This window comes from Ranitomeya imitator, chromosome 2 (genome assembly GCF_032444005.1).
Source record: "Ranitomeya imitator isolate aRanImi1 chromosome 2, aRanImi1.pri, whole genome shotgun sequence".
Classification (NCBI taxonomy): Eukaryota; Metazoa; Chordata; class Amphibia; order Anura; family Dendrobatidae; genus Ranitomeya; species Ranitomeya imitator.
In genome coordinates, this window is record NC_091283.1 from 763259582 (window position 1) to 763403760 (window position 144179).

The following is a 144179-nucleotide window of genomic DNA, read 5'->3' on the forward strand; positions in this document are numbered from 1 at the left end:
TCATGTACTGTCACCACAACCACCTTTTAGTACATTAATGTGTCACTAGAAGAACCTTCAGTAAGTGAATAAATCATAGGAAATGCAAGTAGTTGAATACTAGAACCAAGCTTAATACAGTGAACAATTGTAATGTGAAGCTCATTAACAATTGTATCGCACGAACCTACAAACCCAAAACTCCCAGGATGTTCTTAACAATGGTAAGGAGATACTGGGAGTTGTTACCAACCATCATCAGACTGCGGACCATACAGGAACCACAGCACTGATGAGACGCAGTCAGTGTCAGAAATAAACATTTACATCCAGGTACCTTATAGATTACATCTTCTCCAGAGTTGTCTCTTAGGCTGCGTGTCCACGTTCAGGATGGCCGGCGGTATCGTCGGAGCGGCAAACCCGCTCTGCGGTAAGCCCCGCCCCCTTTCTGGGACGCGATGATGCCGGATGTGTTCATAGCACACGTCCGGGATCATCGCTCTCCACCATAGGGCCCTGTGCTATATCTTGCGGCGACGCAGCGTCGCCGCAAGATATACGGACATGCTGCGATCTGAAAAGACGCGCAGCATGTCCGGAGTCGCAGGGCCGCCGCGTGCGTGTTACCACGCATAGTGGAGACGGGATTTCATTAAATCCCCTCCACTATACTGTAACATCTGGACGCTGCGGCTCTATGCAGCGTCAGACACGCAGCGTTTCCTGCACGTGGAAACATACCCTTAGGCTAGGTGCCCACGATCAGGAATAGTAGCATTTTCGACGTAGTGTATTTTTGCTGCGTCCTAATTGCCGCACCGATGTTTAGGTACATGTGGATTAACGGCATGTAATGAGTCTATTATTGCAAATACACAGCAGAGACCAGTGTGATGGCAACAAAAACGGACATGCTGCGACTCGTAAGCCCGCACTGCAGGTGAGTTTAGGCAGCGTTAAATAGAAGCACAGTGATCATGGTATGTCTATAAATCCCATCCACTGTGCTTCTAATGTAGAACGCAATGAAAATACGCTGCGTACAAAACGCTGCGATTACTGATTGTGGACACGCAGCCTTTGTTTTCATCTCCATCTTGTCTAGATGACATGATGATGTTTCACATCCACAGCTTGCTTCTGCAGATTTCGTCTTCTCCAAGGTGTTTGGGCGGCCAGAGGCATTCAGCAATCTCTTCCAAAATGCACAATCTGGTATGCAAGAGGTTGCGCCCCAGGTGGGTGCCTACCCTGCCTGCCCCTGGTCATGTCGGGAAGAGTTCACGGAAAGCTATCAGAAAATGACTTATTGTTTAAATAAGGTCTGTGAACAAGGCCTAATCCTGCTTCAGATAAGGATATTGCTGGAGACTTCCTAAAATTACAAGCAGTAGGAGTCTTTTCATATGTATATTGAACGTTCTGTGCTTGTTAGGTGGGGATAGATCATGGAATATGTGCACTATAGTGATATGGACACATTACAATTTACACTGGTTACAATTTTTTTCTTTCATTTCTTCAATGTTAGTGGATCGCAGCACTAATGGGTAATTAAAAGTGCCCAATGTGAAATCAGTGCAGAAAAATGCTGCTATTCTTCAGACAGGACAGCGGAGCAACAGTCTCCTGTAACAAAAATAAAAATAAAGTTGATTGGCACATCTAAAGAAATAGATAAAATCTTAAAATTTTATCAATTAAATTCCACATGCTGGTGATAGGAAAAAGAAACAAAACACTGAGGCGTTTCTGGCACTGGGAAGTGAGTTTGCATGACCTAGAGTATGACTGGATTGCAATATTTTAAACCTCAGTGGTGAGGAGCTCCTATGGTCACCAAAGGAACTACTCTGGATGATCTGACACAGGGTGAGATTGGTCAGGGCTCTGTTTATAGAGTCCAAAAACTTTATTGATGTGTTTTGTCCCTACCCAAGATGTTTTAAATGAGACTATTGTTACAATTTATACCTACTCTATGGCTACCCCACCTGGGGCCAGAAATGTCTGTTTGGACACACAGCAGAGCTCAGAAGGGAAGGAGCACCATTTGAATTTTAGAACACAAATTTGGCTGAAATAGATTGCTGGTGCCATGTTGCATTTGCAAGGTCCCTTAGGTTAATAAACAGCAGAAACCCCCAACAAGTGACGCCATTTTGGAAACTACAGCCATCAAGGATTTTTTCCAGGGGTAGAGTGAGCATTTTGAACCCACAGGTAATGCACAGAATTTAATAACATAAGGTTATCATTAAAATTTTTTCACAAAAATGTTGCTTTATCCCCAAGTTTTTTCCTTTTGCAAGTGGAAACACTAAAAAGTGGACCCTGCAGTTTATTACCCACTTTACATGTGTGGCATATCACCATGCTCAGAAGAGTCAAAAGTCCTTAGTTATTTACCGGTAATGTGGTGCTGTCATGGGTTATGAAAAATCTAAAGAGAAACGGGATCCGCACACCAAGAACAGGAATTCTACAGGCTAAAAAGGGTAACACCTCTTTCCCATGTCAGTTGGATTGCAGCTCATGAAAGGACCTCCAATGGTTATTAGAAAAACAATATAACCAACACCACATAACACCTACAAGTGTGAAAATATAAGAACTTTTTCTAAAAGGCAGTGCTCACACACACACATAATGGGAGGGAATATAAGGGTGCTGTCATGGGTTCTGAACATCTCATTACCGGTAAGTAACAAAGGACTTTATTTGATCATCCATTACAGCACCACGAAAGAATTAGAGATCAAAACAAAATACAATCTAAGGAGGGACTACAGCCTGAATCATCCTCTTAAAGGTGAGATCAGCAGAAGCACCCATATCTAATCTGCAGTATCTATAGAATGTAGACAGAAAGGACTAAGTAGCAGCCTTACAGATCTCTATAGCGACATGGCCTGAGTGAAATGAGCCTTTAAACCTTCCAGCACTTCCCTGCCATTTGATGAGTAGGCTAGAAAAATGGCCTCCCTAATCCATCTCACAATAATAGGTTTTGAGGTTCTTCATCCCTTTCTAGAGCCCTGGAAGGATACGAAGACAGACCTATCCTTTCTACACTCGATGGTAGCTGAAAGGTACCTAACTACACATCTACTGACGTATAATGTATGCAACTTCTCCATCTGGTTCTTCGAGTTGCGACAAAAGGAGGGAAGGACAACTTGTAGTCTATGAAAACGACTCGCCACTTTCGTGTTTAAAATAAACCAGATCCAGACGATCCTCTAGGATCTGGGTAAATGCGGTGTTTTGCACATGTGAAATACTGTGTTTAGCACCAAATTTATCATTTCCAGGAGTAATAGGAGGAAATAGACCCTATAGTTTGTTATGCGATTTTTACGGAACATCATAGTACCCAACATGTAGCTGTACACTTCTATTTGAGCACACGGCAGGGATTGGATGAGAAGGCGTGCTAATTGCCCTTTAAAATGCATATTTTGTTTGAATAGATTGTGGGCTCCATTACCCGAGCCCTTGAGGTGCCAGGTCAGCAGAACCCCACCCCCTCCCTCACGTGACCCCATATTGGATGTTTCTCTGCTTAAGGAGTTCATCTTGGGGTGTAGCATTTGGACCCACAGGTGACTCAATTGTATAACCTTGGGATTGCCTTGCGCAGGGGTGTACTACGGCGGACAGAGAATGAACTTCAATCCAATATTGCGGCCAGCATGCAGCCAGGGGGTAAGGAAAAGGTGAATCAAACACCTGAAAACTCCACCCATATGACCAAAAACCGGTCCCGCCAAATTCAGGTGACAGGTTCCCTTTAAGTACACTGAGCCTCAGAAGGAGGAGGCATTTTGACTTGGGAGAGCAGCGAACATAGGATATTGTTTGAGGGGTGGGAACCCCCTATAGTCTCAGTGATGGACCTGAGTGGGGGCTGGTTTTGCATGGGATAGGGTTTTTATTGGTAACATTTTTTGGGTACATAACATTTTTTGATCGCTTCCAGTATAAGGCAAGACCACATTCTTGTGTTCTACGCTGAGCATTTAAATCCCACAAAATTACAATTCAGATAAAACATTCAACAGAACTGCCCACCATAATGAGGCACATGTAGACACTTTGGATTCCGTTTAGTGTCTGCTCTGGTGGTACCCATCTTTTTAGACCTGTAGTTGTTCACACTTGCGCGCTATAAAAGACGCCTAAAATAACATGACACGAGCGGAACAGAGACCAATAGAGCCATAAAGTTATTTTTCCATCAATATGGCCATAAGAGGGCTTGTTCTTGATTTTAGTATACTGGAAAATGGGAAAAAAAAAATTCCAAGTGTGGTGAAATTGCAAAAAAAAAAGTTCAATTTCATAATTGTTTTTATTTACCATGCTACCTAAATGGTAAACTGACCTGCCATTATGATTCTCCAGGTCATCACGAGTTCACAGAAACAAAGATGTATTTAATTGATTAATCATTTGATTGATGGGAAAAAATGCTCCTGTGTTGAGAATCTTATAAATGTGCCCCTGCTGTATACTGTGTAATGGCTGTGTCTGACTGTACAGGAACATGACGTGATCATATCACAGCTCCTTGCCAGGGGAGGAAGCAAGAGAGGATACAGACATTACAGCATGGTATCAACGGATTCTTTGAGTTAAACATAACCTAAAAACAGGGAAATCATTTTTATCTCAAAAAGAATCAGCTGTGATCCCATGCTATAACATCTGTATACTCTTGCTTCCTCTCCTGCCCAGGAGTTGTGGTATGATCAGACCATGTTCCAGCACGGTCAGACACAGCCATTACACAGCACACAGCAGCCACAAGTATAAATGATCAGCTTAAGAACTTAAAAAAAAAAAAAAATCCAAATATATAACTTATTTTTTTATTCCAAGATCTACTAAGGCCGGTTTCACACGTCAGTGATTCCGGTATGTGAGGTGAGTTTCCTCACGTACCGGAGACACTGACTCACGTAGACACATTGAAATCAATGTGTCTCTGCACATGTCAGCGTGTTTTCACGGACCGTGTGCAAAACACGGAGACATGTCAGTGTTCGTGGGAGCGCACGGATTACACGGACCCATTAAAGTCAATGGGTCCATGTAAAACACGTACCGCACACGGACGCTGTTCATGTGCAGTCCGTGTGCCGTGCAGGAGACAGCGCTACAGTAAGCGCTGTCCCCCCCCCCCCAACGTGGTTGCTGAAGCCGCCATTCATATCTTCTCTCCAGCAGCGTTCGCTGGAGAGAAGATATGAAATTTTTTTTTTTGTGTTTAAAATAAAGATCCCTGTCCCCACCCCCCTCACACCACCTGTGCGCCCCCTCCCCCCCCGCTGTTAATAAAATACTCACCCGGCTCCCTCACAGCGTCCTCTCCGCGCCGCACCTTCTTCTGTATGAGCGGTCATGTGGTGCCGCCGATTACAGTCATGAATATGCGGCTCCACCTCCCATAGGCGAGTTCCTGGCTTCGGCCCGCGCTATGCTGCAAGCTGGTAACTCCATGTGATCCGGTGCCGAAAAATTTAGTCCCCTGCTTGCGGCATGCGCTAAGCTGCAAGCTGGTATATCTGCCTCTGTTCTGGCAATGCCGAAAAATTTAGTGCCCGGCTTGTGACCTGTGCTAGGCCGCAACCTGGAGGCGCCGCCCATGCGATGATGCGTTCCGGCGGCCCCTCCCACGATCCTGGTGCTTCTCATTCAGGACGAGAAGCACCCGTTGTGTACTCGGGGGCCATCTTCCTACACCCCTCAATCTGCTTCCGGACACATGCATCCAGAAGTGGCCTTGTGGACGGATCCTGTCTTTTAGCGCCAAGACCAGCGCTAATCTGCATCAGGCTCTGGACTACAGGACAGGATCTGGGACACCCCCCCTCCCCCTGGCAGTATCCTCTTCTACCATTTTCAGTAAGTAGCTCTGTAAAAGGGCTTATGGAAGTGTACTTTAGGTCTCGGTACACAGCCTTAAAACAACTCTAATAAGACTTTTACAGTCTTATTTCACCGCATGTGAATCCTGCCAGCCTGTTTTTCCCAATGCGCAAGAACTCGCCGCTCTGCAAGCCTGCGACCTCTAATACGCTCAGGAGCCCCCCACCGTCACTGAGTCCAGGGTACCTATTCCCCCCCTAAGCAGGCTTCGTCACTGTCATACTCCATGGATTCTCCAAAGCGATTGGATCCCTCTATGGATCGCAGCTCCCATCACTGAGGTATCTGGATCCTCCCCTAACAGGGGGCCGTTGGCTAGCAGGGGCCGCATGCATTCTAGATACGTGCAGGCGTCTAGAAAATGGGTCGGTAGTACGCCTACCGAGCTATCAGGTGCCCTAGCATCACTTCTCGCTCGCTCTCCAGAGGTATGTAGCGTACACGGTTCAGAGTATGATTTGGAGGTTTCCTGGATCTGCATTTGCCAGTCACCTAGACAAGGGTGTCTGGAGAAGCGATGCACTATATAGGATGCCATGCCTGGGCTGATTTTTAGAGGCGACGGGTCCCTTAAGAGCACCGATCTCCCCTCACCATCACCAGACGAACACATGGAGTGTCACCTCCATGTATCCTTTCCTGCAGCCAGGCCTAATATCAGACTACCAGTCCCATCCACCCTGGAGGCTTGAACTCTGGAATGGGCAGCCCCCACTGCATCACCACTGTTGAGCGAATGATGCAAGGACGGGTGGTTCCTCTCCACTTTCCTGTTTAAGGGATGGCAGATCGATGGCTCATCACTTCAACCCTACACCGTCCAAAGACCGCAGCGACAGCAAAAACGGTAATTAATCTTACCGATAATTGTATTTCCAGGAATCCATCCTGACAGCACCATGGAGGACGTCCTTCTTATCCGCAGTGGGACAGGAAACACGAGAGTTTAAAAGGACCCTCTCCCTTCCACCCTTCAGTGATTATCCAAAGTAACACATCTGGATGGATGCAAACAGAAAATTTATTTTGAACATAAGATTAACACAAATGTTACTTCACATAAGTATAACACATATTTGCATTAGGGAGGGAACTATCCGTGCTGTCAGGATGGATTCCTGGAAATACAATTATCGGTAAGATTAATTACCGTTTTCCAGGTCACCACCTGACAGCACCATGGAGAAGTACCAAAGGAGACTTCCTAGTTCTAGGGTGGGACTACCGCTTGAAGCACCTTCCTGCTAAAATCTAACTGAGAAGAGACTACGTCTAATTTGTAGTGTTTTGAAAAGGTGCTAATATTAGACCAAGATGCCGCTTTGCAAATCTGATCTACTGAGGCCCCCCTCTTTCTGCCCAAGACGCGGCCATAGCCCTAGATTAATGAGCTTTAAGGCTATCTGGAGGATCTTTTCCCTGCGCCTGATAGGCCATGGTAATAGTGGATCTAATCCACCTGGCAATAGTGGATTTTGATGCTTTCTTTCCCCTATTAGGACCCCCGTACAGGATAAAAAGATTACTATCCTGTCTCCAGGCCCTAGTCATGTCCAAGTATTTCAACACTGTCTCCCTGACATCTAAGTTATGGAAGAAAGCTTCTTTTTGATTTCTAGGAAACTGGCAAAAAGACGGAAGAACAACTTCTTGGTTAATATTTGACACTGAAGCTACCTTGGGAAGAAATCCTGGGTCAAGCCTCAAAACCAACCTATCATCAAATATCTGTAGATAAAGGTTCTGGATGGATAGGGCCTGAAGTTCCCCCAATCTTTTGGCTGATGTGATGGCCACTAAAAAAACTGCTTTTAGGGAAAGATTAGCAATATTTATCTCCTTCTCTATATCAAAGGGCTCTTTGCATAACACATTAAGGACTAAATTAAGGTCCCAGGGAGGGACAGTCTTCCTGATTAGGGGTCTCAGCCTCGAGACCGCTCTAGAAAACCGAGCGATCCAAGGGTGGGCAGCAAGGGAAGAGTCATAAAATACGCTGAGGGCTGCAATTTGAACCCTCAAAGTACTCGGTCTGAGCCCCTTCTTGAACCCCTGTTGTAGGAAATCAAGAATCCTGGGTATGTTAGGGTGATCAACATCTATTGTTGTGTCTCCACAAAAACTGCAGAATTTCTTCCAGGTTCTGAGGTATATTGCTGAAGTCACCGGCTTCCTACTTGCTTGTAGAATGGAAATCACTCCTTCTGAAAGGCCTCTTGCCCTTAGGATCTGCCGTTCAGGATCCAAGCTGCTAACCGCAGCTTCTCTGGGTTCTGATGAAGGATCGGACCCTGAGAAAATAAGTCCCCCCTGACTGGAAGATGGTAAGGACTGTCCACTGCCAGCTTCTTTAGAAGGGGGAACCAGCTCCTTCTGGCCCAGAAAGGGACCACCAGGATCACCCGAGCTCTGTCCTCGCAAATTTTCCTGAGTACCTTTGGTACTAATGCCAGAGGGGGAAAGGCGTATAGCAGACCCGAGCTCCATGACTGAGAGAGGGCATCTACCCCTGCTGGATTCTCCTGAGGATTTAGTGAGAAAAAGGTTCTTATTTTTGCATTCCTTCTGGTTGCGAATAGATCCACGGTCGGGGTTCCCCAGCGCTGACACAGGGTATCGAAAATTCTGCTGTTCAGTTCCCACTCTATGGGCGATAGTTTTTCTCTGCTCAGAAAATCCACAACCCGGTTATTTGAGCCTTCTAAGTGAACTGCTGAAATCGAAACTACCGATCTTTCTGCCCATGCGAAGATCTGATCCGCCAGATGTTGTAGCTTCGGATGCCTCGGGCCCCCCTGATGGCGAAGGAAAGCTACCGCCGTCGTGTTGTCCGATAAGATTTTTAGATGTCTGTTCTTTAATAGGGTCCGGGCTGAACACAAAACCTTCCAAACCGCCTGTAGCTCTCTGTGGTTTGAGGAATTGTTGCTCTCTTCCGAATTCCATTGTCCCTGGTAGTATCTTCCGAGTACCTGGCCGCCCCAACCTTGTTGACTTGCGTCCGTGGTTACCGTGACTGCTGGGGTCTGGATCCATGGGACCCCCACCTGAAGGTTCTCTGACACCATCCACCATCGTAGGGATTTCCTGACTCGATAGGATAGGACAAACTGTCTGTCCATCGAAGACTGTCTTCTGTCCCATGTTGTTAGAACCGCTCTCTGTAATTGACGGGAATGGAATTGGCTCCAGCTGACGCATGGGATACAGGCTGTCATTAGGCCTAGGATTTTCATTGCATCTCTTATTGTTACCCGAGTTCTTGCAAACTGTCGCACCTTCTTTATCAGGTCTGACCGCCTTTTGTCCGGAAGAAAAGACTTCCTGATCTTCGAGTCTAGGATTACACCTAGAAACTGTCTCCTTGACCTTGGGGTTAAATGTGATTTCTCCCAGTTCAACACCCAACCTAGTTTCTGCAGTGTGGAGATCACCAATTGAGAATCGATCTTGAGCTGCCTTACTGAGTCTGCCACTAACAGGAAATCGTCTAGATATGGTATTATAATGATATCTCGCTTCCTTAGGTAAGATACGATCTCTGATGAGCTTTGTAAAAACTCTTGGAGCCGATGCCAGTCCGAATGGAAGGCAACGGAATTGATAGTGGAAGACTGAACCTTCCTTTTCTATCGCGAATCTTAGGTACTTTTGATGGTGTGAAAAAATTGGAACGTGATAATACGCACTTTTTAGGTCCAAAGTGCACATTACCACGTCCTTCCCTAATAGGGGAATTGTGGAGCGAATGGACTCCATCTTGAATCTCTTGTACGACAGCCATCTGTTTAGCGGCTTGAGGTTTATAATGGTTTGGGATTCTCCTGATGGTTTTATTATAGAAGAGACCCGAGTAGTGACCTGTTCCCATTTGGTGAGGAGGTACGGGAGATATTGCCCCCATCCGGAGGAGATCCTGAATGTCTGACCACATTGGTGAGACTGAAGAGAGACGGGCGTTGGAAATGAAATATCTTTCTGGGGGACGAGATTCAAACTCTATCCTGTACCCCTGAGATATAACCTGAAGGACCCACGGATTTGAAGTAATTTTCCTCCACTCCCCCAGGTAATTCAACAACCGACCCCTATCCTGGTGGCGTCATTTCCTTCGGAACTCAGACCTAGGATTTGAGGGACCTGGATCCCTATTCCGGTTCCTATTTTCTCCCCCTTTTTGATAACTCCATCTCCTCTGTTTACCTTTACCCCTATAGTCTGATCTCTGACTGTAATAGGGTCTATGAAAGGGCTGGAATTTTTTCTTTTTCTCTTCTGGAAACCCCTTTTCATCAGAAGCCTTCTCCAGAATGTCATCTAATACGAGCCCAAAAACTCGGCCCCCTGAAAAGGGAATGGAACATAATTTGTTCTTAGACGGAACATCTCCCGACCAGCTTTTTAACCATATGGCCCTACGGGCTGCATTAGATAGTGATTGCCCTCTAGCTGTGAACCTGACAGATTCCGCCATAGCATCTGCAAGAAACCCCGTGGCTAGTTTAAGTAAAGGGATAGCATTGATGATAGTCTCCCTAGAAGTTTTGGCTGACAATTGATCCTTTAAATCGTCAACCCATAGATGCATAGCTCTCGCCACAGATGTCGCCGCTATATTTGTGCGGATCACTGCGGCTGAACTTTCCCAAGCTTTCTTAATGAGACCATCTGCCTTTCTGTCCATGGGCTCCTTTAAATTCGAGGAGTCCTCGAATGGTATGGCAGTTCTCTTAGACACCTTCGCTAGAGGGATGTCAATTTTTGGTGTATCTTCCCAGTCTTTGACCTCCTCATGGTCAAAAGGAAGACGGAGCCTAAAGTCTCTCGGGATCGATATCCTCTTCTCTGCCTCCTCCCACTCTTCCAAAATCATCGAGCTGCGGGAAGAGGTGAAGAAGGGGTCAGTAGCTGCAATCTCTGAGCAAAGCCGAGACTGAACTCGGACTCACCGAATGTGGGCATTAACCTGAAAGACCTTTGAAGTCTGCGAACGCAGCCCCCCGAACATCTCATCTTGGACGGAGAGGTCGAAGGCTCTTCAACCTGCATAGTTTGCCTGACCGCACCCAGCAGCTCATCGATATCGTTGGAAGGGAATAGATACTTCTTCCCTTATGAGGGTCTCTACATACTTCCTCCTCTTCCTCCATATCAGATTCGGATGGACTGTCTTCAGATGACGAATCTGACACGCTCTGCCTTTTCCTAGACCTAGGAGGATCCTGGAACTCAGACTGGATCGGCTGGGAGGCAGATAGGTTAGATATTGAAGCCTGCACTTCTTCTCTAACCATAGCTCTCATGCTTGTTATTAGAGGCCTGTTCCTCTCCTACAATACGAGCGGTGCAGGGCTCGCAAAGAGGCTTCTGCCATGAGGCATTAAGCTTTGTGGCACATATTGGACACCTCTTAGTCCTGCCCGTCTTCTTATCCCCAGATGAAGGATGCCCCTGGAATAGACAAAGGGAACCCTACTAGTACCTTTAATAGGGCTATAGGAAGCGCACATTTTAGTGGGGACTCACATGCGTCAGGGAATCCTGCTTCCCCGGGACCTCCACGCTGACAGCAGGTATAGCACTTGGATCCATTACAGCTGCTGCGGTGCCTAGTGCACGCTACCTAGCCACACTTACCTTAAGTCCTTTTGCTTGTGTCCCAGCACTCCCACAGGAGCGACGAGGAAGACCGCCCCTTTGCTGCCGCAGTGACCCGGAAGTGACGCGGCAGCGGTGAACCGGAAGTTCATTGCCCATTTACCGCCGAGGAACACTTGGAGTCCAGCGTTCTCTATAGTGTTCTGCCTGTACCTGCCTCTCCCCGCACCGGAACGTCTGCGAAGGGATCACCCTTGCAGAGACCACGTGCAGGTACGCTGGGGTAGTCATCTGAGGTCGAGAGCCCCCCCCCAGGGGGAAGCGACCTCCTCACCAGGAGCAGCGCTGCACTGGTGTCGCTGAGGGACCCGATTACTTGGGTGTCGGCGATAGAGATTATCCCGTGGGAAGGAAGAGGCTGAGCCCCCCCGATCCGCACGCTCTGTAGGGACAGCGATCTCTCGTCGTTCCTATCCACAGTGGGACAGGAAAACAGTGAAGGGTGGAAGGTCCTTTTAAACTCTCGTGTTTCCTGTCCCACTGCGGATAAGAAGGACGTCCTCCATGGTGCTGTCAGGTGGTGACCTGGAAAGATGGTTTATCCTCCACATGGTCGCTAAAGCAATGGGTTCCTGATCGGAGATCTTAACTACTTCAATTCAGCACAGTAACCTTCTCCCGCAGGCAGTACACCTGGCCAATATCTCTCGAGCAGGAGACTATGGGGTCCACAGCTCTTTGGACACAGCTAGTGCACGGCACTGTCAGCAGCAAATGCCATTACATTCAGAAGGGCATTGTGACTCACAGGATGGAAAACAGATTCAGCGTCCAAAGAGTTTCGGACATCACTCTCTTACGAGAGGATCAGTTATTCAGTGAAGTTGAAACCAATCCAGGCTGGCCCACTACCTCTTCCCTATCAGGGAGTTTCCCACGCAGGTACAAGGGTCACAGGGTTCTTATAGACTCAACCAGCAGTGGAAGAGTTGTCCTAGACAAGCTAGATCTCACGGATCCAGGTTCCAAATTAAAGGAGGGTAAAAGTAAGACCGAACCTGGACCTCAAACTTAAGTGGTTAAGGCCTATTTTTGGAATTACCTCCATCAGTTCAGGGTTTTGCCTTTAGGCCTGGTTACCGCTCTCAGAGAGATCTAAAGGAGCAGGGTGGCTGTCACATCAATCATTCACTCTGGGGACGTGGTCGTCCTGCCCTATCTGTACGACTCTAGTCAAGGGACCGTCCTTCCACTGCGCTGAGTCCGTCTATTACTTGCGATACCCTCTCTCGCCTGGGCTGGCTGAAACTTAAGCAGGTCTTCCCCATTTCCAGCCCAGCAGATATCCCTTTTGCAGATTATCCTGGACACTTCCAGGTGGTTGGTCATACAAGGCATGGCCCTCCAAGAGAGCTTGCGCACTGATGGTCTATGAGCGTTCTGGGAAAAATGGTGGCGGCAATGGAAGCAGTCCCCTTCGCTCCGCTTGGCTCTGCGGGTCAGACAGGTTTTTCAGATGATGGATTCTGAGTTCCTCCCTCAACCAGGGGAGATCCTTTCTTCCAGTTCAACGGTTAGTACTGACTACTGATTCCAGCCTTCTGGGCTGTGGAGCATCACCACACTGCTCAAAGCTTCCAGTCAACTCGGGAACTCTTGATCAAGGCTTCCGGAGAACCGGGAGATAGCTAGCCCTGCGGCAGTTCCACTGTCTTCTGGTGGGCCACCCCATCCGAATTTGAAATCGGATAACGCCACAACGTACAATCGATCAGAAGGGTACCAGCAGCCGAGCGGCTATGGCTGAGGTCGCTCGCCTTCTCCGATGGGCAGATCAAAGTCTCAGGGAAGAGTGAACTTCATCCAGAAATCTTTGAACATATCTGCCTTTGGTGGGGAATTCTGGATGCGGATCAGATTGCATCCGGACTTAATGTCAAAGCACTCGAGTTCATAGCTCAGTCTCCAGATCCAATGTCATTGCAGGGCATGCTCTGATTCTTCCGTGTTGCTAGTTCCGCTTCCCCTCTTTCGCTACTTGAGTCTTCGGAACAGAAACTGTTGCAATGCTCCTGTGCGATCCAGACTGACCACGTCAGGCATTGTTTGCGAAGCTACTACAATTCAGCACCTTTATTTGTGGCGATTGTCAATCGTCCAGATCCGCTCTCCAGGGTCCGTTTTGTCACTAGATCCCAGGGGTTCCGTGTTTCTCAACTTGTCTGTTGAATCCAGGGTTGTGACCCAGGCAGGACTCAAGTAGTCAGCGGCTAGCGCTGTAGCCCACCTCAGTATACATTTCACTTGGGGCAGGGATCTCAAGCCTCCCTTTTACGTTTTTCTTCAAAATAATCTGTATTCGGGATGGGCATTCAGCTTGCTGGAAGACCAAACTTTGATTTTTTCGGTTTTATTACAACAAAACTGCAACTAAGGTTTTTTCATGAAGGGAATTTCACATGTGGTACTTCCCTATCGCATACTGCTAGATCTTTGGGACCTTGATTGGTCCTGGAAGTCTTACAGCAGACCTCTTTTAATCCACTTCATGATAATTATCTTTCTGGCATGAAAGGTTGACATTTTTCACAGCGGTCACATCATTCAGGCGAGTTTTTTGGAGCTAGCCGCTATGCTTTTATTTCTGTCAAGACAAGGTTGTCCTCAGACCGTGCCTATCCCTTGTTGCCAAGGTGATATCGACTTCCACCGTTACGAGGACATTGTGGAGTGGAGCTGGACAAGATGAGGAAAGAACAAAGTGGAACGAGGAGAGAGCGCCGAGAAGGTATGTATCGAGGACCGTGTCTTTCTGAAGGTCAGATGCTTTATTTGGGTTTTCTGATGGTCACGGGAAGGGTTTAGCCGCCTTATCGGCTATGATAGCCAGGTGGATTCGTTCCCACCTTCCAGGAGTCCTTCCGTGTCAGAGGTAAGCCTGTCTCAGCAGGGATCAGCACACTCCACTCTGTCTTGAGGTTTCTTTGTTCATTAGGCACCAGGCGTCAGCAAAGCACGCCTGGAAGCTTGCCCAGTGCACGTATTTTTGGAGCACTATAATTCACACCCACACTCCTGCAGAGTTAAGTCTGGGCAGCCAGACTGCAGGCTGCGGTAGTGCATTTTTAGGTAGCGGTTACATTGGGCCTGATCTGATGTTCCCACCCAGGGACTGCTTTGGGATATCCCTTGGTCTGTGTCTCCCAATGAGGCAAAGGAGAAATAGGGATTTTTGTGTTCTCACCGAAAAATCCTTTTCTCCAAGCTATTCATTTGGGGACACAGCTCCCACCCTGTTATTAGCTTGTTCTTTAATTTGACATGTTATACTCATATCTTGTTATTGATCACCTACTGCTTTTGCACTGAACTGGTTCTCCGAGAGAACGGATCTGTAACGGATGTTGTACAGACTGCACTAACGTAGTGTGAACCTAACCTAAGGGTTTGTTTGTCCAAAGGTTCCGTAGTTTGTTAGAATTAGTGAAATTATTTTTATAACTGAATTTGCTAGGGTTTTTTTAACTATTCATACATCGATATTGTATATTAGATCATACAATGCCTTTATTGCAGAATTTTGTTGTAAAAAATAAATGGAACTAAAATACACGTCAGTCAATTGTAATTTACCATGCCTTGTCTATTTAAAATAAAGTATTTCATTTTGATAACTTGTTTATTCAAAAAACCTTTATGAAAAAACATGGGACTCAGCCACAGGAATCCATTGAAAGATGTGCAATTGTTTCCTAACACATTGGGGTCATCTGTATATTAAAATAACACAATATCTACTATTTAAATGGGTGCACAAATGTAACAAAAAAAAAAGTTCTGTGATTTAGAATGTTTATACATCCTCTGACCACGAATGAAGCCATGTTTAGTATACAAGTTTTATTTATTAACAATATTTAAACTAGACAGACAATAAAACTACTTCCACGGGAAGTTTGATTAAAAGTGCAATAGAAAAATATTTAGCAAACAAAGATTTTTAATTTTTAAAGCCTTTGAACCAAAAGGTCAAATCTAAAGCAAGAATTAGACTTCAATGTCTTCTTTGTCTTCAACTACTGAAAATAGACCATTTTTCTCTTTAGGTGCAGTTTTATTTCCTTTCATTTGTGCTGTAAAAGGAAAAAAAAAATTATATATAAATAAGGGTGTCCTATAGTTACAAATGGAAATTTATTGACAAAACACTGCACACCTTGCAGAATCTGAAAGGTCCTTAGACCCCCCTCCACACTAATGCCATCTGGCAGACAATATTAAAAAGAGGATATAGTTTACTGTATTTCATAGCATAAAGTCAAAAAGACTACATTGTAATTCAATTTAATTTCTTATTATACACTTACCCACAAGATCACTTCTGTCCAGCAGAAGTTCCAGGTCTGTGTCACTAATGACTTTTCCATTTGTCCCCTTCACTTCTCTGTGAGGGGAATAAAAAAAAACAAAACAAAACTCGACTTAAACTACTTTGAGTTTCTCGCAAGTTTTGTAAGCCGTGCTTAAACTAGCATTACCATCAATGTTTTCATCCTCTTTATACAGGTCATGGCCAGAAGTGTTGGCACCTCTGAAATGGTTCCAGAAAATGAAGCATTTCTCTTAGAAAATTACTGCAATTACACATGTTAGACACTTTCTGTAAATTGGAAAAAAAAAAAAAAAAAAAAAAAAAGCAAGGAAAAGAAAGGCAAGTGGATATAATTTTACACACCACCTCCAAAATGGTCTGGACAAAGGAGTGAGGTCCCAGGACACTGGTGTGGTGGAATTTGGAAAAATGGCCGCCGTAGGCATCACATGTGCAGATTGAGATCTCGAAATTCCAGTTGAGATATATATGAAGGTTGTTGATGGGTTATAGGAAGCAAATGATTGCAGTTATTTATTCCAAAAAGAGTGCAACCGGAGATCAAGATGAGGGTGCCAATTTTGTCAGGCATATTTTAGGGGGCTGTGTGTGAAATTTTATTTAATTTGTTCCCCCCCCCCCCCCTTCCTTTGCTTTTTTGCTTTGTTTCCTTTTGTGTATTGGAACAAGTGTATATATTTCTGGGAGAAATACTTCATTTTCTGGAACAATTTAAAGGGTGTCACTTTCGGTCTTGACTGTATATAGCAATGCTATCATATGACACTGTACTTGCGATTGCTCATATTGCTTTTCTACCCAGTTTTTTTTTTTCTTTAATTCATGTAGAAACAGGAAATCTTGTGTCCCTGAATTCATCATTTCCCTCAATTCCTGACCCAGATCTCAGCTCCTCCCCCTGCTAGGGACTTTTGCATTGCCTCCTGGGGAAAACTGACCTGTTTAACTAGCTGAATTTTTCTAAGCTTTATGTAAGTTTTTAAGAATGAGTGTATTTGGCAGAGTCCCACAAGTAGTAATTCTTAATATAATTTTACCTTCAGAACTCAATTGAAGGTTTTGGTGGCATGTTCTTTTGTAAAACCATTGAGATTGGCACATTACCTATAACATCCACTGGAGATTCTCTACACATTACATAAAATCCATTCTGAAATAAAATATTTGCATACAGCTTTCTTCTGCAACCATTTCACTTTAACCAGGGTCAGTCTCAGAATGTTAAAAAAATGAAAATTGTATTTTCAGAAATAGTTATTGTATAGGGAATAAGTTTGATTGCTGGGTATTCATCAACTAGAATTTCCAGCAATCCTGAGAAAGGTGTTTTGCAGACTGCAGATGTGCACACAAGCACAACCTCTTCTCCATTGTCTATGCGACTGATGGAAGAAAGCAGAGAAGGACAGTGAATGGAGTGCAGGTCAAGCTAGACAGATCAGCTATCCCATATCCTTCCTATGGACAGGAACTCTGTTCTGGGACTACCCTTTTGTCCATTTAAAGGTCACCAAATACTAAAGTCCCCAATATGTTTTAAGCTGAATACATAGGTATTACTGATTTTCTGCCTTTGTGAAAGGCCTTCTGCCTAATAAAATTGCTATATAACTGCACTACTCAAAATCCCATTTGGTGGAACACTTGATCAGACCGATCCATCAGCCTACATCTGAAAAACAGTTTTAACACAGACAGGCTTCGTATCCATATTGAGAGCAAGAAAGCTGTGTAAAAATTAAAGTACAAAATCACCACTTAAACTGGGTTGGCAACTTTAAAATGTTTAATATTGCAAAACAAAATGGGAGAGCATAAGGAAGTGGAGATTATATTAATTGCATTTATTAAACAAATCTCTTGAGGCAGATGTTTTTAGAAAGGAAATATTCAGGAAGAATGGAATCGTTTAATACCTACCTTTCATGATCCCGGGACTGAAGTAATTCAAGCAATTCCTTAGGATCTAAACAGTTTCTAGACTGATTAATCCCAGTCTGACCTCCTTTAAATTTATCTGTTGAAAATAAAGCGACCTTAGATTTTAGCAAACTTCTACAAAGGAAATAAGCACGCTTTTATTTATTTATTTTTAAAGCATTTCTGGCAGATTTACTGAACGGGCTAATTTTATATTTTGAAAGTTTGGACTTTACGGATGGGAGACTGCTATATTTTTTATGGGAAAAGAGATTCTAGTACCCTTAGTAGTCGCGGTCATTAGATCACTGAACATCAAGGTATTGCTGCATATAGTGTAAATTATACTGTCCCATGATGCTCAACCTGTGGCTGGGCTTCACAGGACTATAAAGATGGCAGCCTTAAGCAGGCCCCAATTGCCATGACAGCCCATCAATATGTTGGAGGGCCGACAGAGGCATGTACACGCACACTGTCTACTGCTCCATTTACATGGCACTGTCAGATTTAACTGGTTGTTTCTATCAGTCAGATCTCTGCTCAGACAGCTACTGTTAGGTGGTATCTACTCCTGAGCACCACCCACACGTTGATGAACATGTACTTCATTTTGTGGTAGTTACTCAGAAAATTTCTATAGAAAAGCAGCTAAACATGTGAAATCATTGGGGGGGGGGGGAGGAATTTGAGTGCAGTTAAGCAAAGTCATGAAATACATACTTTTGTGTATCACCAGCTTCTCTAGTTTTCTTTTCGCAGCAGCTCTTTCCACAATTTTTTGATCAATTGTATTAGCAGTCACCAGACGGTAGACAACAACTGGCCTGGTTTGACCGATTCTGTGACATCTGTCCTGAGCCTGCAAGTCTGCTTGTGGATTCTAGAAATATTGGAAAGTGCAATTAATTTAGTCTTACAAAGTGTGAAAATGTACTTGTAGGCGAGTATGTTGAAAGGAGGTGCCCAAATTGAGCCAAAGGCTGGCATACATGCTGTGGACCACATACATTACAGTTTTCAAACCTGTCTATAAAGCACAAGAATAGGTATGATATGAGCATCACCCCAGCACTTAAGGCAAGGTCCCTGACCAGTGTCTTGTACTTGTGTGCTGCATTTACACCTTTTATCAGCGACGCCTTGAGATCACAACTTCTGACAAAGAGTTAACAGTCAAGCTCTCAATGCAATAATCTTTATTTTTATATAGCGGCGCTAACATAATCAGCAGTGCTTTACAGTTTGCACACATTATCATTGCTCTCCCCATCTAGAATCCCTCTCAGTATGTCTTGAATGTGGGAGGAAACCGGAGTACCTGGAGGAAACCCACGCAAACACGGGGAGAACATACAAACTCCTTGCAGGTGTTGTCCTTGGTGGGATTTGAATCCAGGACTCCAGCGCTGCAATGCAAGCTGAGAGCCAGAAGAAGGTCCTCAGACTTACATAAACCCCTTCATGACCCGGCCATGTTTTGCAATTCTGACCAGTGTCCCTTTATGAGGTAACTCAGGAACGCTTCAACAGATCCTAGCGATTCGGAGATTTTTTTTTCGTGACATATTGGGCTTCCTGAGAGTAGTAAATTTAGGTCAATTTTTTTATTTGTGAAAAAAAAAAAAACAGAAATTTGGCGAAAATTTTGAAAATTTCGCAGTTTTCAAATTTTGAATTTTAATTCTGTTCAACCAGAGTAATGTGACACAAAATAGTTAAACATTACCCACGTGTCTACTTTACATCAGCACAATTTTGGAAACAATTTTTTGCTAGAAAGTTATAAGGGTTAAAAGTTGACCAGCAATTTCTCATTTTTACAACACCATTTTTTTTCAGGGAAGTCATTTTGAGGTGTCTATACGATAGAAAATACCCAAGTGTGACACCATTCTAAAAACTGCACCCCTCAAGGTGCTCAAAACCACATTCATGAAGTTTATCAACCCTTCAGGTGCTTCACAGCAGAAGCAACATGGAAGGAAAAAATGAAAATTTCACTTTTTAGTCACAAAAATGATCTTTTAGCAACAATTTTCATTATTTTCCCAAGGGTAAGAGGAGAAACTGGACCCCAAAAGTTATTGTACAATTTGTACTGAGTACGCCGATACCTGTGTGTGGGGTGGTGGGGTGGTGGGGGGGGGGTTTGGGGAGAAAGGCAACCACTGTTTGGGCACACGGCAAGGAAGAGAAGGAGTGCCATTTGACTTTTTGAATGAAAAACCGGCTCCAATCTTTAGCGGTCACCATGTCGTGTTTGGAGAGCCCCTGTGTGCCTAAACATTGGAGCTCCCCCACATGTGACCCCATTTTGGAAACTAGAATGCCCAAGGAACTAATCTAGATGTGCGAGGAGCACTTTAAACCCCCAAGTGCTTCACAGAAGTTTAGAACGCAGAGCCGTGAAAATAAAATCAATTATTCTTTCCTCAAAATTTTTTTAGCCCGCAATTTTTTTTATTTTCACAAGGGTAACAGGAGAAATTGGACCCCAAAAGTTGTTGTCCAGTTTGTTCTGGGTACGCTGATACCCTATGTGTTTGGGTAAACTACTGTTTGGGCGCACGTCGGTGGCTCGGAAGGGAGGGAGCACCATTTGACTTTTTGAACGAAAGATTGGCTGGAATCGATGGTGGAGACATGTAGCATGTGGAGACCCCCGATGTGCCTAAACAGTGGAAACCCCTCAATTCTAACTCCAACACACCCCTACCCTAATCCCAACTTTAGCCATAACCCTAATCACAACCCTAAGCCCAACACCCCCCCTAACCCCAACACACCCCTAACCCTAATCCCAACCATAACCCTACCAGAAGCCTAACCCTAACCCCAACACACCCCTAACCCTAATCTTAACCCTATTTCCAACCCTAACCCTATTTCCAAACCTAACTCTAAGGCTATGTGCCCACGTTGTGGATTTGTGTGAGGATTTTCCCGCAGTTTAAAAATCCGCAGGTAAAACGCACTGCGTTTTACCTGCAGATTTACCGCGGATTTCCAGTGTTTTTTGTGCGGATTCCTATTGAGGAACAGGTGTAAAATGCTGTGGAATCCGCACAAAGAATTGAGATGCTGTGGAAAATACAACAGCATTTCTGCACGGCATTTCCACCATTGGAACAACGGATTTGGTTTTCCATAGGTTTACATGGTACTGTAAATGTGATTGAAAATTGCTACGAATCCGCTGCGCATCCGCAGCCAAATCCACATCGTGTGCACATAGCCTAGTTCTAACCCCAAGCCTAGTTCTAACCCTAACCCTAGTTCAATAATAAAAGTAAATATATTTTCTTTATTTTATTATGCTCCGTACCTATGGGGGTGATAAGCGATCACAAGCGATCAAAATGTACCTGGAACGAATCTGCCAGCCGAATCGGCGGGCGCACTGCGCCCGCCATATTGGAAGATGGCAGCGCCCATGGAGAAGACAGACGGACACCGGAGCTCGGCAAGTATGCGGGGGTGGGATTGGACAGCCGGGGGGCATCGGCCATGGCTGGATTGTAATATCTCACCCATTTTCATTTCATTACTATAGCTCTGATTGAAAGTGAAACGTCACTTTCAACAGCCAGAGCGATCGTAGCCAAGGGGGGGGGGGGCTCAAGTACCACTTCCTGTCCCTGCAGGTCGGGTGAAATTACAGTTAACCCTTTCACCCGACCTGCAGGAGCGTGATCCGACCATGATGTATATGCTGCGCCACAGGTTGGCTTGGCACAGGTTTTCATGATGCATATGCTGTGTCAAGGGTCAGGAAGGGGTTAAAGTGACCACCAGCTCACTGCAGCAAACACTGTGCTGATATGTGAATATGGCAGCTGGTATGTACATGGTGCAGGGACTTTAGATTAGAAGCACCACTCATATGTTACAAAAAAAAGAAACAAACAAAACTGCACTATTCAAGGATTTCAGCTTAAAAATATAAAACCTTGATTGGCAGACACCATTATTTTCGGTGCTTTGATGGGGGAAAAGGAGCCCAGCAGTGCTGCATTTGAGGCCTGTCCCACACGTCCAGATAATTTCGGTACTGGAAAAATCTGTACCGGAGTTATCCGTGTGCTCACGTGCCACATCAGTGTGCCGAACGCACCGTGCAGGAGACAGCGCTAGAGATAAGCGCTGTCCCCTGCTTTGGGTGCTGAATTCAGAAATCATTCCTTCTTCCCAGCAGCGTTCGCTGGAGAGAAGGAATGAAAAATCTTTTTTTTTTTTGTTAAAATAAAGTTCCCGGTAATCTCCCCCCTCCCACCCCCTGTGCGCCTGCCGGCATTAAAATACTTACCCAGCTCCCTCGAAGCTTTTTCTCAGCGTAGCAGCTCTTCCTGTATGAGCGGTCACGTGGTGCCGCTTATTAGAGTGATGAATATGCGGCTCCACCCCTATGGGAGGTGGAGCCGCATATTCATCACTGTAACGTGCGGCACGATGTGACCGCTCATACAGGAAGAGCTGCGATGCTGAGAGGATGGGAGCATCGAGGGAGCTGGGTAAGTTTTAATGCCAGCGGGCGGGCGCACAGGGGGTGGGAGATTACCGGGAACTTTATTTAAAAAAAAAAAAAAAAGAAAAGAAAAGATTTTTCATTCCTTCTCTCCAGCAAACGCTGCTGGAGAGAAGAAATGAATGGGGCTTCAGCACCACAAGCTGTAGCGCTGTCTCCTGCACGGCACACGGACAGCATCCGTGTGCGGTACGTGTTTTACACGGACCCATTGACTTTAATGGGTCCGTGCATTCCACAAACAACACGGTCAGTGAAAACACGCTGACGTGCAGAGACACATTGATTTTAATGGGTCTACGCAAGTCAGTGTCTCCGGTACGTGAGGAAACTGTCACCTCACGTACCGGAGCCACTGACGTGTGAAACCGGCCTTATACTTGGTGTAGCTTTGCTGGTGTGAGGTTTGAGTCACCATTTACAAATTGCCGTGAGACAAATCCTAAACATTTTTAAGTATAAAATATAACCTTTATTCTGTTAATATAGGGCTAACATGCAACATTAAAATCATAGGTTTGTGGTGGTCTGTACTTTTGGAAACCTTTTCCTTTAGTCCTTGATATACAGATTAGTAATCAGTTTTTTTGCTGATAAATTTTTAGACAATTGGATGAATAATAAACCATTCATTTATAGTCTTACTTAGTCTGGATATTCAAAGAGGAGAATAGCTAGTCCCCTTTGTGGGGTATATTTATTTATATTACATTTATTTTTAATCTCTATTGAAGAGATTGTGTCTGATTTTCATGGTATATTACTGGTCCCTTTTGAGATATGGCTACCTGGGTAAGACTGCCCTGATGGAGACAGCAAATTCAGCGTTACCTGAGCAACTATATCCTGAGATTGAACAGCATGAGAACTAGACATTACCTTATAACTGAGTTAGCCAATAAATTAGTGGTTTCTCATTTTTTGTGGCTGAATATTCGTGCAAATAAACAGGAATTACTAATACCCCTCGTATCTCTAGGACCAAAGAAAAAGGCTTCCAAAAATACCGACCACAATAAACCTATGTGATTTTAATACAGCACATTAGCCCTATATTACCAGAATAAAGGTTATATTTTATATTTATAAATTGCAGTTGCTAAGGATTTCTAAAGAGTAGATTTAATAACCTACGCCGATTCTTTTAGACAGATTTTGGTTTTATTAGGTCAAGATCACATTTAGAAATCACACTTTGCACTGGCCTACCAGGCAGGTCTATAAATAATTTGGAAATAGAATGGGTACAGTAAATTGTGTTATGCGCAAGACCTCTTTACAGAACCAAGTGAATGCTTACCCAATCACTGTCATAAATGATAACTGTATCTGCTGCTGTTAGATTGATTCCCAGACCTCCCGCACGTGTGCTGACCAGGAAAATGAAAACGTCAGGGTCTGTGTTAAATTCTCTCATCTGGAAAACAGAAGGTTGTTCAGATGTCAAAGCCAATAATTTTTGCCAGTGCTTAGTGTAATGCAGAAAGCCATCTTTCCAAATACACAAGGGCAAAGAACAAAAGCCAAGCCTCATCTAAGGCATAATTAAGAATCATTTTAATGAAAGCCCAATTTTAAATACCCATTGTTTTAATTTCTCCACATTTTGTAGACAGGCTTGCTATTGGGAAAGGGTGGTGGGGAGCGAGAAATAGTAACTGCGGCTTTTGGCAGTCACGCGCACCACCGGTGCTCTGCTTTGAGTAGAAGTAGGGCGAGACTGGGTGTCGGCAAGACAAACAGCTGAGTATTCCCGTAGAATGTAAGTCCGCAAGGACAGGGTCCTCTCCCCTCTGTACCAGTCTGTCATCGTAATTTTGTGTACTGTAAACGATATCCAACGCTGTATGTAACCCCCTTCTCATGTACAGCACCATGGAATTAATGGCGCTATATAAATAATATTTGCAATGAAATACATTGTCAGCATCTTTATGTTGGTTAAATGATAATGTGCATTTTGATTTGAAGAGAGCAGCAACACCACTCAGTTCTTCGTTTCCTGGTCAATTGTTACTCCAAATGTAAACAGGAGCATCATTCACTGGCAGCAAACACATATTAAAATGTTCTAGAAAGCTAATTGCAAGTACTGATACAATTTAATATGATTCCTTCATCAAATCAATGGTAAAAACTAGAGTTGAGCGACCTTGACCTTTTTAGAGTCGAGCCGGGTTTCGCGAAACCCGACTATCTCAAAAGTCGGGTCGAGTGAAATCGGCCGATTATGACGTAAAGTCGGGATCGACCGAAACACGAAACCCAATGCAAGTCAATGGGGCAGCATAGTCGGCAGTGAGTGGGGGCCAGGAAAACACCTAGAGTGCCCATTTTAATGTCAAAACCATCCATTCTTCTTAATGAAGCTTGTCAAGCGTAATTTACCTTATAATAATTGGAAGGCATTTGAAATTGGGGGTCATTTGGCTAAAGTTGTGGTGGGTAGGGCTGGTTCAAGTAATTAGTGGGCCCAGGAAATCTGGACCACGTCACGGCAGTGGAGCAGGGAGAGGTAAGTATTTCAACTTTGCAAGTGCTGTGAACCTGAGCAAGCAGGGGGGGCCCACTCGTTGGCATTGGCACTGGCACAGGGCCCCTCAAAGTACAGCGGTGTGTTTGCACGGCGGGGGCGCCTCCCACCGGCAGCAACACTTTTGCGTACTATGAGAGGCCCTGTGCCAGTGACGTCGCCAACTAGTATTCCTCCCCCCACCTGATGAAGGAACCTGCACTTTCATCTGCACCTTCCTCTTTGTCCCCGTGTAAGGTGGTATGGTATGCGGGAAGAGCAACCTGACTTTCAGCAGGGTCACAATGTTGTTGTGTAGCGTGCACGTGGAATGTTGCGTTATGGGTCAATGTACCAGCAGACTCATCTATCACTGGCTGGGCAATGGGCAGGATGAGGAGGAAACACAGATATAGGCCCAAAGAATAAAGTTGGCTAAATGCAGTTCAAAATTGGTAACACAGGAATAACCAGGGGGCATTGCAGTGGAGGACAACTGGAATGAGAGGCTGACCGAGAGTAGGCCCAAATCAGTAAGTAGTCGAAATGCAGTTCAAAATTGGCAACCGTAGTAAACAGGCGGCACAGCTTTGTTCAGTGGAGGAGAACAGCAAGGAGTGGCAGACACCGATAGTAGGCCCCAACCCAACTAGTAGGCCAAATGCAGTCTAACATTAACAACTACTTAACGAGCGCCTGAAAACGGAATTTCAGGACAGGAAACCAGGAGAACAGCAAGGAGTGGCAGACACCGATAGTAGGCCCCAAACCAACTAGTACGCCAAATGCAGTTGTTCCGCTTAACCACAATTTAATGAGAGCCTGAAGATAGAAGTTCAGGAAAGGCAACCTGGAGAACACCTTGGAGTGGAACACACCATCTCTCTACACCCCATACCCAATTTGTAGGCCTAATGCAGTGTAGTTTCCCAAGAACTACTAAACAAGAGCCGGAAGATCGAAGCTCAGGAAAGGCAACCTGGAGAACACCTTGGAGTGGAACACACCATCTCTCTACACCCCATACCCATTTTGTAGGCCTAATGCAGTGTAGTTTTCTACAACTACTAAACGAGAGTCGGAAGACCGAAGCAATGGCAAGGAAACCTGGGGAACACCTTGGAGTGTAACACACCATCTCTCTCCACCCCATACCCAATTTGTAGGCCTAATGCAGCCTACTTTCCGACAACTACTAAACGAGAGCATGAAGATCGAAGCTCAGGAAAGGCAACCTGGGGAACACCTTGGAGTGTAACAAACCCTCTCTCTACACCACGGAAGGGCTGATTCTTAGGAAGGAAGGCTGTCGGAAAGAAGCAGGGCGCGTCCGAGGGCGATTATATTCTTATTAGGTATATACTCACCCTCGGACGCGCCCTGCTTCTTTATTTGTAATGAATGTTTATTTGCAATGTGGTTTTGACTTACTCTATTTTTTTGGTAAATAATGATTTTATTATTTTCATTGTTTTGCATCTTCTTGGCAATAATATAAAGAAGACGCGACAGGACAACACTCGGTGGATGCCATATCTGTTTTAAATTGAAAAAACCTTTCAGTTAACTACTTGCAGGAGAAAGTTATTGTAGCTGGTGGCCATTTTTAGTACTGTACCAGATTTTTGTTGTATGTGTTAAATGTTTTAATGTTAAAATGTCTGCATTTGATATCTCTCCAGTATTTTCTTTTTTATAAGCAAAATACTTATTTTTATATTTTCTGATGTTGGTTCAAGGGGTACACGGGCAGCAGTAGACAGGTCAGTGGAGGCCTAGTGGAAGGAGGGACCGCAGACAGGCTTCGAAGCCCTAACATAATAAATTGGGCTGGCTGTAGGCAATTTAAAATTGGTTCCAGGGGAACACGGGCAGCAGTAGACAGGTCAGTGGAAGGAGTGACCGCAGACAGGCTTCGAAGGCCTAACATAAGAAAAATGTCAATACAATGGTATTGACAGTGCCAGGCATTGAAGGATGTCAGCGCATAGACTAAACATTGGTGGAGCTGTGAGAGAAAATTTTGCAAGTCGTAGAGCACTGTTTGACCTGGGGGGGGGGGGGGGGTGAGGGACTGTCTTGTGGCCGGCGGTACAGGCCCAGGGCCCCTCATCGGTGTGTCTGACGTTGGGTGCGCACCACCACCGCCAGACACTTTATTGTACTATGAGGGACCTAGTGGCAGTGCCGTCGACCAAAAGTGGGCACACCCACCTCTTCAGACAAACAGTACTCTCACGGGTGCTGGCGCCAAGTGGCGATACCACGGCCCCGTGTGGGGACTTTGGCCATTTAGGGAGGTGTTAACATGTCGGATGCTGGACAATCAGGTGCTGCAAATTACGAGATTGGAAAAGTCGTTCAGAATAGTCCACAGGCAAGACCTTTACATAGGAAAGCTAGGTGTCAGCCGGGCAAGGTGGGGCAAAAGATTTCGAAATCCAGTTGTGGTTCATTTTAATGAAGGTTAGATCATCTACATTTTGGGTAGCCAGACGAGTCCTTTTTTCTGTTAGTATTGAACCTGCAGCACTGAATACTCTTTCTGATAGGACACTAGCTGCCGGGCAAGCAAGCTCCTGCAATGCATATTCTGCCAATTCTGGCCAGTTGTCTAATTTTGATGCCCAGTAATCAAATGGGAATGACGGTTGAGGGAGAACATCGATAAGGGATGAAAAATAGTTTGTAACCATACTGGACAAATGTTGTCTCCTGTCACTTTGAATTGATGCTGCAGTACCTGTCCTGTCTGCGGTCATAGCAAAATCACTCCACAACCTGGTCAGAAAACCCCTCTGGCCAACGCCACTTCTGATTTCTGCCCCTCTAACTCCTCTGGTCTGCTGGCCCCTGCAGCTCGTGTGAGAACGATCACGGGCGCTGTGTGCAGGGAATGCCAGAAGCAAACGGTCAACAAGAGTTGATTGTTTGGTTGCTAATATTAGTTCCAAGTTCTCATGTGGCATTATATTTTGCAATTTGCCTTTATAGCGAGGATCAAGGAGGCAGGCCAACCAGTAATCGTCATCGTTCATCATTTTAGTTATACGTGTGTCCCTTTTGAGGATACGTAAGGCATAATCCACCATGTGGGCCAAAGTTCCAGTTCTCAAATCTGCGGTTGTGCTTGGTTGAGGGGCAGTTTCAGGCAAATCCACGTCACTTGTGTCCCTCCAAAAACCAGAACCCGGCCTTGCCGCGCCACCAATTTCCAGTGGCCCCGGAAAAGCTTCCTCATTAAAAATATCATCCCCATCATCCTCCTCCTCTTCGCCCGCTAACTCGTCCTGTACACTGCCCTGGCCAGACAATGGCTGACTGTCATCAAGGCTTTCCTCTTCCTCAGCTGCAGACGCCTGATCCTTTATGTGCGTCAAACTTTGCATCAGCAGACGCATTAGGGGGATGCTCATGCTTATTATGGCGTTGTCTGCACTAACCAGCCGTGTGCATTCCTCAAAACACTGAAGGACTTGACACATGTCTTGAATCTTCGACCACTGCACACCTGACAACTCCATGTCTGCCATCCTACTGCCTGCCCATGTATGTGTATCCTCCCACAAAAACATAACAGCCCGCCTCTGTTCACACAGTCTCTGAAGCATGTGCAGTGTTGAGTTCCACCTTGTTGCAACGTCTATGATTAGTCGATGCTGGGGAAGGTTCAAAGAACGCTGATAGGTCTGCATACGGCTGGAGTGTACGGGCGAACGGCGGATATGTGAGCAAAGTCCACGCACTTTGAGGAGCAGGTCGGATAACCCCGGATAACTTTTCAGGAAGCACTGCACCACCAGGTTTAAGGTGTGAGCCAGGCAAGGAATGTGTTTCAGTTGGGAAAGGGAGATGGCAGCCATGAAATTCCTTCCGTTATCACTCACTACCTTGCCTGCCTCAAGATCTACAGTGCCCAGCCACGACTGCGTTTCTTTCTGCAAGAACTCGGACAGAACTTCCGCGGTGTGTCTGTTGTCGCCCAAACACTTCATAGCCAATACAGCCTGCTGACGTTTGCCAGTAGCTGCCCCATAATGGGAGACCTGGTGTGCAACAGTGGCAGCTGCGGATGGAGTGGTTGTGCGACTGCGGTCTGTGGACGAGCTCTCGCTTCTGCAGGAGGACGAAGAGGAGGAGGGGGTGCGAACGGCTACAGCCAATTGTTTCCTAGACCGTGGGCTAGGCAGAACTGTCCCAAACTTGCTGTCCCCTGTGGACCCTGCATCCACCACATTTACCCAGTGTGCCGTGATGGACACGTAACGTCCCTGGCCATGCCTACTGGTCCATGCATCTGTTGTCAGGTGCACCTTTGTGCTCACAGATTGCCTGAGTGCATGGACGATGCGCTCTTTAACATGCTGGTGGAGGGCTGGGATGGCTTTTCTGGAAAAAAGTGTCGACTGGGTAGCTCGTAGCGTGGTACAGCGTAGTCCATCAGGGCTTTGAAAGCTTTGCTTTCAACTAACCGGTAGGGCATCATCTCTAACGAGATTAGTCTAGCTATGTGGGCGTTCAAACCCTGTGTACGCGGATGCGAGGCTAAGTACTTCCTTTTTCTAACCATAGTCTCATGTAGGGTGAGCTGGACTGGAGAGCTGGAGATCGTGGAACTAGCGGGGGGTGCCGGTGGACATGGCAGACAGACGGTGGGAGATGGTATTGTTGCCACCGGTGCCCTAGATGCAGTGTTTCCTACTACGAAACTGGTGATTCCCTGACCCTGACTGCTTTGGCCTGGCAAAGAAACCTGCACAGATACTGCAGGTGGTGCGGAAAATGGTGGCCCTACACTGCCGGAAGGGATGTTGCGTTGCTGACTAGCTTCATTGGCCGAGGGTGCTACAACCTTAAGGGACGTTTGGTAGTTAGTCCAGGCTTGCAAATGCATGGTGGTTAAAGGTCTATGCATGCAACTTGTATTGAGACTTTTCAGATTCTGTCCTCTGCTTAAGGTAGTTGAACATTTTTGACAGATGACTTTGCGCTGATCAATTGGATGTTGTTTAAAAAAATGCCAGACTGCACTCTTTCTAGCATCGGATACCTTTTCAGGCATTGCAGACTGAGCTTTAACCGGATGGCCACGCTGTCCTCCAACAGGTTTTGGCTTTGCCACGCGTTTTGGGCAAGATACGGGCCCGGCAGATGGAACCTGTTGCGATGTTGATGCCTGCTGCGGCCCCTCCTCCTCCGCTTCAGAACTGCTGCCGCCTGCACCCTGTTCCCCCAATGGCTGCCAATCGGGGTCAAGAACTGGGTCATCTATTACCTCTTCTTGTAGCTCGTGTGCAACTTCGTCTGTGTCACCGTGTCGGTCGGTGGTATAGCGTTCGTGATGGGGCAACAGTCTCATCAGGGTCTGATTCTTGATCAGCACCCTGCGAGGGCAATGTTGTGGTCTGAGTCAAAGGACCAGCATAGTAGTCTGGCTGTGGCTGTGCATCAGTGCACTCCATGTCAGATTCAACTTGTAATGGGCATGGACTGTTAACTGCTTCACTTTCTAAGCCAGGGACGGTATGTGTAAAGAGCTCCATGGAGTAACCCGTTGTGTCGCCTGCTGCATTCTTCTCTGTTGTTGTTTTTGCTGAAGAGGACAAGGAAGCGACTTGTCCCTGACCGTGAACATCCACTAACGACGCGCTGCTTTGACATTTACCAGTTTCTCGAGAGGAGGCAAAAGAGCTAGAGGCTGAGTCAGCAAGATAAGCCAAAACTTGCTCTTGCTGCTCCGGCTTTAAAAGCGGTTTTCCTACTCCCAGAAAAGGGAGCGTTCGAGGCCTTGTGTAGCCAGACGACGAACCTGGCTCCACAGCTCCAGACTTAGGTGCAATATTTTTTTTCCCACGACCAGCTGATGCTCCACCACTACCACTACCCTCATTACCAGCTGACAATGAACGCCCCCGGCCACGACCTCTTCCACCACACTTCCTCATTGTTTTAAAAACGTAAACAAACTAACGGTATTTGTTGCTGTCACACAAATTACACGGTGAGCTATAACTTCAGTATGATTTAGCTACCCCTTTACAGGTGAGTGAGACCACAACGAAAATCAGGCACAATGTTACACACTGTTGTTGGTGGCAACAAATGAGAGAGATGCCACACACGCAGGACTGTCACTGAAGCACAAATGTAAATATTAATCTCCCACTGATTTGTTTTTTGTTTTTTTTCAGGGAGACTTTAGGAAAAAAAAATAGAATAAAAAGATTTTTTCAGGAAGAATTTAGAAACCAAATAAAACAAAAAAAGGCTTTCTATGGCCCACTGAGTGAGAGATGACGCACACAGGAGTCAGGAGTGGCACACAAGCCCAGAGGCCAATATTAATCTCCCATTGTTTTTTTTTTTTGTTCCGGGGAAAATTTATAAACCCAATAAAAAAAAAATAATAAATAGGCTTTCTATGGCCCACTATCAGAGAGAGAGATGGCACGCTCAGGACTGGCACACAAGCCCAAAGGCCAATATTAATCTCCCACTGATTGATTTATTGATTTTTTCAGGTAGAATTTAGAACCCAAATAGAGCAAAAATAATAAATAGGCTTTCTATGGCCCACTGAGTGAGTGATGATGCACACAGGAGTCAGGAGTGGCACACAAGCCCTGAGGCCAATATTTTTCTCCCACTGATTGATGTAGTGATTTTTTCAGGTAGATTTTAGAATCCAAATCAAGCAAAAATAATAAATAGGCTTTCTATGGCCCACTGAGTGAGAGATGACAGACAGGGATGGCACTCTAGCAGAAATGTCAATCTTAATCTCCCACAAAAAAAAAAAAAAAAAAAAAAAAAACGGAGTGTCCTTCAATTACTATCTCCCTGCAGTAATCTCAGCCAGGTATGGCAGGCAGCAATAAGGAGTGGACTGATGCACAAATTAAATAAAAAGTGTGTACAAACAAAAAAGATAGCTGTGCAGAAAGGAAGGAACAAGAGGATTTGTGCTTTGAAAAAAGCAGTTGGTTTGCACAGCGGCGTACACACAGCAATGCAGCCATCAGGGAGCCTTCTAGGGCAGCCCAATGAGCTACAGCGCTGAGGGGGAAAAAAAAAAAAAAAGGAGCTTCCACTGTCCCTGCACACCGAAGGTGGTGTTGGGCAGTGGAAATCGCTACAGCACAAGCGGTTTGGTGGTTAATGGACCCTGCCTAACGCTATCCCTGCTTCTGACGAAGCGGCAGCAACCTCTCCCTAAGCTCAGATCAGCAGCAGTAACATGGCGGTCGGCGGGAACTCCCCTTTATAGCCCCTGTGACGCCGCAGACAGCAAGCCAATCACTGCAATGCCCTTCTCTAAGATGGTGGGGACCAGGACCTATGTCATCACGCTGCCCACACTCTGCGTTTACCTTCATTGGCTGAGAAATGGCGCTTTTCGCGTCATTGAAATGCGACTTTGGCGCGAAAGTCGCGTACCGCATGGCCGACCCCGCACAGGGGTCGGATCGGGATTCATGAAACCCGACTTTGCCAAAAGTCGGCGACTTGAAAATGAACGACCCGTTTCGCTCAACCCTAGTAAAAACAAAGATTTGTAACAGATTCATTATGTGTCAAATCTTACATTCTCATCTCTTTCCGTAAAGGACATAGAACCATCCAATCGGCAAAACTTGAATTTCCTGTAGTAGCAGTAATCCATTAATATATCCAACATTGAGGTCATCTGAGAAAATATCAAGACCTAAAAAGGCAGAGAACGAGAAAGTAATTAACCCCTTAATGACCGCCAATACGTCTTTTAACTGACCTGAGATATAATAGAATAGCCTCCCCATACAGGTGACAATCCGGCTGCTGTCGGCTGTACACTATAGCTGACAACTTGCTGTATCAGCCACGATCAGTGTTTGCACCGTCCAACTCTGTTTAACCCCTTAGATGCTGCTGTCAATAGTGACTACATCTTTATAAAGGGTTAAGAGAGTGTGGGGGCTTCCTCTTTATCCCAATTGGTGCCCTTAGATCATGATTGTGTGGTCCTGATGTTTGCGATGGCAATTCACGACCAAATAGCGGCCTTAGAGTCTGACGGCTGTTGTAACCTGTTCAGAAGTTAGCAGCATTTATGTGGTAAACATACACTTTTTCATTTCTGTCATGCCACTTTGCATTATTTCCTGAAAAGCACCTGAAGGGTTAATAAACTACCTGACTGCAGTTTTCAATATATCAGGGGGTGCTGTTTTTAAAATGGTATCACATTTGGGGGTTTCCCAATATATGGGACCCCTAAAGTCACTTCAAACCTGGATAGTCCGCTAAAAAAATAAATGATGTAAATTTCCTTGAAAAAATGGAAAATTGCTGCTACATTTTTAAACCTCCTAAAATGCTAACAAAATACAATAATGTTTTCCAAATGGTGCTGATGTAAAGCAGACATGAGGGAAATATTATTTATTAATGGTTTGCGGTGGTATGACTATCTGGATTAAAGGGATAATCATTCAAATATTGAAAATTGCTAATTTTTTAACATTCTCAAATTTTTGATATTTTTTATAAATAAACACAAAACCTATTGAACTAAATTTACCATTATCATAAAGTATAATGTGTCACGAAAAAACAATCTCAAAATCACTGGGATTTGTTGAAGTGTTGCAGAGTTATTACCACATAAAGTAACACTGGGCAGATTTAAAAAATTTGGCTCCGTCACTAAGGGGTTAAAGTATAGAAAAGTTCAGCATCAAGGTCTTCAAAAGGAAGAGACATGGAAGCACTTGTGTTCATGATAATATCCAAATGCAAAACTAAGTGTGGGTTGTTTTTTTTACCTTGTGTCCTCTTTTCTTCATCTCTGGCAGCATACGATCTAGGACTAAAAACTTTCCTGAACTTTTTATCAAATCTTCATCTATCTGGGGTACAGCAAGAAAAAAAACCACATTACTACAAGATTGCTGATAATCCATTATACTGCTTAAGATAAACATTCGTAGTTTTTTGCAAGGAATTAACATTTACAATTTCTTAAGATTCCTGTGCTCAACAGCATTCATTTAGCTTTAAACAAGGAATGCAATAGGTCATCAAAAATGTTACAAATGCTTTTCGTTTGTATTTAACTTATAAAATGGGAGAGAGGGAGAGACATCGGTCATGCATACAGGGATTTTTTATTTTAAATAAAATTTGAAAAGGTTAATTTGTAATATATAGTGATGAGTGAATATGCTCGGATAACACGTTAGAGGATCTTTGTCATGCTCAAATAATGTTAGTCCCTGCCGCTGCATATTTGCAACTTAAGACACCTGCAAACATGCGAGCATTACCTAATAGCTACAAAATATGCAGCTAAAGGTACCTTCACACAACGATATCGTTAACGATATCGTTGCTTTTTGTGACTTAGCAACGATATCGTTAAGGAAATCGTTCTGTGTGACAGCGATTAACGATCATGCCCCTGCTGGGAGATCGTTGGTCGCTGAGGAAAGTCAAGAACTTTATTTCGTTGCTGGACTCCCTGCAGACATCGCTGGATCGGCGTGTGTGAGACCGATCCAGCGATGTCTTCACTGGTAACCAGGGTAAACATCGGGTTACTAAGCGCAGGGCTGCGCTTAGTAACTTGATGTTTACCCTGGTTACCAGCGTAAAAGTAAAAAAAACAAACACTACATACTTACCTTCCGCTGTCTGTCCCCGGCGCTCAGCTTCTCTGCACTCCTCCTGTACTGGCTGTGAGCGTCGGTCAGCCGGAAAGCAGAGCGGTGACCGCTCTGCTTTCCGGCCGCTGTGCTCACAGCCAGTGCAGGAGGAGTGCAGAGAAGCAGAGCGCCGGGGACAGACAGCGGAAGGTAAGTATATAGTGTTTGTTTTTTTACTTTTATGCTGGTAACCAGGGTAAACATAGGGTTACTAAGCGCGGCCCTGCGCTTAGTAACCCGATGTTTACCCTGGTTACCCGGGGACCTCGGGATCGTTGGTCGCTGGAGAGCTGTCTGTGTGACAGCTCTCCAGCGACGCTGCAGCGATCGACATCGTTGTCGGTATCGCTGCAGCGTCGCTCAGTGTGAAGGTACCTTAACATTTGAGAATGACTCACAAATATGTACACAGTCTAAGGCTCTGACCTGAAAGTGCATTCACATTCAATGAAAGTGTAAGGAGTGCAGTTCCTCTGAGCGTTTTGGTTACTGCCATCATTTAGGAATGAACTTGTCATGCAATCATGTAAACATTTGAGATTAAAAATCTTACCTTAAACTCTTGAGTGAATGGATCAAGAGGATATTCAATCAAATAAGGATGACTGCAGCACTTTCGCAGCACCATCATAGTATTCCTCATATTGAGGTGTACTTCTGCATCCACTGGCATGGCCTCATCTGTTGCATGTCTAGATAAAGAGGATTAGTCATCAATGGTGGCAAAACTGACCATCACATAAGCACTAAAGGTACCGTCACATTAAGCGACGCTGCAGCGATATAGACAACGATGTCGATCGCTGCAGCGTCGCTGTTTGGTCGCTGGAGAGCAGTCACACAGACAGCTCTCCAGCGACCAACGATGCCGAAGTCCCCGGGTAACCAGGGTAAACATCGGGTTACTAAGCGCAGGGCTGTGCTTAGTAACCCGATGTTTACCCTGGTTACCATTGTAAATGTAAAAAAAAAAAAACTACATACTTACATTCCGTTGTCTGGTCATGTCCCTCGCCTTCAGCTTCCCGCACTGACTGAGCGCCGGCCGTAAAGCAAAGCGGTGAAGTCACCGCTGTGCTCTGCTTTACGGCCGGCGCTAGTCAGTGCGGGAAGCTGAAGACGAGGGACATGACCAGACACCGGAATGTAAGTATGTAGTTTTTTTTTTTTACATTTACAATGGTAACCAGGGTAAACATCGGGTTACTAAGCGCAGCCATGCGCTTAGTAACCCGATGTTTACCCTGGTTACCAGTGTGTGACGCCGATTCAGCGATGTCAGCGGGAGATCCAGCGACGAAATAAAGTCCTGGACTTTCCCCAACGACGAACGATCTCCCAGCAGGGGCCTGATCGTTGGTCGCTGTCACGCATAACGATTTCGTTAACGATATCGTTATGTGTGAAGGTACCTTTAGTTTCCATAGTAGCATACCTTTCTTTAATGTCTTGCTCAAGTTGCTGCTGCATGTGATTAATAAGCCGGTCAATATCATTTCCAGTGTCCCGTTCACGGTAATCAACTATTTTACGGCTCTTCCTTCTCGCTTTTCCTTTGGAATTTATCACAGGCTCTGTGGACTAAATGCATATTTGTGTCAGACATTCTCCATGCCATCTTTAAAAGAAAAGAAAAAAAAAAAAAAAACGTGCCTAACTACAGTCTTAGGCTGTGTGCACACATTGCGCTTTCTCGCTATAAAAACGCATACATATGCATCCTATCATTTAGAAAGCATTCTGCAATTTGTGCACATGATGTGTTTTTTTCTGCGGAAAAAAAAAAACACTGCGTTTACCGCGATATGTTTATTAATTTTGCGGGTTTTTTTTTGCGTTTTTCAAGCTATATAATGCATTGGGAAAGCTCCGGAAAAAACTTACAAAAAACGCGGTAAAAACGCAGAAAAAACCCGCGGATTTCTTGAAGAAAATGTCCCATTTTCTTCAGGAATTTTCTGCAAGAAATCCTGACGTGTGCACATACCCTTAGAGTTAAAGAAGGCTCTTAACGTGTGGCGACAAAATAAAGCTAGACAGTACTCGCCCTACCACCCCACCACTGACCAGCATAATTAAGCACAGTGGCTCGGGCAATGTAGACTGCAAGATTGGCAGTAGCAGTGATGCACACTATAGCAGTTATGTCCCATATACCTGAAACTGGCAGGGAGCAAAAGCTTGATTAGGTCTGACTCCTAATAACAATCTTTATTTATATTGCGCCAACATATTCTGCAGCGCTTTATAGTTAAATTTCACATATTTGCCAACATTTGGGGACCAGTTTTTTTTTTTAAGTGGGAACATGGTTTAATGTTCTCAAACATTAGTTATCTTTTCCCTTTAACATGTCTAAAATTCTGTGCCAACTTCATAACACTATTACAGCAGTTGTAGGCCGATGCTTTGGACATGGCTCCAGATGCCATGCATAGACAGTGAAAGCAACACTACGGAGAAACAATGAGGGTTAAGGTACTGTCACACTAGACGATATCGCTAGCGATCCGTGACGTTGCAGCGTCCTCGCTAGCGATATCGTCCAGTGTGACAGGCAGCAGCGATCAGGCCCCTGCTGTGCTGTCGCTGGTCGGGGAAGAAAGTCCAGAACTTTATTTGGTCGCTGGACTCCCCGCAGACATCGCTGAATCGGCGTGTGACACCGATCCAGCGAGGTCTTCACTGGTAACCAGGGTAAACATCGGGTAACTAAGCGTAGGGCCGCGCTTAGTAACCCGATGTTTACCCTGGTTACCATCCTAAAAGTAAAAAAACAAACACTACATACTTACCTACAGCCGTCTGTCCTCCAGCGCTGTGCTCTGCACTCCTCCTGTACTGGCTGTGAGCGTCGGTCAGCCGGAAAGCAGAGCGGTGACGTCACCGCTCTGCTTTCTGGCTGCCTGCCGCTCACAGCCAGACCAGAGAAGCAGAGCGCCGACGACAGACGGCTGTAGGTAAGTATGTAGCGTTTGTTTTTTTACTTTTTAGGACGGTAACCAGGGTAAACATCGGGTAACTAAGCGCGGCCCTGCGCTTAGTTACCCGATGTTTACCCTGGTTACCGGGGACCTCGGGATCGTTGGTCGCTGGAGAGCTGTCTGTGTGACAGCTCTCCAGCGACGCTGCAGCGATCCGGATCGTTGTCTGTATCGCTGCAGCGTCGCTATGTGTGACGGTACCTTTACTCAGTTATTCATTGAACTCCATTTGCAAATAATGGCCCTCAGAAGCAGATGCAGGCACAGTGTAATCTATATATAAAATTAAAGATCAGGATGTAATTCTGTGTAAAGCCATTTTAAAGGTTATATAATCAGGAAAATAGAAACAAAAACACAGGCTGAAGTTCTCTTTAGAGCAGGGGTGGGGAATCTATTTTCTGCCAAGGGCCATTTGGATATTTATACCATCCTTCGGGGCCGTACAAACTTCATTCACAAAGTACATCCTGACTGGCAGTGGTTTCAGGACGTAAACTTTAATTGCATGCCCTTCAGTGTTCAGTAGTGATCACTGCGTGTGTGCTCACAGAAAGAAAGAAGAAATTAATGAGCTGGTTGTAATCAAAATACACCTCCCTCAGATTTTATTCACATGATTTGGAGGTGCCCGGTAGTTCTACATTACTGGAAAGAGGTGACGACACTACTAACATCTTTATTGTCGATTCCTGTCCCACTTGAGCCATTGACCTGTTTATTCGGGGTATGGGATGTGGAAACGTGGGATCACTATACTGGGATCTTCCTTCGTGAGACACTCTTCATGGCACGGAAGGTGTTGGCATTAAGATGGATGGATGGGTGGTTCCCCCCCCCCCCCCCCCCCCCCCGACTCTTAGAGCTTGGATGGATTTGGTGAATTCGATTATCCCGTATGAAAAAACACTACCAAAATAGAGGATGTCCAGGTAAATTTGAAAAGATCTGGGGTAGATGGAACTCCTTATCATACTATATAATCTATACTGGCTAGATGTGTGTGCGGGGAGATGGATGGGTGGTTTTGGGGACATCGTTTGCAGAGCAGGATTTGCGTATGATTTTCCTTTTGGCGACTTACTATAGATGGTTAAAGTAGTTAAAGTTAATAATAGGCATTTCATAAGGTACTAGTGATTTAACATGCACAATGTATTACCCCTGTAAATTTTGGATAGGATATAGCTCTGTAATTATCTGTATCCTGTGGTATAACTGACAATGACAAATGCAATCTGTGTAATGTTTGTTTTATTCTGAAATTAATAAACGAATTAAAAAAAAAATACACCTCCCTGCCAAAGAATGCAGTCCCTGAGAATCTGCTCGGAGGCCTGATAAAAGGTCACCGAGGGCTGTAAATGGCCCTGGGGCCTGAGGTCCCCCACCCCTGCTTTAGAGTATAAGAATACCTCATTTTAACCCCACTTTTCTTAACATGGTCTGAGTGATGGTAAATTATAAAATACTGTCTGCCAGCCACTGTATACACAATTGCATAAAGGAAAATTAAGTAAAAAGAAAAGGCACAGAAACAGGCAAGACTATGCAAAAATGCTCTGAACTCAACACTATCTGTATAGAATATTATTAATTTAGCTAAAAAGGACATTTATGCCACAACAGCACACCATGTAGTTCAAACAGCTAATAAATTAAATACAAAATTAACAGCATTTAATACCTTGTCCTGTCCCAACATTTTCTCAATTGTTCGGTTTACTATGGCTGTGTAGAAAGTCTCTTGTTTTTTAGTCAGTGGTGCATAAACTACAACCTCCCTTTTCGGAGGGACTTCTAGTGCTACATCACATTTCAGTCTTCTCAAAAGAAAAGGTGTGAGAATCTAAAAAAAAAAACAAAAAAAAAAAAACAAACATTAGATTTTGGCTCTGAATAAGATTCTCTCACAAGTCACATGAAAACTACTCTACAAAGTTTTAGTATGCAATTTCTAATTTCATTCACCAAAAATGTATCCTTCTCACCTGATGCAGCATGTGTAAAATGTTCTGTTCTCTTTCCTTGGCCAAAAGGTCTTCAGCGTGCTGCGTTATGCCAGTGATATCGAACCAAGATTCAAAACTAAGGTACAAGAAACAGATAGTCAACATTAGGAATCAATTAAGAACCACTCAATGAATAGGTGATAACTGGTAAATCATTAGATGTGTCCTGTTAGAAATAGTGACAACACTATGGTGCCGAGATTCTATTTTAAAGGGAATCTGTCAGCAAGTATTCATGTAATCTGAGAGCAGCATGATGTAATGGTAGATGCACAGATTCCATTGCTTAAATCACTAATTGGACTGTGTTTTGCTTCAAATGTTTTATAATCAGCATGAGATTACAAGTACAGGACAAGCCGCCTCCTGGTCCAACCACATCCCCACAACTGAGTGGCAGATTTCTGTGTTCATTGTATATAGTGAGAACTGCTATTCAGGTTATACATGGTCAACATTAGAGCTCTGCTAGATCTGCAGCAAAGTAAACTGCATCATAACTGCTGCACTATAAACCAAGCGATACATCACTGACATTAGACTGTCCTACAACATTGTTAGATTACGCAGCAAAAACCTGCTGACTGATTGCCTCAGGGGACAATCCCAGGACAATCCCATACTCCCCCAATTCAGACAAACCAAGTGTATTTTCAGCCTCCAGGTATGTGTGCCTAAAAATGTATTTTGACTGGGCACCACTGGGTACAACATAAGCACCCCAGAAGTGGACAAATACATTTTGGACTTTGAAGTAAGAGGGAAACTAAGGTTAAGGTTTTTTTTTTTAGTTTATTTAAAATAAAGTATCATTGTGAGGCTACCGTAATTTTATATGGGTTTACCTTTGGAGATCATCAAATACATCTGGCAACAAAAAGTTCAGGAGAGACCACAGTTCTGCCAAATTGTTCTGCAAAGGTGTCCCAGTAAGAAGCAGCTTGTTATCCGACCTAAACTGCTTCAATTCCCTAATGAGACGACAGTTCATATTTTTGATCCTATGCCCTTCATCCAAAATCATATACTTCCAGGGTTTATGCTGTAGAGAAAATAAAAAAAATCCACAAAGTTAGAACACTCCCCTTCAACAATACCATTTTAACCTCAAACCAACATTAGACATACTGGCGTATTTGCAGATGGAGCCCACAGATGCTTGCATGTGAATTACAGTCAGCAACTAATAGCAGAGGTCCAATTGCTGCTGTTAACCTCCTTAAAGGGAACCTGTCACCCCGTTTTTTCAGATTGAGATATAAATACTGTTAAATAGGGCCTGCGCTGTGCATTACAATAGTGTATGTAGTGTACCCTGATTCCCCACCTATGCTGCGCAATACATTACCAAAGTCGCCGTTTTCGCCTGTCAATCAGGCTGGTCTGGTCAGGTGGGCGTGGTGACATCGCTCTTTTCTTCCCCAGCTTTCCATTGGTGTGCGCATGTCACAGTGACGAATCCACTGCGCGCACGTGAAGAAGCAGCGCGCGATCTGCGCTATTACCCCCTGTCATCGGTGGGGGCGGCCATCTTCCTGGGGCCGCGCGTGCGCAGATTGAGTGCTCTGCTGCATGGGGCTTCAGGAAAATGGCCGTGGGATGCCGCGCGTGCGCAGAAGAGATCGCGGCGGCCATTTTCCCAAAGCCGAGATGCAAACTCGGCTTTGGGAAAATGGCCGCCGCGATCTCTTCTGCGCACGCGCGGCATCCCGCGGCCATTTTCCTGAAGCCCCGTGCAGCAGAGCACTCCATCTGCGCACGCGCGGCCCCAGGAAGATGGCCGCCCCCACCGATGATAGGGGGTAATAGCGCAGATCGCGCGCTGCTTCTTCACGTGCGCGCAGTGGATTCGTCACTGCGACATGCGCACACCACCAACGGAAAGCTGGGGAAGAAAAGAGCGATGTCACCACGCCCACCTGACCAGACCAGCCTGATTGACAGGCGAAAAACACCAAGGTTACTTACTGGTAGCCGGTTTTTCCAGAACCCATGACGGCACACCTGAGAGAGGGGATCCGCCCAGCCAGGACAGGAAACCCTACTGAAAATAAAAGGGCGGTACCTCTCGGTCGCTTCAGTTGGTTTTCAGAGCATGAGAGGCCCCCCTGGTTAGTACACATGGCAATCCAACACCACATCATATTAACTAAAAAAGCACCCAAAACAATAGTGCACACCGAAAGGGTGATAAAGGGGGGGGGGGGGGATATACAGGTGCCGTCATGGGTTCCGGAAAAACCGGCTACCAGTAAGTAACCTTGGTGTTTTCTCTTCCCCCATGACGGCACACCTGAGAGACTTTTGTAGAATGAAACCTTAGGGAGGGACCACCGCTTGTAGTACCCTTCTACCAAAGGTTAGGTCAGCAGAGGAAGAAAGATCTAGCCGGTAGTGCTTGAAAAAAGTTGAGGGTGAGGACCAGGTAGCAGCCTTGCAAATTTGATCAATTGATACCTCAGCCTTTTCCGCCCAGGAGGTAGCCACGGCTCTGGTAGAGTGAGCCTTGATGCCTTCAGGAACCGGAGTGCCACCCGCAGAGTAGGATAAGCTAATGGCCTCCCTAATCCATCTAGCAATAGTACTTTTAGCTACCCCACACCCTCTTTTGCTACCCTGAAAGGCTACGAATAGGGTTTGGTCTTTCCTCCACTGACTAGTCATAGATATGTATTGTAACATAGATCTTCTCACATCTAGCATGTGGAACTTTTGTTCCCCTGGATTTCTAGGATTACTACAGAAAGATGGTAAGGTAATCTCTTGACTCCTATGGAACTTTTGAACCACCTTGGGGAGATAAGCCGGGTCTGGTCTTAGAACGATCCGGTCATCAAAAACCTGAGTATAAGGAGGGGATATTGACAGGGCTTGCAAATCACTTACCCTTAAAACAGTTCTTCTAGTAGCCTTAATATCGGCACGTAGGGTAAGTAACTTAGGTGATAACTCCTGTAAGGGCTCGAAAGGGTGTTTAGTTAGAGCTTCTAAGACCAAATTTAGATCCCAAGGAGGGATTTTTGGAATAACGACCGGCCGAGACCTACTGCAAGATTTTATGAATCGTGAAACCCATCTATTTGAGGCAAGATTACAGTTATATAGTGCCCCCAAGGCTGAAACCTGGACTTTAAGGGTGCTGGTTGCTAACCCAAGATGTAATCCTGCTTGTAGAAATTCAAGGATAGGACCCACTGGAGCCACCTCCCCCAATGGTTCACCCAGGAAGTCAAGAAATTTTTTCCATGTCCTACCATAGATTCTAGAAGTTATGGGTTTTCTGCTTTTCAACAGGGTGGAGATTAAACCTGGTGAGAATCCATGGCGACTTCGTAACGCCCTCTCAAATTCCAGGCTGCCAGATGGAAGCCCTTCACCTGAGAGTGGGTTACTGGGCCCTGGGTTAGTAGGTCCGGAATTTCTGGCAAAATCCATGGATCTGTTACCGACATCTGTCTTAGAAGGGAGAACCATGGTCTCCTTGGCCAAAATGGAGCCATGAGGATAATCTTCGCCTGATCCTCTCTGATTATCCGGATCACAGCTGGGATCATCACTATCGGGGGGAATGCGTAGGCCAGAGAAAACTTCCAAGGTATTAGTAGGGCATCTACTGCTAAGGGATGTTCTCTTGGATTCAAGGAGCAGAATTTTCTGACTTTTTTGGTGAGAGTTGGCAAACAAGTCTATTTCTGGTGAGCCCCAGGCTTGGACTATTTGTTGAAATATCTGGGGGTTTAAGGACCATTCCCCCTGTCTTAAGCCTCTGCGACTCAGGAAGTCTGCTTGAGTGTTCTCTATGCCTCTGATGTGTAGTGCCGACCGAGAACAGGTGTTGTTCTGCTAATTGGAATAGAAGTTTTGATGCATTCATGAGGCCTTTGGACCTCGTCCCCCCCCTGATGATTGACATATGCCACCACTGCTCGATTGTCTGTTAGGATTCAAGTATGGCAACCCTGGAGTAAAGGGAGAAAATGTCTTGGGGCTTTCTCCACTGCCCATAGCTTTCGTTTGATCCATAGTTCTTTTCTCGTATGGACCAGGTACCTTGTACAGAGTGAGATCTCAGATGAGCTCCCCAACCTGTAGCGCTTGCGTCGGTCGTGATGATGTCTTTGACCGGATTTTTCCACCGGACCCCCATTGTCAGGTGGTGTTCTACAGTCCCCCAAGCTAGGGAATCCCTTACGCTCAGGGAGAGACAGATTTCCTTCTAAATGCCCTCTTAATAGTTTTTGAGCTAAGAGAACTTCCCACTGTAGTTGTCTTAGGTGGAATTGTGCCCATTCTACTGCCGGAATACACGATGTTAACGAGCCTAGAAGGGACATCGCCTTTCTGACAGTCATTGCGGGTTGACGTATTGCTGTACTGGCCAGGTTTATCATCTTGTCCACTTTGTTTTGTGGAAGGAGGCAGAGCTGACGCTCGGAGTCCAGTATTAACCCCAGGAAGGACTGTATTTTTACTGGCAATAGTCTGGATTTGGGGATGTTTATTATCCAACCCAGCTCCATTAGAGTTGATGTTACCACTGAAACTTGATGAGTGCAGTGGGACTCTGACCTCCCTATTACCAGGAAATCGTCCAGATAAGGGACAATTACTATATCCCGGGACCGGAGGTATGACATTACTTCCACCATCACTTTGGTGAAAACTCTGGGGGCTGTAGACAGGCCGAATGGAAGAGCTGTATATTGATAATGCTTTACCCGATTCTGAATATAGAGAGCTACTCAAGTATTTCTGATATTCCTGATGTATTGGTATATGGTAGTAAGCATCCTTTAAGTCTATTACTGCCATGAAGCAGTGTTGGAAGAGAAGTTTTATGGTCGTGTTTATAGACTCCATCTTGAAAGTGTAGTTCTCTATGCATTGGTTGAGCTTCCTTAGATTTATAATAGTTCTCCAAGATCCATCCGGTTTTTGGATCAAGAAGAGGGGGGAGTAAAACCCTTCTCCCTCTTCCTGAACCGGGACTTCCTGAAGAACCTTTTTGTGGACAAGTCCCAAGATCTCGGTTTCTAGGGCAGATTGTTCCTGCTGAGACTTCCGTCGGGGAGTTATTATGAAGTTTCGTCTGGGAGGACAGACGAATTTTAATTTTTAGGCCGTCTCTGATGATGTTCGTGACCCAGATACTGGGGGAGATATTTACCCAGGCCGGAAAGAAGAGGGAGAGTCTTCCTCCCACTTCTGGCGTAATGTCATTGGGGGGATTTTTTTGCCGATGGAGGGCCCTTTAAACATATAGCCCGATCCTCTTATCTCTAAAGTCCCAATTTTTTCTCTCCCCTGGGGGGCGACCTCTATTATATCTTCTCCTCCGAAAAAAAAGGTTTTTTAGGATCTTTAGGGATGTTGGGAAAACCCTTCTTTTTATCTCCTGCATGTTCCAGGATGTCTTCAAGTTTTTTCTTGAAGAGAAGTTGGCCGTCACATGGAATAGAACACAGCTTGTGTTTAGATGGCAAATCCCCCGGGCAACCTTTGAGCCAAAGGGCTCTTCTTGCCGCGTTGGACAAGCCCGCTGCTCTTGCCGTTAGTCTTGCGGAATCCGCAGAAGAGTCTGCTAAAAAAGCTGCTGCTCCTTGCACTAAAGATATGTTTGCAAGGATGTCAGTTCTGGGTACTTTGTTTCTTAGCTGGTCCTCTATCTGTTGTAGCCAGACTATTAAAGCACAGGCCGTACATGTTAAAGCAATTGCCGGTTTTAGGCCCCCCGCTGAGGCTTCCCAGATGTGTCTCAGAAAACCATCTGCTTTTTTGTCAAGCGGGTCTTTGAGTACACCAGAGTCTTTTAACGGAAGGGATGATCTTTTTAAACATTTGGCTACTGCCCCGTCAATCTTAGGGATCTTCTCCCAGGACTCAGTCTTTATCCTCAAAAGGATATCTCCTTTTGGATGAAGAGGGCAAAGAACCCATTTTTTCGGGCTTTTTCCACTCTCTCAATTAATGCCTTTATTTTTGCATTAACTGGAAACGTACGTTTCCTTTTCTCTTCTAGGCCACCAAACATGACATCTTCTAGTGACCTAGGTGTCTTCTCTTTAAGCCCCATTGCAGATCTAACTGCTTTAACCAATTTATCTACGTCCTCAGTTGGGAAACATGGACGACCTCCTGAATCACTGTCCGAGGAGGAATCTGAAGACTGGACAGAGGCCGAGGAGGTAGAGGAAGACCGGGATGTTTTATGACTCCCCTGTTTCTGAGAGGCATCTGAGTCTGGACGCCTTACGGCTTCTCCTTCTTGGTTCGCTAAGGGCCAATTTCAAGGAGTCTTATTTCAGCCTGTATTATGGCTTTTAGGCTAGTGGCAAAATTAGGGGTCTCTTGTATGGTTTTACTGATGCAGTCAGCACAGAGATCCTTCTGCCACTGAACTGCAAGCGGGTTTTTACAAAGGGCACACTCTCGGTTCTTTGTTTTACCACCAGCTTTCCTGGACCCCTAGTGATCAAAACAGACAAAAATGGACCTTGTTACCATAAGGGTGACATTCACGTAGATCACTCACCACTACCGACAATCAAGGGTACCGATTTTGGAGGCTGGACAGATGCACGTGAAGCGTCCCTCCTGGACGCCGACGAATCTTGCCGGACGGGACGACTGCTGTTCCTACCACTTGAACGACTGCTCCTGGTATGTTGGTGGCTCGGCAAGGCATCTGATGAGAGCTCCATTTGCTGCTGCGAAGGCGGCTGCTGCTGCTGCTCCGGTTGTCCTACTTCCATGGTGAAGTTTTTGGACATGAGCGCGTCTTCTGTGGTCCAACCCCCTTTTATGGGGGGGGGAAAATCACTGCACTCCCCGCCTCCTTCGGTGCCCAAAATTAACCCCCTCCCACTCTCTGCCGTGCCGCTGGAGTTCCCCGTCACCGGCCGGCGTTCTCTTCATGGGCGCCGCCATCTTGGATCCGGCGCCCGCCCCCGACGTCACACTGGCACGCCCATTCCCAGCGTGCCTTGCGCGTGACGTCAGACGAGCGACCCGGAAGCGGCCACTGCACCTGGATGCCGGCAGAGAGGGGAGGGCGGCGTGGCAGCCATGGAAGGGAACCCGGCCCTCTGACCATGCTGCTCAACGCCCGCAGAGACCCGGAGGACCCGCGGACGGCGCTTCCAGACCCCCGAACCCGACGCACAGGCGCTGCCTGTTCTTCCACGCCGGGACGGGACCTGGGTAAGTGAACCGCCGTGTTCAGTAAGAGGGTCCCTGTCAGGACAGGAAACCCAACTGAAGCGACCGAGAGGTACCGCCCTTTTATTTTCAGTAGGGTTTCCTGTCCTGGCTGGGCGGATCCCCTCTCTCAGGTGTGCCGTCATGGGGGAAAACGGCGACTTTGGTAATGTATTGCGCAGCATAGGTGGGGAATCAGGGTACACTACATACACTATTGTAACGCACAGCGCAGGCCCTATTTAACAGTATTTATATCTCAATCTGAAAAAACGGGGTGACAGGTTCCCTTTAAATGCTGTCAATGGCTAGGGAAGCACACTGTTCTATGCACCATTTAAGGGTATCTGAAGACCCCGTGCCAGTCACTGCCAATGTTCCAACACACTGGAATTGTATTATAAAAGAATATGGGATCAGATGAGTGCATGTTAAAGTACACACAAACTGACAAAAGTCAGGAAAGAATGCTTCAAAGGAAAGAATGCTTCAAAAAAAAAAAAAAAAAAGTAAACTTATTTATTAAAATGCTAAGTGAATGGACAAAATAGAAGTTGAAACCAAAAATTGCAATAGCACTTTTTCCCCCAAAACAGAATACCACGCTGCATAAAGCATTGCACTTGCTGCCTGTGCAGAAAATGGTTTACAAGAATATTTATGCCCAAAGCTAAATGAATATTGGTAAAATAAAATTATCCTCTACAAGAGATGCATAGAATCCTGCATGTAACAAACAAAATCTTACACCTACAAGTGCATTAATGTGAGATGAATTGTTCCTAGATCTGTAGGACCGTAGAGATGATTCATTGAACGATTAGCTGAGTGGGGAATAACCTGTTGGACCTCGATCAGTGATGCTTTTGGAGTTTAGCGCTCCGGCTCATGCACCAATTTGAGAAACCCCCCCCCCCCAAAAAAAAAAAACAAACAAAAAAAACAAAGAAAAACAAACAAAAACAAAACAGAACTCATGAATGTCCACTGGAAAGAAAAAGGAAAATTGCTCTAAGGAAGGGGTAAACTTAATTTTGGGAAAAAAACCCAACCCTTATCTGAAAAATACAGTATTTGTGTGAATATACCTGTAAAATACGTCGATCATTCATTGCAATCTCAAATGAAGTAATTACAACAGGATGAACTTGCAAGGTTCCTTCTCGTTTGCCAATTCTTTTTGAAAGTGCCAGCCGTTCCTGTGGAGTGCCGTGATACAAAATAACCGAAATCTGAAAGGGGAAAGAACAAATAATTATTGAACACATTGAAGTACTTCACAACATAAGCTTTATTTAGGCTAGGTTCACATTGCGTTAAGTGCAGTCCGTTCAGTGCATACGCTAACTTGCGTTAATGCAAGTGCTGAAAAAGATCACGTTTATGCGATCGCGCTAGCGCAGATGCTCTGTGCTAGCGGTGACGGATCCGAAAACGCTACAGACTGCATCCGAGGGTCCGTCACAGAATGACGGCACATCACTAACGCATGCCGATTATGACATGTTAGCGATGCGCTACATAATGGCAGTCAATGGGTGCGCTAACGGATCCGTTACATAGCGGCACTAACGCTATGTAACGGATGTCATCAGCGGACTGCACTTAACACAATGTGAACCCAGCCTAATCCAACCCAGTAGAGGGAAACAAGATAAAATAAAAGCCTACAATTAAACTATGTAGTTTAGTGAAAAGGCAGTCATCTTGACGTTATACAAATGGATGGCATGTCTATAAAAAGGCGCCAAAGGCTTCTTTCACATTTGTCGTTACACAGCCGTCGCTAAGCGTCGGCGCGGCGTACGTTGTGCAAATTCTGTGCAACGTGGGCAGCGGACGCAGTGTTTCAACGCGTCCGCTGCCCATAGTAAAGTCCCAGGGAGGAGGGGGTGGAGTTCCGGCCACGCCTGTGCACTTAAAATGGCAGGACCCGACGTACGAAAAAAAAGTTCCCTTGAACGTTTGCTACGACGGTCTGTCAAAAACCGACGCATCCAGTGCACGACGTATGGAACGTGTGTTCATACGTCACGATGCGTCGGTAATACAAGTCAATGGGGAAAGGAGATTTTTGTGTACTCACCGTAAAATCTCTTAGTCTCTAATTGAGGGACAAAGAACCATGGGTGTTCTGCTGCTGTCCACTAGGAGGCGACACTATGCATAATCTGAAAAAGATTAAACCATGGCTCCTCCTCTGCAGTATACACCCCTGGATGGCATTAGCCTTCTCCAGTTTAATGCAAAAGCATTAGGAGGAACGTAGCATGAACCATGTACGAGCTCAAAGAACAATGAGAACTCAACAGTAACAACGGCCCATAAAGGGCAACAGGGTGGGAGCTGTGTCACCCAATTAGAGGCTAAGAGATTTTATGGTGAGTACACAAAAATCTCCTTTACTCTGTCGCCTCATTGGGGGACACAGGACCATGGGATGTCCCAAAGCAGTCCCTGGGTGGGAAGCAATGGACGAATATTGTGCAGACAGGCCCTAAACTTGGGGCACCGCCACCTGCAGAACCTGTCTACCCAGGCTCGTGTCCGCCGAGGACTGGGTATGAACCCTGTAGTGTTTAGTAAACGTGTGTAGGCTAGTCCAAGTGGCCGCCTTGCACACTTGTGCCGAAGCCTGGTGCCGAATGGCCCAGGAGGCCCCTACCGCGTGTAGAGTGCCGTAATACTGGCCAGAAGAGGAGAATTTTTAAGGCGTAGGCCTCTTGTATGATGGATTTGATCCACCTGGCAAGGGTAGCTTTGGAAGCTGGCAGAACCTGGCAGTCGCCTTCCAGAAGGAAAAAAAGAATCAGACTTCCGGAAGGGCGCAGTCCTAGACATACGCAATGCCCTGACAAGGTCAAGCGTATGCAGCGCCTTCTCCACTCTATGAACCGGAACCGGACAAAGGGATGGCAGTGAAGTTTCCTCAGTGAGGTGGAAGTTGGACACAACCTTCGGAAGGATGGATGGGACCGTACAGAGAACTTCCTTGTCCTGGTGAAAAGCCAGAAAGGGTCGTCTGCAGGAGTGCTGACAGTTCAGACACCCTGCGTAGCGAGGCGATTGCCACCAGAAAGACCATCTTCTGGTATAGATGGCAGAGTGAGACCTCCCTAAGGGGTTTGAAAGGTGATCCCTGCAATGCTGTCAGGACCAGGTTGAGGTCCCACGTTTCTAGTGGACGTCTAAGGGGAAACCAATCGGGAAATCCCCTGAAGAAAAGTCCTTGCTTGCGGCTTGTTAGCAATGTGTCTCTGAAAAAGCACCGAGAGCTGACACCTGGCTCTTAAGCGAGCCCAGGGACAGCCTGGCCTCCAGACCAGATTGGAGAAAACCAAGTACTTTGGGGAGGGAATAAGGGAGTGGGGTCTGGCCACAAGATTTGCACCAGGTAAAGAAAGCTTACCAGGTACGGTAATAAATCTTGGCAGAGGCTGGCTTCCGTGCCCTGATCATGGTTCCAATGACGTATGGCGCGAGCCCTGCCTGGGTTAGAACCCAGGTCTCAAGGGCCACGCTGTCAAATTGAGAGCCCCTGAGTTCTGGTGGTAGAACGGGCCTTGTGATCAGGGCGGTAGGGGAGACGCCAGGGGGCGTCTGCTGTAAGTTGTATGATGCCGGCATACCATGTACGTCTGGGCCAGTCCGGTGCGATTAGGATGGTTGGAACTCCCTCTTGCTTGATCTTCCTTACCGCTCTGGATATCAGGGGGAGGTGGAAAAATGTACAGAAGCTGGAACTGGGTCCAGTCCTGAACCAGGGTATCCGCTCCGAGCGAGCACAGATCGTGTGTTCTAGCCATGAAGTTGGAGACCTTGGCATTGAAGTGGGATGCCATTAGGTCCACATCGAGTCCCCCAGCGATGGCAGATCTGGTGAAAAATTTCGGGATGGAGAGACTACTCTCCCGAGTCCATTCCTTGTCGGCTGAGGAAGTCTGCTTCCCAGTTGTCCATACCCAGAATGTGGACCGCAGAGAGCACCGACACTGTCTTCCGCCCAGTGGAGGATGTGTGTCACTTCTCGCATTGCCTGGGTACTGCGGGTCCCTCCTTGGTGGTTCACATATGCCACAGCCGTGGCATTGTCCGACTACTCTGATGTGAGAGGCTGCCAGTAAGTGACGGAAGGCTCTCAACGCCAGGAGGATGGCACGAATTTCCAGGATCTTGATGGGCATGGTCGCTTCCACTGGTGACCACTTGCCCTGTGGTGTAGGTGCACCGCACCCCAACCCGTCATGCTCGCGTCAGTGGTCAGGACCTTCCATTGTCCCGTGAGAAAGGATTTCCCCGTTCCTAGTGAGGTTGGCTTGAGCCACCAGTGCAGGGACCTCCTGGTTGACGACGTTCGCTAAACTCCCTGTCGAGAGAAAAAAGGATTCCTGTCCCAGGACTTGAGAATGGCTAGTTGGAGAGGCCTGAGGTGAAACTGGGCAAATGGGACAGCTTCTATTGCTGCCCCCCATCCTGCCGAGGACTCATGGCAAACCGGAGAGATCAAGGGTTGCGGAGGAGGGTGCGAACTCCTAGGCGGAGAGCCAGTGCCTTGTCCTTGGGAAGGAGCACCAGACCCATGAAGGTGTCGAATAGCATTCCCAGGAAGGTCAGACTGACTCTGGGTTGGCGATGACTTTTGTAAGTTGACTAACCAGCCCAGGCGACTGTCGATTGTGATTGAGACGCTGAGCTCGCAGTCCTTGAAGGTGGAAGCTTTGATGAGATCGTCCAGGTATGGAACCACTGCTATGCCTCTGGAGTGCAGGACGTCCATGGGGGCTGCCATGACCTTTGTAAACACTCAGGGAGCCGTGGCGAGTCCAAACAGGAGAGCCACGAACTGGTAGTCCTGGTCGATTGCGAACCTGAGAAATCTGATAGGTGGGTGCAATCGGTATATGCAGGTATGCGTCCTGTATATCTATGGAGGCGAGATTCTCCCTTCTCCATGGACGCAATGATGGACCAAAGGGACTCCATGCGGAAGTGACGAACCCATACATATTTGTTGACTTGATTTAGGCCCAGTATGGGCCGTACGCTGCCTCCTTTCTTGGAGACTACGAATAGCTTGGAGTAGAACCCTCGGAAGCGCTCGGTCATGGGAACTGGTACTATGACTGGCTTGAAGAAGTGAGGAAACCGCTTGGTGGAATGCATGAGCCTTGGCTGGCAGTTTTGGGGGGAACAGAGGAAGAATCTGTCCGGTGGGTTGGAGGTGAACTTATCTTGTATCCGGAAAACACTAGTTCCCTGACCCACCTGTCTTCTGTAATAGGCAGCCAGACTTGCTGAAAGAGCAAGAGTCTGCCGCCTACGGGTGGGATGTCTTCCGGAGTCCGTGAATCATGATTAGGAGAAAGTCTGGTTTTCCTCCTTTAGGCTTTGACTGGCCTGCTTTTGACTGCCAGGTCTTGTCCGACCTTTGTCGACCGTGAGTTGTCCCTGCGTGGGGAACGGCTACGATTTTGTGCTGGACGTGAGACGGACCAGCCCGAAGAATTCCGAAAGGTTTGGTTACGCTTCTTGTAAGTGCGTTTAGGTTTTAGTTGAGGGAGAGAGTTACTCTTACCCCCGGTGGTGTTGGATATCATTGTGTCCAACTTTTCACCGAAAAGTCACCTACTGATACAGGAGGTGCGTGAGGGACTTAGAGGCTGCGTCCGGTTTCCATTCCCCCAGCCAGAGGATACGCCGAATCGTGATGGCGTTTCATGCCATCCCCGCTACACCCCTTGCTGAATCCAGAGCTGCATGAAGCATGAAATCTGCTACAACTGCTATTTGAACAGCTTGGTCTGACCGCTCAGGGGCAGATGCTTAGAGGCTAGCTTGTAAATTTTGGGCCCAAGCCAGGATGGCCTTGGCAGCCCAAACTGAAGCCAACGCGGGAGCCAGGGAGGCCCCTGCAGCCTCGAAAATTGAACGAGCCATGCGTTCTACCTGCCGGTCTGCTGCGTCCCTGAGGGTTGAGCTATCTGGCAGTGAAAGGAGGGTCTGTGCTGCTAGTCTAGAGACTGGTGGGTCCACTTCAGGTGGATCTGTCCATTCTTTGGTGTCCTTCTGCGGGAAGGGGTACCTCGCCTCCAAATATTTGCGATTAGCGTATTTCTTCTCAGGCTGTGAGAGCTGCTTTTTAAAGGATCGCCTTAAACTCACGGTGGTTAGAGAAGACCTTAGGTGGTTTCAGAACTGCTTCAAAGGGAATCTTGTGTTCTGGTGCCTCCGGGGGCGGATCAGAAATGTCCAGCACCCGATGGATGGAAGAGATTACGTCATCAACTAGCGCTGTATTGCTAGGGGGAATTGGGATCAGGGACCCCTCAGTTTCCTTGTCGGAGTCACAGATGCCTTCCGAATCCTGTGTGTTGCTGAGGCGTCCCCTGGTGGGTGTACTGGGGCAGAGGTCTTCTCTGGTCGGGGATCGCTGCCGAGATCTGCATTGTCTGTCCCTGGTAGGGGACGGTCTAGGTGACCTGGAACTACGGTGTCTCTCCCCTAGAGTGGGATGACTGCTATGGGATGACGCAGATGAACGTCACCTGTGGGTCTGCTTACGTCCTGTCCGAGACATGGATGTGCCTGGGACGTCACGTCCCCTGAGTCGAGCTCTCCCTTTGCTGGGTAATGTTCATAGCAGAGGATCCACAGTCCTGTGCTGCCCTCCCCCCCCCCCCCCCCCCCACAACAGAGACTGGCTGGCCTGGATGCTGGGAGATGCAGGGTTAATCTTGTCCTGCAGCAGAAATGGCCGCCGAGGAGAAAGAGGGTGGAGAGTGGAGAAAAAAAAAAGAAACTTGGCCAAAGCCACGGCCTAACGCAGATGCCTAGGAGGGCTCAAGGCCAGCGCGAAAGTCCAGGAGGGGATCGGATCTGAACCGGACCCTCCTAGATTTGAAAAGCAGGATAGCGGTGGGGCGTGCGCTGAAGGGTCCCCCCTGCTGCTGCCACAGAGACAGGGCGCAGGGAGCCCTGTGTCTCAGATGTGCCATGCCTGCCTGCACTCCCCCCGGCCCCGACAGGAGCCCGCAGCTGGGCTGGGGTCCCTGGATGCAGGCGCAGTGTGCTGGCCCATGCTGCTGGGAGCTGCAGAGTGCTGCCTGTACAGGCCCTACCTGAGGCGTCTCAACCTAATGCCCCCAGAGGGGGATTAGGGAGGGTGCTGCTGTCACCTTCAGGGGGCTTTATACTCGCCTCGATCTCCCCCAATTCCTTTTGGTTTCTGGGTTAAGGGGGGTCTCGACTTCGAACCAGCACCCGAGGGACTGGGGAAGGAGCGACATGGGGAATTAGCCATCTCGACTTCAACTGGGCACCCTACAATAGGGGGCCGATGAAGGAGCCATGCTGGGAGTCTCGCAGGAGACCCACTTTTCTTCATCTGTAATCCAGTCGTGGAAAAAAACGGGGTACGAAATTTTAGGTGTGCCTCCTATGCGACACTAAGCAAAAACTGGACAAGGCCAATGCCGTCCAGGGGTGTATACTGCAGAGGAGGAGCCATGGTTAATCTTTTTCTGATTATGCATAGTGTCGCCTCCTAGTGGACAGCAGCATAACACCCATGGTCCTGTGTCCCCCAATGAGGCTACAGAGTAAAACGCATCCTGCGGGCAACTTTGCAGGATGCGTTTTTTCCACAGAACGACGCATTGCAAAGCTTGGCCAAAGACGGAAATGCAAATGTAGCCTTAATGCTAAGTCCTTACTTTTCTTGTAGAAATATTGCAGTTTTAGTGAAATTCATAGATGAAATTGTATGCCAACGAGCTGCAAGTGCAGTGGGCAGGCCTTGTGCTTGCAGCACATTACCTTAAAATTTTATCTATGGATGTCTTTAACAGCAAATTCATTTTTAAAGCAAAAAAATAAAAACATTGAAAGTAGCCAAGCTTACTAACAGGTCAAAACTAAAGCACTATAGCTCCATTGATTAAGGAGGTGCAACAAAAAGGTGCAAAATACCAACTTATGTTTTTTTTACTGTGCTTCTGATGTTCGTGCAGGAATTCACAAGCCAAGGAGGACCCTTGACGTGGGCTGCAAGCTTGCGTATTTTTGGTTAAAATATCAACCAACACCTCATGCAATTTATATATTTTAATGCACAAAATCCTTGTTCTGCAGAAAGCAGCCAGGCCCATTAATGTTGTCCTTGTAAGCTAGGGCGCCTGTCCCTGTGGGGTGCACTTACATAGTGCTGGGCAACCCACATGATCCAGTAGTATGGGGGTCACTAACTGGTTGTAAGCCAGACACTGCACTACATGTGTGACCACCGACTTATACAAGACTTATCCATGTATAGCTTTAATACTAGGTTACCACCCACGCCACAAATTGGTACATGTGCGAGTGGCTATTTCAGCAGTATTTTGCCATTAGGATTCTCCAGGTCATTACGAGTTTGTAGATACCAAACATTGATAGTTGTTTTTAAATAAACTAAAAAAATTCCAAAGAATGCTAAAAAAATAAAATAAATTAAATTACGTCATTTTCTGAGATTCGTAGCGTCTATTTTTCAAGATCCACAGTTAGGTGAGGGCTTATTTGTGTGCTGAGCTGACTTAATACCACTTTGGTGTGGATATGATCTTTTGATCGCCCAATATTGCATTTTAGTGCAATGTTGCGGTGACCAAAAACATAATTCTGGTGTTTTGCCTTTCAGTATGTCATTTACCGATTGGATTTTTTTTTTTTTTTTAATAGCTTTGTAGATCAATCGATTCTTAACGCAGCGATGCTAAATGTGTATTTTTTTGTTTTACTTTGAAGGGAGGGGGGGGAGGTGATTGAACCTTTATATTTAAAAAAAAAAAAAAAATTTAATAACTTTACTTTTCACTTGCTTCAACAGTCTTCATGGGAGACTAGAAGCTGTGATAACCTAACCCAATCGCCTACGCTACACGCAGGCAATGATCAGATCGCTTGTGCGTAGCAGAAATGCTCATTGCTATGACAACCATAGAGGTCTTCTGGAGACCTCTGGTTGTCATGCCGACCCACGATCATGTGATGGAGTCACCGATGGGCGGGATTAGTGACGCGCTTCTGGCACGAACACACTGAATGCTGCTGTCATATTGACAGCAGCATTTAACAGGTTAGGGGGCACATGTCAGCTGTTCAGAACAGCTGACATGTGCCAGGAAAGATGTGGGCTCATCGCCGGAGCCCACATCAAAGGGAGGGACACGACGTGCTGTACGGTGTATGTCGTTAAGGGGCTAAATATGGGCTAAGCTGTATAACCAAAGAACGATTACACGGTGCATGGAGCTTTGCTGTCCGAGCACTATAGATCCAAAAACACTCTGCAAATGGAGTTTGCTGGGCATCAAGACCTGAACCTGATATCAATGACCTATCCTATAGATAGCCATCATTATGCATATATTTAATGGGGTTGTCTAGGACTTGCATTAAAATAGATGCAACAGGCAACTTTAAAACCAATCTCGTCAGTACTTACCTCAGGACAAAACCGTTTAAATTCAGACAACCAATTCGGTAAGGTAGATAGAGGTCCACAAACAAAAAACGGCCCTTGGACACCTCTCTCAATCATCATGGCTATAATGGCAATACATTGGACAGTCTTTCCTAAACCCATTTCATCAGCCAATATGCCATTGATCCCATTCTCCCACAGCATCTGTGGAAAAGTATACGAGATTAGATATTGTATATAATTAACATTTTTAAGACTTCTTACAGGCAGTCACACATTTTATACTGCCTCAATACAAGGGCAGCATAAAAAAAGTTGGTAGAGACCATGATCGTAGTACAGTATTACATGCAGTAATTGTCATTTAAAGGGAACCTGTCATCCCGTTTTTTTTCAATGAGAATATGGTTCAATAGGGCCTGAGCTCAGCTTTACATCAGTACCTTTCATATCCCCCTTCCCCCACCTTTGCTGCCAAAATACCTTAGTAATTTCAGTCTTCGTATGTCAATGACCCCGGTCCGATGGGTGGGGCCTAATCGACGATTCTCCCCACCTCCGGCTTTGCGAATCTTCTTTCCTGCTGTTGCGTAGTTTTCTGCACCTGCACATTGCAGTGGTGTCTCGCGCGTGCACAATGTTTTGGCCAACAGTGGGCAAAACATTCAACTCATTACTGCGCATGAACCAGCATTTTCCTTGACGTTCTGTGCCCCGTAAGTCTTTCTATGCTTCCGGGGCACAGAGCATAGGGTCAAAAGCGAGCGCATGCGCAATAATGATTTCATGCTTTGCCCACAGTTGGTCAAAGCATACTCCGCAGGTGCTAGAGGCTAATTGAATGCGCAACCGCAGAAACTGACTGGGATCTATGGTATTCACAGATCTAGTTACGTCTGTCACGCCGAGGAGTGGGGGGAAAGTGATTAGGCCGCACCCATCGGACCAAGTGGGGTGATTGACATACGAAAACGGAGAGATTACTAAGGTATTTTGGCAGCAAAGGTGGGGAACCGGAGGATATGAAAGGTACTGATGTAAAGCTGAGCTCAGGCCCTATTGAACCATATTTTTATCTCATATCGAAAAAACGGGGTACAGGTTCCCTTTAATAGAAACCAGGCAGCAGTATTTTTTCTTCATGGGGATAGTGTTTATTTAGATGAACAGCCACCAATTTAATACAAAAATGATCCGAGCAGGGAACCTATGCCGTCCATATGCCTCAAACTTCTAAATACATCATTGCAAAACAAAAAACACACCACTTTCAACCACTTTGACTTCGTTGTCTGCACTACAGCCGACCTGAAAGCAAAGCCTCTGCAAAAGGCAACTACTTCATTCGCACCAGACTTGTTTTGTTTATACGGAATTAGCAAGAGAATCTCTCATACAAAATTACTTAACCAGTAGTTTTAATTTTTATTTCCTAAATCAGTAGTACACAAGATTATAGAGTTACTTATTTTTAATCAGAAATTTGCATCTTTCTGACAATTGGTCATGATCAAAATTCTCATTTCGGAGGCAACATCTGTATTTAGTGCAGACAGACTTTACCATTACTGAGATAGAATCTCAGCAATAGCAGCTGCCATCTCCTATGTAGTGAGGAGATAGAGAAGCAGATCTCTCTAAGAAAATAAGCAACTTTGTAATATATCTGATGTCTACTAGTGATGAGTGAATATACTCGTGACTCGAGATTTCCCGAGCATGCTCGGGGGTCCTCAGAGTATTTTTTAGTGCTCAGATTTATTTTCATCGCCGCAGCTGAATGATTTACATCTGTTAGCCAGCTTGATTACTGTGGGGATTCCCTAGCAACCAGGCAACCCCCACATGTACTTATGGTGGCTACACCAGAGCGTGCTTGGGAAATCTCAAGTAACGAGTATATTAGCTCATCTCTAATGTCTACCATTGAGTTATGAAACAGTAACTGTCGTTTTAATTAAGAAGCAAAGTCCAGAAGCACCGCTGTATAGTCGTTAAGGGGATAAGCATTGTAAGACGTACCCAAACTGACAATTTATATTAGGATAACTGTTTGTTGGGAATTTTGTATCCAAATTGAGAGCACAAAAAGATAAACACCAAGCTCAAAACATGTGAAAGTTACCCTGAGCCACTCCATGCCTTCAATTTGGTAACACCGCATCACACCACCAGTGAAGTACTTTGGCTGCTGGTAAGGGACTGGTTGACTATCCACTTTCCTAACAGGATCAAAAAGATGTTGTGCAGTCTGTCTCACACTTTGTGACAGTCGATCTTTAATGACAGAGTTGGAATCTTTATTTTGCTCTAATTCTTCAGCGGTGAAATTCCTGGAGGCGAGGACATCCTGCAGAGTGGCATAAACTGGTTAATATAATACACGTACAGCTGCAAATATTAAGATACCAAATTGTGTGCATACATACTTCAGAGTCTTTCTTGCTTTTTTTGGAGGCAGATATGATGTGCTAACAAAGGAAACCACAAAAGACCACACGTGTTATTACAAGAACTACACATTTGTTTCATTTTTTTTTTTTTAGATTTGTACTACTATATAATGAAAACAAAAAAATAACTTACTTCTTTGGACATAACATCTGAAATGCTGTAATTTTCCTTGAGTTTTCTCTTCCTTGCTAAAAAAAAAAATTAAGTTGTGAAATAAGCTGATGTACGGTATATCGTAATTTTCATTCTCTAGTTCACACATACTTGTCATTGAATACCCATTATATGGATCACGAGGGGAAAAAAAAAAGAAAAAAAACTTAAAAAATCCCTAAAGTTCTTAAGCACAACCAAAAAAAATACTGAGTTAGGAGAGGTAAAGTGCTTAAAGTGGGCATGAGATTTCTACATATCCCATACAATTTCTTGGAACTGTAAAGTAAGACAATGCATTTTTTTGCCATGCGGAAACATGCAGTCAAAAACAACCTAAAGCTGGCCAGACACAGTCAGCTTTAGAGGTACATAACAGGCTGTAAAGCAGAGCATGCTTGTGCTCCTTACCTATGTAATCGGCCATGCTGGGACTGCAGGGTCACGGGTAACCTACACAATGAGCTTTAGGCCATGTTCACACATTGTGTTTTTGACCCCCAAGGCAAAAACCTGCTCTTGGCAGTAAAACTTGCTGCAAAAAAGGAGGTTTTGCTGCGTGTTTGTCATGGTGCAATTGTCTCTTGTGCAAGCTGGTAAAGGTTAGTGCACAAAAAAAAACAAAAAACAAAAACAAACACCACAATTGATTCTATGTCAGCAGGTTTTGGCACCGAAAACCGATACCTGGGTTTTAGTGTTTTTTTGTACCACCCGGACAAGCTGTGTGCGAAAGATTTCTGAAATATCAGACTTTGCTTGTACTGTAAAATGCAGAGGAAATTTTCAATAAAAAAAAAAAAAAATCATGTTAACAGCCTTACACTAAAGAAAAAAAAAAAATCCTTCTATTCCTGAAAAGGGGATTTTTAATAACTGGCAAATTGCAAAATTGTTTACAAGTATTTTGCTTTTGTTTACATTTATAAACTTGATATAACCAGTTTAAGTTTATTCTTTAATACAAGACATCTTTACAAGAGAGAAAACTGCTGACAAACTTAATCATTAAAATGACTTGGGCTCACCTGTTTTGCCAGCATCAGATGAAGCTTTTACACTCTGAAAAAGAAGTAACTTTAGTATGCATTGTTATATGGTTCTGATTTTAGTGTGCAGGATTAAAGCTTGACAGAACTAAAATATTGTAACTTTTCATTTATAGATTGGCGACTAACTACTGACAGCTTGCTCTTCATTAGGGCCGGCTGCCAGTCTGTGCGGTTACAGCCACCGCTCTATATACCGAGTGGTGACCGAACCAGAGTCGGCACCATCCCCATAACTGGAAGTCGACAGCTGCTGGGGGGAATAAATTTAATTTCCTCCCAGCATTGGGGCTCTGAGCAAGGAGGGTGCCATGTAGTGTCAGACTGCTGTGAACCTGCAGGTTAGTGTTATTTTACATGACAGGTTCCCTTTAAAGAAAATATTTCAGAAGATAAAGCAGACCTAGCACATTTCGTGCATCATCCTGTTCCAGTTTTAATAAACGATCTGTATTGTCATTTATCAGCTCTGAGACCATTATAAATGAAGCTCGTAATAACTAAATGTCAGTAAAAGAAAAGTAGTGTCATTTTATAAACTAATGAAAGCACAAAGCCAATGCTTTAACCCCTTAATGACCGCCAATACATCTTAACTGACCTGAGATTTAAGAGAATAGCCTCCCCATACAGGTAACAATCCAGCAGCTGTTAGCTGTCCACTATAGCTGACAACTTGCTGCATCAGCCACAATCAGTGTTTGCAATGTCCAAATCTGTTTAACCCCTTAGATGCTGCTGTAAATAGGGACTACATCATTATATATGGTTAACAGTGTAAGGGCTTCCTTTTTATCCAAATTGGTGCCCTCAGATCACGATTTTGTGGTCCTGATGTTTGCCATGGCAATTTATGACCAAATAGCGGCCTTAGAGTCTGACGGCTGTAGAAATCTGTTCAGAAGTTAGAGGCATTTAGGTGGTAAAAATACACATTTTCATTTCTGTCATACCACTTTGCATTAATTCCTGTAAAGCACCTGAAGGGTTAATAAACTACCTGACATCAGTTTTCAATATGTCAGGGGGTGCTGTTTTTAAAATGGTATCACGTTTGGAGGTTTCCCAATATATGGGACCCCTAAAGTCACTTCAAACCTGGATAAGTAGCTAAAATTTTTTTAGTAAATTTCCTTGAAAAAAGAAAAATTGCTGCTAGATTTTTAAACCTCCTAAAATGCTAACAAAATAAAACAACATTTTACAAATGGTGCTGATGTAAAGCAGACATGTGGGAAATGTTATTTATTAATGGTTTGCCGTGGTATGGCCATCTGGATTAAAGGGATAATCATTCAAATTTTGAAAATTGCTAATTTAACATTTTTCACAAATTTTTGACATTTTTATAAATAAACAAAACATATTGACCTAAATTTACCATTATCATAAAGTATAATGTGTCACGAAAAAACAGTCTCAAAATCACTGGGATTTGTTGAAGCGTTGCAGAGTTATTACTACATAAAGTGACACTGGTCAGATTACAAAAATTTGGCTCTGTCACTAAGGGGTTAAGTGGAACCACAAATAAGGCTACAAGCTGCAGCCACTTCACTAATTTAAACTGCTATTTATTGCACTGAACAAAATACCTTTTCAGCCAATTTCTGTTTTTTCTTTTCAAGTTTTTCTTTCTTTCTGATTTCCTAAAAAAAACACGCAGTGCAAAAGTGATAGTCAAAATTCTGCAGCCAATATGGGTTACTATACCAACTCAATTTAAATAATTTAAGGTTGAAGGTAGACTCAAGTCCATTGAGGTCAATCCATGCAGGTGGGGTGACCAACAGTATAGAGCATAAGAATATTACAACCATGCTTTAATAAACTGATTTGTAACTGGCAAAATGGCTTAAAATTAGTAGCAAAGCCGATGGTACATGCATAAGGCCATCATACACAGGTGGCTTACCTCTTGCTGCTGCTGTTCCATTTTAGTTAAGAGGAACTTAGAATAAATGTTGCTTTTCTCAAGTAAATGTTGTAGTCTCTTGAACCGCATTTCATTGGAATCTCTTTCCCAAGACATACGAGCCTGTGTGTGATGGATTAAGTACATTACTGGGACTTGCACTGGACGAACATACAGCCTGTACAGTGAACATTAGTGTATTCGGCCCAGTGTGAGCAGCAGAGTATTTCCTTATCTCACATGAACACTTGAGGTACCGTCACACTGAACGATATCGCTAGCGATCCGTGACGTTGCAGCGTCCTGGCTAGCGATATCGTTCAGTTTGACACACAGCAGCGATCAGGATCCTGCTGTGCTGTCGTTGGTCGCTGCAGAAAGTCCAGCACTTTATTTCGTCGCTGGACTCCCTGCAGACATCGCTGAATCGGCGTGTGTGACGCCGATTCAGCGATGTCTTCACTGGTAACCCGATGTTTACCCTGGTTACCATCCTAAAAGTAAAAAACCAAACACTACATACTTACCTACCGCTGTCTGTCCCCGGCGCTGTGCTTCTCTGCACTGGCTGTGAGCACCGGCCAGCCGGAAAGCACAGCAGTAACGTCACTGCCGTGCTTTCCGGCCGCTGTGCTCACAGTCAGTGCAGGAAAGCACAGCGCCGGGGACAGACAGCAGAAGGCAAGTATGTGGTGTTTGTTTTTTTATGTTTACGCTGGTAACCAGGGTAAACATCGGGTTACTAAGCGCAGCCCTGCGCTTAGTAACCCGATATTTACCCTGGTTACCAGGGGACTTCAGGATCATTGGTCGCTGGAGAGCTGTCTGTGTGACAGCTCTCCAGCGACCAAACAGCGACGCTGCAGCGATCGACATCGTTGTCGGTATCGCTGCAGCGTCGCTGAGTGTGAAGGTACCTTAATACAATGTAGTTACAGCATTTACTTGTAGCAGCTATGAAACTAATCCAGTCAGCCACCCAAAAATGTAATCCTTCCCCCCCCCCCATTCACCCCCATAGTAAGCTTCTGCTAAAAGAGAACAGCTTTTATTTCCTTTTATATTATTGCTCGCAGGAATAACCTACAGAGCAACTAGAAAACTTACATATGGAGGACTACATTAAGATAGCACTAATATGTTAAGAGACTCCAAGCTCCATTTTAACAATGAAAGTTAACTGGGGTAATTATTTTACAATATTACCTTTTCCATCATCTTTTGCTCTTCTACTTTAGCCGCCTCCTCCAGTTTCTCCTCCTCTTTTATCATATCGACAGTTATTATTCCATCAAGGGACGAATCCATGTCGGAGTGTGGAGAAACTGAGGATACAAAAAGTAGTGTAGTGCTCTTATCAAAAATCAGTAAACACAAGATTAAACAAACTAAGTTAAGGTACCGTTACACTAAGGGTACCGTCACACTATACGATTTACTACCTACGATCACGACCAGCGATATGACCTGGCTGTGATCGTAGGTAAATCGTAGTGTGGTCGCTGGGGAGCTGTCACACAGACAGCTCTCCAGCAACCAACGATGCCGAGGTCCCTGGGTAACCAGGGTAAACATCGGGTAACAAAGCGCAGGACCGCGCTTAGTAACCCGATGTTTACCCTGGTTACAAGCGTAAAACTAAAAAAAACAAACAGCACATACTTACATTTTGGTGTCCGTCAGGTGTGGGAAGCAGACGGCAAGGGACCTGACGGACACCAGAATGTAAGTATGTGCTGTTTGTAAACATCGGGTTACTAAGCGCGGTCCTGCGCTTAGTTACCCGATGTTTACCCTGGTTACAAGCGAACACATCGCTGGATCGCATCGCTAGATCGGTGTCACACACACCGATCTAGCGATGACAGCGGGAGATCCAGCGATGAAAGAAAGTTCTAAACGATCTGCTACGACGTACGATTCTCAGCAGGATCCCTGATCGCTGCTGCGTGTCAGACACAGCGATATCGTAACGATATCGCTGGAACGTCACGAATCGTACCGTCGTAGCGATCGAAATGGTATAGTGTGACGGTACCCTAAGCGACGCTGCAGCGATATGGACAACGAGCCGATCGCTGCAGCATCGCTGTTTAGGTCGCTGTAGAGACATCAAACACGGCAACACCAGAACGATGCAGGAGCGATCCAGTGACGCAACGGCGACTCACTTATCGTTCTCGCTGGTTGTTTGCTCCATGTTAAAACATTGCTGGCATCGTTGCTTTTGCTGTCAAACATGACGAATCACGCCGACCTGACGACCAAATAAAGTTGTGGACTTCTAGCTCCGACCATTGATGGCACAGCAGGATCCTGATCGCTGCTGCGTGTCAAACAACGAGATCGCTATCCAGGACGCTGCAGCGTCACGGATCGTTGTTGTAAAGTTGCACAGTGTGAAGGTACCTTTAGATGCAGTGTCAGGCCTCAAACGGTGGGACCCTTATAAACAGCACTCAATACACAAACCTTATTTCAATTTAACGACACCATAAAACCTTTACAACTGCACAGAGCGCCACAAAGCGTGTCTGTAGTGGTCGCGTGTCTGCTTGCCATGGCAGGGGTCGGTAAGCAAACACCAGACTCCATACCATAGAACGTCAGAAGACTGGGAGAGCAAGTATAATTTGACAAGTTTTCACACCAGTAATGAGATTGTATTGCAGATTTTCACTTCCTCTTTAAAAGCGAATAAAAAAAAAAACCCTCACTTTCCACAGCCAACATCAGCAAGCTGCTAGTTTAAAGGGAACCTGTCACCTCATTTTGCCGCTATAAGATGCGGCCACTGCCTTTCGGGGCTTATATGCAGCATTCTGTAATGCTGTAGATAAGCCCCTGATCCGACCTGAAAGAAGAAAAACAATTTTTAATATACTCACCCGGCGGCGGTCCAGTCTGATGGGTGTTGCAGGTTGGACACCTCCAAACTTTATGTGATGTCCTCATCCTGCTTGCTTCCTGCCTCGCTCCTGCCCGCAGGCGTACTGATCTGTCCTGTTGAGGGCAGAGCAAATTCCTGCAGTGCGCAGGTGCTGGGCCTCTCTGACCTTTCCAGGCACCTGCGCACTGCAGTACTTTGCTCTTCCCTCAACAGGGCAGATCAGTACGCCTGCACAGGAGCGTGGCACGAAGCAAGCAGGATGAAGGCATCGCATGAAGATGGGAGGCTCCGATCCCGGGACCTGCGACACCTATCGGACCGGACTACTCCCCAGGTGAGTAACAAAATTTGTTTTCCCTCTTTCAGGTTGGATTGGGGGCCGATCTACAGCATTACAGGATGCTGAATATAAGCCTTGAAAGGCAGTGGCCCTATCTTCTAGCACCAAAACAAGGTGACAGGTTAACTTTAAAATAAAAGGGTTCAGTTTCTGTGCTGAAAATATTTGCAGCATGTACACAGTGTGTGTCTACTTTGCTACAGTAATATTTCACCGTGGATGTTTAATTCCTCATCCCCTTATGACCTAAAGATTCAGGTTTTTGATCTCATTCCCAGAGCCATAACTTTTCATTTTTTGGTCAATATGGTCATGTGAGGGATTGTTTCTTTCCACAGAAAAATGTACTTTTGAACCACACCATTGGTTTTACCATATTTTGTACTGGAAAACAGGGAAAAAATTCAAAGTGTGATGAAATAGCAAACAACAAAAAAAAAAAAAAAAAAAAAAAATAGAATTATTCTTACCGTTAATTCGGTTTCTAGTAACCCACCACGACAGCACACCTGGAGGATGTTACCCCTTTCCTAATAGGGACAGGAAATGACAAGAGGTTAAATAACCCCTCCCTCATCCTCCCCTCAGTGTTATTATAAAGGACCACAGGAGAATGAATGCTTCAAATTATATTTATTCTTTTCAGAACGTATATTAAGCAAAGGGAGGGATTACTCCTGCTGTCGTGGTGGGTTACTAGAAACCGAATTAACGGTAAGAATAATTCTATTTTCTCTAGTAACCCCCCACGACAGCACACCTGGAGCAGTACCCAAGAGTAATTTTAGGGAGGGACTACAGCACTAAGGACTTTTTCTCCGAAGGCTAAGTCTTCTTTTGACATCAGGTCAAGCCTGTAATGTTTGGAGAACGTATGGACCGAGGACCACGTAGCCGCTCTGCATATTTGCTCGATGGAAGCACTGACTTTCTCGGCCCAGGAGACAGCTGTTGCTCTAGTAGAATGGGCTGTAAGCTTTTCTGGTGGTGGAAGGCCTTGAATTTGATAAGCCTCCAGGATTGCTCTTTTGATCCAATTTGCAATTGTGGATCTGGAAGTCTTCTTCCCTTTATTCTGGCCGAGAAGATGAATAAACAGATTTTGATCCTTTCTAATCTTCTCTGATGCATGAAGATAATAGAGTACCATTCTTCGAACATCCAAAGTATGGAAATGTTCCTCTTCCTCATTTTTTGGTTCTTGATAGAATGATGGAAGAATTATCTCCTGCGATTTGTGGAAATCGGAGACGACCTTTGGGAGAAAGGATGGGTCTAATCGTAGGATAAGCCTGTCCTGAAGAATCTTCATGTAGGGCTCATTGATTGACAGGGCTTGTAGTTCACCCACTCTTCTGGCTGTTATAGCTACCAGGAAGGTGGTTTTCCAAGAGAGTTTATCCATGGTTATGGAAGATAAGGGTTCAAATGGTGGCAGTGTAAGTCCTTTCAGGTCCCAGGATGGAACTATATTTATGGGTCTTGGAGATATGCGGGATGCCGCCGTCATGAATCTTCTTACCCATCTATGGTTGGCTAGAGACTGGTCAAAATAAGAGCTCAAGGCTGCCACTTGTACCTTGAGGGTGCTGGGTCTGAGACCCTTCTCCAGCCCATCTTGTAGAAAATCCAGGATCTTGGCTAGGTTTGGTTTATCTGGGTTAGGTTGCTCAGGAGCACACCACGTGATGAACGTCTTCCAGATCTTTTGGTAAATAGAATTAGTTACCTTTTGCGACTTTTTTGTAATGTTTCAATTACTCTCTTTGATAGTCCTCTAGTTCTCAGAATTGAGAATTCAGAAGCCAGGCATTTAGGTGTAGCCTCTCGGGATCTGGATGCAGTATTGGCCCCTGGTAGAGAAGGTCTTTGACCGGTGGAAGTGCTATTGGCCCATCTATCTTTAGACTGATGAGGGCCCCAAACCAACCTCTTTTGGGCCAAAGTGGAGCCACTAGGATCACCTTGAGTTTTTCTGCCCTTATTTTCTGCAGGACTTTTGGTAGGATCGGCAATGGCGGGAACGCGTATGCTAGCGAGAATGTCCATGGCTGGACCAATGCGTCCACAGCTAACCCCGGATTCATCGGATCTAGCGAGAAGAACTGGTCTACCTTTGCGTTCTGACTGTTCGCGAACAAGTCCACATCTGGCTGTCCCCATCTTTTGACTAGTATCTGAAAGACTTCTGGGTTTAGGCTCCATTCTCCTGGATGGACCTCTGTTCTGCTCAGGAAGTCGGCTTGTACGTTTATCTCCCCTTTTATGTGTAGGGCGGATATGGAGAGAACATGTTCTTCGGCCCACGAAAATATTCTTGCTGATATTCTTTTTAGATCTTCGTGTCTTGTACTTCCCTGGTGGCGAAGGTGGGCAACTGTTGTCATGTTGTCCGAGTATATTTTTAAGTGGGAATTTTGTACAAGAGTTACCGCCGCTTTGAGAACTTCTTCTACTGCTTTTAGTTCTTTGAAATTCGAGGATTGTTGTGCTATTTCGGCTGACCAGAATCCCTGGAATATGTGCTGGTCTACCGTAGCCCCCCAACCTTTTCCACTGGCATCTACTGTTATGGTCACTGCTGGGACCTGCAACCAGGGAACTCCTCTCATTAAGTTCTCTTTTTGTAGCCACCATGTTAATGAGGACTTTACATGCGGTGGTATCCGGATCTTTTTGTCTAGAGAACCTAGGGATCCGTCCCAGCTTGACAGAATATGAGTCTGAAGTATCCTGGTGTGGGCTTGAGCCCATGCCACCATCTGGATGCAAGATGTCATGGTACCTAGAACCGACATGGCCCATCTTAGAGATACTCTCTTTTTGTCCCGCAATGTTCTTATCCTTAATGTAAGCAGGGACCGTTTTTGTTCGGGCAAGAAAGATATTTGTCTGTGGGAGTCTAATAAGACCCCTAAAAAGATCTTTGTTGTGGACGGAACCATATCCGATTTTTTGGGGTTTATCACCCAACCCAGAGATGACAGGATCTGGACTGTTTGAAGATGTTCCTGTAGAATTGGAACCGTGGGAGCCACTATCAAGAGGTCGTCGAGGTATGGGATTATGCATATCCGTCGACTTCTGATGTACGCCATCACCTCGGACATGACCTTTGTAAAGATCCTTGGAGCTGATGATCGTCCGAATGGGAGGACATTGAACTGGAAGTGGTCTATGACTTCTCTGGTGACTGCAAACCTTAGAAATTTCCGATAGGTTGGATGGACTGGGACGTGATAATATGCGTCCTGTAAGTCGATGGTTGCCATGACGAAGTCTTGCCCTATTAAGGGTACTGTCGATCTGACGGACTCCATTCTGAATCTTCTGTAGGTTACATATTGATTCAGCGGTTTCAGATTGATTATCACATTGTTGATTAAGAGATCTTCTATCCCAGTTATCAGGGTGGACTGTAGCTTCGGTGTTGATAACGTTGTAGTTTTCATTCTTTTTTGGGGATATGATATAAACTCTATTTTCATCCCCTCTGACCAATCTTAAGGTCCACTGATCCACACCGATCTCTTGCCAGACTGGGAGGAAGTTCGAAATCCAACCCCCCACTATGACGGCGTCATTGCTTTCTCTGGTTTTGGGGTTGTGAAAGAAAAAGATTCCTGTCTTTCCCTCCTTTCGGATAGCTCCAGCGACCTGTTTTACCCTTTCCTCTGTATTGAGGAGTATGCTCCTGCTGAGCGCGGAAGGGTCTTTTCCTAGGGTTTCTAGGTTCTGGTAAGGTCTTTTTCTTGTCTGAAGCCTTCTCCAAAAGGTCATCCAAGGCTGGTCCAAACATACTTTCCTTTAAAAGGAATAGAACACAGCCTCATCTTGGAAGTCATATCCCCAGACCAGGATCTTAGCCAGAGTGCACGCCTTACCGAGTTTGACAGTGCGGAAGATCTCGCCGTCACTCTCACGGATTCTGCAGAAGCATCTGCTAAAAAGCCTGTTGCTTTCTGGAAGATAGGCAAGGAGGCCAGAATATCTTCTCTCGGAGTACCTGAGGACAAGTGCTCCTCTAGCTGCCCCAGCCAGCGATGCATCGATCTAGCCACGCAAGTGGATACGGAATTGATGTTCAGTAAAGACGCTGACGTTTCCCACGACTTCCTTAGTAATCCGTCCATTTTACGTTCCAGAGGGTCTCAGTTGGGAGGCATCCTCGAATGGTAGCGTGGTCTTTTTGGCTACTCTGGCAATCTGGACGTCCACTTTTGGAACTTCAGACCAGCATGACGCTGTCTCAGCATCCACAGGAAATCTGTCTTTGATTTCTGCTGGAGTAGTCAGCTTCTTTTCTGGGGATTCCCACTCGTCCAGAACTAAATCCCGGATGTTTTGGTGAATAGGAAACACCTGACGCTTCCTAGAACGAAGTCCTCCAAACATCTCTTCTTGCACTGACTGGGCCGTCTTCTCTTCCTCAACCTCCATAGTTTTCCTTACAGCCGTAAGGAGTTCTTCTATATCAGATGAAGAGAAGTAGTATCTCTCTTGCTGGACAGTTTCAGAGTCCAGGGATAATTCACCCTCCTCTGGGGGTTCGTCCGACGTCTCTCCTTGAGAGTCCTCCTGCTCTTCCTCCTGTGGATTAAGTTTCCTTTCTTAGCCTCAGGAGGGGCACTAGGAGATGGTGTAGGCTGGGAAAGAGTGGCCAGAGAGGTTTTAATCTCCTGCTGGATTAAGGTCTTAATCTCTTCTATCAGGGATGGCTGTTCCTCTCTGATTATTTTGTCTGTGCATTCTTTGCACAATGATTTCTTGTATGAAGAAAACAGCTTCTTCATACAAACTGCGCATTTGCGGGAAGTTTTTGTTTTACTTCCTGATGTGGGTTCCTTGTCCCCCTAAAAAAGAAGGGGAGAAGGAATCATAAGACTACAACCCACATCAGGGAATGGACACCCTGGGCCAGATTACTTACTGGGGCCGGGATGGTGCTGGGATCTGCAAGAGCAGAGCGCGAGGCAGACGTCTCCATGATTTCACCACACTGTGGTCTTACCTGAGACGTCTTCTTGTCCGGGGCTCTTAAATAGGCGACCGGACACAGCACCTGTCCTCCTGTGAGAGGACCTCCTCCTCCAATGTCCGGATGTGGGGGGAGAACCCGCCGATATCCACGCTATCTGTCATGCGTTCCAGCGTGGAACGCAAAGGGAGCCTCCTGAGTACCGAAGCCGGCCGGCGTCTGACGTCACTTCCTGCCGCCGGCTTCAGACCGGAAGCCCTCATCGCGCGCACAGCGCTGGAGGAGGAGAGGGGCTGGAGAGCTCAGGGAGGCCTCCAGCCGAAGAATGCCGCCCAGACCTTGCCTTATCGGTGCGGACTGGTGGCGGAAGTCCCGAGTCCGGAGAGACGGGAGCAGCGCTCGGGGAAGAGAGGTAAGTCTGCTCCCCAGCTGCCCGGCATAGAATCTCTATTCCCCCCGGTGACCGCTGCCGGCACAGCACACCTGGGATGACCTCTTCATCCCTAGTAGGGACAGGAAAAAACACTGAGGGGAGGGGTTATTTAACCTCTTGTCATTTCCTGTCCCTATTAGGAAAGGGGTAACATCCTCCAGGTGTGCTGTCGTGGGGGGTTACTAGAGAAAAAGCGCCATTTTCTGAGACTGTCTCCATTTTTGAGATCTGTGGCTTGGTATGTGGGTGGGTGTGTTTATACCATTCCGCGTTTTGTAAAATTGATAAAGCAGTTTTATTCTTCAGGTCAGTACGATTACAGCGATACCTCATTTATATCATTTTTTGATGTTTTGGCACTTTTATACGATAAAAACTTATATGTAAAAAATAATTATTTTTGCATCGCTTTATTCTGAGGACTAACTTCTTCACGGATGACGCTGTATGGTGGCTCGTTTTTTGCGGGAGAAGATTACGTTTTCAGCGGTACCATGGATATTTATATTTTTTTTGATCGCGTGTTATTGCACTTTTTGTTCGGTGGTATGATAAAGCGCTTTTTGCCTGTGGTTTTTTGTGACGGTGTTCACTGAAGGGGTTAACTAGTGGGACAGTTTTATAGGTCGGGTTGTTACACGGACGCGGCAATACTAAATGTGCACTTATTGTTTTTTTATTTAGATAAAGAAATGTATTTGTGACTATTTTTCTTCTTTATTTAGTTTTTTTTTTTTTCACATGTAAATATTTTTTTTTTTTTCTTTTTTACATTGCCCGGGGGGGATGGGGGGGGGGGGGGGGGAGAGGTTTTGAGGGAATCACATTATAGTGTCAGATCGCTGATCTGACACTTTGCACAGCACTGTGTCATGTCAGCGATCTGACGTGCACTTCTCCAGGATTGCTGACGCCTGCTCTGAGCAGGCGCTTGTAAGCCACCTCCCTGCAGGACCCGGATGCAGCCTGGCGGCCATTTTGGATCTGGGGCCTGCAGGGAGGAGGTAGGAGGCCCTCGGAGCAAAGCGATCACATCGCGTTGCTCCGAGGGTCTCAGGGAAGCACGCAGAGAGCCCCCTCCCTGCGCAATGCTTCCCTATGCCGCCGGAACACTGCGATCATGTTTGATCACTGTGTTCCGGGGGTTAAAGTGCCAGGAGCGGTCCATTACGGCTCCTGGCACTCCCCCCGTGAGCGCTGCTGATCGCTTGTGACATACTATCCTGTTGAGGGTCAGATAGGTCCGGGTCACCTCAACGGGATAGTACGTTTAAGGTCAGCGAAGGGTTAAACATCAAAAGTCAGTTATGCAGTTCTAGTGTATTTGTCAAAGGAACTAGCACTACAACCCAGGTTGTCAAGTTTAGAAGTTATCCTCAACCCATAGGACAGAATAACTCACCAATCAATTGGGGTCCACCTGGTGGGACCCACACTGATCCCAAGAACTGAATCGCTCATGTCAATGGAGCACTGGTTGAACAAGCGCATTGCCAAGCCATACAGTCTTAAAAGTGACCAACGGAGATTGGTAAAGAACATAGCTCTGCCGCAACACACAGAATTACCAACCACAGCAACTACATGTACACAGGAGCAACACAGCGCAGGGGTATCAGTAAGTCTACAAGCCCACGATAACGAGTAACAGTGCTTTAGGCGCAGCGTATTGTCGCTGCTTTCAAAACATTGCATTCTAGTTTCCACATGTATCGACAGTCCATTGCTGAAGATACAGTGGAGCCTAGCGTCTCCGCGACAGAAATTTACATGATGTAGCTCGTAAACCCACACCGCAGGCAAGTTTATGCAGCGTTAACTAGAAGCACAGTTGGCATGGTACTTCTATAAATGCTATCCACTGTGCTTGTAATGTACAACGCAGAACTTTGGACAGCGAAGATGCGATGCGTCCAAAACATTACTATTCCTCATTGTGGACACATACTCTAAGGCAGGGGTCCCCAACCTGTAGCTCGGGAGCCACATGTGGCTCGCGGTCCCATGAAATGTGGCTCGCGGCTGTCTGGCAGCTTGGTGCATTAGCTCCAGTTATAGCAAACAGGTATGAAGAGCACATCTGAAAATGGTGAATTTTGTGAGCAGCCCTGCACAGAAGAGCAGATCTGGTTGCACATATTCTGGTCTTAGGGGTTTTGAGATGATTTAAGTATGGTACGCTGGAGACAAGATGACACCACCTGTCAGAGGAGGTGTTTGAAGCCGGATGTGACAGTGTCTTGGGAGTACTTTATAGGAGAATACTGAATGGGGAGTATTGTAGGAACCCCTGGACTGGATCTTTGTATACTGCTTTGGGGTGGTTGATTTTTGTGGAAATGCTTTGGTTACTATTATGCCTGTAATGGGGGCTTTAGTTGGCACTACTGTGAGGGGGGCGGCAGCTGAAATGTGGCTCGCGACCCTCTCTCAAGGCTGGATGTGGCTCACAACCCTCTGTCAGAGCTGAATGTGGCTCTCAAGGTCAGAAACGTTGGGGACCTCTGCTCTAAGGGTACGTTCCCACATTCGGGAATTGCTGTGGTTTTGACGCTGCATATTTATGCAGCGGATAGATGTTACAGCATAGTGGATGGGTTTCTAGAAATCCCTCGTCCACTACACATTATGTGCGTCTGCGAATCACCTGCGGAAAAAGACATGCGGCACGTGACCCATGTGGATTTACCTATGTTCCATAGAAAGCAGCAAAAACACTGCATCCAAAGTGCTGCTACATCCAGATCGTGTGCACCCGGCCTAAGGGTGTCTTCCCACGGTCAGTAAGGCTACGTTCACATTAGCGTTGCGTCGGGCGCAGCCACGGCGACGCATGCGTCATGTGCCCCTATATTTAACATGGGAGGGCGCATGGACATGCGTTGCACTTGCGTTTTGTGACGCATGCGTCAGGGCGCAGAGGACGCTGCATGACGCAGTTTCTTCTGCGCCAAAAACCATGCAAAACTGGACGCATGCGTCACAAAACGCTGCGTTGTGCGTTGCATCGCCAACGCTGCACCGCACAACGCAAATGTGAACGTAGCCTTAACTGCCGCACACTGCCGCTCCCGCAACTGCCGCTCCCGCAACTGCCGCACACTGCTGCTCCCGCAACTGCCGCACACTGCTGCTCCCGCACGCCCCGAAACTACCGCACACTGCTCCCGCACGCCCCACAGCTACCGCACACTGCTCCCTGCACATCCCGCGGCAGGTCCCCGCAGCAGTTTTACCTCACACGCCGCCCTGCTGCCGCACACCGCTCCCGTACGTCCCGCGACCAGCCCCCGCCACTAGTACACGGCGCTTGCTTCCCCTCTCATGCAGGTAATAGTTTCCCCGCCCGGTATAAGAGGAGTGAGCAGTTACCCGGCCGGGCGCAGGCGGACCGCTCTTCTACAGGCATGTTGCTAGGATGGCGGGAAACTTTGTCAGTCATTCACCAGGACCAAGGCGCGAGTGAAATCTGGCGCCAAATATCCAGCAGCTTGTATAACGCGTCCTGCAGGCTCCGCCCACAGACTAGTTAGATAACTCTCGGAGTCGGCAGTTTCCTTGTTAACAGATTGATAATCTCGCGAGAAATGGCTGGAGCGGTGCCAGCTGAATCTGATTGGTGGCAATCAGCTGGGGGCGGGGCTTAGGTTCTGGAAAAGCGCTGGTGGCACGCAGGGAAAAACGCGGCAAGTAGTTCAGCCACTGATGAGGAGAGGTGGCGCTGGCTGCTTGGCGGGAGTGTGATGAGCAAAGGCATAAGGCAAGCACAAACTCACAGAAAAAAAAGCATGGTCTGCTCTGCTGTGCCTGTGACAATACTGATTGTTCTCACAGAACGTTTGGTTTCTCCTACTATGAACGATCTTTTTTTAACTGAGAAGGCAGAGAGCCTGCACAGGGGGCATAACAGATCCTGAGGAGGCAGAGACCCTGCACAGGGGGCATAACAGATCCTGAGGAGGCAGAGACCCTGCACAGGGGGTATAACAGATCCTGAGGAGGCAGAGACCCTGCACAGGGGGCATAACATCCTGAGGAGGCAGACACCCTGCACAGGGGTTATAACAGATCCTGAGGAGTCAGAGGCCCTGCACAGGGGGTATACCAGATCCTGAGGAGGCAGAGGCCCTGCACAGGGGGCATAACATCCTGAGGAGGCAGACACCCTGCGCAGGGGGTATAACAGATCCTGAGGATGCAGAGACCCTGCACAGGGGTTATAACAGATCCTGAGGAGTCAGAGGCCCTGCACAGGGGGTATACCAGATCCTGAGGAGGCAGAGACAATGCACAGGGAGTATAACAGATCCTGAGGAGGCAGAGACCCTGCACAGGGGGTATAACAGATCCTGAGGAGGCAGAGACCCTGCACAGGGGGTATAACAGATCCTGAGGAGGCAGAGGCCCTGCACAGGGGGTATACCAGATCCTGAGGAGGCAGAGACCCTGCACAGGGGGCATAATTGACCCTGAGGAGGCAGAGACCCTGCGCAGGGGGTATAACAGATCCTGAGGAGGCAGAGACCCTGCACAGGGGGCATAACAGATCCTGAGGAGGCAGAGACCCTGCGCAGGGGGTATAACAGATCCTGAGGAGGCAGAGGCCCTGCACAGGGGGCATAACAGATCCTGAGGAGGCAGAGGCCCTGCACAGGGGGCATAACATCCTGAGGAGGCAGAGACCCTGCACAGGGGTTATAACAGATCCTGAGGGGGCAGAGACCCTGCACAGGGGGTATAACAGATCCTGAGGAGGCAGAGGCCCTGCACAGGGGGTATACCAGATCCTGAGGAGGCAGAGACAATGCACAGGGAGTATAACAGATCCTGAGGAGGCAGAGACCCTGCACAGGGGGTATAACAGATCCTGAGGAGGCAGAGACCCTGCACAGGGGGTTTAACAGATCCTGAGGAGGCAGAGGCCCTGCACAGGGGGTATACCAGATCCTGAGGAGGCAGAGACCCTGCACAGGGGGCATAATTGACCCTGAGGAGGCAGAGACCCTGCTGCACAGGGGGTATAACATCCTGAGGAGGCAGAGACCCTGCACAGGGGGCATACCAGATCCTGAGGAGGCAGATACCCTGCACAGGGGGCATACCAGATCCTGAGGAGGCAGAGACCCTGCACAGGGGGTATAACAGATCCTGAGGAGGCAGAGACCCTGCACAGGGGGTATAACAGATCCTGAGGAGGCAGAGACCCTGTACAGGGGGCATAACATATCTTGAGGAGGTAGAGACCCTGCACGGGGTATAACAGATCCTGAGGAGGCAGAGGCCCTGCACGAAGCATAATTGACCCTGAGGAGGCAGAGACCCTGCACAGGGGGTATAACAGATCCTGAGGAGGCAGAGACCCTGCACAGGGGGTATAACAGATCCTGAGGAGGCAGAGACCCTGCACAGGGGGTATAACAGATCCTGAGGAGGCAGAGACCCTGTACAGGGGGCATAACATATCTTGAGGAGGTAGAGACCCTGCACGGGGTATAACAGATCCTGAGGAGGCAGAGGCCCTGCACGAAGCATAATTGACCCTGAGGAGGCAGAGACCCTTCACAGGGTGTATAACTGACCCACAGGGGGCATAGTTGACCCTGAGGAGACAGAGAACCTGCACAGGGGGCATAATTGACCCTGAGGTTATGTGCACATGTTCAGTTTTTTTTTGCGATAAAAACGCTATAAACACTCATTAAAAACGCATGCATTATGCATCCTATCATTTAGAATGCATTTTGCATGTTTGTGCGAAAAAAAACACATCACGGTAAAAAAAAGCATGTTCATTAATTTCTGCGTTTTTCCCGCTATTCTATACATTTGGGAAAAAACGCGTCAAAAACGCATGCGGATTTCTGGCAAAAATGTCAGGTTTTTGTCAGGAAAATTTCTGCAAGAAATCCTGACGTGTGCACATACCCTGAGGAGACAGAGACCCTTCACAGGGGGCATAACTGACCCAGAGGAGGCAGAAACCCTGCACAGGGGTATAATTGACGCTGAGGAGGTAGAGACCTTGCTCAGGAGGCATAACAGATTCTGAGGAGGCAGAGACCCTGCACAGATGGCATATCTGACCCTGAGGAGATAGAGAACCTGCACAGGGCAACAGTCATCCCAGGACTGACTCATAACTGTTCTGCCAAGACAAAGCCTGTATTTTAGAAATCACAGAGAACGAAAAAGTTTTTTTGTTTTGGAAACTGATAAAAATAAAATGCAAAAAGACTCACAACTGATTCCGTAGGTTTACATGTCAGTAGTTTGGACCTGAGGCGCTGCACACTTCCAATCTGGAGCTGAGCATTAGATGCAGGCAGCTATGGTGTGTATGCAACATAGTGACAGCTCTATGTCACTTCGCCTTCCAGTGCAGATGCACCAGAGGTTCCCAATTAAATATATATTTTTAATTATAGGGGTATTTCGGCGCTGCTCACTTCTGTATCCTCATGTCTCTTTTCGACATATCAAAAGGCTATGCATAATGCCTTCCAATCGTGCACGTGTATGTATACACAGTACAGACCAAAACTTTGGGCGCACCTCATTTAAAGATTTTTCTGTATTTTCATGACTATGAAAATTGTACATTCACACTGAAGGCATCAAAACTATGAATTAACACATGTGGAATTATATACTTAACAAAGAAGTGTGAAACAACTAAAATTATGTCTCATATTCTAGGTTCTTCAAAGTAGCCACCTTTTGCTTTGATGACTGCTTTGCACACTCTTGACATTCTCTTGATGAGCTTCAAGAGGTAGTCACCAGGAATGGTCTTCCAACAATCTTGAAGGAGTTCCCAGAGATGCTTAGCACTTGTTGGCCCTTTTGCCTTCACTCTGCGGTCCAGCTCACCCCAAACCATCTCGGTTTCAGTGTCACCAGCAAAGCACCCCCACCCCATCACACCTCCTCCTCCATGCTTCACGGTGGGAACCAGGCATGTAGAGTCCATCCGTTCACCTTTTCTGCGTCGCACAAAGACACGGTGGTTGGAACCAAAGATCTCAAATTTGGACTCATCAGACCAAAGCACAGATTTCCACTTGTGTTCCACTTGTGTTTCCTTGTGTTCTTTGGCCCAAACAAGTCTCTTCTGCTTGTTGCCTGTCCTTAGCAGTGGTTTCCTAGCAGCTATTTTACCATGAAGGCCCGCTGCACAAAGTCTCCTCTTAAGGCCGGCTTCACACTCAGCGTATGAAAATTCCCTTCCGTTTTTTACGGCCGTAATACGCTGAAAAGTCCCCAAAATAGTGGTCCGTAGCTCCTCCGTAGGCAGGGTGTTTCAGCTTTTTTTGCGCATGGCATCCTCCGTATGTAATCCGTATGTCATCCGTACTGCGTGTTTTTATCGCAGGCTTGCAAAACCGACATACGGCTATACAAGGGATCCATGTGTTAAAAAAAAAAAACATATACTGTTTATATATATATATATATGTATATATATGTATATATATATATGTCAGTAGACACATATATGTATATATATTAATATTTCATCCAGCGCGATATAGCAGAAAGCCGGTAATTCAATTACTGGCTTTTGCTTTCTCCTTCCTAAACCCGACATGATATGAGACCTGGTTTACATACAGTAAACCATCTCATATCCCCATTTTTTTTGCATATTCCACACTACTAATGTCAGTAGTGTGTCTATGCAAAATTTGGCCGTTCTAGCTAGTAAATTAAAGGGTTAAATGGAGGAAAAAATTGGCGTGGGCTCCCGCACAATTTTCTCCGCCAGAGAAGTAAAGCCAGTGACTGAGGGCAGATATTAATAGCCTGGAGAGGGTCCACGGTTATTGGCCCCCCCTGGCTAAAAACACCTGCCCCCAGCAACCCCAGAAAAGGCACATCTGGAAATGCGCCTATTCTGGCACTTGGCCACTCTCTTCCCATTCCCGTGTAGCGGTGGGATATGGGGTAATGAAGGGTTAATGTCACCTTTCTATTGTAAGGTGACATTAAGCCAAATTAATAATGGAGAGGCGTCAATTCTGACACCTATCCATTATTAATCCAATACTAGTAAAGGGTTAAAAAATAACACACACACATTATTAAAAATTAATTTAAAGGGAACCTGTCACCCCGTATTTTAAAGATGAGATAAAAATGGCATTAACAAGGGCCAGAGCTGAGCTTTACAGTACTGTCTTCTGTGTGTTTATATTCCGCACCTATGTTGCCGAAATACCTTTTGAAAGTCGGCGTTTGGTGCTGTCACTCAGTCAGGTCTGGTCAGATGGGCGTTGATAAGTTGCGGTTCCTCCCCCACCTCTTGCGTTTCCCTGCGAATGTTATTCCCGCCGTCAGCGTTGTGCTTAGCGCCTGCGCACTAACGTATAATTTGGCGCCTGCGTATTATGGTTTTCCCAACTGTGGGTATAACATAATGGACATTACTGCGCATGCGCGTGTCGGCACTTTTACCTGTGTGCCCCGGAAGTGGTCATATGCGCATACTGTATAGCTGGATGCCGGTAACAGTTTCTCAGCTCCACCTGCGATCGTAAGTTTTACCGGCATCCAGCTATACATTAAATGCGCATATAACCACTTCCGGGGCACACAGGTAAAAGTGCCGACAAGCGCCTGCGCAGTGATGTAACGTACGCTATGCCCACAGTTGGGCACAGCATAATGCGCAGGCGCAAGAGGCTCATTTAATGCGCAACTGCGAAAAAAGTGCGCGATCTGTGTGATTCACAGAGCGCATTTAAGTCATACACGCCGAGGAGCAGGGGGGAGGAACCGCAACTTATCAACGCCCATCTGACCAGACCTGACTGAGTGACAGCACCAAACGCCGACTTTCAAAAGGTATTTCGGCAACATAGGTGCGGAATATAAACACACAGAAGACAGTACTGTAAAGCTCAGCTCTGGCCCTTGTTAATGCCATTTTTATCTCATCTTTAAAATACGGGGTGACAGGTTCCCTTTAATGAAAAAAATCACAAAGGTTGTTGTATTAATTTATTCTACTCTCAATCCACTCACTGAAGACCCTCGATCTGTAAAGGAAAAAAAAAACAACAATATACATACCTTCCGAGGATCTGTCACGTCCAACGATGTAAATCCATCTGAAGGGGTTAAAATATTTTGCAGCCACGAGCTTTGCTAATGCAACTGCTCATGTCTGCAAAACCCCGGAGAATGTAGGTAAAGTAGGTCATTGACCTATATTTACCTGCATTTGCGGTGAGGCGCCCTCTGCTGGCTGTTCCTAGATCGTGGGAACTTTCCTAGAAAGCTGCCAGGCTCGAGATCATAAGAGGGCGCCCTCTGCTGGTTGTCCTCATATGACGTCCCTGCTGAGCAGACTCCACTGCGGCTGGATAAGAATGGGAGACCACAGCGGAGATGGCCCGAGATTCCCCCTGTGCTGAAGCGGGAACTCGAGACCTAACAAACTTATCCTCAAAAGCAGAAGTGACTCTTGGTCTTCCTTTCCTCATGTGAGTCAGTTTCTTTGTAGCGCTTGATGGTTTTTGCCACTGAACTTGGGGACACTTTCAAAGTTTTCCCAATTTTTCGGACTGACTGACCTTCATTTCTTAAAGTAATGATGGCCACTCGTTTTTCTTTACTTAGCTGCTTTTTTCTTGCAATAATACAAATTCTAACAGTCTATTCAGTAGGACTATCAGCTGTGTATCCACCAGACTTCTGCACAACACAACTGTTGGTCCCAACCCCATTTATAAGGCTAGAAATCCCACTTATTAAACCTGACAGGGCACACCTGTGAAGTGAAAACCATTTCCGGTGACTACCTCTTGAAGCTCATCAAGAGAATGCCAAGAGTGTGCAAAGCAGTCATCAAAGCAAAAGGTGGCTACTTTGAAGAACCTAGAATATAAGACATAATTTCAGTTGTTTCACACTTTTTTGTTAAGTATATAATTCCACATGTATTAATTCATAGTTTTGATGCCTTCAGTGTGAATGTGCAATTTTCATGAAAATACAGAAAAAAATTTAAATCAGAAGGTGTGTCCAAACTTTTGGTCTGTACTGTGTATATATATATATATATATATATATATATATATATATATATATATGTGTGTGTGTATATATATACCAAATAAGACAAAAATAGACGGCACTATCTGAATTGCTGAGACATCCAAGGATTATTCTCTCAGGTGTTTTTTTTGACAAAAATATTATCAGCCATGCTGCATGATCAGGGTGCTTGTCACGGGGCTACCGCGACAGAGAGGTTCCAGAGAATCGCAGCGCTCTGGGCCTCGTTCACACACAGTGAAGCTCTTCACCTGTTCTCTGACCTGGCTGCTTTGTGCCAGCAGTGCAGGAGTTAACCCTTATTTCTAGTTGCTGAGAGCTGGGTCTCTCAGCTGTATTGGATCTTGTAATCTGATCCTTTAGACCCAGTCCTTACTTCAGCTAGTGTCAGCGATCAGTTCTGCTGCCTGGCTGGAGGTTGTTGGAGAGAGGTTTTGGTGTTGGAGGTTTACATAAAGAGATTGGTGTCTGCTGTTTTTGGTTGCGTGTTAAACCTGTTTTCCTTCCTTAGTTTATTCCTTCTCTTCCCTTCTCTGTTTCCTCTGTGGTTGTGTGAGCATTTGGTGAGTTTGTATCTTTTAGTTACCTTGTCTGTTTACCCTGTTATTTGTTGTATTATTATACTGGTGCAGTCCACCTCCTTTGGGGGGAGAGGGGGCCACTCTTAGGGCCTGCACAGGAGACAGGGATACGCTGGCAGCTCGGGCCTCCTTACCTTCATAGGTACCCCCAAGATAAGGGAAAGCCAGGGCCCCTTTTAAGTGGTAGGGTCAGGTGCGGGTTCCAGTACGCCGTCCTGCCCCTTTGACGCCGTTTACGGCGTGACAGTGCTCTTCCGAAAAACAACAATATAATGCACTTCTATTTCTCAAGAAAAGAAGAAGGCACTCACCGATCTAAAACTTCCAACTCTTTATTGTGAAATCTTCATTTAAAATTCATGGCCGGGAGAGTGAGGGACGGAGCTGTTGGGAGCAGGGATAGACGACGGCCGTTTCGTGCTGTGCTTGCGCTTCCACGGGTCAGTATGTGAAGTGATATGACAACGGAAGATATACACCGGCCACAGTGTGTTCTCCTCCCACCTCACTCCCCTCCCTTTTAACAAAATACGACACTTTAAAACCAAGTGAACCACATATATAAAAAAAAAACATCATTTTTACATCATACCTGAGCATTAGCAGTAGCATTGGAGTGAAAAAGTATATCACAAGTTATTATGCGTAATATTGCCCATCTAGAAAATTACACTCTAAATGCACCAGATTACTATATGGAAGCTAGCTTCATTAATGCAAGAATACCAACATAATAATATCATATGTCCATAAACAGTGTAGAGCACACCTCAAATAATTCATGTCAAAAACCAACTTCCCATAACAAAATATTACAGGAAAAAAGAGGCTATAGCTGAAAGTTTAAAATAAAATAACATTTATGAATAAAGATTAAAAGGATGAACAGCAGAAAAATTCTTCCCTAAAATACACTGGGAACAGCACACAGTTAGGCCACTAGAGTCAAATAACATTGTCAAGGTAAAAATATATTTTCTTTATACTCTTTTGTACTTTTATATATTCTTATGCTGTGAAACAATAAGTTTTTCCTTTATGCTTGCTAATGCAGATTTAATTGTATTTAAGATGGCTGCCAGTATTCACCTTTGCCTTAGTTTTTGTTCTTGCCAAAAAGCTACTTTCGTTTCTGAAGCTAAAGTATCGTTTCTGGTGAAATAGAAACTTAAAGTGATGTGGAGGAAGGAGGATCCATCAGATGACGTCAGAGCCAACCAGAAAGACTGAATACTAGATACATTGCTTAAACCCTGCCTATCCCCGCCCTCTGCACACCTTCCCCCAATAGATCATATAATGTTGTGTATTAGAAAATAAAGTCAGTTGCTGTGACGTTGCTACACTATGTAGACACACGAGCATGCAATGAGTTTGAACCAGCATTTTGTTTGACTCATTCTTCATTCCGGCACCAATGCTTTTAATCTAATTTGGAATGACTGGTGAAGGAAGGATATTGTCGTGACGACCCCGACAATTTGGCGCAACCAACGTGGGGCGTGGCCCGCGATCCGAGACACCTCTGGACCCATGCCTGGACGTCCGTGGACGACACCCGTAGTGGCTGACCTCGAGGACTGATCACCCTCCAAACACGGTAAGTGGAGATCACATACTATGTATGTGTCACACTTGCTAGTGTTTCAGCCATTATTGGTTAGTCTGTGGTCTCCTTGGGTCTGGGGAGTGACCGGTCGAGTGGTGAGACCGAGCGCGATCCCGTGCCACGCTTCGAACCAGCAAGTGAGAGACGTCGCACTCTGCGTGTCCTTGTGTACACCACACCTCCTCCACCGGTCATTGTACTCCATTCAACCACCCTACCCGTGACTGTTGCCTAGTAGTGATAGAGTGAAAGATTGAGAAGTTTGTGGATTGGGGGCGGCTGAGAGAAGGGATAGGAGACGCAGCCTCTGTGATATTGTCCAGATAGGTAATTAAGACGTCCCGAGAGGGAACCACCTACATTTCCGGGGAGGGCTCTCACTAGGAGACCGCCTCCCAACGTTTAGAATATCGTGACAGGGTAGACTGTTAATCACTGGTGTTCAGGGGTTAGGGACAGGATATCGAGCGCGAGGCTCTTTATTCATAACACGTCAAACGCGAGGCTCCGTGTTGTTTTTTTGATGGGAATACCGTGTTGTTACCGCTGTCAGGGGCCTACTGCAGAAGGGCGTAGTATTCTGTGAGTCATGTTGCGTCTCTTATGGCAGAAGAAGTCCGTGCCCCACGAGTTAAGTGAGGATGCTGTGGAAGTCAAGACAATAGTAGAGTCACGGGAGGGCAAGAAGGCAGTCAAGAATGTTGAGAGGTTGTACAAGCATGTAGGATTGCCCTCGACAGGGAGATTGCAGCCGTCTACATGGCACCATCTCATAGAGAACAAAAAGGGCATATTGAAAGATAAAGGACTGTTAGAACAAGCGCAAGCTCATCTGCGAGTTGCGCGAGGTTTAAAGATCAAGGAATGGAAAAAGGTTGATGGAGAGGAAAGATGAAAGGATGCAGAGCCCGTGTTTGGTTATAAAATACCTCAATCATTAGTTTTTCTAGGGTGTTCTGGTATATGAGTTGTGTGAAGGTTTTGTAGAAATGAATTAAGTCTGAGAACTGCTGTATTCCGTTACTCTGTGGTTTTCCGAGACACCCGATGGGAGGGGTCAAACAGCTGCGCTGTGCCTTTCTTCTTTGTGTTGAGGAATGCTGTGATGTTCTTATCTGTTCCGTGTTTCTGGTATGGAGGGGGTCGAGTCGCTGCGTCCTCTCCTTGTGTAGTAAGAATTATTGTAAGTTTAAAGTAAAATATGGTGTTTTGTTTTAGAAGGCACTTGTAAGAGATTGTTTGGTTATCAGTGTGATTGAAAATTGGTAGAAGATTCACCTGTTTCAAGTTGAATGGTTGATATATAGCAAATTAAGGATTAACAGAAAGTGAATTCGGATCTGTTTTGTTACTTTGAAAAAAAAAAAAAACCTGGATGTTTTGTGGTGTAAGAAGGAACTGAGAAAGTGACTGAGATTAATGTGTTGGGAAAGCAAACAATAAGAAATTTGGTACAGGGGGGCTCCCTGTTAGGTACTATGGTCCCTCCCCAGGAAATTAAGTCTCTTCTCCCGACTGTAAGCTCTGTGCCCCTTAACCCCAAGGCACCAATATATCCTAGACTGCCGAGAAGTTCTATGGGCGTCTTATGGTAGTGTTTAAAGATTTGGGATTCTCATTGTATAATAAAGCCTATTCACACATTTTTGTGGTAGTTTTGATGTCAGAGTTTTAAATCTGAATTGAAAGAGGCAATAATGTCAGTTAGACCTGACATCGAGAATTCCACTCCGGACGATGCATTAAAAGTAGTACAAAGTTTCCAGAAGAACTTAACCCATTCTGTATCAGCAGCTGCGCTCTGTAGCCCCCACCGCAGCTTGCAGCTTCAAGGAAGCAGCTCCATTCCTTATCAGTGGCCCACTAGACTCCAGCTCCAGCCCCCCTCCCTTACACAAATCTAGTCTCATACTCCAATATCCATTTTAACCCTGTGTCTGGAAATCTCCCTCGCCATGTTAATTCTCAGACCAAGACAAGACAGATGGACTTGTAAACATTGCGGTCAGACAAACCCAGACTGGAGAAATACTTGTATAATCTGTGCTGCAACCCAACCTAAGTGAATTACGCTGAATCCTGTCCAGACAAGATCACATGTAGTGATATAAGAAGCTGACACAGGATTGTGGTTAGTGGGTAGTGGGGACATTAACTTTTGGGAGTAAGCTGACAGTAATCCTTTTGGGAAGGAGCTGTAGACCAGCATGTCATGTCACCCCCAACCAGTCATCTAGTCACCCCCACCACCAGAGAACCAACCACATCAGGTAGTGTAAGACAGATTCAGGAGTATTATCCCTGGAAGCCCTCTGACTAGCTAGCTACGCTAAAATAATTGGCTGACCCTGAGAACAAACCTTTTCCATTTTACAGACAAAGATAATATGATGGATGTATAAGTGCACCTGAGCAGACCTAGAGAGTTGGTGAGCCAAGATGATGGTCAGATGGTATTTATGTTATATAACCCCTATGTAGATGAACATAATGAGATGTGTATCTTACACGCCCTTTCCCAATCAGTTTGTAAAAAAAAAAAAAAAGGGGGGATAGTGTGTTTAACCCTGTCAGTTAGAATATGCCTATGTCACGTTTCTTCAGTATGTGGATAATCTTTTATTGTGTGCACAGACAGAGCAGGAAGCCATTGTTGCCACTGTTAGTTTTCGCAAGTATCTGGCAAATCTGAACTGTCGGGTTTCGGCCTCGAAACTTCGGTTCTGCCTTGGTCAAGTGATATTTTTGGGTCACTGTCTCCTTCAGGGTGCCAGACACCTCACAGAAGAAAGAAAAATAGCCGTCAGCTCCCTTCCATTTCCAAAAGATGAGACTGAACTCCAGCGTTTCCGTGGACTATGTACTTATTGTTATCAGTGAATACCGGACGCATCCCGCATAATGCTACCTCTCTACAATGCCCTGAATGACTGTTCAAGATATGGTGATGATTTTGGCAGATTTCACACCGGATACGCTGTTACTACAGAAGACACTGTATTGCACGCAGCTGCACTCCCTCCCTCCCTGTCAGCACAAGAAGTAGAACTTCAGGATCTGTCTACTGCATGTGTTCTGGCCAAAGACAGGCGGGCTAATATATACGGACTCAAAGTATGCATTTGGTATTGCTCATGATTTCGGAGCCCTATGGGCCAATCGAGGGTTTGTTACTACCGCCGGGACTCAGTGAAGAATGTTGAAGCTGTTAAAGCCCTCATGGACTAAATCAAATTACCTACCCAGGTGGCCATTATCAAAGTTAAGGAGCACGGTCCTAGGAACAGGCCACAGACTGTTGGTAACGCCTGTGCGGATATGCAAGCAAAAGCCGCTACTCTCCTACCCGTTGAACTGACCATACCAGCTATGGTGACCACACGCTCTCAGCGTAAACAGTTACAAGAAACACTGACTCTACAGGAACCTGATGATCTATGCCAGACTGAGGTTTTCTGCCGGACCCCGCGAGACCGCTTAATGACGATGCAGAGAATGTCTCCAAAGGAAGAAGTGAAGCAGTGGAAAGCTGATGGAGCACGTATGGACAATGGTCGCTGGAAAAAGGACCAACTTGTGTGTCTCCCTAAGCGGATGTACCCTGCTATTGCCATGTGGGCGCATGGGCCCACACATCGAGGTATCTGTCAGACCTGCAGGGGGCCCCCTTGTTGAGGAAGCCAGTCAGGCGAAACGGCGCTGTTGGGGTCGCTGTGGAACGCACCTTGTCAGGACCACTTGTCCATGTAAGTTGGCACTATTTAGTATTAGGAGTCTATACGGTCTATTGGTTACTATATCATGCACTTTATTTGTTTCATACGTTATGTTGGAGATATATTAGCACCGATGGGTGCAGGTTGTGCATGTTAGTTTGCACTATGTGGCAGCAGTATTTTGCACTTTTTTCTTATACGGTGTTGAGAGGTTATGAGCCCGGTATGGTGCTTGGCCTTTGTTATTTATAGACGTTTTGTCATCATAATAGTCATATATATATATATGGATTGCTGACATCGGAATGTATAGGTATTGATTTAGATTCTCTATGGGGATATCTTTAGCATTAGTGCATTTTCCTCATTTAGAGTTGGGTTATTTGTAATCTAAGTCTCTTTTCCCTCACTAGCAATAGATATTATATTGTGCTATTACATCTGTGCTTTTGCTGCTTTATTTAGACCGTAATACTATTTTTCTCCATATTATGTTATTTGACTCTAGTGGCCTAACTGTGTGCTGTTCCCAGTGTATTTTAGGGAAGAATTTTTCTGCTGTTCATCCTTTTAATCTTTATTAATAAATGTTATTTTATTTTAAACTTTCAGCTATAGCCTCTTTTTTCCTGTAATATTTTGTTATGGGAAGTTGGTTTTTGACAAGAATACCAACATATCCACTCGATCATTTAGTCCTATCAGACCCATTGCGTTATACACATAATCCATTTTGCTTCACATTTGAGTAGTAGATTAAAAAATGTTGAGTATATGCTAACATCAAACATAAGGATGGCTTATCAACTGTACGTTTTTTCTTGGGTATGTCCTCCGATTTAAAAAGCCACAATAAATGATGTATCTCATCCTTCGCATGTGAGAGCAGAATATCAAAGGTTTCAATGGACATCCGAAGATAACATTTAAATTTAAAGGGATGATCCCGAAGCTGAACATACATGGTGTGAAAGGCACCATACTGTATGTATTCCGTAAAAAATTCACTTCATGGATCCAATATCTCCTTTGGGAAATACACCTTCTCTGCCGAAGTCACAACTGCATCAAGCGATTTCTAACAAGCTCAGACACAAACATCTTGCTTGCAGCAGAAGTTCTCTCAATGCTTTCAAAATGGAGAATGTTAATATCCACACACACCTGACACTGACAAAAGAGCAAAAAAAAAAAGAACAACTTTATTGACAGTGCCTGAAGGCAGACAAACGGATGCTTCACGAACGGACAGCAAAATGTCATAACGCAGTCAAGTGCGTTAACGCAAGCGTTAACGTGAAGCCAAATTTTCACCAAATTTGGCTCATTTCAGTACATGCGTTTATTGGATCCATTAAACGGATTGTACTAAACGCAATGTGAACCTAGCCTTAGTGTTAATTCTAGGTACAGTTACTGATCGGCATTACATTGAATTGGTCATGGATCCAGTGCTAAGTAGTGTTGAGCGATACCTTCCGATATTTGGAAATATCGGTATCGGATTGGATCGGCCGATATTCAAAAAATATCGGATATCGCCGATACCGATACCCGATACCAATGCAAGTCAATGGGACAAAAATATCGGAATTAAAATCAACCCTTTCTTTCCTTGTAGGTTAATTGTACATGAAGGAAAACAACTAAGAATAATGTAGGATGTATTGGAGGAGGTGGAGGAGACATTAAAGGCATAGAGGTTTAGCCCAATCAAATGGAATAGCAGGAATTTATTTTTTTTACTAAGCAGGAGGTACCTGTGCCAGAAAGCACTACCAAGGACCACCAGATGTTGGTGGAACTCGGATACCCAGAAGGAGGCACCTGTTGTGAATTCTGTTGTCGGGCTCCCTCCTGTGGTCATGAATGGTACTTCAGTTGGTTCTGTCCATGGACTTCCTCTGGTGGGTGTTTCTGAGTTTCACAGGTGACGAGGTTAATTCGTTAGCTGCTGCTCTATTTAACTCCACTTAGATCTTTGCTCCATGCCACCTGTCAATGTTCCAGTATTGGTCTAGTTCACTCCTGGATCGTTCTTGTGACCTGTCTTCCCATCAGAAGCTAAGTTCCAGCTTGTATTTCTTGGGTTTGCTATTTTTCTGTCCAGCTTGCTATTTAATTTGTTGTCTTGCTTGCTGGAAGCTCTGGGACGCAGAGGGAGCGCCTCCGCACCGTGAGTCGGTGCGGAGGGTCTTTTTGCGCCCTCTGCGTGGTCTTTTTGTAGGTTTTTGTGCTGACCGCAAAGTAACCTTTCCTATCCTCGGTCTGTTCAGTAAGTCAGGCCTCACTTTGCTAAATCTATTTCATCTCTGTGTTTGTATTTTCATCTTTACTCACCGTCATTATATGTGGGGGGCTGCCTTTTCCTTTGGGGAATTTCTCTGAGGCAAGGTAGGCTTTATTTTTCTATCTTCAGGGCTAGCTAGTTTCTTAGGCTGTGCCGAGTTGCATAAGGAGCGTTAGGCGCAATCCACGGCTATTTCTAGTGTGTTTTATAGGTTTAGGGATTGCGGTCAGCAGAGTTCCCACGTCCCAGAGCTCGTCCTTATTATCAGTAACTATCAGGTCATTCCGTGTGCTCTTAACCACCAGGTCCATTATTGTCCTGACCACCAGGTCATAACAGTACAGGTGGCCCAAAGTACTAATGCATCTCAATAGAGGGATAAGAGAAGTTCTGAGACCATTTTTTTTTTCTTTGCAGTGTGTTTTGTCTCTATTTTCCCCTTTACCTCTGGGTGGTTCAGGACACTGGTGTAAACATGGACATTCAAGGTCTGTCCTCTTGGATGGATAATCTCACTACAAGGATACAAAGCATTCAAGATTTTGTGGTTCAGAATCCGATGTCAGAGCCTAGGATTCAAATTCCTGATTTGTTTTTTGGTGATAGATCTAAGTTCTTGAATTTCAAAAATAATTGTAAATTGTTTCTTGTCTAGAAAACCTCGCTCCTCAGGTGACCCTGTTGAACAAGTAAAGATCATTATTTCTTTGTTACGTGGTGACCCTCAAGACTGGGCATTTTCCCTTGCGCCAGGAGATCCGGCATTGCGTGATGTTGATGCGTTTTTCCTGGCGCTTGGATTGCTTTATGACGAACCTAATTCAGTGGATCAGGCAGAGAAAATCTTGCTGGCTCTGTGTCAGGGTCAGGATGAAGCGGAGATATATTGTCAGAAGTTTAGAAAGTGGTCTGTGCTCACTCAGTGGAATGAATGTGCCCTGGCAGCAATCTTCAGAAAGGGTCTCTCTGAAGCCCTTAAGGATGTCATGGTGGGGTTTCCCATGCCTGCTGGTCTGAATGAGTCTATGTCCTTGGCCATTCAGATCGATCGACGCTTGCGTGAGCGTAAAGCTGTGCACCATTTGGCGGTACTATCTGAGCATGGGCCTGAGCCTATGCAATGTGATAGGACTTTGACCAGAGCTGAACGGCAAGAACACAGACGTCGGAATGGGCTATGTTTTTACTGTGGTGATTCCACTCATGCTATCTCCGATTGTCCTAAGCGCAGTAAGCGGATCGCTAGGTCTGCCACCATTGGTACGGTACAGTCTAAATTTCTATTGTCTGTTACTCTGATTTGCTCTTTGTCATCCTATTCTGTTATGGCATTTGTGGATTCAGGCGCTGCCCTGAATTTGATGGACTTGGAGTATGCTAGGCGCTGTGGTTTTTTCTTGGAGCCCTTGCAGTATCCTATTCCATTGAGAGGAATTGATGCTACGCCTTTGGCCAAGAATAAGCCTCAGTATTGGACCCAATTGACCATGTGCATGGCTCCTGCACATCAGGAGGATATCCGCTTTCTGGTGTTGCATAATCTGCATGATGTGGTCGTTTTGGGGTTGCCATGGCTACAGGTTCATAATCCAGTATTGGACTGGAAATCTATGTCTGTGTCCAGCTGGGGTTGCCAGGGGGTACATGGTGATGTTCCATTTTTGTCTATTTCGTCTTCCACTCCTTCTGAAGTTCCAGAGTTTTTGTCGGATTATCGGGATGTATTTGATGAGCCCAAAGCCAGTGCCCTACCTCCTCATAGGGATTGCGATTGTGCAATTAATTTGATTCCTGGTAGTAAGTTTCCTAAGGGCCGATTGTTCAATTTATCTGTGCCAGAACACGCCGCTATGCGGAGTTATATAAAGGAATCCTTGGAGAAAGGCCATATTTGCCCATCGTCATCACCGTTAGGAGCAGGGTTCCTTTTTGTGGCCAAGAAGGATGGTTCTTTGAGACCTTGTATTGATTACCGCCTTCTTAATAAAATTACAGTCAAATTTCAGTATCCTTTGCCGTTGCTGTCTGATTTGTTTGCTCGTATTAAAGGGGCTAGTTGGTTCACCAAGATAGATCTTCGAGGGGCGTATAATCTTGTGCGTATTAAACAAGGCGATGAATGGAAAACAGCATTTAATACGCCCGAGGGCCATGGTTATGCCATTCGGGCTTTCCAATGCTCCATCAGTATTTCAGTCCTTTATGCATGACATCTTCCGAGAGTACCTGGATAAATTCCTGATTGTGTATTTGGATGATATTTTGGTCTTTTCGGATGATTGGGAGTCTCATGTGAAGCAGGTCAGAATGGTGTTCCAGGTCCTTCGTGCGAATTCCTTGTTTGTGAAGGGGTCAAAGTGTCTCTTTGGAGTTCAGAAGGTTTCATTTTTGGGGTTCATTTTTTCCCCTTCTACTATCGAGATGGACCCTGTTAAAGTCCAGGCCATTTACGATTGGACTCAGCCGACATCTGTGAAGAGCCTGCAAAAGTTCCTGGGCTTTGCTAATTTTTATCGGCGCTTCATCGCTAATTTTTCTACTGTTCCTAAACCGTTGACTGATTTGACCAAGAAGGGTGCTGATGTGGTCAATTGGTCTTCTGCGGCTGTAGAGGCTTTTCAGGAGTTGAAGCGTCGTTTTTCTTCTGCCCCTGTGTTGTGCCAGCCAGATGTTTCGCTTCCGTTTCAGGTTGAGGTTGATGCTTCTGAGATTGGAGCAGGGGCTGTTTTGTCACAGAGAAGTTCTGATGGCTCGCTGATGAAGCCATGTGCTTTCTTTTCTAGAAAGTTTTCGCCTGCTGAGCGTAACTATGATGTTGGTAATCGTGAATTGTTGGCCATGAAGTGGGCATTCGAGGAGTGGCGTCATTGGCTGGAAGGAGCCAAGCATCGCGTGGTGGTCTTGACAGATCACAAGAATTTGACTTATCTTGAGTCTGCCAAACGGTTGAATCCGAGACAGGCTCGATGGTCGTTATTTTTCTCCCGTTATGATTTTGTGGTTTCGTACCTTCCGGGCTCTAAGAATGTGAAGGCTGATGCCCTGTCAAGGAGTTTTGTGCCTGACTCTCCGGGTGTTCCTGAGCCGGCGGGTATTCTCAAAGAGGGGGTAAGTTTGTCTGCCATCTCCCCTGATTTGCGGCGGGTGCTGCAAAAATTTCAGGCTGATAGACCTGACCGTTGCCCAGCGGAGAAACTGTTTGTCCCTGATAGATGGACTAGTAGAGTTATCTCTGAGATTCATTGTTCAGTGTTGGCTGGGCATCCTGGAATCTTTGGTACCAGAGATTTGGTGGCTAGATCCTTCTGGTGGCCGTCTTTGTCGCGGGATGTGAGTTCTTTTGTGCAGTCCTGTGGGACTTGTGCTCGGTCTAAGCCCTGCTGTTCTCGTGCCAGTGGGTTGCTTTTGCCCTTGCCGGTCCCGAAGAGGCCCTGGACGCATATTTCTATGGATTTTATTTCGGATCTCCCCGTCTCTCAAAAGATGTCGGTCATTTGGGTGGTTTGTGATCGCTTTTCTAAGATGGTCCATTTGGTACCTTTGTCTAAATTGCCTTCCTCCTCTGATTTGGTGCCATTATTTTTCCAGCATGTGGTTCGTTTACATGGTATCCCGGAGAACATCGTTTCTGACAGAGGTTCCCAGTTTGTTTCAAGGTTTTGGCGATCCTTTTGTGCTAGGATGGGCATTGATTTGTCTTTTTCCTCGGCTTTCCATCCTCAGACAAATGGCCAAACCGAACGAACTAATCAAACTTTGGAAACATATCTGAGATGCTTTGTTTCTGCTGATCAGGATGATTGGGTGTCCTTTTTGCCGTTGGCTGAGTTCGCCCTTAATAATCGGGCCAGCTCGGCTACTTTGGTTTCGCCGTTATTCTGCAATTCTGGTTTCCATCCTCGTTTCTCTTCAGGGCAGGTTGAGTCTTCAGACTGTCCTGGTGTAGATACTGTGGTGGATAGGTTGCAGCAGATTTGGACTCATGTGGTGGACAATTTGACATTGTCCCAGGAGAAGGCTCAACGTTTCGCTAACCGCCGGCGCTGTGTGGGTCCCCGACTTCGTGTTGGGGATTTGGTTTGGTTGTCGTCTCGTTATGTTCCTATGAAGGTTTCCTCTCCTAAGTTTAAGCCTCGTTTCATTGGTCTGTATAAGATTTCTGAGGTTATCAATCCTGTGTCATTTCGTTTGGCCCTTCCTGCTTCTTTTGCCATCCATAATGTGTTCCATAGGTCGTTATTGCGGAGATACGTGGCGCCTGTGGTTCCATCCGTTGATCCTCCTGCCCCGGTGTTAGTTGAGGGGGAGTTGGAGTATGTGGTGGAGAAGATTTTGGATTCTCGTGTTTCGAGATGGAAACTCCAGTACCTGGTCAAGTGGAAGGGTTATGGTCAGGAAGATAATTCCTGGGTTTTTGCCTCTGATGTTCATGCTGCCGATCTGGTTCGTGCCTTTCATTTGGATCATTCTGGTCGGCCTGGGGGCTCTGGTGAGGGTTCGGTGACCCCTCCTCAAGGGGGGGGGGTACTGTTGTGAATTCTGTTGTCGGGCTCCTTCCTGTGGTCATGAATGGTACTTCAGTTGGTTCTGTCCATGGACTTCCTCTGGTGGGTGTTTCTGAGTTTCACAGGTGACGAGGTTAATTCGTTAGCTGCTGCTCTATTTAACTCCACTTAGATCTTTGCTCCATGCCACCTGTCAATGTTCCAGTATTGGTCTAGTTCACTCCTGGATCGTTCTTGTGACCTGTCTTCCCATCAGAAGCTAAGTTCCAGCTTGTATTTCTTGGGTTTGCTATTTTTCTGTCCAGCTTGCTATTTAATTTGTTGTCTTGCTTGCTGGAAGCTCTGGGACGCAGAGGGAGCGCCTCCGCACCGTGAGTCGGTGCGGAGGGTCTTTTTGCGCCCTCTGCGTGGTCTTTGTAGGTTTTTGTGCTGACCGCAAAGTAACCTTTCCTATCCTCGGTCTGTTCAGTAAGTCGGGCCTCACTTTGCTAAATCTATTTCATCTCTGTGTTTGTATTTTCATCTTTACTCACCGTCATTATATGTGGGGGGCTGCCTTTTCCTTTGGGGAATTTCTCTGAGGCAAGGTAGGCTTTATTTTTCTATCTTCAGGGCTAGCTAGTTTCTTAGGCTGTGCCGAGTTGCATAGGGAGCGTTAGGCGCAATCCACGGCTATTTCTAGTGTGTTTGATAGGTTTAGGGATTGCGGTCAGCAGAGTTCCCACGTCCCAGAGCTCGTCCTTATTATCAGTAACTATCAGGTCATTCCGTGTGCTCTTAACCACCAGGTCCATTATTGTCCTGACCACCAGGTCATAACAGGCACCTAAGCCAAAGGCTCTGCCTGGAACCAGCTGACGGTACTGGAACCAGGGGGACCTATTCAAGATTGTCTTCCAAAGAACCAGCTAATGGTGCTGAAACTCAGATATGCAGCAGAAGGTCCACAGGAAAAGAAAAAATTGCTAGGCTGCGAGCCGGCCGTAGTTACCGAAAACCCACAGTCCTACAGGGGGAGCTTGTCCTATTGGCACTACTGAACCAGCCTTGATTGCCACTTCCCACAGCCCACATAGGATCCACCAAAACTGCAGGCACAATAGAGTCGGCTAACCCGACCGCAACACGACAGGACAACGCATTTGGAGGCAAAGTGACCTTCACACTACCCAGAAACAGCTGGCGTGCTGGAACCAGGCTGGGCAGAGGGAGTACCAGTGCCAAAGACACTTCTGAGCAGCAATTGGCATTGTTGGAGCCCAGGGATTACATGACAAACAGAGTGTATGCTGAGGCCTAATAGGAGCAAGTTGAAAGGGAACCTTTAACCCTCCCCAGGCGTTAGCAACTGAAAGAGCCACCTTATGCATCAATAACATTGCACAAGGAAAAGGTGGCTCTTTTAATTATGCTCCTTGCACACGCTGAACTAAACACTTATAAAATGTGTCCACTGATACCGTGAAACCGTCCCGGAGGTGGGACTTTCCTTCGTAATGAGACGCAGCACAGCCGGCATTCATACCCCCTTGGTGCCAGGTGCCGCCTCCTGAGCGTTATATGAATCTGTCCCGGAGCCTGCGCTGTAATGTTAAACCTTGGTAATGTGCAGTTAGCGCTGCCCATCTTCTAACATCATTTGGTGTCAGGCTGACTGCGCCTGTGCGGCCGCGCTGCCCGAGATCCCGCCCCACAGTGTCTTTTGATTTATTCGCACTGCGGGGCTGGGATTCATGGGCATGCGCAGTGCATATCTTCGCCTCTCACTCCTCTCCATCTGCCTTCTTCAGACTGTGCAGCGTCAGCTGATCCCTAATCACATGCCACGGCCGTGATGCCGCACAGTCTGAAGAAGGCGGAAGTAGATGAGTAAGAGGCGAAGATATGCACTGCGCATGCCCATGAATCCCAGCCCCGCAGTGTAAATAAATCAGAAGACACTGCGGGGAGGGATCTCGGGCAGCGCGGCCGCACAGGCGCAGTCAGCCTGACATCAAATCATGAAGAAATCCTATATAGAAAAGAAATACCAAATAATATTGAAAAATATTCAAAAAAGTAAATATTCCACACTACGCAAATACCCAAAAGAAAATATTTACTGACCACAAATATCAAGACAATTTTTCAGAAATTCAATAAATTTTTATTATTATAAAACAGACATAACACAATCAATAGCATTTTTATTAAAATATATCCATATGTTTGGAATTTGTATACTCTAAAATAGAAAAACATACATATGCATGTGCAATATAGATCAGCATGTGGGGGGGCCAGGGCGTACAACACCTGATCGGTAAAAGTAAACCAGTATAAATAATATCACGGCTTCAACAACCATTCACATTAAAATGTATAAACACTATATATATATATAATTAATATTAAATAAATAACATTTCATGTGTTGGTATAAATAAATAATGAATTAAATAATTTGTGTAAGAAACAAAAAAATAAAAAATAAAAAATAAAAAATAAAAAAATAAAAAAATAAAAAATTATAAATAAAAAAATCAATAAAGATTATCCAATTATAACTATGCGCATATCCATATGAAATGAATCTGTATCCGATGCATGATTGATGAATTGACAGAAAAAATAAATATAAACCAGTGATATGTGTAATTGATTAACGTGATTTATAAAAAAATATATATATATTACAAACTATATGAATTAATTAATGTGCAAAAAATATATATATATAAATAAGTGTCAAAAAATGTTTGTCAACTAATTGAAGAAAAATTAATGAACAAAACGTGAGATAAGTGTATAAGTATTTGATATATGTATATATATTGTATATTAAAGTGATAAATTTAATGAAATAAAATGAACAATATGCATATAAACAGAATTAAAATGTGAAAGACTATATATGGATTATATCATTCATCAACCATGCATCAAACACAAAACATGTGACAAACGGTTTTAATTCACTTTGACATAAGTGTCACAATGGAACTGCACATAGGTATCCAAAGGGATAAGTGATGGATAATGCTCAGGGAAACAATAATAAATAAATAAAATAATACTAAACCGTGAATACCGACCAGGAGTGCGCGCCTCAGCTCCCCCACACAAAACTCCAACGTACGTTTCGCAACCGCTTCGTCAGGGAGTGGTGTGTGTAGGGTGCGACCGCATTATATAGTGTGTTCACAGCTGCAGACTATTCCATAATCCGGGACGCCATAATTACATGGCGCCGAGACAAGGCACACGCCCGCTTCCATCACAAAAGCCGGAGACCGGAAGTGCGTCACCGAGTGCGACCGTGAGGTCACAGTCAGCGACGCACTGAGTCACCAGCTTCAGGACGGAGCGCGCGCATGCGCAGTTCGGCGCTCGACGTACCCGCAGCCATGTTAGTGTAGGGAACAACTCCGGGCACAGTGAAATAATAATATTAATTGCAAAACCTGTTGGTATCCCACCTATCTAAAACATACTTTTATAATAAACATATTGTGCTGTAAAAAATTACCAAAAAAATTACAACATAACATGAATAATATATAAAATAATTAATAATAAATAACTTATACAAACACAGTTTATATATATATATATACAAAAACATATTTAAAAATAATATTTAATGCCGCCATTCATATATAATTAATCTACTATCAATAAAATAGAAAAAATTAAAAACAAATACTGAAAATAAAAGATAATGCAAAATATTTTAGCACTTAATTTATGCATAAAGTTTTATAATTAAAAAAGTATGTATTGAAAAAATTATTAAAAAATTTATTTATAAAATATAAAAATAAAAATAATGGAAACAAAAAAGAAAAAAGAAAAAGGGACAAGATATATGAGAAATAAATCAGAAAAGGAGGGGACAAAAAAATATATATAAAGAAAAAAATTTTTTTATTTTTATATTATTAATTTCAGCCAAAAAAATCCTAAATAACTGTATTTATTATAAAGTAATATCCAGAGGTCACAAGAAAAAATATGCAAATAAATGTTGTATTAATGCGATAAAAAGCAAAAATTGACCCTACAAACATAGGAAGGACACAGAAAATATTAGCAGTTTATTAAAAATAAAAATAAATAATGAAAAAATAAAAAAATAAAAAAAGAAAAAAAGGGGGAAAAGGATTTTTATTTATGTTAAGAAGGAAAATAAAATGAAAATAAATAAAAAATAATTAATAAATAATAAAAAATACAAATATATATACAAAAATAATGAAATCAAAAAACAAAAAAATAATAATATGTAATGTAATAGAAATTAATAATAATAAATAATGATAAGGGAAATAAGAGAACAAAAAATAAAAAATAAAAAATAAACAATTAATTAATATTAATACTAAATAAATTGAATAAGTAAAAAATAATTAATTAAAAGAAATCAATAGTGTAAATAGATGGGTAAAGATGACGGAGGAGAAAATCCAAACCAAGAGGTATATAGATGATGGGAGAAACTCTACTATCCCTAGAAACCAATAAGGGCACTGGTATATGTAATAATATACAATATCATCGATATTAAAGGGATCCAAAAAGAGAGATTATTAAAAAATTTATCCAACCAGAAGATAAGTTAAATAATATGGGAGAAGGTCCACAAATCAAAGAGACCCATGAAGGTAATATGTGGGAACACTATATACTAATAATAATAGATTACTGATGGATCAAAGCCAAAAAATCCTAAAAAATCATCCATCTAACTGATATGGAAATAAGTCCATGGAGACCAATAAGAGCTATACGGGATCTAAACAGAGAGATGTTAGGAGAGTCATAAGAAGGCTATAGAAAGCTGGAAAAACCCCATTGTTCATTAAGGCCTATGGGATTCATACTCTGTAATAAGGTGATCCATTTACACTCCTTCTGTGCGAGTCTCTTACTGGCATCCCCCCTTCTATTGCCTAAATGTAACCGATCTATCCCCTTAACTTGAAGTAAATGGGATTGGTTGGGGTGATATTTGCGAAAATGTCTTGCTAAAGGTTTTAATTTTGATATAGCATTAATATCACTCATCTCAATCTTTTCTGCTGCTTTGATATCCTTAATATGCTCCAAAACTCGGACACGCAGTTCTCTTGTCGTCATACCCACATATATGCGGTCACAAGGACAAGTGGCTTGATAGATCACCATTGACGTACGACAATTTAAATGATGTAAGATTTTATATTCACGAGATCTCGTTGAATTATGAAAAACGTCTGTTTTTGTTATATATTTACAGGCCTTGCAGGAACCACAACTAAATGAACCCCATTTCGGACCTTTCGAATTGAAGATGAAATTGGACACTGGAGGAACATAATGACTGTGTACCAATGATTCACCCAGAGTCTTGCAACGTCTTGCGACGATAAGAGGTTTATTGGGTATCAATTTAGATATGGTTGGATCCTGCAAAAGAATAGGCCAAAACTTTGTAAATATACCAGTCATTTCTTTCCATCTTGAATGATAGTCAGTAACAAAGCGTATTTGTCCATCTGTTTCCTTAATTTTCTTCCGGGACGTAACTAAGGTCTGTCGATCAGTATTTTTTGCTCTAACATAAGCTCTATGTACAACATCATTCTTATATCCCCGTTTCAAAAATCTATTAGTAAGATCTTTGGCTTGTTGTTCAAACATTGTATCTTGATCACAAATACGCCTTGTTCTGAGAAATTGTCCCGTAGGAATTGCTCGGATGACATGCGCAGGATGGGCAGATTGAGCATGAAGTAGTGCATTAACACTGGTTTCTTTTCGATATATAGAAGTATGAAGATGACCAAATTCATCAATTCTGATTCCCAGGTCCAAGAAATTGATGGAATCCTGCTTCACCATCCAGGTAAGTCTTATATTGTTATCATTCATGTTCAAGTATTGAAGGTACTTGTCCAGTTCATCTCGTGGACCCTGCCAAATAAACAAGATGTCGTCTATAAATCTCATCCACAGTATCACTGCACCAGTCATAGTATAATCCTCATTCTGAACATAATCATGTTCCCACGATCCCATAAAGAGATTTGCGTATGACGGCGCAAAAGCTGCCCCCATAGCCACGCCTCTTTTTTGTAGATAGAATCGGTCTTTGAAGACGAAATAGTTATAAAATAATGCGTACTCTAAGAGTTCCATCAAAAATTCAATAAGTGATCTATCAAGATTGCGACTAGACAAATATCGTCTTGCTGCTATTAGGCCAAATTTATGTGGTATTGACGTGTATAATGATTCGACATCACATGTAATAATGTGCATGTCAGGATTCATATGTACACCGTCTAACCTCTGAAGGGCCTCAGTGGTGTCCCTAATATATGATGGTAGTTCTGCCACAATCGGTTTCAAATAGAAGTCCAAAAATTTAGAAATTGGTTCCAACAAGCTCCCATTCCCAGATATTATAGGGCGTCCAGGAGGGTCGACCATACTTTTGTGGACTTTTGGTAGTAAATATAGCGTTGGGACTGTTGGTGACTCGGTCCTTAACCCCTCCCAAATTGACTTGGGGATTATACCATCCTCCAATGCGGAATCTAAGATATCAAATAACTTCTTCTGATATAAAGAAGTAGGATCCTGTGGCAAGCGTTCGTAACATAAGGGGTCATTTAATTGTCTGAATGCTTCTTTTTCATATTGTGTACATGGCCATACAACAATATTGCCACCCTTATCGGATGGCTTAAATACAATCTCCTTCATCTTAGTCAGCTCATCAAGTGCCCTCCTCTGTTCATATTGAAGGTTATCATATGGTCTTTTTGCAGATATTTTAGTAACCTCATCGCATACCATCTTAACAAACACTTCAATTGAGGAACTTTGTGACAGTGGAGGAAAAGTTTTTGATTTTTTCTTAACAAAATCAGGAAATTTACCTGGTGTATCCTCCTGTTCTGCAATTAAGGCTTCAAGCGCCTGTAAGGCTTCCAATTCCTCTTCTGTGGAGAAAGTATTGGACATCAATTTATCAGTATGGAATTTTTTTAAAAGAATCTTACGGGCGAATAAGAAGGTATCTTTAATAACCGAGAATTGTTCCAGTTTTGCTGTGGGGCAAAAACTTAATCCCAAAGATAATACAGAGACTTGTGCAGGTGTTAGTTGTATTTCTGATAAATTAATTACCTTTAACGTGCCCTCATTAGCAAAATCTTGATCTCGATGGTTCTTCCTTTTAACGCCCATAAATCTAGTATTGTATCCACTAAATGCCTCTGATGAGTCTCCAATTGAAGTGTTCGTTGCACTTGACGAGCTAATACTTGCCAATGATGCAGTTGATCCAGACCTTTTAACCCCCGGTTTGATACGCCATTTGTATATTCTCCCATTCTGATAGTCATTTAAATCTCTCTGGAACTTTGTCACCTTGAGTTTTTGGACTTCTGACTCCCATTTTGTAAAAGATGCATTAAGGTCATTATCAAAATTCGTAAGTTGTTCAACAGATAAATTTTTCTGAATCTTCTCTTGAATGGACTTAATGTCCACCTCTAGTCTATCCACAGTTCTCTTATCTATTTCAATCAATATTTCCATAAAAGTACGTGAACAAGTGTTGCACGCATCTTCCCATTTTTTCAAAAGTGCTTCATCATCCAATGAAAATGACGGGAATACCTGTATACGAAGACCGCGTGGTATCAAATTCCGCTGTACATATTGTTCAAGTGAACTTTTGTTCCACCAGGATTTGGTCCTTTTGTATAATAATTCCTTCAGGTGCGTCTTGTCCTCCTGAATATTGTCAGGTATCCCATCACATGTGTTCCTTCCCACTTCCTTAAAAATGGTATTTAATTGTGACAGCCAATTGGTGTCTCGATTCTTATAATCCATATCAATTGGTCTTTTCAACAAAACAAGCAAAGAAATCCTATATAGAAAAGAAATACCAAATAATATTGAAAAATATTCAAAAAAGTAAATATTCCACACTACGCAAATACCCAAAAGAAAATATTTACTGACCACAAATATCAAGACAATTTTTCAGAAATTCAATAAATTTTTATTATTATAAAACAGACATAACACAATCAATAGCATTTTTATTAAAATATATCCATATGTTTGGAATTTGTATACTCTAAAATAGAAAAACATACATATGCATGTGCAATATAGATCAGCATGTGGGGGGGCCAGGGCGTACAACACCTGATCGGTAAAAGTAAACCAGTATAAATAATATCACGGCTTCAACAACCATTCACATTAAAATGTATAAACACTATATATATATATAATTAATATTAAATAAATAACATTTCATGTGTTGGTATAAATAAATAATGAATTAAATAATTTGTGTAAGAAACAAAAAAATAAAAAATAAAAAATAAAAAATAAAAAAATAAAAAAATAAAAAATTATAAATAAAAAAATCAATAAAGATTATCCAATTATAACTATGCGCATATCCATATGAAATGAATCTGTATCCGATGCATGATTGATGAATTGACAGAAAAAATAAATATAAACCAGTGATATGTGTAATTGATTAACGTGATTTATAAAAAAATATATATATATTACAAACTATATGAATTAATTAATGTGCAAAAAATATATATATATAAATAAGTGTCAAAAAATGTTTGTCAACTAATTGAAGAAAAATTAATGAACAAAACGTGAGATAAGTGTATAAGTATTTGATATATGTATATATATTGTATATTAAAGTGATAAATTTAATGAAATAAAATGAACAATATGCATATAAACAGAATTAAAATGTGAAAGACTATATATGGATTATATCATTCATCAACCATGCATCAAACACAAAACATGTGACAAACGGTTTTAATTCACTTTGACATAAGTGTCACAATGGAACTGCACATAGGTATCCAAAGGGATAAGTGATGGATAATGCTCAGGGAAACAATAATAAATAAATAAAATAATACTAAACCGTGAATACCGACCAGGAGTGCGCGCCTCAGCTCCCCCACACACCACTCCAACGTACGTTTCGCAACCGCTTCGTCAGGGAGTGGTGTGTGTAGGGTGCGACCGCATTATATAGTGTGTTCACAGCTGCAGACTATTCCATAATCCGGGACGCCATAATTACATGGCGCCGAGACAAGGCACACGCCCGCTTCCATCACAAAAGCCGGAGACCGGAAGTGCGTCACCGAGTGCGACCGTGAGGTCACAGTCAGCGACGCACTGAGTCACCAGCTTCAGGACGGAGCGCGCGCATGCGCAGTTCGGCGCTCGACGTACCCGCAGCCATGTTAGTGTAGGGAACAACTCCGGGCACAGTGAAATAATAATATTAATTGCAAAACCTGTTGGTATCCCACCTATCTAAAACATACTTTTATAATAAACATATTGTGCTGTAAAAAATTACCAAAAAAATTACAACATAACATGAATAATATATAAAATAATTAATAATAAATAACTTATACAAACACAGTTTATATATATATATATACAAAAACATATTTAAAAATAATATTTAATGCCGCCATTCATATATAATTAATCTACTATCAATAAAATAGAAAAAATTAAAAACAAATACTGAAAATAAAAGATAATGCAAAATATTTTAGCACTTAATTTATGCATAAAGTTTTATAATTAAAAAAGTATGTATTGAAAAAATTATTAAAAAATTTATTTATAAAATATAAAAATAAAAATAATGGAAACAAAAAAGAAAAAAGAAAAAGGGACAAGATATATGAGAAATAAATCAGAAAAGGAGGGGACAAAAAAATATATATAAAGAAAAAAATTTTTTTATTTTTATATTATTAATTTCAGCCAAAAAAATCCTAAATAACTGTATTTATTATAAAGTAATATCCAGAGGTCACAAGAAAAAATATGCAAATAAATGTTGTATTAATGCGATAAAAAGCAAAAATTGACCCTACAAACATAGGAAGGACACAGAAAATATTAGCAGTTTATTAAAAATAAAAATAAATAATGAAAAAATAAAAAAATAAAAAAAGAAAAAAAGGGGGAAAAGGATTTTTATTTATGTTAAGAAGGAAAATAAAATGAAAATAAATAAAAAATAATTAATAAATAATAAAAAATACAAATATATATACAAAAATAATGAAATCAAAAAACAAAAAAATAATAATATGTAATGTAATAGAAATTAATAATAATAAATAATGATAAGGGAAATAAGAGAACAAAAAATAAAAAATAAAAAATAAACAATTAATTAATATTAATACTAAATAAATTGAATAAGTAAAAAATAATTAATTAAAAGAAATCAATAGTGTAAATAGATGGGTAAAGATGACGGAGGAGAAAATCCAAACCAAGAGGTATATAGATGATGGGAGAAACTCTACTATCCCTAGAAACCAATAAGGGCACTGGTATATGTAATAATATACAATATCATCGATATTAAAGGGATCCAAAAAGAGAGATTATTAAAAAATTTATCCAACCAGAAGATAAGTTAAATAATATGGGAGAAGGTCCACAAATCAAAGAGACCCATGAAGGTAATATGTGGGAACACTATATACTAATAATAATAGATTACTGATGGATCAAAGCCAAAAAATCCTAAAAAATCATCCATCTAACTGATATGGAAATAAGTCCATGGAGACCAATAAGAGCTATACGGGATCTAAACAGAGAGATGTTAGGAGAGTCATAAGAAGGCTATAGAAAGCTGGAAAAACCCCATTGTTCATTAAGGCCTATGGGATTCATACTCTGTAATAAGGTGATCCATTTACACTCCTTCTGTGCGAGTCTCTTACTGGCATCCCCCCTTCTATTGCCTAAATGTAACCGATCTATCCCCTTAACTTGAAGTAAATGGGATTGGTTGGGGTGATATTTGCGAAAATGTCTTGCTAAAGGTTTTAATTTTGATATAGCATTAATATCACTCATCTCAATCTTTTCTGCTGCTTTGATATCCTTAATATGCTCCAAAACTCGGACACGCAGTTCTCTTGTCGTCATACCCACATATATGCGGTCACAAGGACAAGTGGCTTGATAGATCACCATTGACGTACGACAATTTAAATGATGTAAGATTTTATATTCACGAGATCTCGTTGAATTATGAAAAACGTCTGTTTTTGTTATATATTTACAGGCCTTGCAGGAACCACAACTAAATGAACCCCATTTCGGACCTTTCGAATTGAAGATGAAATTGGACACTGGAGGAACATAATGACTGTGTACCAATGATTCACCCAGAGTCTTGCAACGTCTTGCGACGATAAGAGGTTTATTGGGTATCAATTTAGATATGGTTGGATCCTGCAAAAGAATAGGCCAAAACTTTGTAAATATACCAGTCATTTCTTTCCATCTTGAATGATAGTCAGTAACAAAGCGTATTTGTCCATCTGTTTCCTTAATTTTCTTCCGGGACGTAACTAAGGTCTGTCGATCAGTATTTTTTGCTCTAACATAAGCTCTATGTACAACATCATTCTTATATCCCCGTTTCAAAAATCTATTAGTAAGATCTTTGGCTTGTTGTTCAAACATTGTATCTTGATCACAAATACGCCTTGTTCTGAGAAATTGTCCCGTAGGAATTGCTCGGATGACATGCGCAGGATGGGCAGATTGAGCATGAAGTAGTGCATTAACACTGGTTTCTTTTCGATATATAGAAGTATGAAGATGACCAAATTCATCAATTCTGATTCCCAGGTCCAAGAAATTGATGGAATCCTGCTTCACCATCCAGGTAAGTCTTATATTGTTATCATTCATGTTCAAGTATTGAAGGTACTTGTCCAGTTCATCTCGTGGACCCTGCCAAATAAACAAGATGTCGTCTATAAATCTCATCCACAGTATCACTGCACCAGTCATAGTATAATCCTCATTCTGAACATAATCATGTTCCCACGATCCCATAAAGAGATTTGCGTATGACGGCGCAAAAGCTGCCCCCATAGCCACGCCTCTTTTTTGTAGATAGAATCGGTCTTTGAAGACGAAATAGTTATAAAATAATGCGTACTCTAAGAGTTCCATCAAAAATTCAATAAGTGATCTATCAAGATTGCGACTAGACAAATATCGTCTTGCTGCTATTAGGCCAAATTTATGTGGTATTGACGTGTATAATGATTCGACATCACATGTAATAATGTGCATGTCAGGATTCATATGTACACCGTCTAACCTCTGAAGGGCCTCAGTGGTGTCCCTAATATATGATGGTAGTTCTGCCACAATCGGTTTCAAATAGAAGTCCAAAAATTTAGAAATTGGTTCCAACAAGCTCCCATTCCCAGATATTATAGGGCGTCCAGGAGGGTCGACCATACTTTTGTGGACTTTTGGTAGTAAATATAGCGTTGGGACTGTTGGTGACTCGGTCCTTAACCCCTCCCAAATTGACTTGGGGATTATACCATCCTCCAATGCGGAATCTAAGATATCAAATAACTTCTTCTGATATAAAGAAGTAGGATCCTGTGGCAAGCGTTCGTAACATAAGGGGTCATTTAATTGTCTGAATGCTTCTTTTTCATATTGTGTACATGGCCATACAACAATATTGCCACCCTTATCGGATGGCTTAAATACAATCTCCTTCATCTTAGTCAGCTCATCAAGTGCCCTCCTCTGTTCATATTGAAGGTTATCATATGGTCTTTTTGCAGATATTTTAGTAACCTCATCGCATACCATCTTAACAAACACTTCAATTGAGGAACTTTGTGACAGTGGAGGAAAAGTTTTTGATTTTTTCTTAACAAAATCAGGAAATTTACCTGGTGTATCCTCCTGTTCTGCAATTAAGGCTTCAAGCGCCTGTAAGGCTTCCAATTCCTCTTCTGTGGAGAAAGTATTGGACATCAATTTATCAGTATGGAATTTTTTTAAAAGAATCTTACGGGCGAATAAGAAGGTATCTTTAATAACCGAGAATTGTTCCAGTTTTGCTGTGGGGCAAAAACTTAATCCCAAAGATAATACAGAGACTTGTGCAGGTGTTAGTTGTATTTCTGATAAATTAATTACCTTTAACGTGCCCTCATTAGCAAAATCTTGATCTCGATGGTTCTTCCTTTTAACGCCCATAAATCTAGTATTGTATCCACTAAATGCCTCTGATGAGTCTCCAATTGAAGTGTTCGTTGCACTTGACGAGCTAATACTTGCCAATGATGCAGTTGATCCAGACCTTTTAACCCCCGGTTTGATACGCCATTTGTATATTCTCCCATTCTGATAGTCATTTAAATCTCTCTGGAACTTTGTCACCTTGAGTTTTTGGACTTCTGACTCCCATTTTGTAAAAGATGCATTAAGGTCATTATCAAAATTCGTAAGTTGTTCAACAGATAAATTTTTCTGAATCTTCTCTTGAATGGACTTAATGTCCACCTCTAGTCTATCCACAGTTCTCTTATCTATTTCAATCAATATTTCCATAAAAGTACGTGAACAAGTGTTGCACGCATCTTCCCATTTTTTCAAAAGTGCTTCATCATCCAATGAAAATGACGGGAATACCTGTATACGAAGACCGCGTGGTATCAAATTCCGCTGTACATATTGTTCAAGTGAACTTTTGTTCCACCAGGATTTGGTCCTTTTGTATAATAATTCCTTCAGGTGCGTCTTGTCCTCCTGAATATTGTCAGGTATCCCATCACATGTGTTCCTTCCCACTTCCTTAAAAATGGTATTTAATTGTGACAGCCAATTGGTGTCTCGATTCTTATAATCCATATCAATTGGTCTTTTCAACAAAACAAGCAAAGAAATCCTATATAGAAAAGAAATACCAAATAATATTGAAAAATATTCAAAAAAGTAAATATTCCACACTACGCAAATACCCAAAAGAAAATATTTACTGACCACAAATATCAAGACAATTTTTCAGAAATTCAATAAATTTTTATTATTATAAAACAGACATAACACAATCAATAGCATTTTTATTAAAATATATCCATATGTTTGGAATTTGTATACTCTAAAATAGAAAAACATACATATGCATGTGCAATATAGATCAGCATGTGGGGGGGCCAGGGCGTACAACACCTGATCGGTAAAAGTAAACCAGTATAAATAATATCACGGCTTCAACAACCATTCACATTAAAATGTATAAACACTATATATATATATAATTAATATTAAATAAATAACATTTCATGTGTTGGTATAAATAAATAATGAATTAAATAATTTGTGTAAGAAACAAAAAAATAAAAAATAAAAAATAAAAAATAAAAAAATAAAAAAATAAAAAATTATAAATAAAAAAATCAATAAAGATTATCCAATTATAACTATGCGCATATCCATATGAAATGAATCTGTATCCGATGCATGATTGATGAATTGACAGAAAAAATAAATATAAACCAGTGATATGTGTAATTGATTAACGTGATTTATAAAAAAATATATATATATTACAAACTATATGAATTAATTAATGTGCAAAAAATATATATATATAAATAAGTGTCAAAAAATGTTTGTCAACTAATTGAAGAAAAATTAATGAACAAAACGTGAGATAAGTGTATAAGTATTTGATATATGTATATATATTGTATATTAAAGTGATAAATTTAATGAAATAAAATGAACAATATGCATATAAACAGAATTAAAATGTGAAAGACTATATATGGATTATATCATTCATCAACCATGCATCAAACACAAAACATGTGACAAACGGTTTTAATTCACTTTGACATAAGTGTCACAATGGAACTGCACATAGGTATCCAAAGGGATAAGTGATGGATAATGCTCAGGGAAACAATAATAAATAAATAAAATAATACTAAACCGTGAATACCGACCAGGAGTGCGCGCCTCAGCTCCCCCACACACCACTCCAACGTACGTTTCGCAACCGCTTCGTCAGGGAGTGGTGTGTGTAGGGTGCGACCGCATTATATAGTGTGTTCACAGCTGCAGACTATTCCATAATCCGGGACGCCATAATTACATGGCGGAACAAAAGTTCACTTGAACAATATGTACAGCGGAATTTGATACCACGCGGTCTTCGTATACAGGTATTCCCGTCATTTTCATTGGATGATGAAGCACTTTTGAAAAAATGGGAAGATGCGTGCAACACTTGTTCACGTACTTTTATGGAAATATTGATTGAAATAGATAAGAGAACTGTGGATAGACTAGAGGTGGACATTAAGTCCATTCAAGAGAAGATTCAGAAAAATTTATCTGTTGAACAACTTACGAATTTTGATAATGACCTTAATGCATCTTTTACAAAATGGGAGTCAGAAGTCCAAAAACTCAAGGTGACAAAGTTCCAGAGAGATTTAAATGACTATCAGAATGGGAGAATATACAAATGGCGTATCAAACCGGGGGTTAAAAGGTCTGGATCAACTGCATCATTGGCAAGTATTAGCTCGTCAAGTGCAACGAACACTTCAATTGGAGACTCATCAGAGGCATTTAGTGGATACAATACTAGATTTATGGGCGTTAAAAGGAAGAACCATCGAGATCAAGATTTTGCTAATGAGGGCACGTTAAAGGTAATTAATTTATCAGAAATACAACTAACACCTGCACAAGTCTCTGTATTATCTTTGGGATTAAGTTTTTGCCCCACAGCAAAACTGGAACAATTCTCGGTTATTAAAGATACCTTCTTATTCGCCCGTAAGATTCTTTTAAAAAAATTCCATACTGATAAATTGATGTCCAATACTTTCTCCACAGAAGAGGAATTGGAAGCCTTACAGGCGCTTGAAGCCTTAATTGCAGAACAGGAGGATACACCAGGTAAATTTCCTGATTTTGTTAAGAAAAAATCAAAAACTTTTCCTCCACTGTCACAAAGTTCCTCAATTGAAGTGTTTGTTAAGATGGTATGCGATGAGGTTACTAAAATATCTGCAAAAAGACCATATGATAACCTTCAATATGAACAGAGGAGGGCACTTGATGAGCTGACTAAGATGAAGGAGATTGTATTTAAGCCATCCGATAAGGGTGGCAATATTGTTGTATGGCCATGTACACAATATGAAAAAGAAGCATTCAGACAATTAAATGACCCCTTATGTTACGAACGCTTGCCACAGGATCCTACTTCTTTATATCAGAAGAAGTTATTTGATATCTTAGATTCCGCATTGGAGGATGGTATAATCCCCAAGTCAATTTGGGAGGGGTTAAGGACCGAGTCACCAACAGTCCCAACGCTATATTTACTACCAAAAGTCCACAAAAGTATGGTCGACCCTCCTGGACGCCCTATAATATCTGGGAATGGGAGCTTGTTGGAACCAATTTCTAAATTTTTGGACTTCTATTTGAAACCGATTGTGGCAGAACTACCATCATATATTAGGGACACCACTGAGGCCCTTCAGAGGTTAGACGGTGTACATATGAATCCTGACATGCACATTATTACATGTGATGTCGAATCATTATACACGTCAATACCACATAAATTTGGCCTAATAGCAGCAAGACGATATTTGTCTAGTCGCAATCTTGATAGATCACTTATTGAATTTTTGATGGAACTCTTAGAGTACGCATTATTTTATAACTATTTCGTCTTCAAAGACCGATTCTATCTACAAAAAAGAGGCGTGGCTATGGGGGCAGCTTTTGCGCCGTCATACGCAAATCTCTTTATGGGATCGTGGGAACATGATTATGTTCAGAATGAGGATTATACTATGACTGGTGCAGTGATACTGTGGATGAGATTTATAGACGACATCTTGTTTATTTGGCAGGGTCCACGAGATGAACTGGACAAGTACCTTCAATACTTGAACATGAATGATAACAATATAAGACTTACCTGGATGGTGAAGCAGGATTCCATCAATTTCTTGGACCTGGGAATCAGAATTGATGAATTTGGTCATCTTCATACTTCTATATATCGAAAAGAAACCAGTGTTAATGCACTACTTCATGCTCAATCTGCCCATCCTGCGCATGTCATCCGAGCAATTCCTACGGGACAATTTCTCAGAACAAGGCGTATTTGTGATCAAGATACAATGTTTGAACAACAAGCCAAAGATCTTACTAATAGATTTTTGAAACGGGGATATAAGAATGATGTTGTACATAGAGCTTATGTTAGAGCAAAAAATACTGATCGACAGACCTTAGTTACGTCCCGGAAGAAAATTAAGGAAACAGATGGACAAATACGCTTTGTTACTGACTATCATTCAAGATGGAAAGAAATGACTGGTATATTTACAAAGTTTTGGCCTATTCTTTTGCAGGATCCAACCATATCTAAATTGATACCCAATAAACCTCTTATCGTCGCAAGACGTTGCAAGACTCTGGGTGAATCATTGGTACACAGTCATTATGTTCCTCCAGTGTCCAATTTCATCTTCAATTCGAAAGGTCCGAAATGGGGTTCATTTAGTTGTGGTTCCTGCAAGGCCTGTAAATATATAACAAAAACAGACGTTTTTCATAATTCAACGAGATCTCGTGAATATAAAATCTTACATCATTTAAATTGTCGTACGTCAATGGTGATCTATCAAGCCACTTGTCCTTGTGACCGCATATATGTGGGTATGACGACAAGAGAACTGCGTGTCCGAGTTTTGGAGCATATTAAGGATATCAAAGCAGCAGAAAAGATTGAGATGAGTGATATTAATGCTATATCAAAATTAAAACCTTTAGCAAGACATTTTCGCAAATATCACCCCAACCAATCCCATTTACTTCAAGTTAAGGGGATAGATCGGTTACATTTAGGCAATAGAAGGGGGGATGCCAGTAAGAGACTCGCACAGAAGGAGTGTAAATGGATCACCTTATTACAGAGTATGAATCCCATAGGCCTTAATGAACAATGGGGTTTTTCCAGCTTTCTATAGCCTTCTTATGACTCTCCTAACATCTCTCTGTTTAGATCCCGTATAGCTCTTATTGGTCTCCATGGACTTATTTCCATATCAGTTAGATGGATGATTTTTTAGGATTTTTTGGCTTTGATCCATCAGTAATCTATTATTATTAGTATATAGTGTTCCCACATATTACCTTCATGGGTCTCTTTGATTTGTGGACCTTCTCCCATATTATTTAACTTATCTTCTGGTTGGATAAATTTTTTAATAATCTCTCTTTTTGGATCCCTTTAATATCGATGATATTGTATATTATTACATATACCAGTGCCCTTATTGGTTTCTAGGGATAGTAGAGTTTCTCCCATCATCTATATACCTCTTGGTTTGGATTTTCTCCTCCGTCATCTTTACCCATCTATTTACACTATTGATTTCTTTTAATTAATTATTTTTTACTTATTCAATTTATTTAGTATTAATATTAATTAATTGTTTATTTTTTATTTTTTATTTTTTGTTCTCTTATTTCCCTTATCATTATTTATTATTATTAATTTCTATTACATTACATATTATTATTTTTTTGTTTTTTGATTTCATTATTTTTGTATATATATTTGTATTTTTTATTATTTATTAATTATTTTTTATTTATTTTCATTTTATTTTCCTTCTTAACATAAATAAAAATCCTTTTCCCCCTTTTTTTCTTTTTTTATTTTTTTATTTTTTCATTATTTATTTTTATTTTTAATAAACTGCTAATATTTTCTGTGTCCTTCCTATGTTTGTAGGGTCAATTTTTGCTTTTTATCGCATTAATACAACATTTATTTGCATATTTTTTCTTGTGACCTCTGGATATTACTTTATAATAAATACAGTTATTTAGGATTTTTTTGGCTGAAATTAATAATATAAAAATAAAAAAATTTTTTTCTTTATATATATTTTTTTGTCCCCTCCTTTTCTGATTTATTTCTCATATATCTTGTCCCTTTTTCTTTTTTCTTTTTTGTTTCCATTATTTTTATTTTTATATTTTATAAATAAATTTTTTAATAATTTTTTCAATACATACTTTTTTAATTATAAAACTTTATGCATAAATTAAGTGCTAAAATATTTTGCATTATCTTTTATTTTCAGTATTTGTTTTTAATTTTTTCTATTTTATTGATAGTAGATTAATTATATATGAATGGCGGCATTAAATATTATTTTTAAATATGTTTTTGTATATATATATATATAAACTGTGTTTGTATAAGTTATTTATTATTAATTATTTTATATATTATTCATGTTATGTTGTAATTTTTTTGGTAATTTTTTACAGCACAATATGTTTATTATAAAAGTATGTTTTAGATAGGTGGGATACCAACAGGTTTTGCAATTAATATTATTATTTCACTGTGCCCGGAGTTGTTCCCTACACTAACATGGCTGCGGGTACGTCGAGCGCCGAACTGCGCATGCGCGCGCTCCGTCCTGAAGCTGGTGACTCAGTGCGTCGCTGACTGTGACCTCACGGTCGCACTCGGTGACGCACTTCCGGTCTCCGGCTTTTGTGATGGAAGCGGGCGTGTGCCTTGTCTCGGCGCCATGTAATTATGGCGTCCCGGATTATGGAATAGTCTGCAGCTGTGAACACACTATATAATGCGGTCGCACCCTACACACACCACTCCCTGACGAAGCGGTTGCGAAACGTACGTTGGAGTGGTGTGTGGGGGAGCTGAGGCGCGCACTCCTGGTCGGTATTCACGGTTTAGTATTATTTTATTTATTTATTATTGTTTCCCTGAGCATTATCCATCACTTATCCCTTTGGATACCTATGTGCAGTTCCATTGTGACACTTATGTCAAAGTGAATTAAAACCGTTTGTCACATGTTTTGTGTTTGATGCATGGTTGATGAATGATATAATCCATATATAGTCTTTCACATTTTAATTCTGTTTATATGCATATTGTTCATTTTATTTCATTAAATTTATCACTTTAATATACAATATATATACATATATCAAATACTTATACACTTATCTCACGTTTTGTTCATTAATTTTTCTTCAATTAGTTGACAAACATTTTTTGACACTTATTTATATATATATATTTTTTGCACATTAATTAATTCATATAGTTTGTAATATATATATATTTTTTTATAAATCACGTTAATCAATTACACATATCACTGGTTTATATTTATTTTTTCTGTCAATTCATCAATCATGCATCGGATACAGATTCATTTCATATGGATATGCGCATAGTTATAATTGGATAATCTTTATTGATTTTTTTATTTATAATTTTTTATTTTTTTATTTTTTTATTTTTTATTTTTTATTTTTTATTTTTTTGTTTCTTACACAAATTATTTAATTCATTATTTATTTATACCAACACATGAAATGTTATTTATTTAATATTAATTATATATATATATAGTGTTTATACATTTTAATGTGAATGGTTGTTGAAGCCGTGATATTATTTATACTGGTTTACTTTTACCGATCAGGTGTTGTACGCCCTGGCCCCCCCACATGCTGATCTATATTGCACATGCATATGTATGTTTTTCTATTTTAGAGTATACAAATTCCAAACATATGGATATATTTTAATAAAAATGCTATTGATTGTGTTATGTCTGTTTTATAATAATAAAAATTTATTGAATTTCTGAAAAATTGTCTTGATATTTGTGGTCAGTAAATATTTTCTTTTGGGTATTTGACATCAAATCATGTCAGAAGACGGGCAGCGCTAACTGCACATGCCCAAGGTTAAACATAACAGCACAGGCTCCAGGACAGATTCAAACAACACTGAGGAGGCGACGCCCAGCGCCAAGGGGGGATGAATACCGGCTGTGTTGCGTCTCATTATGAAGGAAAGTCCTACCTCTGGGAGAGTTTCACGGTATGAGGGGACACATATTTTATAAGTGCTAAGTTCAGTGTCTGCAAGGAGCATAACTAAATTAGCCACCTTGTCCAAATTCAGCATTAGCGCTGCACAAGGTGGCTCTTTCAGTTACAAACGCCTGGGGGGGACAGGTTCCCTTTAATTGCTGTACTAGTGTCAGTGTGGAGCGAGCAGGCGAAATTGCCGGATGCACAGCTGGGGATCAGCTGACATTACTGAACCCCAATAACACGGCAGCAAGTGTTGACTGTGCATACAGCACTTCCGGGCAGCAACTGGCATTGTTGGAGCCCAGGTTCAATTCTAGAAGCATAGTGTAGGCCGAGGACTAATTGGAGCAAGTTTAATATCTGTTGTAGTCTTAGTGTGGAGGGAGCAGGCAAAATTGCCAGATACACAGCAGGGGATCAGCTGACGTTACTGAACCCCAATACACGGCAGCAAGTGTTGACTATACATACAGCACTTCCGGGCAGCAACTGGCGGTGTTGGAGCCCAGGGTCAATGCTAGAAACTGAGTGTAATAATTGCCGCACACACAGCAGGGGAGCAGCTGGCGTTACTGAACCCCAATAACAGAGGAGCAGCTGTTAACTGTGCAGACAGCACTTCCGGGCAGCAACTGGTGGTGTTGGAGCCCAGGGTCAATGCTAGAAGCATAGTGTAGGCCGAGGACTAATTGGAGCAAGTTTAATATCTGTTGTAGTCTTAGTGTGGAGGGAGCAGGCGAAATTGCCGGATACACAGCTGGGGATCAGCTGATGTTACTGAACCCCAATAACACGGCAGCAAGTGTTGACTGTGCATACATCACTTCCGGGCAGCAACTGGTAGTGTTGGAGCCCAGGGTCAATGCTAGAATCTGAGTGTAATAATTACCGCACACACAGCAGGGGAGCAGCTGGCGTTACTGAACCCCAATAACAGAGGAGCAGCTGTTAACTGTGCAGACAGCACTTCTGGGCAGCAACTGGCGGTGTTGGAGCCCAGGGTTAATGCTAGAAGCATAGTGTAGGCCGAGGACTAATTGGAGCAAGTTTAATATCTGTTGTAGTCTTAGTGTGGAGGGAGCAGGCAAAATTGCCGGATACACAGCAGGGGATCAGCTGACGTTACTGAACCCCAATACACGGCAGCAAGTGTTGACTGTGCATACAGCACTTCCGGGCAGCAACTGGCAGTGCTGGAGCCCAGGGTCAATGCTAGAAACTGAGTGTAATAATTGCTGCACACACAGCAGGGGAGCAGCTGGCATTACTGAACCCCAATAACAGAGGAGCAGCTGTTAACTGTGCAGACAGCACTTCCGGGCAGCAACTGGTGGTGTTGGAGCCCAGGGTCAATGCTAGAAACTGAGTGTAATAATTTCTGCACACACAGCAGGGGAGCAACTGGCGTTACTGAACCCCAATAACAGGAGCAGCTGTTAACTGTGCAGACAACACTGCCGGGCAGCAACTGGCTGTGTTGGAGCCCAGGGTCAATGCTAGAAGCATAGTGTAGGCCGAGGACTAATTGGAGCAAGTTTAATATCTGTTGTAGTCTTAGTGTGGAGGGAGCAGGCAAAATTGCCGGATACACAGCAGGGGATCAGCTGACGTTACTGAACCCCAATACACGGCAGCAAGTGTTGACTGTGTATACAGCACTTCCGGGCAGCAACTGGCGGTGTTGGAGCCCAGGCTCAATGCTAGAAACTGAGTGTAATAATTGCCGCACACACAGCAGGGGAGCAGCTGGCGTTACTGAACCCCAATAACAGTGGAGCAGCTGTTAACTGTGCAGACAGCACTTCCGGGCAGCAACTGGTGGTGTTGGAGCCCAGGGTCAATGCTAGAAACTGAGTGTAATAATTGCCGCACACACACAGCAGGGGATCAGCTGGCGTTACTGAACCCGAATAATAGAGGAGCAGCTGTTAACTGTGCATACAGCACTTCCGGGCAGCAACTGGCGGTGTTGGAGCCCAGGGTCAATGCTAGAAACTGAGTGTAATAATTACCGCACACACAGCAGGGGAGCAGCTGGCGTTATTGAACCCCAATAACAGAGGAGCAGCAGTTAACTGTGCAGAGAGCACTTCTGGGCAGCAACTGGCGGTGTTGGAGCCCAGGGTTAATGCTAGAAGCATAGTGTAGGCCGAGGCCTAATTGGAGCAAGTTTAATATCTGTTGTAGTCTTAGTGTGGAGGGAGCAGGCGAAATTGCCGGATACACAGCAGGGGAGCAGCTGGCGTTACTGAACCCCACTAACACATGCGCAAGTGTTTTTCTCTGTGCAGACAGCACTTCCGGGCAGCAACTGGCGGTGTTGGAGCCCAGGGATTACAGGAGAAACTCAGTGTAGGCCGAGGCCTAATTGGAGCTAGTTTCAAATCTGTAGTAGTGTGAGCGTGGAGGTAGCAGGAGCAATTGCCGGATACACAGCAGGGGAGCAGCTGGCGTTACTGAACCCCAATAAAACATGAGCGAGTGTTTTTCTCTGTGCAGACAGCACTTTCGGGTAGCAACTGGCGGTGTTGGAGCCCAGGGATTACAGGAGAAACTGAGTGTAGGCCGATGTTTCAAATCTGTAGTTGTGTGAGAGTGGATGTAGCAGGAGCAACAACAATGCTCCAATAACACGGCAACAAGTGTTGACTGTGCATACAGCACTTCTGGGCAGCAACTGGCGTTGCTGGAATCCAGGGTGTTGTGAATTCCGCTCTTGGGCTCCCTCCGGTGGTTCTAAGTGGCACTTTTGTGAGTTCTGCTCTTGGGCTCCCTACGGTGGTGTTAAGTGGAATGGCTGCTCCTTGGATTTAGCAGTCTGCAGCTGCTTCCACTGATTGTCTTTCTGCTCGGCTATTTATGCCTGGCTCTTTCCTTCTGCCAGTGCCACTTGTCAATGGTTCCTGGTTGGATTCACATCTCTGCTTAGATTTCCCTGATATCCTGACCAGTTCAGCAAAGATAAGTCCTTGCTTTGCTCTTTTCTGTCCACATGCTGTGGACTTAATTGTTCTGTACATTCTATGGTTTTTTGTCCAGCTTGTCAGTATGGATTTATTCAGTTAAGCTGGAAGCTCTGGGAAGCAGATTTACCCTCCACACCTTTAGTCAGGTGTGGAGATTTTTGTAAACTCTGTGGTGGATTTTTCTAGTTTTTTAATACTGACCGCACAGTATTCTGTCCTGTTTTATCTATCTAGCTAGACTGGCCTCCTTTTGCTACATCTTGGTTTCATTCTACGTATGTCATTTCCCTCTCCACTCACAGTCATTATTTGTGGGGGGCTGTCTATCCTTTGGGGATTTTCTCTGAGGCAAGATAGCTTTCCTGTTTCTATCTTTAGGGGTAGTTAGTTCTCCGGCTGTGACGAGATGTCTAGGGAGTGACAGGAACATTCCACGGCTACTTCTAGTGTTGTGTTAAGCTTAGGAACTGTGGTCAGTACAGGTGCCACCCCCTTCAGAGCTCATCCCATGTTGCTCCTAAACCACCAGTTCATAACAGTACAAGTGGCCTAAATGAATTAAATGCATCTTAAAAGAAGGAAAAAAAAAAAGTTTTGAGCCATTTTTTTTCTGCAGTTTGTTTTGTCTTTTTTTTTCCCCTTAATCTCTGGGTGGTTCAGGATTTTGGCGCTGGCATGGATGTTCAGGGTTTGTTTTCTCGTGTAGGCTTTAGAGCCTAAAATTCCTACTCCTGATTTGTTTTTTGGGGACAGATCCAAGTTTTTGAACTTTAAAAATAACTGCAAATTGTTTTTTGCTTTGAAACCCCGTTTCTCTGGTGATCCCATTCAGCAGGTTAAAATTGTCATCTCTCTGCTGCGTGGTGACCCTCAGGACTGGGCATTCTCCCTTGAATCAGGGGATCCGGCATTGCTGAATGTAGACGCATTTTTTCAAGCTCTCGGATTATTGTATGACAAACCTAATTCTGTGGATCATGCAGAAACAACCCTGTTGGCCCTGTGTCAGGGTCAGGAAGCGGCAGAATTATACTGCCAGAAATTTAGAAAATGGTCTGTGCTCACTAAATGGAATGAGGATGCTCTGGCAGCAATTTTCAGAAAAGTTCTTTCTGAAGCCCTTAAAGATGTTATGGTGGGGTTCCCCAGGCCTGCTGGTTTGAGCGAATCTATGTCTCTAGCCATTCAGATTGATCGGCGTCTGCGCGAGCGCAAAGCTGTGCACCATATGACAGTGTCCTCTGAGCAGAGTACTGAACCTATGCAATGTGATAGGATTTTGACTAGAGCAGAACGGCAGAGATTCAGACGTCAGAATAAGCTGTGTTTTTACTGTGGTGATTCTGCTCATGTTATTTCTGATTGCCCTAAGCATACTGAAAGGGTCGCCAGGTCTGTTACCATCAGTACTGTACAGCCTAAATTTATCTTATCTGTGACCCTGATTTGCTCATTGTCGTCTTTTTCTGTCATGGCATTTGTGGATTCAGGCGCTGCCCTGAACTTAATGGACTTGGAATTCGCCAGGCGCTGTGGTTTTTCCTTGCAGCCTTTGCAGAGCCCTATTCCTTTGAGGGGCATTGATGCTACACCATTGACCAAGGATAAACCTCAGTACTGGACGCAGCTGACCATGTACATGGCTCCAGCACATCAGGAAGATTGCCGTTTTCTGGTGTTGCATAACCTGCATGATGTTGTTGTACTGGGTTTTCCATGGTTACAGGAACATAATCCGGTGCTGGATTGGAAAACTATGTCTGTGAATAGTTGGGGTTGTCAAGGGGTACATAGTATGGGCGGCACGGTGGCGCAGTGGGTAGCACTGCAGCCTTGCAGCGCTGGAGTCCTGGGTTCAAACCCACCAAGGACAACATCTGCAAAGAGTTTGTATGTTCTCTCCGTGTTTGCGTGGGTTTCCTCTGGGCACTCCGGTTTCCTCCCACATTCCAAAGACATACTGATAGGGAATTTAGATTGTGAGCCCCATCGGGGACTGTGTGACAATGTGTGCAAAAAAATGTAAAGCGCTGCGGAACATGTTAGCGCTATATAAAAATAAAGATTATTATTATAGTGACGTTCCTTTGATGTCAATTTCCTCTTCCCCCTCTTCTGAAGTCCCTGAGTTTTTGTCGGATTTCCAGGATGTATTTGATGAGCCCAAGTCCAGTTCCCTTCCTCCACATAGGGACTGTGATTGTGCTATTGACTTGATTCCTGGCTGCAAGTTCCCTAAGGGCCGACTTTTCAATCTGTCGGTGCCAGAGCATGCTGCCATGCGGAGTTTTGTTAAGGAGTCTTTGGAGAAGGGGCATATTCGGCCGTCTTCGTCACCATTGGAAGCGGGATTCTTTTTTGTTGCTAAGAAGGATGGCTCCTTGAGACCCTGTATAGATTATCGTCTTCTTAATAAGATCACGGTCAAATTCCAGTACCCCTTGCCTTTGCTTTCTGATTTGTTTGCTCGGATTAAGGGGGCTAGTTGGTTTACTAAGATTGACCTTCGAGGGGCATATAATCTTGTTCGTATTAAACAGGGTGACGAATGGAAAACCGCATTTAATACGCCAGAAGGCCATTTTGAATATCTTGTGATGCCTTTCGGGCTTTCTAATGCTCCTTCTGTATTTCAGTCCTTCATGCATGATATTTTCCGCAATTACCTTGATAAATTCATGATTGTGTATTTGGATGATATTTTGAGTTTTTCCGATGATTGGGAGTCTCATGTGAAGCAGGTCAGGATGGTATTCCAGATCCTTCGTGATAATGCTTTGTTTGTGAAGGGGTCTAAGTGCCTATTCGGAGTTCAGAAGGTCTCTTTTTTGGGTTTTATTTTTTATCCCTCGTCTATGGAAATGGATCCTGTTAAGGTCCAAGCCATTCATGACTGGATTCAACCCACATCTGTGAAGAGCCTTCAGAAATTTTTGGGCTTTGCTAATTTCTATCGCCGTTTCATTGCCAACTTTTCCAGTGTGGCTAAGCCCCTTACTGATTTGACGAAGAAAGGCGCTGATGTGGAGAATTGGTCCTCTGCGGCTGTTGAGGCCTTTCAGGAGCTTAAACGCCGATTTACTTCTGCCCCTGTGTTGCGTCAGCCGGATGTTTCTCTTCCTTTTCAGGTTGAGGTTGACGCTTCTGAGATTGGGGCAGGGGCCGTTTTGTCTCAGAGGAATTCTGATGGTTCTTTGATGAAACCGTGTGCCTTTTTTTCCAGAAAGTTTTCGCCTGCGGAGCGAAATTATGACGTCGGCAATCGTGAGTTGTTGGCTATGAAGTGGGCATTTGAGGAGTGGCGACATTGGCTTGAGGGAGCCAAGCGCCGCGTTGTGGTCTTAACTGATCATAAGAATCTGATTTACCTCGAGTCGGCCAAGCGGCAGAACCCTAGACAGGCTTGATGGTCCCTGTTTTTCTCCCGTTTTGATTTTGTGGTCTCGTATCTTCCGGGATCTAAGAATGTTAAGGCTGATGCCCTCTCTAGGAGTTTTTTGCCCGATTCTCCTGGAGTCCTTGAGCCAGTTGGCATTCTTAAGGAAGGGGCGATTCTTTCTGCCATCTCCCCTGATTTACAGCGGGTGCTTCAGGAATTTCAGGCTGATAAACCTGACCGCTGTCCAGTGGGGAAGCTGTTTGTTCCTGATAGATGGACAAGTAAGGTAATTTCTAAGGTTCATTGTTCAGTGTTTAATGGTAGAAGCGTGCACACAACTGGAAACGGTGCAAAGGTAGGTTCCCACACCTTATAATGTATAAAGTAAAAACCTTGCACTCAACTTTATGCTCATGTGACTTTAATGTAGTACAACATTAAAGTCACATGAGCATAAAGTTGAGTACAAGGTTTTTACTTTATACATTGTTCAGTGTTGGCTGGTCATCCTAGGATTTTTGGTACCAGAGATTTGGTTGCTAGGTCCTGTTGGTGGCCTTCCTTGTCGCGGGATGTGCGTGCTTTTGTGCAGTCCTGTGGGACTTGCGCCCGGCCAAGCCTTGCTGTTCCCGCACTAGTGGGTTGCTTTTGCCTTTGCCGGTCCCTGAGAGGCCCTGGACGCATATTTCCATGGATTTTATTTCGGATCTTCCTGTTTCCCAGAAGATGTCTGATATCTGGGTGGTTTGTGACCGGTTCTCTAAAATGGTCCATCTGGTACCTTTGCCTAAGTTGCCTTCCTCCTCAGATTTGGTTCCATTGTTTTTCAGCATGTGGTTCGTTTGCATGGCATTCCGGAGAATATTGTGTCTGACAGAGGTTCCCAGTTTGTTTCTAGGTTTTGGCGGGCCTTGTGCTAGGATGGGCATTGATTTGTCTTTTTCTTCGGCGTTTCATCCTCAGACAAATGGCCAAACTGAGCGAACTAATCAGACCTTGGAAACCTATTTGAGATGCTTTGTGTCTGCTGATCAGGATGATTGGGTGGCTTTCTTGCCGTTGGCCGAGTTTGCCCTTAATAATAGGGCTAGTTCGGCTATTTTGGTTTCACCTTTCTTTTGTAATTTTGGTTTTCATCCTCGTTTTTCTTCGGGGCAGGTTGAGCCTTCTGATTGTCCTGGTGTGGATTCTGTGTTGGACAGGTTACAGCAGATTTGGGCTCATGTGGTAGACAATTTGACGTTGTCTCAGGAAAAGGCTCAACGTTTTGCTAACCGCCGTCGGTGTGTTGGTCCCCGGCTTCGTGTGGGGGATTTGGTTTGGTTGCCTTCTCGTCATGTTCCTATGAAAGTTTCTTCCCCTAAGTTTAAGCCTCGGTTTATTGGTCCTTATAAGATTTCTGAAATTATCAATCCGGTGTCTTTTCGTTTGGCCCTTCCAGCCTCTTTTGCTATTCATAATGTTTTCCATAGATCTTTGTTACGGAGATATGTGGTGCCCGCTGTTCTCTCGGTGGATCCTCCTGCCCCGGTGTTGGTTGAGGGAGAGTTGGAATATGAGGTTGAGAAAATTTTGGATTCTCGTTTTTCGAGGCGGAGGCTTCAGTATCTTGTCAAGTGGAAGGGTTATGGCCAAGAGGATAATTCTTGGGTTGTTGCCTCCGATGTCCATGCCGCCGATTTGGTTCGTGCTTTTCACTTGGCTCGTCCTGATCGGCCTGGGGGCTCTGGTGAGGGTTCGGCGACCCATCCTCAAGGGAGAGTACTGTTGTGAATTCCGCTCTTGGGCTCCCTCTGGTGGTTGTAAGTGGCACTTTTGTGAGTTCTGCTCTTGGGCTCCCTCCAGTGGTTTTAAGTGGAATGGCTGCTCCTTGGATTTAGCAGTCTGCAGCTGCTTCCACTGATTGTCTTTCTGCTCGGCTATTTATGCCTGGCTCTTTCCTTCTGCCAGTGCCACTTGTCAATGGTTCATGGTTGGATTCACATCTCTGCTTGGATTTCCCTGATATCCTGACCAGTTCAGCAAAGATAAGTCCTTGCTTTGCTCTTTTCTGTCCACATGCTGTGGACTTAATTGTTCTGTACATTCTATGTTTTTTTGTCCAGCTTGTCAGTATGGACTTATTCAGTTAAGCTGGAAGCTCTGGGAAGCAGATTTACCCTCCACACCTTTAGTCAGGTGTGGAGATTTTTGTAAACTCTGTGGTGGACTTTTCTAGTTTTTTAATACTGACCGCACAGTATTCTGTCCTGTTCTATCTATCTAGCTAGACTGGCCTCCTTTTGCTACATCTTGGTTTCATTCTACGTATGTCATTTCCCTCTCCACTCACAGTCATTATTTGTGGGGGGCTGTCTATCCTTTGGGGATTTTCTCTGAGGCAAGATAGCTTTCCTGTTTCTATCTTTAGGGGTAGTTAGTTCTCCGGCTGTGACGAGATGTCTAGGGAGTGACAGGAACATTCCACGACTACTTCTAGTGTTGTGTTAAGCTTAGGAACTGCGGTCAGTACAGGTGCCACCCCCTTCAGAGCTCGTCCCATGTTGCTCCTAAACCACCAGTTCATAACACCAGGGTCAATGCTAGAAACTGAGTGTATTAATTGCCGCACACACAGCAGGAGAGCAGCTGGCGTTACTGAACCCCAATAACAGGAGCAGCTGTTGACTGTGCAGACGGCACTTCCGAGCAGCAACTGGTGGTATTGGAGCCAAGGGAATAAAGGAGAAGCAGAGTGTAGGCTGAAGCCTAATTGGAGCAAGTTGAAAGGGAACCTTTAACCCCCCCAGGCGTTAACAACTGAAAGAGCCACCTTGTGCAGCACTAACGCTGCACAAGGAAAAGGTGGCTTTTTTAATTATGCTCCTTGCAAACGCTGAACTAAACACTTTTAAAATGTGTCCCCTGATACTGTGAAACCGTCTTGGAGGAGGGACTTTCCTTCGTAATGAGACGCAGCACAGCCGGCATTCATACCCCCTTGGCGCCGTGCGCCGCCTCCTCAGCGTTGTTTGAATCTGTCACGGAGCCCGCACTGTTATGTTAAACCTTGGCCATGCGCAGTTAGCGCTGCCCGTCTTGTGGCATGATTTCATGTCAGGCTGACTGCGCCTGTGCGGCCGCGCTGCCCGAGAACCTGTGTTTTCTGATTTATTCGCACTGCGGGGCTGGGACTCATGGGCATGCGCATTGCATATCTTCGCCTCTCACTCCTCTCCATCCGCCTTCTTCAGAGTGTGCGGCGTCACGGCCGTGGTATGTGATTAGGGATCAGCTGACGCCACACAGTCTAGAAGGTGGAGGGAGATGAGTGACAGGGGAAGATATGCACTGCGCTTGCCCATGAATACCAGCAGGGGATCAGCTGACGTTACTAAAACCCAATAACACTGGGTCATGTGTTGACTGTGCAGACGGCACTTCTGAGCAGCAACTGGCGGTGTTAGAGCCCAGGGATTAAAGTTCAGGTGGTAGAAACATGAACAGACAGGAGACCTGGATACTGTTGCCAACTAATGATTTAATCTGGAAGAGGAGTGGCAAATTCCTGCGAGATCCAGGCCTTGGTCATTTTCTGAAAAGTAAGCCGGTCAACGTTATTGGAGGATAGTTGCATGCGACGGTCTGTTAGTACACCTCCTGCGGCACTAAAGACGCGTTCTGATAATACACTAGCAGCAGGGCAAGCCAGCACCTCCAATGCATACCGGCTATACTCTGGCCATGTATCCAGCTTAGAGACCCAAAACTTGAAGGGGGAAGAGCCGTCTGGGAGTACACAGAGAGGGCAAAACATGTAGTCTGTCACCATCTAACGGAAACGTGGCCTCCTGCTGACTGGACCGTCTGTGATGGTGTAGACATTTGTGGCGGGCATACTGGTCTTGCCTTGTGCTGAGGCACTGCTTCTGCTCTCTCTTTGTGCAGAGCTTCCTCCACTGCCTCGACGCACTGAGCTGCTTTGTAAAGCACTAGCATCACTTCTCTCGATTGGACTGGAGAAGATGATGGACTGCACCAGTGTGTCTTGGTACTCCCGCATTTTACGCTCCCGCTGCAACGGTGTTATGAGGCTTTGTAAGTTGTCCCGGTAGCGCGGATCGAGGAGGGTGTACACCCAATAATCAGCCGTGTTGAGAATGTGGGCGATGCGGCAGTCGTTTCTCAGGCACTGCAGCATGAAATCAACCATGTGCTGCAGACTGCCAACTGGCCAAAAAACGCTGTCTCCTGCTTGAGGCGTGATCTCTGCCTGCTCTGCATCACCCCACCCTCGCTCTACATACTGACTACTGGAGCATTGTGTAACTCCCTCCTCTGGACAGATGTCTTCCTCCTCCATTGACTCCTCCTCATCCTCCTCACAAAGTGTCCCCTGCCTAGGCCTTTGTGAGGAACCACGTCGCGCAGACTGTTCAGAAGCAGATGGCATTTCTGACTCCTCATCCTCCACCTCTTCCACCACCTCATCCCTTAGCGCTTGCAGTGTTCTTTCAAGCAGGCAGATAAGGGGGACAGTGATGCTGACTAGTGCATCATCTGCACTTGCCATCCGCGTGGAATCATCAAAGGCACGCAAATCCAGATGTCCTTCATAGTGGCCCACTCATTGGTTGTGAAGTCTGAACTGCGTGCAGTGCGACTTTTTTGCGCCTGATGCAGCTGGTACTCCATTACTGCTGGCTGCTGCTCACACAACTGCTCCAACATATGTAGCGTTGAATTCCACCTGGTGGGTAGGTCACATATGATGCAATGTTCCGGAAGGCGGAATCGGCGCTGCAGAGCTGCAATGCTCAATCTTGCCATAATGGAACGCCGCAAGTGAGCACACTCTAGGCGGACCTCGTGCAGCAGTGCATCAAGATCCGGATAGTCCCTCAAAAAACTCTGCACGACCAAGTTGAGCACATGTGCCAGACATGGGATGTGGGTGAGGTTGCCTAGGCCCAGAGCTGCCACCAGATTTCGGCCATTGTCACACACTACCATACCTGGCTGGAGATTCGCTAGCACAAACCACACGTCGCTCTCCTGCTTGATGGCATTCCAGAGCTCCTGCGCTGTGTGGCTTCAATTCCCCAAAGAAATTAATTTCAATACGGCCTGTTGACGTTTGGCCACGGCTGTGCTCATATCGGTCGTAACAGGTAAGCGTTCACGGGTCCATGTGGAGGTGGACTGTGACGGCTCCTGCAGCGATGATTCAGAGGAACTGGAGTATGAGGAGTCAATGTGTACAGACTGGATTCCTGCAATCCTTGGAGTTGGCAGGACACGTACAGCGCCACTCGCAAGATCTGTACCCGGCTCCACAACATTGACCCAATGGGCAGTGAGGGAAAGGTATCGTCCCTGTCCATGGTGACTGGTCCACGCATCGGTGGTGAGGTGGACCTTGCTACTGACGGCGTTTAGTAGCGCATGTTTAATGTCCCTCCACATGCTTTTGCAGGGCAGGGACGGCTTGCCTGCTGAAATAAAAGCGGCTGGGCACGTTGTATTGTGGGACTGCCAATGCCATCAAGTTACGAAAGGTGTCAGTCTCCACCAGCCTGAATGACAGCATTTCAAGGGACAGTAGTTTTGCAATGCCAGCATTCAGAGCCTGTGCTCGTGGGTGGTTTGCCGAGAATGGCCACCTTTTCTCCCATGCCTGTGCTACCGATGGCTGTAGAGGGGGTTGGGATTGTGAGGATGACTGGGAACGTGGTGCTGTGGGTGGAATTACACTGGGTCTCTGGACAACAGGGCCAGAGGTTCTTCCATGGCGATCCTGTGAGGAAGCCGAACCAGCTGTGTGTGAGCTGGAGGAAGAGGCTCCAACACGAGCTGAAGAGGTGGTAGGTGCCGCTGTAGGTTGGCCTAGGTCTTCAGTGTGTTTTTGTAACTCCACCACGTGCTTGGTCCGCACATGTTTCCACATATTTGTGGTATTGAGGTTGCTGACACTATTCTCTCTTTTGACTTTCTGATGACACAGCTTGCATTTGACAAAGCAAATGTCAGCTGCAACTGTGTCAAAAAAGGACCAGGCACTGCAAGTCTTGGGAGCACCTGTTTTGGCTTTTGGAAGAGGCATGCTCCTAATGGGTGCCGAAGTGGAGGCTACAGGCAACGCAGTCTTCCCCCACCCTCTCCCTCTTTGAGCCGTTCGGGGAATCTCTTCCTCAGAGCTGCTCCCACCACCTTCCTGTACCTCACGCCATGATGGGTCAAGGACCTCATCATCTACACTACCCTCTTTCAAAAACTGCTTCTCCTGGGTAGTCTCGGCAGCACAGTACGCACCAGAAAGTGGCACCTGAGTGTCATCATCAGATGTGTACTGAGGTGTGCTGACCGGAGGCACTGGTCCACCCACCTCTTCAGATTCAGAGAGACAAAGCTGTTGGGCATCACTGCATACTGCCTCTTCTTCAGATTCTGGAATGCTGCTTGGCTGGCCCCCTATTTTCAAGCCAAGAGATTCAGAGAACAGAAGTAGAGATGGCTCCTGTCCTGAGATCTCTGACTGCCTGGGCAATTTGGCAGGTGGTGAAGAGACAGATGGGTGCTTTTCAGTGCTCTGTGCCTGAGAGGATGTGGCACTAATTGAAGTCGATGCGTTAGCTGCCATCCATCAAACAGCTTCAATTTGTTCATCCCGCAGCAGCGGGGTACGGCGAGCTCCTCCAAAGCTGCGCATGAAGGCCTGTTCCCTGCTAAAACTGGGGGATGATGAGTCACCGGTGCCCGCAGCAGGCACAGAATCCCCACGTCCTCTCCCTGCTCCACACCCACGTGTCTTACTCCCTGCCTTCTTCATCTTGGTAGACTGATAAAGATAAGCAGAAAAGTAGTAAGGGCTTAGTGTGCTTATTCCTGAACAGCTGCTAACAGGTATAAGAAACACTAATTTTGTAAAGTATGGACTACACTTTAATGTGAGCTAATGTGGCCTACACAACTGTAAAGTGGAGTGTTTGGTGAGCTTTATAAACTTTTTGTTTGTTTCGCAGAACAGAATACAGAGTGAGCTGCACTCACACAGAGACAGTGCAGACAGCCGTGAACGGCGCTGCAAGGCCAAGAAAAGCTCTATCTAATCCTATATAGTGTTTTTCCACAATCTAGCAGGATACAGATGGAAACCCACTAATAGGATAAATTTGAAAGAATGTGCAGCAGGCTGCACTAATGCAAAAAAGGACAAATGAACAGTATGAGGCAGTGACGCACCCTGAGCTGACTACAACCGGCTGTGGCAGCAGAACAGACTACAGAGTGAGCTGCACACACATAGAGACCATGCAGACAGCCGTGAACAGCGCTGCAAGGCCAAGAAAAGCTCCTCTATCTAATCCTATATAGTGTTTTTCCACAATCTAGCAGGATACAGATGGAAACTCACTAATAGGATAAATTTGAAAAAATGTGCAGCAGGCTGCACTAATTGCAAAAAAGGACAATGGATTGAACAGTATGAGGCAGTGATGCACCCTGAGCTGACTACAACCGGCTGTGGCTGCAGACAGACTACAGAGTGAGCTGCACTCACACACACAGAGACCTTGCAGACAGCTGTGAACAGCGCTGCAAGGCAAAAGCAAGGTTCTCACACAGCGGTTGCTAAATTAGCCTGGGTAAAGCACAATGAAGCAAATCGCTATCTCAAAACTGGCCCTCAGTTAGAACACAGCGTCCTGTCCCTAACTGAATTCAGAGCAGAGTGAACCCAAAATGGCGGCAGCAACTTTTATAGTGCATGATGACATCATTTGAGCAGCCAATCACAGCCATGTCAGTAGTTACATGCCTACCATGCAGAACAGGATGTGCCCACACTTCTAATCATTCCCTCATTGGCTTAATTAAATTAAACTGGCTCTTTGCATTATGGGAACTTCCGATTCCGGTATCCGATATTGCAAAAGTATCGGAACTCGGTATCGGAATTCCGATACTGCAAATATCGACCGATACCCGATACTTGCGGTATCTGAATGCTCAATACTAGTGCTAAGGCTATTTCTCCAAAGTGTCCCAGGAGCCATTTTTCAATAAGACAACACAGAGTCGTGTATTTCCCTTGTTCCTGTGTGGAGCCTTCATGGCCTAAATATCTCAACATGGCCTGTAGAGTCTCCAGACTTGTCTCCCATCGAGCACATCTGGACCGTCATTGGTCGGCAATTGCACAATGGAGCTTCCAGTAGCGGATGTTAGAAATTTGCCAAAATGCATTCAGTGTGACCAACAGTTCCTCAGACTATCATTAATATTACCTCATTGACAGCAGCCAAGGTGTGTAAGTGCGGGGATTTCTGCGCTTGTAGCAATTTGAGGAGTGTCATTTTTTTCTAATTTTTATTTTACAAATGATCTGTGCATTATTTACTTAAGACATTTCTAATATTTCTTCTATGTTCCCATCATATATCTACCACCCACCATGGACCAAACCTCCAGATACCTCTGACCACCAGAATAAATAATATCTGCAGCTGCAATACTGTCAGGAATGTGCCCATAGCGAGCCGCAGTAAGGTAAGTCCTTCCTGATTCTCCTGTTTTGGCATCCACAAAATGTGATACTACAATATTTTCCTGTATGGGTTTTTTGTTAGTTGCAACTTGCTTTAATAAGTTTTTTTTTTAGAAGTGTTGACGTAAGATTTTACATAAATGCGTTTAGAAAAGGAAGAAATAAAAGTAGTTATAGTGGATCTGTCATCAAATCTCAAGATACAAGAAAGTCTGTATGATCCTATATGAAAGTTTTCCTGCCTAATTTGAAAATGATTCTTTTAATGAGCCTAGGTCTAGCTGGACACATAAAATGATCTTTTAAATTTGAGAGTTAGACAGCCATTTTGATATTGATTTTCATGGTAAGTACACCAGTCTGATCAGATTTAAAGGGAACCTGTCACCCCATTTTTTCAGTATGAGATAAAAATACCGTTAAATAGGGCCTGAGCTGTGCTTTACAATAGGGTATTTTTTGTCCCCTGATTCCCCACCTATGCTGCCGAAATACCTTACAAAAGTCGCCGTTTTCGCCTGTCAATCAGGCTGGTCTGGTCAAAAGGGCATGGTCACAGCGCTGTTTCTCCCCCACATCTTGCTTATCTTCCCGTTGGTGGCGTAGTGCTTCTCGCATGCGCAAGTGCCGAATGCACTGCGCAGCTGTAGAAAAAGAGTGCGATCTGCGCTATTCAGCGGTTTATCGGTGGGCGCGGCCATCTTCCTGAGGCAGCGCGTGCGCAGATGGAGTGTCCTGCCTCCCGGGGCTTCAGGAAAATGGCCACGGGATGCCGCGCGTGCGCAGATGGAGATCGCGGCGGCCATTTTCCTGAAGCTGAGATGCGAACTCATATGCGAACAGCATAGGTGGGGAATCGGGACAAAAAATACCCTATTGTAAAGCACAGCTCAGGCCCTATTTTACGGTATTTTTATCTCATACTGAAAAAATGGGGTGACAGGTTCCCTTTAAATCTCATCAGACTGGTGTACTTACCATGAAAATCAATATCAAAATGGCTGTCTAACTCTCAAATTTAAAAGATCATTTTATGTGTCCAGCTAGACCTAGGCTCATTAAAAGAATCACTTTCAAATTAGGCAGGAAAACTTTCATATAGGATCATACAGACTTTCTTGTATCTTGAGATTTGATGACAGATCCACTATAACTACTTTTATTTCTTCCTTTTCTAAACGCATTTATGTAAAATCTTATGTCAACACTTCTAAAAAAAAATACTTATTAAAGCAAGTTGCAACTAACAAAAAACCCATACAGGAAAATATTGTAGTATCACATTTTGTGGATGCCAAAACAGGAGAATCAGGAAGGACTTACCTTACTGCGGCTCGCTATGGGCACATTCCTGACAGTATTGCAGCTGCAGATATTATTTATTCTGGTGGTCAGAGGTATCTGGAGGTTTGGTCCATGGTGGGTGGTAGATATATGATGGGAACATAGAAGAAATATTAGAAATGTCTTATGTAAATAATGCACAGCACAGCTCAGGCCCTATTTTACGGTATTTTTATCTCATACTGAAAAAACAGGGTGTCAGGTTCCCTTTAAGGCCATGTTCACACAGTGCGTTTTTTACTGCGGAACCGCAGCGGTTTTGCCGCTGCGGTTCCGCAGCTGTTTTCCATGCAGGGTACATAACAATGTAACCCTATGGAAAACAGTCACTGCTGTGCACATGATCCGTAATTTCGTTTAAAAAGCCGCGCAGAATAGCTGCGGCAAAAAAGAAGGAGCATGTCACTTCTTTTTCCTGAACCGCAGCGTTCTGCACCCATAGACCTCCATTGTGAGGTCAAAATCGCAGTAAAACCCGCAGATCAAAAATATATCTGCGGGTTTTACTGCGATTTGATGTGCAGAACCGCTGCAGCAGGAAGTGCGGGGGAGCGGGCGGAAGTGCGTGGGCGGAGTGTGGCTGCCCCCCGTGCTCCGATCCCGCCCCCCCGTGCTCCGATGCCCCCCCCGTGCTCCGATGCCCCCCCCCAGTGCTCCGATGCCCCCCCCGTGCCCTAATCTCCCCCCCTTATACTTACCCGGCGTCCCGGTGTCCGTCCGGCCGTCTTCTCCCTGGGCGCCGCCATCTTGCAAAATGGCGGGCGCATGCGCAGTGCGCCCGCCGAATCTGCCGGCTGGCAGATTCGCTCCAAAGTGCATTTTGATCACTGAGATATAACCTATCTCAGTGATCAAAATAAAAAAATAGTAAATGACACCCCCCCCACTTTGTCACCCCCATTGGTAGGGACAATAAAAAAATTAAGAATTTTTTTTTTTTTTTTTCACTAAGGTTAGAATAGGGGTAGGGTTAGGGTTAGGGGTAGGGTTAGGGTATTTTCAGCCATTTTAGCCCTAAAAAGCTTCCTAGGAAACACACAGTCTCTGCATAGAAAACTGCATAAAAAAAGGATAAAAAAACGCATCAAAAAAGGACCAAAAAAAGGACCTGCGTTTTCTGCCAAGAGCTGCAGTTTTTAAAAAAAAACTGTCCTGAAAAAAAAAGGATGGAAATCCTGAACGTGTGAACATACCCTAAGAGACATAATTAATACGTTTTGCAGTGCGTAATGTGAGAGCTTCTACCAGATCCACTTTTAAGGTGTATTCCCATTTTAGAGATTTGTGTCCACAGAATATGCCATAAATGTCTGACAAATGCCATTCTCACATTTGTTCTCCACACCTTTCTTCAGAATGGCTGTTCCCTATCCCGCTTTTATGTCTATTTCCATAAATACCATGGAAATCAATGAAGAGGACCACGAACATGCACGGCCATCTCTGTATTCATTGGAAATGGGAGTGCATCTATCAGACAGTGATGATATATCCTGTGGATAGGCAAGAACTATTTATGGTGGAAATACTCTTTTATTAGACTGTTTAATGTTTAAGGGGATTTTCTATGAGTTGAAAAATTCTTAACCTGAAAAGTTTTTGTGTTGAATTATTTCAATGCATTTTTTTTCGCTTTTGCGTCTTTGTTTTTTCTCTGGACCCATTATCCTGGGCACATGCCAATCATTTTCTTTCAGGTTTATGGTTGTGGTGCCAGTTCAGCTTCCACAATTATAACATTACATTGGGGCATCCCATTCCCACCATCTTTATCCTGCCACTATACCTCCTTGTTCTGTAAGGACAGCGATATCTTTTTCCATCTGTCTCCACCCAATACATCTCTTTCTGCACTAATATATTCTATTCCCATTACATCCCCCTGCACCAGGTCACCTTTCCATATGTGATGGGCTGGAGGCTACTGAGATGGTGCACGGTGTGGAGCTCCTGTAGGCAGTGGCGTATCCAGGGGGGGCAGCTGGGGCATGTGCCCCGGGCGCAGCCAACAGGGGGGCACCAGCGGGCCGCCTGATGATGTGGTGGTTCAAGGAGGCTCCTCGCCGGCGGCATTCTGCCGCCCCCACAGTCTGAGATAATCCCGTTCTCTGAGCCGGCTGTCAAATTGTCGCAAGTACCCATCGGCTTTCATTGTGAATCTGTGTGAGTCCCTTCTCAGTTTAAGCCCTGACGACCGCTGAGAGGCGCTGACCGCCGCTGGCACTTCCGCATCAGGGAAGCACTAGCAGCGGCTGATGTCACTCTTCACACACACACAGCAGGGCAAGGCAAGCGTGTCAGGCTGCTGCTGTGAAGTTCGGGTGTTGGACGGTGGTAAGTGTTCCAGCTTCAGAGCGCGGCCGCGGGGACCGGGTAATGGAGCTGAAGACACCGACCGAACTTAATAGAATCAGAATGATAATGTTTGAAACTTAAGGGGCCTGGTTGGGGGTCGACTATATGGAGCCTGCGTGATAGGGAGGGTCGGGAGCAGGTGCAACACAACGGTAGTAAATTGTGTGTTGTGTCACTTGTGAGGACTGAAGCACAGCCAGGGGGCTGGATGAAATCTGAGGAACATATGAGATGGGGGCAGTCAGAAATCAAGACATTATGGGGGCACAAATCAGGACAGTATGGGGGCACAAATCTGGACAGTATGGGGGCACAAATCAGGACAGTATGGGGGCACAAATCAGGACAGTATGGGGGCACAAATCAGGACAGTATGGGGGCACAAATCTGGACATTATAGGGGCACAAATCAAAACATTATGGGGGCACAAATCAGGACAGTATGGGGGCACAAATCAGGACAGTATGGGGGCACAAATCAGGACAGTATGGGGGCACAAATCTGGACAGTATGGGGGCACAAATCTGGACAGTATAGGGGCACAAATCAGGACATTATGGGGGCACAAATCTGGACACTATGGGGGGGGCGCCAAACTGATCCTTTGCCCCGGGTGCAGGAAAGGCTAGATACACCTCTGCCTGTGGGGTAAGTACAGTGACTATGGAATATGACGTCCTCTACATGATCTGTGATGTGCGGGGACTTTAGTGGAGAAGACTGCACTTGGTGTAAAGATGATGATATTCGCCTGTTCCCATGTACTACATGTGATTGATGATCTGGTGCATATCGGGGCAGTGACATTAGTCTGGGAAAGCCATATGACAGACGACCATAACATCACTGTCACGATAGGAAAGAATTGGCGGCGAGACCATGTGACCCAACTACTGGCAAAAAGAAAATAGGATTAACGCTTAGGGAACCTGTCACCCTTTTGAGCTTTTTGAGTTATGAATATGGGCATACAGGTTGTATACAGGTGAAATTAGTTGTACCTGTATGCCTCCTGGATGTGGCCTTTTTAAGTAAAATTCATCTTTATATATTCGGTCTTCCAGGCTACGGGGCGTAGGCTGCCTGGAAGATAAGACTTCCTCTGGTCTTCATTATATAAGTTTTCTCCTCTCCTTCTCATCAGACGTCCCTTTCAGGTCATGTGCGCTGCCAGAAATTATGCGCATGCGCATTCTGCCTGCCATCGCTCCTCTGCACTGTTCCCCTCTTCTATGGGCACTGTCTTCAATTTTGATATGTGCAGGCGCTGGAGAGTCCTAGCGATTTCCGGCATACAGTGAAGGTGAATTCCCCACAGTGCAGAGAGCCACGGCAGGCAGAATGCGCAGGCGCGGGATTAACGGCCGCGCACATAATGTCAAAAGGGAGGAAATAATTTCTATAATGAAGGCAGGAGGCAGTATTATCTTCCAGGCAGTCTACGCCGCATAGCCTGGAAGATCGAAGGTATAATAAATGATTTTTACTTAACAAGGCCACATCCAGGAGGCATACAGGTACGACTAATTTCACCTGTATACAACCTGTATGCCCATATTCAGAACTCAAAAAGCTCAAAAGGGTGACAGGTTCTCTTTAATTCCTTGCGATTTGTAATATTCACTACAGCAGTCTAATATTAAAATAATAGTCTCAACAGAATGAAGTAAATATAAATAAGGCACAGACACAATGAATAGAGTATATTAATTTTTATTTTACATACTATCAAATTTAATTAAATTTAATCATCCAGTGCCATGTATAGGATTTACTGCATAAAAAGGATGTGAACCAGAGGAAGGCGAAACAACCCCATATGTGGGGAAAAATTCCTTCCTGACCCCAAATACTGGCGACCGGCTAATCCCTGGTTCACAGCAGTGTCAGCTCCGGATGGGCCCTGTCATACCTTTATATGGGATATTTTATACATTTAAACATATATTTCTACCTTTATATCTATATTATTAATGGTTATTCTTTCTGATCTATTCTTATCCTTTAGTACAGGGGTGGGGAACCTCCGGCCCACGGGCCGCATGTGGCCAGCAGTGCCTTGTCATGAGACCCGCAGGAAGGTCCCCGCAGTCCGCAATGTCCAGGTGGCAGCCGCATCCTGCCGGCCCTTTAACTCCAAGTGCACGGGACACAGCGTTCATAACAGAATGCTGCCTGCCCTGCACATGAATGGTGTCATCCGGGTGGGCAGAGTTAGTGATGGGGTGGGCGGGGCTGGGCCAGCACCAAATGCTCCCCCATCCTACTGTGCTGGAAGAGGAGCTGCTGCAGCAAGAGAGTCCAGAGCGATCTCTGTGCTGGCAGCTCTGCAGGTGATCTGTGTCCCTCAGCTAATTTATGTGCCCACTGTTATCTCAGTGCCCCCCCCCCGCTATGTGCCCCAAAATGATCTCTTTGCTCCCCCCACTATAATCCCTCTGTAATCTCTGTGCCTCCCAGCTATGTGTCCCCATGTTATCTCTGTGCCCCTCCTGTGATCCCTGTACCCCCAGCTATGTGCCCCTGCGATCTCTGTGCCCCCTGATATGTGCCCCAATATGATCTCTTTGCTCCCACACCTAAAAGCCATCTGTGATCTCTGTACCTCCCAGCTATGTGTCCCCATGTCATCTCTGTGCCCCTCCTGTGATCCCTGTACCCCCAGCTATGTGCCCCTGTGATCTCTGTGCCTCCCCTGCTATGTGCCTCAATATGATCTCTTTGCTTCCCCAACTATAAGCCCTCTGTGATCTCTGTGCCTCCCAGCTATGTGTCCCCATGTCATCTCTGTGCCCCTCCTGTAATCCCTGTACCCCAGCTATTTGCCCCTGTGATCTATGTGCCCCCCTGCTATGTGCTCCAGTATGATCTCTTTGGTCCCCCAACTATAAGCCCTCTGTGATCTCTGTGCCTCTCAGCTATGTGTCCCCATGTCATCTGTGCCCCTCCTGTTATCTCTGTACTCCCAGCTATGTGCCCCTGTGATATCTGTGCCCCCCCTGCTATGTGCCCCAATATGATCTCTTTGCTCCCCTAACTATAAGCCCTCTGATCTCTGTGCCTCCCAGCTATGTGTCCCCATGTCATCTATGTGTCCCTCCTGTGATCTCTGTGCCCCCCCGCTATGTGCCCCAATATAATCTCTTTGCTCCCCCAACTATAAGCCTTCTGTGATCTCTGTGCCTCCCAGCTATGTGTCCCCATGTCATGTCTGTGCCCCTCCTGTGATCCCTGTAGCCCCCAGATATGTGCCCCTGTGATCTCTGTGCCCCAATATGATTTCTTTGCTCCTCCAACTATAAGCCCTCTGTGATCTCTGTGCCTCCTAGCTATGTGTCCACATGTCATCTCTGTGCCCCTCCTGTGATCTGTGCCCCCCTGCTATGTGCCCCAATATGATCTCTTTGCTCCCCTAACTATAAGCCCTCTGTGATCTCTGTGCCTCCCAGCTATCTGTCCCCATGTCATCTCTGTGCCCCTCCTGCGATCCCTGTACCCTCCAGCTATGTGCCCCTGTCATCTCTGTGCCCCCCGTTATGTGCCCCAATATGATCTTTTTGCTCCCCCAACTATAAGCCCCCTGTGATCTCTGTGCCTCCCAGCTATATGCTCCCATGTCATCTCTGTGCCTCTCCTGTGATCCCTGTGCCCTCCAGCTATGTGTCCACTGTGATCTCTGTGCACCCCGCTATGTGCCCCAATATGATCTCTTTGCTCCCCCAACTATAAGCCCTCTATGATTTCTGTGCCTCCCAGCTATGTGCCCCCATGTCATCTCTGTCCCCCTCCTGTGATCCCTGTGCCTCCCAGCTATGTGCCCCATGTCATCTCTGTGCCCCTCCTGTGATCCCTGTCACCCAAGCTATGTGCCCCCTGTGATTTATGTGCCCCTCAGTGATCTCTGTTCCCCCGTGATCTCTCTGCCCCCACAGCTTTATACCCCATGTGATTTCTGTGCCCTCAAGCTATATGCCCCCTGTGATCTCTGTGCCCCCAGCTATGTTCCCTCCTGTGATGTCTGTTCCCCCTGTGATCTCTCTGCCCTTCCAGCTATATGCTGCCTGTGATCTGTGCCCCCCAGCTATGTACCCACTTGTGATCTCTTCCCCCTGTGAGTTCTGTGCCCTCCAACTATATGCGCCCTGTAATCTCTGTGCCTCCCAGCTATGTACCCCCTGTGATTTCTATGCCCCCTGTGAACTCTGTGCCTCCCAGCTATGTGCCCCATGTCATCTCTGTGCCCCTCCTTTGATCCCTGTGCCCCCATCTATGTGATCTCTGTGCCCCCCTGCTTTGTGCCCCAATATGATCTCTTTGCTCCCCCAACTATAAGCCCTCTGTGATCTCTGTGCCTCCCAGCTATGTGTCCCCATATCATCTCTGTGCCCCTCCTGTGATCCCTTTGCCCTCCAGCTATGTGCCCACTGGATCTCTGTGCACCCCACTATGTGCCCCAATATGATCTATTTGCTCCCCCATCTCTAAGCCCTCTGTGATTTCTGTGCCTTCCAGTTAAGTGTCCCCATGTCATTTCTGTGCCCCTCCTGTGATCCCTGTGCCTCCCAGCTATGTGCCCCCATGTCATCTCTGTGCCCCTCCTGTGGTCCCTGTCACCCAAGCTATGTGCCCCCTGTGATTTATGTGCCCTTCAGTGATCTCTGTTTCCCCCCGTGATCTCTCTGCCCCCCACAGCTTTATACCCCGTGATTTCTGTGCCCTCCAGCTATATGCCCCCTGTGATCTCTGTGCCCCCCAGCTATGTACCCCCTGTGATCTCTATGCCCCCCTGTGAACTCTGTGCCTCCCAGCTATGTGACCCATGTCATCTCTGTGACCCTCCTTTGATCCCTGTGCCCCCATCTATGTGCCCCTGTGATCTCTGTGCCCCCCCTGCTATGTGCCCCAATATGATCTCTTTGCTCCCCCAACTATAAGCCCTCTGTGATTTCTGTGCCTCCCCTATGTGTCCCCATGTTATCTCTGTGCCCCTCCTGTGATCCCTGTAACCCCCAGCTATGTGCCCCAGTGAACTCTGTGCCCCAATATGATCTCTTTGCGCCCTCAACTATAAGCCCTCTGTGATCTCTGTGCCTCCCAGCTATGTGTCCCCATGTCATCTCTGTGCCCCTCCTGTGATCCCTGTACCCCTAGCTATGTGCCCCTGTGATATCTGTGCCCCCACTATGTCCCCGATATGATCTTTTAGCTCCCCCAAACTATTAGCCCCCTGTGATCTCTGTGCCTCCCCCCCGCTATGTTCCCCAATATGATCTCTCTTGCTCCCTCAACTATAAGCCCTCTGTGATCTCTGTGCCTCCCAGCTATGTGTCCCCATGTCATCTCTGTGCCCCTCCTGTGATCCCTGTACCCCTAGCTATGTGCCCCTGTGATATCTGTGCCCCCACTATGTCCCCGATATGATCTTTTAGCTCCCCCAAACTATTAGCCCCCTGTGATCTCTGTGCCTCCCAGCTATGTGCTCCCATGTCATCTCTGTGCCCCTCCTTTGATCCCTGTGCCCCCATCTATGTGATCTCTGTGCCCCCCTGCTTTGTGCCCCAATATGATCTCTTTGCTCCCCCAACTATAAGCCCTCTGTGATCTCTGTGCCTCCCAGCTATGTGTCCCCATGTCATCTCTGTGCCCCTCCTGTGATCCCTTTGCCCTCCAGCTATGTGCCCACTGGATCTCTGTGCACCCCACTATGTGCCCCAATATGATCTATTTGCTCCCCCATCTCTAAGCCCTCTGTGATTTCTGTGCCTTCCAGTTAAGTGTCCCCATGTCATTTCTGTGCCCCTCCTGTGATCCCTGTGCCTCCCAGCTATGTGCCCCCATGTCATCTCTGTGCCCCTCCTGTGATCCCTGTCACCCAAGCTATGTGCCCCCTGTGATTTATGTGCCCTTCAGTGATCTCTGTTTCCCCCCGTGATCTCTCTGCCCCCCACAGCTTTATACCCCGTGATTTCTGTGCCCTCCAGCTATATGCCCCCTGTGATCTCTGTGCCCCCCAGCTATATGCCCTCCTGTAATGTCTGTTCCCCCTGTGATCTCTCTGCTCCTCCAGCTATATGCTGCCTGTGATCTGTGCCCCCCAGCTATGTACCCACTTGTGATCTCTTCCCCGTGATTTCTGTGCCCTCCAGCTATATGCGCCCTGTAATCTGTGCCTCCCAGCTATATGCCCCCTGTGATCTCTGTGCCCCCCAGCTATGTACCCCCTGTGATCTCTATGCCCCCCTGTGAACTCTGTGCCTCCCAGCTATGTGACCCATGTCATCTCTGTGACCCTCCTTTGATCCCTGTGCCCCCATTTATGTGCCCCTGTGATCTCTGTGCCCCCCTGCTATGTGCCCCAATATGATCTCTTTGCTCCCCCAACTATAAGCCCTCTGTGATTTCTGTGCCTCCCATATGTGTCCCCATGTTATCTCTGTGCCCCTCTGTTATGAAGGCAATCCAGTAACACAGTGTGCCAGTAATCAGAGCACATACAGTGATCTGACAAAAACCCAAAAACAATAGAACGAGCTCTGAGACGTGGAATCTCTGTAGACCGCAATACCTGAACCTATCCTACACACAACTAAAGGCAGCTGTGGATTGCGCCTGACACTACCTATGCAACTCGGCACAGCCTGAGGAACTGACTAGCCTGAAGACAGAAATACAAGCCTGACTTGCCTCAGAGAAATACCCCAAAGGAAAAGGCAGCCCCCCACATATAATGACTGTTAGCAAGATGAAAAGACAAAACGTAGGGATGAAATAGATTCAGCAAAGTGAGGCCCGATATTCTAGATAGAGCGAGGATAGCAAAGAGAACTTTGCAGTCTACAAAAAACCCTAAAGCAAAAAACCACGCAAAGGGGGCAAAAAGACCCACCGTGCCGAACTAACGGCACGGCGGTACACCCAGAGGCGTAGCTAGAGCTTTTGCCGCCCGGGGCTGTTCCCGAGTTTGGCGCCCCCCCCCCCCCTCCCCCGGCTCAATACACACAAAGGTTACCAAAAATGGTTTTCCTGTTTTGTAGAACTTAAACTGGGCCTAATGGTGTCACCCCCACATGTCAAACCTGTGACTTAATACCACCACACCATGACCAGGCCACATAGTGACCGAATAATACTACATACAAGGGACAAATACCACAACACCATTTCCAGACCACATATTACCTCCACATAGTGACTGAATACTACAATACTGATCAGTAATAAAAAAAACAACAAAACACAATGCTATCACCATAAGTGCCAGTATTCACAGGAGATCTGTACTTAGTATGCAGTGTCTGTGTAGAGGTAATACAGAGATCACTGGTGACATTGTACACAGGACCTCTATATAGTATACAGTGTATAGTGTCAGTGCATAGGTAACACTGACTCACCAGTGACGTCTCTAGGTGAAGTCCTTCATCTTTCATCCAGCACAGACCGCCATCATTCCTTCCAGCCAGGACTCGTTTCTGCAGGAAATAACACAGTTATCTCGAGCTCCACTTGCAGAACATATTACTTAATTTTTCACAACTTCTACATTACACAACATGAAAAAAAAGAGGCGATATAGTATCACTCTAAACAGTAACAGGACCGCCCCCCCATTTAAAACAGTATACTCAAAAAATAAAATAAATACATCACTGCAGTAATAATATCCCTTAATTAGCCCCTATGGTAATAATATTCCCCACCCTGGCCCCGTTTATCTCATTCCTGGCTCCAGCCATATGTTCTCCCATCCTGCCCTCATGAGTATCCATTCTACCCCATATGATCTCCCCATCCTGCCCCACCAGCCTCCATCGTATCCGTCCTGCCCCATGATCCAATCCTGCCCCATGTCTCCAATCATGCCCCGTATCTACATTCTGCCCATGCCTCAAGTCCTGCCCCCAGTGTGTCCAGCATATTACCCCCATGTTGTCCAGCAATCTGCCCCAGTGTGTCCAGCATATTACCCCCAGTGTGTCCAGCAGTCTGCCCCAGTGTGTCCAGCATATTACCCCCAGTGTGTCCAGCAGTCTGCCCCAGTGTGTCCAGCATATTACCCCCAGTGTGTCCAGCATATTACCCCCAGTGTGTCCAGCAATCTGCCCCAGTGTCCAGCATTGCCCCAGTGTGTCCAGAAGTCTGCCCCAGGGTCTCCAGCATTGCCTCAATGTGTCCAGAAATCTGCCCCAGGTCTCCAGTATTGCCCCAGTGTGTCCAGCAGTCTGCCCCAGTGTGTCCAGCATATTACCCCCAGTGTGTCCAGCATATTACCCCCAGTGTCCAGCATTGCCCCAGTGTGTCCAGCATATTACCCCCATGTTGTCCAGCAATCTGCCCCAGTGTGTCCAGCATATTACCCCCAGTGTGTCCAGCAGTCTGCCCCAGTGTATCCAGCATATTAACCCCAGTGTGTCCAGCATATTACCCCCAGTGTGTCCAGCAATCTGCCCCAGTGTCCAGCATTGCCCCAGTGTGTCCAGAAGTCTACCCCAGGGTCTCCAGCATTGCCTCAATGTGTCCAGAAATCTGCCCCAGGGTCTCCAGTATTGCCCCAGTGTGTCCAGCATATTACCCCCAGTGTGTCCAGCATATTACCCCCAGTGTCCAGCATTGCCCCAATGTGTCCAGCATATTACCCCCAGTGTGTCCAGCATATTACCCCCAGTGTCCAGCATTGCCCCAGTGTGTCCAGCATATTACCCCCAGTGTGTCCAGCAATCTGCCCCAGTGTCCAGCATTGCCCCAGTGTGTCCAGAAATCTGCCCCAGGGTCTCCAGCATTGCCTCAATGTGTCCAGAAATCTGCCCCAGGGTCTCCAGTATTTCCCCAGTGTGTCCAGCAATCTGCCCCATGGTCTCCTGTATTGCCCCAGTGTGTCCAGCATTCTGCCCCATGGTCTCCAGTATTGCCCCAGTGTGTCCAGCATTCTGCCCCATGGTCTCCAGTATTGCCCCAGTGTGTCCAGCATTCTGCCCCATGGTCTCCAGTATTGCCCCAGTGTGTCCAGCATTCTGCCCCATGGTCTCCAGTATTGCCCCAGTGTGTCCAGCATTCTGCCCCATGGTCTCCAGTATTGCCCCAGTGTGTCCAGCAATCTGCCCCATGGTCTCCAGTATTGCCCCAGTGTGTCCAGCAATCTGCCCCATGGTCTCCAGTATTGCCCCAGTGTGTCCAGCAATCTGCCCCATGGTCTCCAGTATTGCCCCAGTGTGTCCAGCATTCTGCCCCATGGTCTCCAGTATTGCCCCAGTGTGTCCAGCATTCTGCCCCATGGTCTCCAGTATTGCCCCAGTGTGTCCAGCATTCTGCCCCATGGTCTCCAGTATTGCCCCAGTGTGTCCAGCAATCTGCCCCATGTTCTCCTGTATTGCCCCAGTGTGTCCAGCAATCTGCCCCATGGTCTCCAGTATTGCCCCAGTGTGTCCAGCATTGCCCCCAGACAGCCAGACATAAAGAAAAAAAAAAAAAGTAAAATCCTCACCTCTCCCGTTCCTAGCGCAGGTCCGGTGCAGTCAGCGTCTCTCCGGCTCTGCGACGCTCAGGACAGAGAGGCAGAGCGGCGCGCACAGTAGTGACGTCATCACGCCCTCTGCTCTGAGACGTCGCAGAGTCAGAGGACGCTGAAGCTGCAGGAACCAGGAGAGGTGAGTATTAGAGCGGGGGGCGGGGTCCGGCGGTGGGGTGAGCTGGCCCTGGTCGTGGCGGCGGACGGCGCCGCCCGAAGATTTAAAGGGGCGTCTTTTTTTTTTTTTTTTTTTTCTTCTTCTTCTGCAGCGCCGGCTGCCCCCCGCATTGTGCCGCCCGGGGCGGACCGCCCCCCCGCACCCCCCTTCCTACGCCACTGGGTACACCCTTTGCGTCTCAGAGCTTCCAGCAAAAACGAATAGACAAGCTGGACAGAAAAAACAGCAACAAAAGCAAAGAAGCACTTATCTAAGCAGAGCAGCAGGCCACAGGAAAGATCCAGAAGCTCAGATCCAACACTGGAACATTGACAAGGAGCAAGGAAGACAGAATCAGGTGGAGTTAAATAACAAGGCAGCCAACGAGCTCACCAGAACACCTGAGGGAGGAAGCCCAGAAGCTGCAGTACCACTTGTGACCACAGGAGTGAATTCAGCCACAGAATTCACAACACCCCTCCTGTGATCCCTGTAACCCCCAGCTATGTGCCCCAGTGAACTCTGTGCCCCAATATGATCTCTTTGCGCCCTCAACTATAAGCCCTCTGTGATCTCTGTGCCTCCCAGCTATGTGTCCCCATGTCATCCCTGTACCCCTAGCTATGTGCCCCTGTGATATCTGTGCCCCCACTATGTCCCCGATATGATCTTTTAGCTCCCCCAAACTATTAGCCCCCTGTGATCTCTGTGCCTCCCCCCCGCTATGTTCCCCAATATGATCTCTCTTGCTCCCTCAACTATAAGCCCTCTGTGATCTCTGTGCCTTCCAGCTATGTGTCCCCATGTCATCTCTGTGCCCCTCCTGTGATCCCTGTACCCCTAGCTATGTGCCCCTGTGATATCTGTGCCCCCACTATGTCCCCGATATGATCTTTTAGCTCCCCCAAACTATTAGCCCCCTGTGATCTCTGTGCCTCCCAGCTATGTGCTCCCATGTCATCTCTGTGCCCCTCCTGTGAGCCCTGTGCCCTCCAGCTATGTGCCCCCATGTCATCTCTGTGACCCTCCTGTGATCCCTGTGCCCTCCAGCTATGTGCCCACTGTGATCTCTGTGTACCTCGCTATGTGCCTCAGTATGATCTCTTTGCTCACCCAACTGTAAGCCCTCTGTGATCTCTGTGCCTCCCTGCTATGTGGTCCCATGTCATCTCTGTGCCTCCCCTGTGATCCCTGTGTCCTCCAGCTATGTGTCCACTGTGATCTCTGTGCACCCCACTTTGTGCCCCAATATGATCTCTTTGCTCCCCCAACTATAAGCCCTCTGTGATTTCTCTGCCTCCCAGCTATGTGCCCCCATGTCATCTCTGTGCCCATCCTGTGATCTCTGTGCCTCCCAGCTATGTGCCCCCATGTCATCTCTGTGCCCCTCCTGTGATCCCTGTGCCCTCCAGCTATGTGCCCACTGTGATCTCTGTGCACCCCGCTATGTGCCCCAGTATGATCTCTTTGCTCCCCCAACTATAAGCCCTCTGTGATTTCTGTGCATCCCAGCTATGTGCCCCCATGTCATCTCTTTGCCCCTCCTGTGATCCCTGTGCCTCCCAGCTATGTGCCCCCATGTCATCTCTGTGCCCCTCCTGTGATCCCTGTCACCCCAGCTATGTGCCCCCTTTGATTTATGTGCCCCTCAGTGATCTCTGTTCCCCCTGTGATCTCTCTGCCCCCACAGCTACATAGCCCCGTGATTTCTGTGGCCTCCAGCTATATGCCCCCTGTGATCTGTGTGCCCCCCAGCTATGTGCCCCCCTGTGATGTCTGTTCCACTTGTGATCTCTCTGCCCCTCCAGCTATATGCCCCGTGTGATCTGTGCCCCCCAGCTATGTACCCACTTGTGATCTCTTCCCCCTGTGATTTCTGTGCCCTCCTGTGCTCCCCAACTATAAGCCCTCTGTGATCTCTGTGCCTCC

The 144179-nt window shown here is 44.9% G+C and overlaps 1 protein-coding gene across 1 annotated transcript; it reads right to left on the reverse strand.

Moving 5' to 3' along the window:
* Positions 1 to 15399: 15399 nt before the first annotated feature.
* HELLS (helicase, lymphoid specific) lies at positions 15400 to 73953 on the reverse strand. Its single transcript, XM_069753399.1, has 22 exons — positions 73791 to 73953; positions 62984 to 63102; positions 61778 to 61900; positions 61458 to 61511; positions 59842 to 59875; positions 58793 to 58848; positions 58636 to 58677; positions 58332 to 58556; positions 56228 to 56410; positions 47832 to 47975; positions 40392 to 40588; positions 39526 to 39622; positions 39222 to 39383; positions 35986 to 36131; positions 35104 to 35242; positions 33672 to 33755; positions 32453 to 32572; positions 23656 to 23772; positions 18551 to 18710; positions 17828 to 17924; positions 15882 to 15958; positions 15400 to 15647 (listed from the first exon to the last, which is right to left on the reverse strand). Exons 1-22 carry the CDS (start codon positions 73858 to 73860, stop codon positions 15562 to 15564), a joined length of 2532 nt encoding a protein of 843 aa, XP_069609500.1. The 5' UTR covers positions 73861 to 73953; the 3' UTR covers positions 15400 to 15561.
* Between the last annotated feature and the right edge of the window lie 70226 nt (positions 73954 to 144179).

What these genes read in the sequence shown, in the direction of transcription:
- HELLS (XM_069753399.1), bottom strand. Translation starts at nt 73,860, where the DNA reads ATGACTGACAAAGTTTCCCGCCATCCTAGCAACATGCCTGTAGAAGAG. An exon ending in GTCCGCCTGCGCCCGGCCGG is followed by an intron (nt 63,103 to 73,790) that starts GTAACTGCTCAC and finishes TTGTATCCTCAG; the next exon opens with TTTCTCCACACTCCGACATG. An exon ending in GTATTTGATGATCTCCAAAG is followed by an intron (nt 39,623 to 40,391) that starts GTAAACCCATAT and finishes CTTGTACCTTAG; the next exon opens with TTTTGAATCTTGGTTCGATA.